The 143,678-nt window shown below is 46.4% G+C and overlaps 1 protein-coding gene and 1 non-coding gene across 2 annotated transcripts; one reads left to right on the top strand and one right to left on the bottom strand.

Annotated features, from left to right (window-relative positions):
- The first annotated feature begins 29,854 nt into the window (after positions 1 to 29,854).
- PPP1R21 (protein phosphatase 1 regulatory subunit 21) lies at positions 29,855 to 112,222 on the top strand. The gene is made up of 22 exons (XM_056114774.1): positions 29,855 to 30,038; positions 41,642 to 41,710; positions 50,359 to 50,505; positions 53,722 to 53,820; positions 56,035 to 56,199; positions 56,366 to 56,424; positions 57,544 to 57,638; positions 60,917 to 60,969; positions 62,019 to 62,168; positions 64,245 to 64,346; positions 64,430 to 64,518; positions 67,003 to 67,139; positions 73,425 to 73,517; positions 77,751 to 77,878; positions 80,566 to 80,718; positions 94,202 to 94,294; positions 96,539 to 96,778; positions 101,556 to 101,588; positions 102,869 to 102,985; positions 105,421 to 105,519; positions 106,998 to 107,126; positions 111,578 to 112,222. Exons 1-22 carry the CDS (start codon positions 29,982 to 29,984, stop codon positions 111,605 to 111,607), a joined length of 2,337 nt encoding a protein of 778 aa, XP_055970749.1. The 5' UTR covers positions 29,855 to 29,981; the 3' UTR covers positions 111,608 to 112,222.
- A 10,993-nt stretch (positions 112,223 to 123,215) lies between these two features.
- On the bottom strand, positions 123,216 to 123,323 carry LOC130029636 (U6 spliceosomal RNA). Its single transcript, XR_008793383.1, has one exon. It is a non-coding gene; the product is annotated as a U6 spliceosomal RNA (small nuclear RNA).
- Positions 123,324 to 143,678: the final 20,355 nt, after the last annotated feature.

Here is a 143,678-nt window from a genome sequence, read left to right as displayed (position 1 = left end):
AAAAAAAGGGAGATTTTATAACACAATCCCTCAAAAAAAAGATGTCATAGTGGCTGTGAATATTTATTGACAAAATAAGGCAAAAATTCTTAGAAATAGAGTACTAGACAATCACAATTATAGTTAAAGTTTTAATTATCCTCTGAATATATATAATCCCAGAATCAAAATAATTTAAAAAGTTTAAAGTATATATTTCAAAACAATTGAATTAATAAATGCACAAAATTTTTTTTAATTTTTAAATTTTTATTAGTGAGACACCATGAGGTACAGCTGCAGACTTACAAATTTTTGTGCTTGGGTTTCAATTATACAATGATCAAATGCCCATCCCTCCATCAGTGCCCATTTCCCACCACCACGGATCCCAGTGTCCCTCCCACCCCCCATCCTGCCCATCCCACCCTGCCTCTGTGGCAGGGCATTCCCTTTTGTTCTCTATCTCCTTTTGGGTATTGTGGTTTGCAAAAGAGGCACTGAGTGGAAATCATATTTGGTCTATAGTCTACTTTCAGCATGCATCTCCCCTCCTGGGAGGATCCTCCAAACACCCTTTATTTGGTGCTCCCTTCTCTATCTGAGCTGCCCTTTCCCCTAGATTGCCCGGCTGGCCTCTAAGCCATGGAGTAATCCTCCTGGTACTGATCTCGGCTATTCTTGGGTGTTAGTCTCCTATTTTGTTACTTTATGTTCCCCAGATGAATGCAGTCTTTCTATGTCTATCTCTCTCTTCCTGACTCATTTCGCTTAGCATGGTACTTTCCATATAGTACCACTTGTATGTAAATTTCATGACTTCATCTTTTCTAACAGATACATAGTACTCCACTGTGTAAATGTACCAAAGTTTCTTTAACCAATCATCTGTTCTCAGGCACTCAGGTTTTTTCCAGATTCTGGCTATTGTAAAGAGTATGCACAAAAAAATTTGTATCTAAAATCTATATATAGTGGTCAAGTCGATGTTTGAAAAGGTGAAAGTTACATGGTCTCATTCACTAATCACAGTGAAACAAAGCAAGAAATTTGGGGTGCAGGAAGGAGCTTTCTGGTCTAAGGAGATGAACCTAAGGGCTGGAGCCACATGGATTGCATGCAGGAGCCCCAGGATGGATCCCTGGCTCACGACCCCCTAGCAGCACCAGAAGCGACTCCCAGGTATCATACAGGAGTACCCCTGAACACTACTGAATATGTCCTCCAAACAAACAAAAGCAACATTTCCTTCCATCAAAAATTAAATTACTTAGAAATACTCATATGAATTTAAGACAGGGATAATTTAGACACTAACAAATGAAAATGCACAGCAAAACATATTAGAGGGAAATGAATAGCTAAATGTTTTTAATCACTGTCACTGTCACTGTCCTCCCGTTGTTCATCGATTTGCTCGAGCGGGCCCAGTAACGTCTCCATTGGATACTTTGTTGTTACTGTGTTTGGCATATCGAATACGTCACGGGGAGCTTGCCAGGCTCTGCCATGCGGGCGAGATACTCTGGGTAGCTTGCCGGGCTCTCCGAGAGGGGCGGAGGAATCGAACTCAGGTCGGCCATGTTGACTGCGTGCAAGGCAAACGCCCTACCGCTGTGCTATCACTCCAGCCCGTGGCACAATGGATAGCGCATTGGACTTCTAGAGGCTGAAGGCATTCAAATGTTTTTAATAAAATCATAATATATAAAATATATAAAAACATATAAGATGTGGGCAGAGAGACAGTAAAATGAGTAGGGCATTTGACTTGCATGTGGCAGATGCAAGTTTGACCCCTGGCACCAGTATGGTATACCAAGCCTACCAGAAGGGATCCCTGAGCACAGAAGCAGGAGTAAGTCCTAAGCACTTCTGGGTTGGGGGAGGAGGAGGAGAAGGAGGAGGAGGAGGAGGAGGAGAAAGAGGAGGAGGAGGAGGAGGAGAAAGAGGAGGAGGAGGAGGAGGAGAAAGAGGAGGAGGAGGAGGAGGAGGAGAAGGAGGAGGAGGAGAAGGAGAAGAATACAACGACCCAGAATCTAGGACCCTAATGTCCAAGAACAACAAATGACTGGATAAAGAAACCATAGTACATCTACACAATAGAATACTACACAGCCACCAGGAAAAACAAAGTCATAAAACTTTCTTATACATGAATGGACATGGAGAGTATAATGCTAAGTGAAATGAGTCAGAAGGAGAGAGGAGAGAGACAGACATTGAATGATTGCACTCATTTGTGGGACATAAAAAAGTAGGAGACTAATATCCAAGGACAGAATAAAAAAGGGCCCAGGAGGACCAGTCCATGGTTGGAAGTCTGCCTGCCTCAAGTATAGGGTGTCAGAGGGCAGTTAGGATAAAGAAGGACCACTGTGACAATCATAATTGAAAATAATCACTCTGGACAAGAACTACTTCAATCCATAATGCTCAGAAGGAGAGAGTGAGTGAAAGAGAGAGAGTGAGAGAGAGAGAGAGAGAGAGAGAGAAGAAAAGTGTTGCCATAAAGGCTGACTGGTAACACTGGTCATGGAAAATGTGCACTGGTGAAGGGATGGGTTTTGAAACTTGTATGAATCCTAATCATGAACAGCTCTGTAACTGTGTATCTCAAGGTGATTCAATTGAAAAATAAACAGAAAAATAAAAGAATAGAGTTCCAGAGCAGAATGTGCAGCTCATTTCATATAAATTAAACATGCATTTCAGGCTGGAGCAATAGCACAGCGGGTAGGGCGTTTGCCTTACACGTGGACGACCTGGGTTTGATTCCTCTGCCCCTCTTGGAGAGCCTGACAAGCTACCGAGAGTATCTCGCCTGTATGGCAAAGCCTGGCAAGCTACCTGTGACGTATTTGATATGCCAAAAACAGTAACAACAAGTCTCACAATTTGTTGTGAGATGTTACTGGTGCCCGCTCGAGAAAGTTGATGAACAAAGGGAGGACAGTGCTACAGTGCTTTTCATATGTGTTTATATATGCATCAAGACATTGAACTATTTCTTCATCCCTTTTTGTTGTTTTGGTGTCACACCTAGCATCATTCAGGACTTACTCCTGGCAGGGCCTGGGGGACCCTGTGGGGTGCCAGGGATTGAATCCCTGTCAGCCAGTTCAAGGTAAATGTGCTACGCACTGTACTATCACTCCAACCCCTCACGTTCCTCCTGAAGAAGTACAAGAGGACTAGTTCATTTGATGGCCTAGTTCTGAGTCACAAAGCTCAAAGTCCTTCCTAAAATGTCTTTGTTTCTTCCATCTTCCTAAATTTACTTTTTAAAGTCACTTAATACCATGTGATGAATTATTTTGTTTAGGCTAGCTAGAACAGATTCTATTCTTACAGCAACACTCTGAACAATACAGAGTGTCTTTAACAACCACCACAAAAATAGTGGCTCATAAATTAGGCTACTTTACAGACATTTTAAAAACTGTGGTGGCATTGTTTTAGTAAGTAAAGCATTGGGGCTGGAACAACAGTACAATAGCCAACTGGGGTTTGATCCCCAACATCCCAGATGGTCCCCCAGCATTGCCAAGAGTAATTTCTGAGTGCAGAGCCAGGAGTAACCCTTGAGCACCACAGGGAATGGGAAAAAATTAATAAAAAAAGTAAAGCATAGGGGGCCTGAGAGATAGCACAGCGGGGAGGGCGTTTGCCTTGCATGTGGCCGACCCGGGTCTGATTCCCAGCATCCCATATGGTTCCCTGAGCACCACCAGGAGTAACTCCTGAATGTGGAGCCAGGAATAACCCCTGTGCATCGCCAGGTGCGACCCAAAAAGAAAAAAAACGATAATGGAAGTGGTTGTCTGTGTTGACTAAGGAAAACAGTGGCTTAAAAATAAGTGAAAGCAAAACAAAACAGTAGCAAAGCAGCATTCTTCTTGTTAAGATTGTGTTTGATCAGTTTTTCCGAGAGATCATGAAAGAACTTACAACAGGGACCCAGGGAACCAAAGACTTTGAGTATGTTGGAAGTGTTGGTGAGGGAGTCCAGGAATGCCCCCCTCCCCAAGGGGGTCCCTATTCTGATCCCTGGAATCTGTCACTATGTCACCATCGATGTCAAATAGAATTTGAAGTAGCAGAAAGAGCTAAATTTTCTAGAGGTGAGAGTGATAGTTCAGCGGGGAGGGTGTTAGCCTAGCACGTGACTGACCCAGATTGGATCCCTGACATCCCATATGGTCCCCAAAGCACTGCAAAAGTGATCCCTGAGTGCAGAGCCAGGAGTAACCCCTGAGCATTGCCTCTAGGTGTGACCCAGAAAAGGAAAAAAGGAAGAGCTAAATCTTCTAATCAACTGATTTTTAAAGTACAGAGATTCTCCTGGGTTATTGGGATGACCAAATGTCATTGCTAAGCCCTAAATTGTGGAAATGGGAAATGGGTTGGCTTGGGCAAGGGCAGGGAGCCAGGAGCCAACACAGGCAGCAAAGAACGCGCCTCTGTGGACAAGGCAGGGCCTCCCGCCACATTCCACACACTGACGGTCCTGCCAGTGCTTTGATCTCAGCACAGTGAGGCCGTGGTCCAAGTTCTCCCCTTCAGAGGACAGATTAGCATGATTTAAGTAATGTACTCGTGCTGGTCTGCTGCAGGATCAATAGAAGTTACTCTCTTTACAAACAAATAACTTGATCGCTGAGTGAGAACATGTCTCTTAAGATATCCCTCCAGAGTAACATGGAAGTGTGAGACAGCATTACTTTCTGGGCCACCTTTGGTCATTCTCCAGTGAAGCTAAAAGGTAAAAAATAAGTCCATCACCTCTGTAATGATTCATTTCCGTGAGTATGAGGTCTTAAAATATACTATAGGATTAAGAGAAATTACTTGCCTGTTGAACCTTTTAAACTTTCCCTTACTTTTCCAAAATTAGTAACTGACATATGCCAGCACCTTGCTAATTAACCAGTGACATAACTGAACCTTCCTCGCTCTTTCCCAGTGGTAACTGTAACTCAGATGCTGGCTGCTGGGCTGCCCTTATGTCCTCTGTTTTATTTTATTTGGGGGGGAGGGTGGGTGGGATTGGGTATCTACTTTGGTAGGGGGGCAGCATTTGGCCGCACTTGGTGGTGTTCCTTACTCCAGGAATCACTCCCAGTGATGCTCAGGGGACCATGTGTGGTTCTGGGGGCCTGAGAGATAGCACAGCAGGTAGGGCTACCACCTACCAACCCCTGGGGGTGGGGAGGAGGGTCATCTCAAATAAAATCGTGGGAAGTAGCATTCTACTGAAGTAGAGTTGACCCAATTCTATCTGGGTATATTGAGAAACTAAAATAGCATCACTGGTATTTCCAGATCTTCTGAGTCTGAGGTAGACTGGGCTGTTGTTATTTTAGCTAGAAATGCTGTTTTGTCTTGCTCCTGGTCCCCCTTTAGATGCTTCCTTTCCAATCCTTCTTCATCCTCCCCAGTACCACTAAGCAGCTAGACCACATCCATGCTGGTCTTAATCAAAAGCTGGTGCTGAGAGGGTTAATCTGTACAAACACAGATCTTGCTGCTCATAGCAGCGACGAGTCCTAGTGGGCACCACAGCACCGGAGATTTCTCCGGGCCCCATACCAAGCTGATTTCACCGGGATGCCCAGACGGAGCAGGTGCAGTCTCCCCGCCTTCTCCAGATGGAATCCTTGTGACCATGAGCTTCTACAAGCAAGGCTCCAGTATGTGGGTGTCAGGACTAATTCTCCAAACCACATTGGAATAGCTCCCTACAGAGATGTCTCTGAAACTGAATCATTTATAGTTTAGAATGTCAGAAGTGCGCAGCCGCTTATGCAGCCACATAACCTTTCATGATACTCAAAGTGAGCAATGAAAAATAAATGATCTAGTATCTGCCTCTGGAAGGCAGGCTTGAATGGTGGTGGGAAAATTCAAGCAAAATATAATTCCCAAGTAGAGAGAGAGTATCTGAGCAGTTGTCTGCCATAGAGGCAGGGTAAGGACTGGGATGGAAGTCAGGAGGGGGGGACAATGGGGACATTGGTGGTGGAAAGTTTGCATTGGTGGAGGGATGGGTGATTGATCAATTGTATAGCTAAATCTCAAAGATGAAAGCTTTTTAATTGTATCTCTTGGTGGCTCAATAAAAAATTTTTTAAAAATCTGCACACAGACCACCACTTCCGGTTGGGTGTTAGGATTCTTTCCTGTTCAGTGTATGTTGACCATGTGTGGATAAGGGACATCATTTCCTGGGGGCTCCAGTTTCCTGCGCTGACCCCTGGCTGCCCCTCTTCTTCTCGGGACCCCTTTCCCTTTTCACTGAAACTCCTCCGAGCCCCAGTAGCAACTCGCTTCCTAGGGAGAACACTTACTGTGACCGGGTCTCTCATGAGGCTCAGCTCTTTCCCAAGAGCCAGAACTTTCTAACAAAGCTTTCCCTGGAAGGGTGGGGCGCCAGGGCAGCACAGATATCATCCTGAGAGCAGCTCTTTGGTCAGCTGCTGGCAACGATTACTCTCTCCCCCTATTTAAGCAGCTGATAAAACCTTTCACATTGACAGGAAATGTCTATTTTAGAATAATATTAAGCTCATCTTCATTTTTGAAATGAAATGCAATAAGAAATCCCCTCAAAATACTCTGTGGCATAGGGGCTCCTTCACAACATCTGTCCCAAAGGCCCAGACACAGAGGACCAGCCAGAGGGATGAGGAGGAAGTCTTGGAAGGATTCGGCACCACTAGCCCTGTCTTCCTGGCTCGGGGGTTCCAAGCTCATGCAGGTTTGTGTGGAGAAGAGCTTCCTTTTAAGCAGGACAGAACCAGGTATCCTAATGATCAAGTAAGACTGTCCAGAGGACTCATAGGGACTTGGCAAAACTTTGAGAGCTGGCTGTGTCTTCCTCCAGAGGCAGAACAATGGTAAATCCAGAGGAAATGTAGGAAAAAAGAATCACTTGCTTCATTATTACACTCATACATTGTTCAGTGAAATGGTAATGAATATGAAGAAGTTTCCAAACATTGGATCATATCACCCTCCTATAGAAATAAAATGACTATATGTCAACCTTGTCATAGAATTCTTGATATATAATAAAATTCTTCATGTGTTAATGATCATGATATTTCTGTTTGTCTGGGGCCAACACGCAGAGGTGCTATGAGCTTATTCCTGGTTCTGTGCTCAGGGATCACTCCTGGTGGGGCTCTGGAGACCCTATGGGGTGCCAAAGATGGAAAGCAGATTAGCCATATGCAGGGCAAGCGCCATGCCAGCAACACTGGTTCTGACACCATCACTATGATTATAACTGTTATTTTATACCTGATTTTCATTGAAAGACATATCCTAAATATATATTTATGTCAATAAGTACAATTATGAGGTCACACTGCATGTTCACAAATGTATCCTATTTACAACATGCATGCTCCATAGTTGGTAATCAATATACAGTTGTGACATGAATTATTTCAAGTAGATGTAAAGTGTAGTCGGCACGTGCTGATCCATTGATTTCCTAATATTAGGGTACATTGAAAGCAACCAAATTTATTTGGTTTCTAATTTCTATTATAATCCAGGCACTAACAAATATCCTTCTATTTTTATCTTTGCATATATTCTTCTTTCCTTGGGATAGACTATTAAAGAAGAATTGCTGGCTCCAAGGATATGGACATTCCATCAAATACTTGGAATTTGATGCCAAACTGCCTCGGGTTGTGATTTTGAAGGTTATGGAAAAATAAAAAATTTCCAAGTACAGAGGTTATTTTTATTATCGTTTCATATCTGGAGATTTCCCAGTTCTTAGCATTTTGGTATGACTTCAAAGCAAGAAAAAATTATCTAAGATTCAAAATAAAAACACATTTCAGGAACTTTTTCTCAGGCAGAATTGACTGCCTGAGATTGAAGGAAAAACAGGGCCTTCAGCATTAATGCCTAACCTGCGACCAGAAGCTGAATATCGTGTGTGTTTGAGACCCGAAATTCAGTCACTCAAAAAGACTTCCTGCCTCATCCGTCCCCTGTCCACTCTTTCCTGCTTCTTCATGAAAGGACTGATATCATTAGAATCAGCAAAGCACCCACGTGAAAACTTCCCTTTCTAGCCTGCTCTGAAATCAGGAGTAACTCAGGCGACATCACAGCAGTGGCTGGTGAGACTTCTCTCGGAAGGCCCCTGAAGGACAGGGATTCATTTTTCTGACCTCCCGACTCTGGTCCTACCTCTCCCCAGGGGTCACAGTCACCATAGCTGGAGTCCCAGCTCTTGTTTGGGGGCTATAAACTTGAGGAAAGACATCAGTTCTCACCATGTTGGAGCAGACAAGATGGGAGCTCCGAATATATGCAAGTGTGCCGGAGACCAGCTTTACTAGAGAGAAAGACAAAGCCCCATCTGGTTGACGCTGTTACCATGTGAGGCCAAAGGTAATTGTTACCAGAAGGACTTTGGGGTGACTGACACCAAGGGGACTACGCTGACCCCTAGGAGCTTGGTGGGAAGGAAGGGATTATGGGGATTTTATGGTCAAACTTGCAGGCTATCGAATGTAGCCTGCCCACAGGGCAGAGTCTGGCAAACTCCCCGTGGCGTACCAAATATGCCAAATACCAATAACAATGATGGGTCTCATTCTCCTAAATAGCCTTGAATATAATCTCAGGGCAAGGATGAAAGAGACGTTACTGGGGCCTGCTCGAGGCAATCGACGAATAACAGGATGATGAAATGAAATGAAATGAAATGGTCACAGTACACAGGCCATGGCAGTAATACCTGTATCTAGTAGACAAGACCATAGGTGTTATGTTGGCATAAATTTGAAACACCACTCCCTTGGGCCAGAAAGACAGTTCAATGCTTGCCTGGAACATATGGGCCCTGGTTTTATTCCTGGTACCCCACATAGTCCACCGAGCCCACCAGGCGGTAGCCCAAAGTGCAGAGCAAGCACTGCTGGGCATGGCCCCAAAACCCCAAAAAATAGATAAATAAACTACTACCCCCATCAAAATTATTTATAATTACCTATACCTTCATTACATTTTGCATATAATCCAAATATGTTTTGCATATTAGGTAGACCTAGTTTCCCAAGAAGGAACCACAAAAACAAAATGTCCTGTGAACTTTGTTGTCTTTTGAACTTTACTGGGATCCTTTCACTGTTGGTTGCTTCCGGTAGAGCACATTGTGGATGGGCCATTTTGCGTGGGCTATATGAATAGTAATGACGTGATTTTCTTATTTTACCTGCTGAGCCTGTAAGATCCAAGCATTTCCATATTAAAATACAAATTAGTTCATTACAAATAACTGCCCTTTTACTTCTCCTAGTCAAGGCATCATGTTGATTGGGTTTCTGAGAAGGCGTGTGTCTGTCTCTACATTATCCATCCTCTGTGGCCCGTGCTCTCTGGATATCTTCAACAAGGTGGAGGGCATTGGTTTGGCCAGAGTGTCTCTCTCTGTCTGTCTGCCTCTGTCTCTCTGTCTCTGTCACACACACACACACACACACACACACACACACACACACACACACACACACAATGCCTTCTTTGCTTTCGTGCTGAGCGGCAGTAAGCACTGGCTCTGGAGACCTGTCCTTCAGGCCAGCGGGGATGATCTCCATGTCCACCGGAGGGTGATCCTGCTTCAGACACGAGGCAGGTGGGCACCTTACCTGCAGTGTCCTTCAGAGTTCGTCAGCTCGGAGAGACGCCGAGGAATCCAGGGTCTCCCGCCGACAGTTCAAGACGCTTTGCTTTCTGAGCAGACCCAGAACTAGGACGGAATTGTCTGTTGGGGGGGGGGGGGGGTGAGGCGGTTCTGTTACTCCAGTGATGCAGAAAGGAAGGGGGAGGGGGAGGAGGAGGAAGCACCGCGGCCATCTGGGGCAGGAAGGGTGCCAGGGGACGCGGCACCCCCGAGGGCTGAGCCTGCTCGCAGGCTGGCCGGCCGGACTCCGCGGGGCCTGCACTCGCCCCATGCCACTCCAACTGGAGCAGATAATCGGCGAGCCGGCTCTGGGCGCGGGAAATGTGTGCAGATGGAGCCGGTGGAGTGGAACGGAAGAATGGGCACCAGCTGATGGCATCTTGTGCCAAGGAGTGTGCCACAAAGCCGCAGTGTCTCCTGCTCAGCGAGCCCAGGCCCAGGGCATCTCCCGGGAGGAGTGGCCAGAGCTGTGGGCTGCCGGTGACTCTCAGACCGACCCCTGCCACTGGCCTCCAGCAGCTTTGCAACTCTGGGCAGACTCAGCCTCTGTGTGTGTCTCTGTCTGTCTGTCTCCTCATCAAGTCCATTGAAGGAGCCCCGAGAGAGCATCCCGTGAAGGTGCTGGGGGTCTCCTGAGCATCGCCAGGGGGCACCGCCGAGCCCAGAGCCAGGTGTGGCCCCATCTCAAGAAAGGGACCGGTTCACTCCACTCCGTCCACCCTAGAGAAGGACTCAGGTGTCCCCTGTGGGGGTAAGACTGTGGCAAAGGCCATGCCCTATTTTCTCAGTCTCTCCTGCAGGAAGACAAGTCCCAGCACTTCAGTCCCTGCCAGCCCGGATGCATTTCAAGTCACTTTCCCTTCTGGCTAGGAAGCACCTGGGCCAGACCTTCCCGCCCACCCTCGGCTCATCCTGTGGTGGAGTGGGGGGGCCTCGGTAGGCACTGTTGAGAGGGGGGCCGTTGCCAGGACAACAGAGACCCAGCTTGCAACGATGTCATTATTTCTGAGGCCATCAAGAGAGAAGCTGGTGCAGACCGGCGGCTGCAGGGACTTCAGGGCAGTCTCGTCTAGCTATTTTGGGGAGTCTGCATGCCTAGAAATGCCTTCACTATCAAATGTGTTCAGGTACAGAAAGAAGATGAGGGCCAGTCAGGGACCCACCAAGGATCCCTTTTAGATTTTGTCTTTGGTGGTGTGGGGGAGGGGGCGAAGGGGGAGTGTGGTATTGGGTATTAAACCCAGAATCACACATATGCAAGGCCAGTACTCTAGTGCCAAGCCACATCGCTGGATGAAAGCATCTCCACTGGGAAGATTCATCCTCACTTTTCCTTGGTGGGGAAGACTGTTTCCTGGAGATTTTCTTTCTTTTCTTTTCTTTTTTCTTTTTGGGTCACACCCGGCGATGCTCAGGGGTTACTCCTGGCTCATGCACTCAGGAATTACTCCTGGCAGCGCTCAGGGGACCATATGGGATGCTGGGAATCGAACCTGGGTCAGCCACATGCAAGGCAAATGCCCTACCCACTGTGCTATTGCTCTAGACCCAGATTTTCAGCTTGAACTGCAAGTCACCCCACTGCCCCCATGCCCATGGGTGCCTATCTGCAGGTAAAAGACCGCTGTACTCCTCACCCAACTTTCTTTGTCCAGGAAGATGTAGAAGAGAAACCAAAACTGTTACCCCAAAGCAAGCGCCTTTCAAAGTATCAGTATGGCAAGGGACATATTTAACAAAATTACCAAAGCACATCTAATATCCATTTGTTACTGACATTATTCTTAATATTTTGCTTTGAGCCTGGATTAATTTTTCATGATCTAACAGTTATTCAAGTAAGCATTTTCTTTTCAGCAAAGTCATTTGGCTTAGAGAGCTGTGTGGGATACGGTTTTCCCTCGCGAAAAAATGTTTAACTATAGAAATACATTTGTATTTTTCTTAACGAGCTTGGTGATTACGCTTAACTGAGTTTGGGTTATAGAACGTATAACCACGTGAAAGCGGGAAACATTTGGCCTAGCTGGGGAAAATCTACATTTTTCTCTTTGCAAAGAAAAAGTTGCATCAGGGGAAGACTTTGTCATCCTCACAATCAGCTTGTGATGGCTTTGCTACCAGGTTTCGTCTCCCATTTGCCGCCCTGCAGGGTAGTCAGGATTCCACTCGATCGAGTTCTGGGAACCCCGCAGGTGTCTCAGCTACGTTTGCTGTTCAGAGATTCCTCCTCAGAAACACATTTCCTCAAACACATTCTCTGCTCCTTTCACCGGGAACCCAACTAGGGGAGGTGGATAGATGCTCTCAGAGAATCTGAGCCTAGAAGGGAGGCATCTGCCCTTCCTTTGGGGGTGTATGTCACGGAGGGAGCATCCCTGACCAGATCTGAGAATGTCGCCCTCACAAGGGGAGCCCCTGAGCTCACACTGCAGGTGGAACCGGGAAAGCCCCAGAGCAACCAGGAGGGATCTGGAGGCAGCAGCGCTGGGCTGTGGGTGCTGCTGGGTTCACGAGCCCCTGCTCAGGGCATATGGCAGGCTGCTTCTCCACTGACTGAGCATTGGCCTGAACTTTGCATTTTCATCCACAGCAGGGCCAGGTTCTTTTCTTTCTTTTTCTTCTTTTTTTTAAAAAAAATTTTATTGAATCACCACGAGGTACAGTTACAAAGCTCTCATGTTTGAGTTTCAGTCATACGATGATCAAACAACCATCCCTCCACCAGTGCACATTTTCCACCACCAATGTCCCCAGTATCCCCCCTCCCAACCCTCCCCCTGCCTCTATGGCAGACAATTTGCCCTATGCTCTCTCTCTACTTTGGGGCATTATGGTTTCCAATACAGATAGTGAGAGGCTATCAGGTATGGTCCTTTATCTACTTTCAGCACACACCTCCCATTCCAAAAATCTCTCCAACCATCATTGACTTAGTGATTCTTTCTCTATTCCCACTGCCTTCTCTCCCACCTCATGAGGTAGGCTTCCAGCCATGAGCAATATTCCTGGCCCTTGTCTCTACTGTCCTTGGGTGTCAGTCTCATATTATTTTCTTATTATCTCATATTATATTTCACAAATGAGTGCGATCATTCTATGTCTTTTCCTCTTTTTCTGACTCATTTCACTTAGCATGATACTCTCCATGACCATCCACTTATAAGCAAATTTCATAACTTCATCTTTCCTAACAGCTACATTCCATTGTATAGATGTACCAAAGTTTCTTTAACCAGTCATCTGTTCTTGGGCACTTGGGTTGTCTTCAGATTCTGGCTATTGTGAACAGTGCTGCAATGAACATACAGGTGCAGATGTCATTTCTACTGTGCTTTTTTGCACCTTCAGAATATATTTCCAGAAGTGGTATTGTTGGGTCATGTGAAAGCTCATTTTCTAGTTTTTTTAAAGAGTACCCATGTTGTTTTGCAAAAAGACTGGACCAGTCAGCATTCCCAACAACAATGAAAGAGAACCCCTTTCTCCCCACATCTGCACCAGCACTGGTTGTTCTTGTTCTTTTTGACGCATGCCAGTCTCTGTGGTGTGAGATGATACCTCATTGTTGTCTTCATTTGCATCTCCCTGATGATTAGCAATGTGGAGCATTTTTTCATGTGCTTTTCGGCCATTTGTATTTCTTTTTTATTCATTTCTTTTCTATTCATTTCTTCTCCCCATTTTTTGATGGGGTTGGAAGTTTTTTTCCTTGTACAATTTCCTCCTGTTGTTCATCGATTTGCTCAAGCGGGCACCAGTAACGTCTCCATTGTGAGACTTGTTATTGTTTTTGGCATATCGAATACGCCACGGGGAGCTTGCCAGGCTCTGCCATGCGGGCGGGATACTCTCGGTAGCTTGCCGGGCTCTCTGAGAAGGAACAATTCTACTAGTGTCTTGGATATCCTCTTGTGCCTGTGGCATTAAAACCCTTTTCATGGGGCCCTCTGATGTCCCAGCCACCCATCTCCTGCCCCAGATGGCTACTTGAGCACCCCTCAAAGGTGCAAGACTAAGACACTCGCCTTGTGTGGTGGACCCTGTTGGATCCCTGGCACCTTGCACGGTCCCTGAGCATTGCCTGGGGACACTCCCGAGTTCAGAACCAGGCATAGCCTCTGAGCACTGTTGAGTGTGACCCCAAACCCTGAACCCCTGTGCAGGGTCCAAAGTTACCTAGGACCCTGCACACAGTTGCCCTTGTCTATGGGAGGGATGGGGCCGAAGGGGTGACAGGCTGCGCTGGGGGGTAGAGGGGACGCTCTGTGCCCTGGGCTCTGAACAGGCGCGTTACTGCCTTTCTCGGAGGCTTCTCACACTCTCTTCTCCACTCTGCTCCGCCTTCCCAATGCTCCGCTCTCCAGGGATCCTGGTCTGGCCGCCGTGTGAAGTGTGTGGAGCTGTGGGCGCGCGCGGGGAGGGAAGGGGGCGGGGAGGCGGGGGGCCCCAGTGTTAATCCGGGTTGGGGCTGAGGAGACAGGCCAGGGCACCCACTCAAGGGTGTGACGGGCAGCCCATTTGCAGGCTTTGTGCCCTGTGACTGCAGTTCTGGGTTCCACCCCCAATGCCACAGGGACGCATCAACTGCATCCCCTTCTCTCTGGGGGTGGGGGGTGGGTCCTTGGGGATGGGGTGGGGGGTGGGGCAGGACCAAATCTGCAGTGAACACTCAAGTCCCTCCTTTTCACCCCACCTCCTCCCAGCCTTGTCTTCTGGGGTCTTGGCGCCGGGAGCACGTTGATGTTCTTCCAGCGTGGGGGGGGGGGGGGGCACAAGAGAGAGGAGACCCAGCGGGGGGCGGGTGCAGAGGGTGCCGCGCTGCAGGGCTGCTCCTGCACGCCCCTCCCACTCGGCCCACGGGGAGATGCAGAGCGGGACAGGGCCCAGAGCCGAGCTGCGCCCTCCGCGGGAGAGTGACGCGTCCCTCTTCCCGGCTGGCAGGGGAGCCAAGTGTCCGCACCCCGGTTCCCAGCCTGCCAGCAGCCCGGGGTGTCCCAGCACGTCCCGCAGCGCGAGTCATTTTCCAGTTACTAATTTGCCTTACCTGTTCTGTTCAAACAGGCTAATTGTTTCCTCAAAAAGATTCAGGTGCCGTGGAATGAGGTCACGGAGACGTGCCTGGACAATCAGCTGGCGACGGGCGCGCCTAAGGCTGGGAACACCCGGCGCGGGCTCGGGCCTGGCCCGCCGCAAACCCGGGCAGGGCGCGCCCCCTGCTGGCCGCCGAGGGCGACACCCGTCGCAAAGCGCTCGCCTCCGGAGCTCGCCAGACCCCGGGTTTTTGTTTTATTTTGCTTTTTGTTTTGAGGGGGATTGCAAATGAATTCTCTTCGATAATAGAATTAAAGGGCAGCTTTCTACTCAGGTTTCAATATCAGCTAAGGGTTCCATTTGAGTCGCCAAGAACAGCTCAGTAGAATATGCAGAATTAAGAACATTTTTTTTTAAATTAAATCACCGTGAGATAGTTACAAAGCTTTCGTGTTTGAGTTTCAGGCATACAATGATGGAACACCCATCCCTCCACCAGTGCACATTCTCCACCACCAATGTCCCCTGTGTCCCTCCGGCCACCCCCACCCCATCCGACTCTCTGCCTCTTTGGTAATTTCCTTTACTCTCTACTTTGGGACATCATAGTTTGCAATACAGATACTGAGAGGCCATAATGTTCTGTGGATGTACTGATAATAATTCTCCAGGAAAGAGAAGCCTGTGGAGAAGCCCTGAACCACCCCCCCCCCCATCTTCCTCTCAGTCCACAGCCTGTGGCTGCTCTCCTGTTCCCATTCACTCTCCCCCGCCTGACCTGCTCATTTGTTCCCATTCAGTCTCCCCCTGCCCCATCCATGTGGCACGGTTATCTTCATCCTCTGCTTTCATTGTGTGCTAGTCTTTCTTGGAACCAAGAGCAATGATTTGGTTAATAATAATATAGTTTTCTCCTCTGGGTAGCAGAAAATTTGGGCCTCTTTGATATTTGTGAAATGTTTTTCAATGAGCTATATTGTAATTCCATAAACAGTTGTTGATTGAAACAGGAAACCAAAGTGGTCAGTATAATCCTTCTGTAATTAGCATCTTGGAATGTGTGAATTTTAATGTAGCATTGTAGCACTGGCCTCCCACTGTTCATTGATTTGCTCGAGTGGGCACCAGTAATGTCTCCATTGTGAGACTTGTTGTTACTGTTTTTGGCATATCGAATATGCCACGGGAAGCTTGTCAGGCTATGCTGTGCGGATGGGATACTCTCGGTAGCTCGCTGGGCTCTCGAAGAGGGACGGAGGAATCGAACCCCTTTGGCTGTGTGCAAGGCAAACGCCCTACCAGCTGTGCTATCACTCCTTCCAAATTTTAAGATATGATGGAAAATATCCCAACACGAAAGAAGTAGAGAGAACTGGTCCCTCATCTGTCGTAGACAGAGAATAGAACTTGGAGATCTCCACATACATTATCCTGTTACATATTAGATTTCCTCTTTGCCTCCCTAAAAACTCCTTTTTTTGTCCTCTTGGTTTTCGGGTCACACTGGGCTGTGCTCAGGGGCTTACTCATGGCTCTGAACCTTAGATCTCTCCTGGTGGGGCTCCAGAAACCATTTGCAGTGGGGGGGGGAATGGAACCCAGCTCAGCTGAAAGCAAGACAAGCACCTTAAGCCCTGTTCTACCTCTCTGGCCTGAAAAGGAAGTTCTTTACAGAACAGTTCCAAGCGATAAGGGTAGAGAGATGATTATTTATGGAAAACAGACTTTCTCCCTTCTCTGGGAAAAGCCCAGTTCTTTCCTACTAGGTTTCTTCCCTGCGAATCTCCTTCACTTTAACCCAGAGACCACCTCACTTCTGATCCTTCATGGCACCAGATGTGTGGAGATTTTCACTCATACCAGGCAAGTCTCTCCACCGCCAGCCTACAAGTCAGCTAATCTTGTCTACCTAGAAATAGCACGAGATCCGTTGGAGTGTATCCAGCCTCCACCCTCTGCCTCCCGTCTCCAACCCCCCTCCCCTCCCGCCCAGCAGACATGACTTTCAGGCCCAGCTTGCCTCCTAGTCAGACATCAAAAGGGCCTGCTTGGGTTTAATTAATTTGCTGGAACAGGTCACAGAAATTAGGGAAATTCTGTGGGTCAGAGTGATAGTACAGCAGGTAGGGTGTTTGCCTTGCAAGCATCTGACCCTGGTTTGATTCCTGGCACTACATATGGTCCCAGGAGCCCACAGGGAGTGATCTCTGAATGCAGAGCCAGGAGTAAGCTCTGAGCATAGGCCACAAACCAACCAAACAAGAAATCAGAGAAATTCTTATACTTGCTGTTATAAAAGGACATGACAGGGGGCTGGAGCAATAATAGAGCAGGGAGGGCATTTGTTTTGCACACGGCTTACCTGGGTTCAATCCCCAACATCCCATATGGTCCCCTGAGCACCGCCAGGAGTAGTTCCTGAGTGCAGAGCCAGGATCAACCCCTGAGCATCGCTGGGTATGACCCTAAAAACATAAATAAATAAATAAATAAATAAATGGACATGACACAGATTCAGATAAACATCCAGATAGAAGGGACTCATTGAACAAGGTGTGACAAAAGGGCAAGGAAGCTTGGAGGCTCGTCAGCACATAATTCTCCCAGCACCTCCACCCTCCACCCAGTTCTCTGAATCTCGAGGTAACTGGGATTTTATGGAGTTGTCCATGTGTAACATGAAGCACCAATAACTCAAGCTTTAGTCCTTCTCCATTCTCAAGACTACTGGAGCAAGGGTCAAGAGTTGTGGGCACCATCTACCACAAGCCTACAGCAAGTATCATCCTCAATGGGGAAAAACTGAGAGCCTTCTCTCTAAGATCAGGGACAAGACAAGGATGCCCACTCTCTCCACTGCTGTTTAATATGATACTGGAAGTACTTGCAATAGTGGTTAGGCAAGAAAAAGATATTATGGGCATTCGGGTAGGAAAGGAAGAAATCAAGCTCTCACTATTCGCAGATGATATGATACTATACTTAGAGAACCCTGTAACCTCTATCAAGAAACTCCTAGAAATAATAGACTTGTATAGTAAAGTTGTAGGCTATAAAATCAATAACCAAAAGTCCATGGCTTTCCTATACACAAAGAGTGAGAGAGAAGAAAGCAACATGAAAAAAACAATCCCGTTCACAATTGTACCCCAGAAAATCAAGTACCTAGGAATCAACTTAACTAAGGAAGTAAAGGACCTGTACAAAGAAAACTACAAAATGCTACTTCAGGAAATAAAAGAGGACTTGAGAAAATGGAAATATATCCCCTGCTCATGGGTTGGGAGACTTAACATTGTCAAAATGGCAATACTTCCCAAAGCACTGTACACATTCAATGCAATCCCTATAAGGATACCCATGACATTCTTCAAAGAAATGGAGCAAACACTCCTGAAATTCATATGGAACAATAAGCCCCCACGAAATAGCTAAAGCAATTCTTGGGAAAAAGAAAATGGAAGGAATCAACCTCCCTAACTTCAAACTCTACTACAAAGCAGTAATAATTAAAACAGCATGGTACTGGAACAAAGGCAGAGTTGCAGACCAATGGAATAGGGTTGAATACACTGGCATCTCCCCTCAATCATATGATCATCTAATCTTTGATAAAGGTGCAAGAAATGTGAAGTGGAGTAAGGAAAGCCTCTTTAACAAATGGTGCTGGCAAAACTGGCCGGCTACATGCAAGAAAATGGACTCAGAACTCTGCCTAAAACCGTGTACAAAAGTAAGATCAAAATGGATTAAATACCTCAACATCAGACCGGAAACCATAGGTACATTGAAGGCAAAGTTGGCAAAACCCTCCATGACGTTGAAGCTAATGGTATCTTCAAAGATGTCATGCCACTGACCAAGCAAGTGAAAACAGAGATAGATAAATGGGACTATCTTAAACTAAGAAGCTTCTGCACCTCCAAAGAAACAGTGACCAAAATACAAAGACAGTCTACATAATGGGAAAGGATATTTGCCGAATACACATTTGACAAGGGGTTGATATCAAGGATATATAAAGTACTGGTTGAACTCCACAAAAAGAAAACATCCAACCCCGTAAAAAAAATGGGGCAATGAAATGAACAGAAACTTTCTCAAAGAAGAAATCCGAATGGCAAAAAAGCACATGAGAAAATGCTCTACATTATTAATCATAAGGGAGATGCAGATCAAAACCACAATGAGATATCGTCTCACACCTCAGAGACTGGCCCACATCCAAAAGAACAAAAGCGACCGAAGCTGGCGCGGATGTGGGGAGAAAGGGACACTCCTTCACTGTTGGTGGGAATGCCAACTGGTTCAGCCCTTTTGGAAAGCAGTATGGACCATTCTCAAGAAACTAGAAATTGAGCTCCCATTTGACCCAGCAATACCACTCCTGGGAATATAACCCAGAGAGGCAAAAAAGTATAGTCGAAGCGACATCTGCAGTTTTCTGTTCATTGCAGCACTGTTTAAAATAGCTAGAATCTGGAAAGAAACTGAGTGCCCAAGAACAGATGACTGGTTAAAGAAACTTTGGTACATCTACACAGTGGAGTACTATGTAGCTGTTAGAAAAGATGAAGTCATGAAATTTACATACAAGTGGTACTACATGGAAAGTATCGTGCTAAGCGAAATGAGTCAGGAAGAGAGGGATAGACATAGAAAGATTGCATTCATCTGGGGAACATAAAGTAACAAAATATGAGACTAACACCCAAGAATAGCCGAGATCAGTACCAGGAGGTTTACTCCATGGCTTGGAGGCCAGCCACACATGCTAGGGGAAAAGGCAACTCAGATAGAGAAGGGAGCACCAAATAAAGGGTGTTGGGAGGATCCTCCCAGGATGGAAGAAGCATGCTGAAAGTAGACTATAGACCAAGCATGATTGCCACTCAATGCTTCTTTTGCAAACCACAGCACCCAAAAGGAGAGAGAGAACAAAAGGGAATGCCCTGCCACAGAGGTAGGGTGGGATGGGGGGGATGAGGGGTTGGAGGGATACTGGGATTCGTGGTGGTAGAAAATGGGCACTGGTGGAGGGATGGGTATTTGATCATTGTATAATTGAAACCCAAGCACAAAAATTTCTAAGTTTACAACTGTGCCTCTTGGTTTGTCACTAGTGAAAATTAAAAAAAAAAAAGAGTTGTGGACACCTACTCATAACACTATCTTTCTGGTGAAAGACATTCATGCTCCAGCACCTGCTAGCACTGCCTGAAAAACAAAAGATGCTTCCCAGCACCCAGGGAAGTACAAGGGTTTAAAGACCCCCACGGTTGGCAGGAGACCAAATCTTAGAACAAAAGATGCTCCTGAAATGAAAACCAAAAAGTCTAGATCATCTACAATGAGAAATGTTTCCCAATGAAGCATTCACAATAGACTATTGCATACAGTTAGAAATGTAATTTCTTGAAATAATTTAGTTATTCGGCAATATTTTTTTCTTCATTTTGAAGTGTTTAACTATAAACAGAGTAAACACAGTTATCCTGCTTTATTTATAATTTTATGATCAATACATGTTTTCCATTGTCTTTAGTAGTATCTATAAACATGCTAAATTGAAAATTATGAAAAAATTGCTCCTGGTTTTCTGTACTTTCTCTTTTAAAAAAATTTTTATTTTATTTTTTGCTTTTTGGGTCACACCTAGCAATTTTCAGGGCTGACTCTTGGCTCTGCACTCAGGAATTATTCCTGGTAGTGCTTGGGGGAACCATATAGGGTGCTGGGAATCGAACCCTGTTCAACTGCTTTCAAGGCAACTGTCCTACCCGCTGTACTAATCACTCAAGCCCCTCCAGTACTTTCTGAGACTTGCTTGCACGGACATTTGTGGGACTAAACACAGCACAGCACTGTAGGCGACACTTCAAAGTTAGCTGTCCTGAGAGACCTCCTCTAGGAACTGAGGCGAGCTCAGATGGGAGCATCCCCTTGTTTCCATGGTGCCAACGTTCCCATCACAGCCAACCTCATCTACCAACATGGTATCCCTAATGCAGAGTTACATGATATGCCCATCAAAGCAGTCTGTGGTGCATCATACAGGTCCAATAAAAATACATGTGTGATAATGTGTGAATTTGTGTGTAATTATTAATTATTATTATTATTAAAATAATTATTAAATATAAAGTACTTTTTAGCATCTATCTTTGTAGTAGATAATTATAAGCTTATATGATGCAATTTGTTTATGTGCGTGCTTTGAGTCACTCCTGGTGATTCTCAAAGGCTATTTCTGGCTCTGTACTTGGTATTGCTCCTGGTGGTACTTGGGGAGCCATGCGGTGCTGGGGATCAAACCCAGGTCACCTGTATACAAAACATGTGCTCAGTCCATCTTTGACCCTATAACTCAGTTTTTAATGACTAACTACAGGCTTGAACAATTCCTAAAAATGTTCCAGTTGGCTCTCACCATCCAACAGGAAGAACCTGCTATGGCACATCACTCTGTATGCCCTTTGCAGTATTGCAAACTTGCAACGTGCAATATATGGCTTGGGATTGGAAGGACAGAGCTGGAGTGACACCTGAGCTACTACAGGTAATAGTCTCAGGGCGCAGGAGAAAGAAGGAACTAGGCAGAATGCTATGAGTTATTTTCTTTCTTTTTTTTCTATTGGAAGAATAACCACGAAATTTTAATTCTCGAGGATTTTAGAAACACGATCCCACAGAACAAATGGTCACCATATCCATGAAAACATTTCTTCTAATGCAGTTACTTTCATTTCTATTATGTTCTAAATAGTCTCCACCTCCCTCTCCCCACACCGTAATCAGCCTATGAGTTATTTTCCTTCCTTCCTTCCTTCCTTCCTTCCTTCCTTCCTTCCTTCCTTCTTTCCTTCCTTCCCTCCCTCCCTCCCTCCCTCCCTCCCTCTCTTCTTTCTTTCTTTCTTTCTTTCTTTCTCCCTCTCTGTCTCTTTTTCTTTCTTTCTCCCTCTCCCTCTCTTTCTTTCTCTTCTTTATTTAAACCATGCCTTACAAGTTGTTCATAATACAGTTGTTCCCGGCTTTTGATGTTTCAACCCCAATCCCACCACCTGAGTGACCTTCCCTCCACCGTTGTCCCTATTTTCCCAACTACCCCCAAGCCTTCCCCTTACCAGGCATTTAGAGTTTGTTTTATATAGCTTATTAGAACCAAGTGGTAAAAGAATCATCAAAAATAATCCAGTAAAAGAAAATTTGTGAAAATGATTATATTTCACCGCAGGGTTGTTAATTAAGTCTGAGGATTTACTGAGCTGTTCGTCACTAGTTGGGCCTTCTGTGTTACTGTTTTCGTTTGTGAGTTTGGTTGTCTTCTATCGTACATTCCCATCCAATTTGCTGTGTTCCTACGAGAATTTCTATACTGGGGAATTTGGAGAGTTGGCTGGCTGATATGCAGCAGCAGCACAGATGCTTCAGGGCTTGTGCAACTTGGGTGAATCTACAGGGGTTCCTAGCTGGGACGGGGGTGGGGAGGGGGCCATTATGCCGTGGGCTGTGGTGTGGCTGACAGGGCTTTGCCGATCGGCACCTGTCCCGCCCTCCTGAGGATGACCCAAAGTTTCCTTTGGACACCACGTGGCAGGCAGGGAGCATGTGTCCACTGCTGCTTGGCCTGCATCTCCTCCAAGATTTAGCTCATGAATCCAAGAAGCTGGGCTAGTGGGAGAGTCGATGTGGCGGCCTGAGTGATTTTCTTTTCTCCGATGAGGGAGTCATTTAGCTCCTGCTTGCAAAGGTAACAAGATATCCCCAGCCCAGGGGTCTGAAGCATTGCATATCTGGGGCCCTGAGCAATAACACAGCAGAGAAGGCGTTTGCCTTGCATGCAGCTGACCTGGGTTTGATCCCTGGCATCCCGAGGTCACCTGAGCACCAGCAGGAATAATTCCTGAGTGCAGAGCTAGGAGTAGGTCCTTAGCATCGCTGGGTATGACTCCAAAAGAAGCAAAAAATACAGCCCATGAATTCCATATCTAATTTCTTACTGTTCCATAGGCGAGGAATCAGGAGGTTTCTCTCTGAACTAACATGAACGTTAGGCCCGGCTCTCTTCCCCTTTGTGGCTCTAGGGAAGAATCCTTTGGTTCCTTTTGATGGATTGGGGGTCCCTGCATTCCTTGGTGTGTGGTCTCCTTCTTCATCTCAAATTCAGCACCATTAGGTTGAGATTCTTTCCACATCGTCGTTTCTCTGACTTTCCCTTTGGCGCTTGATTGGCAGCCTTAATTCACTTACAGATATAATTTCTTTTACCCCCAATCTCACCTAATGAGTTCACAGGCTTAAGGGATGAGAACTTTCATCCTTCTGTCAGCCACTGGATGTTCAGAGATACCTTTGGCTATTCTAGACACTCAATTCCGTCAGAAGTGTTCTGGAAATGGTGCTTGAAGTCTCAGCAGGCAAAACACAAGGAAGACTCCAAGAAAGCTGGTGATTTGGCCACATCCTGGGGTATATCAAAGGATATCAAGGGTTATTCCTGGCTCCGTGCTCAGGAGTAAGCTTTGGTGGGGCTGGAGATTCCATATGTGGGGACAGGTATTTGAACCTCCCTCTCAGCTGCTGCAGTTGGCAGCGGCGTGCAAGGCCAGTGTCCGACTTCCAGTGCCATCTCTCCGGCCCCAGCATGCCGTCTCACTGAGCAGAATTGGGAGTTTGCAGCAGTATCTGAGGCCACTTCCTTTCCACAGCAGCCCACATACCTCTCCAGCTGTGTGGGCACAGCTGACAACTCACCTAGAAGTGGGTTTATTCTGGGCAAGATCAGTATAAAGGATTTTCATTCTAGAGATCTTGCAGCTTAAGGCTGGAAGAGGGTTTAAAGGGCTGGAGTGCATGTTTGTGTGAGGGAGCACTGTGTTTGATTCTCAGCACCCCCAAGTCGTTGCCTCCCCCAAATAATCTTGCAGTGTAGTTGTAGTTAATAGCATCTACATACATGCTATTAACAATGTAAGGAAAAGAAGTGCCAAGAGCAACTTTTTTATTTTGTTTTTAAAATTCTAAAGGATATCAGATCAAGACGGATTGAGATAAGAGAAATGGAATTAATGTTGAAAAACTTTTATTCTAGTGGCAGAGAGCAATGCAACCCTTTAGAGCAACAGTTGCAGGGTTGCTGATGGGCCAGGGAGATAGCACCATGGGTCAGGCACTTGACTTGCATGTGGCTGACCTGGATTTGATCCCTGGCACCACATCTGATCCCCGAAGTTCTTCCATGAGTGATCCTTGAGAGCAGAGTTAGAAGTAAAGCCTGAGCACTGCCAAGTATGGCTTAAAAATCAAACAAAAGGTGGGGGAGAGAGAAAGAGAGAGCCAGAGACATAGAGAGAGACAGAGACAGAGAGAGACAGAGACATAGACAGAGACAGACACACAGAAAGAAAGGGAGAGAAAGAGAAAGACAGAGACACAGAGAGAGACAGAAATAAAGAGAGACACAGACATAGACAGAGACAGAAAGAAAGGGAGAGAGACAGACAGTCACACAGGAGAGAGAGAGAGAGAGAGAGAGAGACAGAGACAGAGACAGAGACAGAGACAGAGACAGAGAGACAGAGAATCCCCAGTCCGAAAGCAGAGTGTGGGAAAGACACTCCAGGAAGTCAGCTATTTCCCTATGGGAATAGAAAAGTATGTTTTGCGATGCTACTGCTGTTTCCACTGTGGTGCAAGCTATCCGTGATCTCTGAAGCAGCAATCTGGGGTAGGGAGGATGGTGGGGCGGAGAAGGGAGCACCATCCACAGGCACTTTTGGGCAAGCTGCAGACTCAGGTGAGTCCTGCTAATTTCGTGATTTTCTGCAGATCTGGAGAAAAGCAGGAAAGACACGCCCACAAGGGCCTCTTACACCGTCAGGGCTTGTGGCCCCCTGCCACCAGTGCCATACTGGCAAGGAATAAGGTGGTGACATTTGCAGGAAAGCAGCAAATAAACAGTGAGCAGTTGTGAAGCATCTTTGCAAAGTGAAGGCGCCAGGGCTGGGTTTGTGTCGGCTTGCACACAGCCCAGCTCACCTTGATCCTGCTCCTGCTGCCTCCTCTCCCCAGCCCTGCAGCCTCCAGCAGCCCTGCCTCCCTTGGCCCTGGCTTGAACTTGGGGACAGGGCCTCTGGGTCTCCTGACCACCCCTGGGGAGGAATCCCCTGATCCCCAAACTGAGGATACCAGGAAACAATCAAAACCCACTCAGATTCTGAAAAATGTAGTGATTAACAAGGGAACAGCAGGAGGGAGGAGAGATGGGACACTGGGATAAAGAAGAGAATGTTCAAGAATGATAATGGTGGGAGGGGTGAGACGAATTCACTCACAGGTGTGATACCAGCTCCGAAATCACTCAGTACTGTAAACGAAGGCGAAGCTAAGCCGATTCAATTTCATCTTTGTTTTTGTTTTTCCTTTTGGAAAACAACACACCTGGCATGCTCAGGGGTTACTCCTGGCTCTGCACTCAGAAATTACCCTTGGTGGGACTTGGGGACCACATGGGATGATGGGAATCAAACCTGGGTCAACCACGGGTAAGGCAAACGCCCTGCCCGCTGTGCTATGGCTCTCTCCTCAGATACAATTTAATTTAAGTGAAAAAAGTAAAAACCCTGAGAATGTCCATGAGCTCATAAAGGATGTCCAGTGGCATAAATCATCAGGGAAGTGGCAGGTCAAAACCATGATAAGATGCCACTTCACACTCATTTGGCAGCTCTTATAAAAGTGTCTTTTAATAAATTAAAAGAAAGACAATGTGGTATATTACTCTAAAAAGAAATAAGATTCTCCTTCGGGCTACAACACTGATAACCTTAAGACATGCTAAGTGAAACCAGATAAGTACAAAAGGACAGATTGTGTGATTTCACATCTGTAAGGAACACAAGTAGTCAGGCTCTTAGAAACAGGAGTAGCGTGGTGTTTGCCGAGGGCTGGGGAGAGAGGTGGAGAGTTCATGTCTAACCACGCTGAGTTTCAGTTGGAGAAGATGAAACGCTTCAGGAGCTGAACAGCACGGTGATTTCTTAAAAGTAAAGTAAAGGCCCTCCCGTTGATCATCGATTTGCTCGAGCGGGCCCAGTAACGTCTCCATTGGAGACTTTGTTGTTACTGTGTTTGGCATATCGAATACTCTCGGTAGCTTGCCGGGCTGCAAATGTACTTATTGCCACCAAATTGCGCACTTATAAATGGTTAAAATTTTATACTATGCATATTTTAACCCACACACATATTCACGCACATGCGTACATATACACATGATGCTCAGAGGGTAGAATTCAGGAGTGCACATCCGGAAAAAGAGGAGTTAATCTTCACTTTCCACTTCTTTCACTCTCTCTGTCTTCCATATTCCAGAAGATCAAATAAGCCAGTACACCCTGTTTTCCCATATCTGATCTTTTCACCCATTGTTCTTTGTTTTAGAGTATGTGCAAGTGCCAGGTCAGAATGGACTAAATCAGAGTCCAAGGGCAGAAGAATAGAGAAAAGGAAGACTCCAGCCTCAAGAAAACACAGCTCTTTAACATGAAAGTGTAATTTATTACCAAGATGAGTATCTCAAAGATTATCAAGACGATCAAGTTGAAAGGCTGCCAGTATCTGTTTGACATGATAAATGACATGCTAAAACAGGCACTTGACCTCTCTGATTCTTTGGCCAGAAACCCAAACTCTGTTGAGTATTGATGAACTAACATTAAGCAAATTCCAAGTGAGGTACAATCTGCAAACTCCCTGGCCAATGAGCCTCAAACTGCTCAGGTCATCAAAAATAAAGAAAGTCTAAGAAACTGTCAGAGTCAAGAGGAACAGAAAAAAGACCGTGGGTGAAAATTAATGACTAGTGAAGACTATCAAGGGAATTTGAATACAGGAAATTTGTACTTTAGTTAATAATACTATGAAAGAAGTAATACAATCTCCTTTCCCCTTTGTAGAGAGTTGAGGGATTATACCCTGAGGTGTTCAGGGTTTATTCCTGGCTCTGTGCTGAGAAATGACACCTGACAGTGCTCAGGACACCAGATGCCGTAGTAGGGATCAAACCAGGAGGGACCTACCATAATATATTACTATATTATTATACTACCATTATATTAAGGCAAGTACCTTAATGTATGCTTCCCCAGGTATCTGCTCTTAGGCATCACTCCTGGTGCACCTGGAGGACCACATGGGATGCTGGGGATCAAGTCCGGGTCAGCCACCCAGAAGGCAAGTGCCTTACTTGCTGTCAAATCTCTCCAGTCCCTTCCTCTGTTTGTTTAAATTTATGTTATAGTGATGTGCCTTTTCCCCACTGGATTAAAAATATAAATAATAACCAGGACAGTCATCTAAAGGGCCTTGAGATGCTTTTGAAATCCTTTTCTTACATCCACCCATATATACACTGAGTTATTCATGATCTCAGTCATAGAGTTTGGTGACTAGTGATGGAGTGAAACTAGCACAGAGAGTTCTAAACCTGTTTTTTGACACCTACAACTGAAAATATAAAATCTGGAAACAGTATGTTTTAAAAACTAACATTGATTTATAGCATTACATAGGTTTCAGGTATATAGCATTTTAAATTAATGCTTATACTTACTATAGTAAGGTAACCACTGAAAGTCAACACAATATGCTTTTGAATGATTTAATAATCATAGTACTTTCATATTTTCAATAATTCCCAAATGACCTTTATTTACAACTTCCCCTACAAGTATAATTTGTAGGAGAAGGTCAGGGATTATTGCTGACAATCCTATGAAACTATTGAATTAAAATAAACTTTTGTTACTGTAAAATGTAATTACTAAAAAAAGTGTAGCCCCCCCCCACACACAAAGGTACTTCAGAAGGAATCATTGGGACTTAGATCTGTGTAACCAAAACACATAGAAATATAGCCCATCATATAACTCTGCTCAGCTTCTTCCTTTCAGAATAATCAAGTTCTTGGGGCCAGTAGGATAGTACAGGCACTACAAGGCTGACTCTCCCCTAAAAGAATTCTAGATAATGAACACGGGTATCTTTGAGTATTCAGTACTAAACTCTCCCCAAATGTCAGAAAATATAACTCTTCTTAAATTTCTGGGTATACATGAGTTTCTCTTGGTTCTTTTTCTTTTTCTTTTCTTTTTTTTCCTTTTTAACAGTTGCCAGTCTTTAATTTTAGCCGTTTGCTTGGGCGTAGTTGGTGTCTTCTGTGGTTTTAATTTCACTTCCTCCTGGTCACTAACCAAACTAAACACTCTTTTCGATGCTTAATGAACATGTGTGTATTTTAATTATTTTATGAGGTGCCTATTGAAGTTGCTTTTCTTTCTCTCTATAAGTTACCTTTATTCTTGTTGATTTGTAAGAGCTCTTTATGTATTTGGATAAATACATATGTATTCTGGAGCGATAGCACAGCGGGTAGGGCGTTCACCTTACAAGCGGCCAACATGGCCGACCCGAGTTCGATTCCTCCGCCCCTCTCGGAGAGCCCGGCAAGCTACCGAGAGTATTGGATATGCCAGACACAGTAACAACAAAGTCTCCAATGGAGACGTTACTGGGCCCGCTCGAGCAAATCGACGATCAACGGGAGGGCCTTTACCTTACATATGTATTCTGTGGAACATATATGCTGCAAACATGTGCACTGTGGCTTGCCTTTTTCATTCAGGAGGGTCTTTTGAGGAAGAGAGTCCTAATTTAAAAATATACAGATTTAGCAACTCAGTTTGAAAACAATACATTAGACAGAGGAACTAGATTAAGCAATGGAAAATACATCTCTGAAGTTAGTGAAGCAGACTCTCAAGCCAAAGTTGCACATTCTTTCTTTGGAATGTTCTTTCTGAGATGGCATTTTATTTTTAAATGCTGAAAAATTCCATTACGTTTCAAGCCACAGAAATACTTACAATATGTAATTTTTCTGCTTGGTGATGTGGAGCATAATCATGTTAATTAAAAAAAAATTGTTGGGGACGAGATAGTACAGTGGATAGGTGCTTGTCTTGCATGTGGCTGACCCCTGTTCAATTCCTGGCACCCCCAGCATTTCGTATGTTCCAGAGCTGGGCCAGGAGAGATCCCTGAGCACTGAGCCAGGAGTAAGCCCTGACTACCAGGTGTGCCCCCCCTACCTTCAAATTGATCTGAATGTTTGCAAGACAATAGGACCAGGCTAATAGCAAAAGTATAAAGAACACATTTGAAAAGTCTGTCACTTTACACATCACAAAGTCTGATAAAAGCAGTCTCAATTTTTCACTGCAAAATTTTAGGCTTAGGGCAAAGTGTATACCTGAGCAGCAGACCTTGCATACGAGAGGCCCCGAGTTCAATGCCTTGCAAGGCAATGAAAAAAAAAATGCTAGGCTTATTGCCAAACGAGCAAACTCGGCTAGTGTAGATTTTAAATAACAGGAAATTCCAAGCATTCTAAAATGACACCGTTACTAAAATCCCTACATTTATTACCTCGTATGGACTTTAAAAAAGGTTTTTTTATTGCCCCGTTTCTCTCTAGAGGAAACCTAGAACCTGACGTGCATCTCTTTGTTTTAAGAACAATACAATGTTGCTTTAAAAAAATGTATCCTCTAATGTAGACCACACGACTTGTTTTTACACCTATTCTGTAATAGTGCATGTGCCTACAAGACGCAGAGCTCCAGACAGATCTGGGCGCTTTTAAATGCCGCGTAAGAATTCACAGCATCCGGTGGCAGTTCACGGGCGCGATAGACGTGCCGCTCGGACCAAGTCAGCCTAAGCCAAATCAGAGAAAAGCTTTTCCCTCGAGCTCGGAGGCGAGTCCGCGCCCCGCGCAGTTGCGTGTACGCGTCCCCGGCCCATCCCGCACGCCCGTCACTGCCTTCCCTCCGCGAACCCCCTTTGCCCCGCTCCAGGTCGCCATCTTGAATCCTGCGTCAAGATGGCGCCTCTAGGCGGCCCAAGCGGGGCCGAAGTGCCCACGGCGGCTGCGCACGCACGGGCCGGCCTGCGCGGGGCGGGGCGTGGCGGCTAGACGTCGCCCCGCCCCCGGCAGCCCCCGCCTCCAGCGCGCTCCGCCCCTTCCCACCGGGCGAACCCGGAAGTGGGGGAGGAGGCGCGGCGGCGGCGGCGGCGGCCCAGCGGGCAGCTCGGGCTGAGCCGTCCCGGGCGGGCAGCGCGGCCGGGGCTGGGGGCGGGGGGCGGGGCCGAGCCGTGCGGGCAGCCCGGCCTGGCCGGGGCGGGGGTGGCCATGGCCTCGGCGGAGTTGCAGGGGAAGTACCAGAAGCTGGCTCAGGAGTACTCCAAGGTACCCTCCCCGGGCGGGGCGGCGGGCCCGGGTTCGAGTCCTGCTGCGCCCGGGACGCGGGGCGGAGGGGCCGGGCCGGGGAGGAGGAGACGCCGCTGCCCTCCCGCGGGCACGCGGGCGAGGATGCAGCCGGGGATGGGGAGGACGCCCGGAGTCAGTCTGGGTGGCCGCCGGTGACCCCCAGAGCGCGGGACCGGCTCGCCTCCCCTTGCCCGCGCCACCTGCTCCGGGCCCAGCACCTCGCTGCAGGCGGGCCGGGCCAAGCGGGAGCAGGGGCCTCCGCCGTCCACTGCTGTTTCTCTCCAGGGGAAGCCCAGAACTTGGTGTGCATCTTTGTTTTACACGTATGGACGATACAATGTTGCTTCATGCTTGAAAGAAAAGTATCCTCTCACGTAGACCGTTCGATTTGGGTTTTGACACCGGTTTTGTAATAGTGCCTGTGCCTGCAGACCCAGAGCTGTGTGCTTGGGTCTTTTCCATGATGGAAGCTCTTGCTGTGGGAGAGGGGCGTGCTGCTTCTGGCCCTCGGAATAGTCTCGGGAAGTTCCAAAGGCAGCTTCTTGCATCTTTGGGAAATCCATTCATTCCGTTTACTTTTTTAATGAGCGCGAAGGCTCACTGAAGTAGCCCCTCATTGTACAGCTTATAGAATCCCCCCCCCACACACACACCCCTTAGGATTTCCTGTAACAAATATTGAGCAAGGTGAAATAAAGGATTCTTTGGAAAATAAAGGAAACATTCCCAAACATAAGCATTTAAATCTTCTCATCAGCAAACCAGAGCCTCTGGAGAGCATGGACTAACTTCTCTTCCTTTTCCGTTTGTCATTATCTTAAGCATTTTGTGAAGCAGTGTCAATGATGTCAAATTTTCATCCTTCGATGGAGAAATTTCTTGTTGGAAAGTTTCACAGGTTGTTTGGGGCAAATCCATATGACAAGGGGATGGATGTCGGGTTGCGTTTCTCAAACTTGGCTTTACTATTTTGGGGTGAAAGTATTTCATGCATGTGCAATAAAAGGGACAGTTTTTTTTTCTGTAGAGAGTCAAGAGGCTGAGAGAGGAATTCCAAATGACACAAGAGGTTCTAAAAATGTTTTGAGCAGTGGAGTGACTGCTCTGCGAAGTAACTAGCTTCCCCAAAGAAAAACAGATAAATGATGCTTTCTGTACTTGTAAACTCTTTTTATTCAAGAGACAGCTACTATGTGTTATAACAGACAGGGTCTGTAGCGGTGAGGGAGCATACTTGCCTCTAGAGGCCTTTTAATAGGATTTGTACATAATTAAGATTCAGTGGGACAAGTGTCTCTTCAGTGGCTCCTCAGAAGAGATGATGGGAAAGGGGCAAAGCGTCCAGGCAAAGGGACCACCAGAGCATGCTCACCTGAAAACTCAGATCTTGGCAGAGTGGTCAGGATCACGGATGTCAAATTAACATTTTAACTGTATTGAGTTAACAGGTGCCGAAGCTTTTTAAGCAGTAGGTGACATTTCTTTGAGCAGGGCACCTGCAGGATGGACTGGCATGAGGGGAGGCTCTAATCTCTCGGGCTAGTTTGGGGGAGAATAACATAGGACTAGACAAGCAGAGTGACTTTGAGATGCTCAGTGGGGCCTACATGCCTGATTACTGTCTCCTGCAATATTTTTTATCTGGTCTCTGTTGAATGGCTGCAGGGCGTGTCAAACTTGGGCGGGGTGTGAGGAGAGGGTAAGGCACTGGTCCTTGGATCTCTCCCGTTCTGTGTCACCTGGTGGAGAGGGACACGAGAGCTGACCCCGCAGTTCTGAGTTGAGGGGACCTGACTGCAGGGAATGAAGGGGCACACCCACAGGTATTGGTTAGTCAGGGAGTTTTTGGATCGGGAGGCGCAGTGAGGTTGTCCTGTGCACACAGTAGCTTGAGGTTATGTGACGGTTAAAAATTCCCATGGGAGGGGGGACCAGCTGAGAGGTTGGATCTGGAACATTGGGAGTGATTCACGTATAGAGAGTTGAACTAGCAAAGTTGATCTGAGTGGAGCACTTCTGGGAGACCATGGGGACCCTTCTGGGAAGACTGTAAGGGGGGGAAATAGAGAGGCCAGAAGTGACTGGAGGAGGGCTGCCAGGATTGACCTTTTATCCCCTTCTGGGCCGGAGCACATTTCACTCTTAATTGTAGTGTGATAGAAATTTCAGGACGAAGGAGAACAGAGACTGCTCAAAGGATTTCATGTGCTTTGTGTTTTCTGTCACATCTAATGCCAGGCATTTTTTAAGAAAAGATCTATGCTCCCTTTAATCCTCTGCCTTTGGAATAGGACTCTGTGTGTGCGTGTGTGTGTGTGTGTGTGCGTGTGTGTGAGTGCGTGCGCACACGCGTGCTGTCACACCTGGCAGTGCCCAGGGGTATACTTCCAGCTCTGGGGTCAGGTCTTGAGGTACTCAGGGAAAGACCTCCTGCTCTAGTCCTGCTATTTCTTCAGGCCTGGTATTTACCTTTTCATTAGTATTCCTTGAAGGAGAAATTGAGGATTGATGATGAATGTCTTTTTGCTTCTATTAGGGTACAAAGAAGAAGGATTCCCTCATGATCTGTAGCAAAAGGAATACATGTGGAGATAGCAGGCATCCTCCCTGACACACGTAGGATGTCGGTCACGTCTCATTGCTGTCCAGTGTGACTCAGCCAGTGTTCCAGGAATGGGCTTAAGAACTGTGCTCAGAATCTCTTGTCCTGTGAGAAGGAAGAGACTGAGTTTAATAGAATAGAAGGTGAATTGTGGAGGCCAAAGCAGATGAGAATTTCTGAGGCAGGCAGGTCGCTAAAACAAAGTTAGAGAGTTCCTGAGTGTAAACTTAGTAAAAGGTTCTGGGAATTAAGACCTCCTGGTTCGAGCACTTACAGGTCATTGGGGTCTGTTCCGTTTTCAGACTTCAGGCAAGTGTGGAAGAGAAGAATGTGGAGGGGCTGACTTCAAAAGATTTATACAATTATTAGGTGGTAGACTCAAGCTGTTTCTGTGAGCTGGGTTGGAGTGATGCTCAAGACGCAGTTACTGAGCTGTCAATGAAGAGTCTAAGACCCTCTGGGGCTGGAGAGAGAATACAGTGGGTAGGCGCGTGTCTTGCTCTCAGCTGGCCTGGGTTAATCTCCGGTGCCCCAGATGGTCCACTGAGCATCACCGGGGGTGGTTCCGGAGTGCAGAGTTAGGAGTGAGCGCTGCGCCAGTGTGCCCCAAAATCTGAAGAAAGGAAAACTATTTCGAAAGACTTCAAGAGCCTTTCATGCTGCTTGCTCTGATGTCTGGTGCTGTGGAGCTGAGCATGCAGTTCTGCCTCATTTGGTTTCCGCCTGCTTTCTTTGCAGAACTGCACTTTGGCCTGGCTCTACGGGAAAACGTTTTAAGTTCTGTCCTCCTCGTGGTTGTGTTACTGTCTCAGGATCAGCAGAATCAGTATCTGGGAATAGTTTAGATATTCACATTCTAGGGTAAATCACCTGGATTTACTGAATTTGAATTTGCCATCAGTTCCCGCAATCTATGGGATAACAAGCCTGAGCTGGAGAGCACTGCTTGAGGGCTGCATTGTAGGGTAGATTCTGTTCTGATGATGTTTTCAAAGCTTTTTATCAAGATACTTAAAAAAAAAAAAAAGGCTGGACAGTCCTTTATTTCGTCAGTAGTTTTCTTCAAAATGTATGCCTCTAAGTAGTTTTAGGTATGAAGGAGATGGATTTGGGGAACTTCTTAGACACATGTATTTGCTCGAGTGGGCCCAGTAACGTCTCCATTGGAGACTTTGTTGTTACTGTGTCTGGCATATCCAATACTCTCGGTAGCTTGCCGGGCTCTCCGAGAGGGGCGGAGGAATCGAACTCGGGTCGGCCATGTTGGCCGCTTGTAAGGCGAACGCCCTACCCGCTGTGCTATCGCTCCAGCCCTGAGAGTGTCGCTTTTTGTACTGTGATGTGTGGGGTCAGCTGGTAAAGGTGGGAGAATTTTATAGTTGGTTGTAGTTGTAGTCTGTCATTGCCGCCTGTAGCATGTTCAGTGAGAACAGGTGCATTCTCTGCTGGCACTGGAGGGCAGGGTAGCTGTGCGCGGCTGGTGAGCGCTTGGACTGTATCTAGTCCAACCAAGGAATTGAATTTTAGATGGGAAAAAATGGAAATAAATGAAGATAAGCACGTGTAGCTCTTCGCCGCCCTTTGGACAGTGCTAACTCAGCTGAGAACATTGCAAGTGGAAATGACTCGTGACTCACCCCAAGGTGTTTTCAGACTGCAGATTCGGGTCTAGTGGGTCTCGGGTGGGGCCTGAAATTCCACACGCAGGTGATGCTTCTACGCTTGGAATAGTGAGACTCTCGGAGGGTTGGGGGCGTCCTGCTCATTCAGCCAACGGGATGCCCCCAGTTGCAAAGTGCAGGCCTATGGCTCTCTCCCCAAGTAAGGACAGGAAAGACTAAGTGGTCACCAGCATTTCAAAGCTTTGTTTGGTTTCATTGGTTTTCGAGCAACACCCGTGCTCTAGGGTCACACTTGGTGGTGTCAGGAGGATTGCGGGTGGTTGGCGCTGGGGATCGTACCTGAGCTTCCTGCGTTGTCTAGCAGGTACTCAGCCCACCGAGCCAGTTCTCCCTGCCCTCAACTGCAGAGTTTCAGTGCAAATCTGGAAGGATCTTTTGGATCGTTCTGTTCAGGGTTCCTGGCCCTTCTCTGCCAGGGACTTTAGTACCGGAAGCTTTGAGTCAGGATTTGGGTGAGCCTTAGCTGGTCTTCCGTCCATCTGTTCTCTACATATTTGTAATTATGAAAAGTCACATATAGGGCCAGAGCAATAGCAATAGCATAGCAGATGGGGCATTTGCTTCGCATGTGGCTGACCAGGGTTCAAGTCCCAGCATTCCATATAGTCCCCCTGTGCCCGCCAGGAGTAATTCATGAGTGCAGAGCCAGGAGGCATCCTTGAGCACAGCTAGGTCTGGTCCCCCCAATCCCCCTCCCCCCCAAAAAAGGAGAAAAACCACATATTTAAATATTTTATAGTATTATAAGATACATGTAAATATCAAAATGTCCAGCGCATGAAAAGCGAGATTAAAATGCTTCTAAGATCCGGAAGGCTGTGGGCAGCTGAGATAAGAAGGTGCTTGTGTCTTCCTCACAGTGCTGATGGAAGGCAGTAAGGCCCTCAGTGGCCCAGTTGCCTTGTCACTGATTGCCAGAGGAGCAGGGGAGAGTTCTTGGCGCGCTCTGTCTCTACCCTCTAGCTTAGAGACCCAAAGCCGTGCTCTTTAGAACCTGTGCTACAGAGGACAGGCTGCTCATTAACGAGTTGGGCTCAGGCGGCTGTGGAGTCTTGGCCTCAGGTAGGCCTTGAAGCACTTAGGGACTGGGGAAGTGGTGACAGTTCTTATATGATGCCTTAAATTTAAACACCTTTTTCACAATCGCTACCTAAAAGTTGTTGAAGTACCTTCCCTCTCCATCGATTTTGTTGTCTGTTTTTTGTTTTGTAGACAGCAAATGCTGTATATTGTCTCTGCCTTGAAGGGCAGCTCTTTTGGCAAATGGGAGATGAGCAGACAGAAATGAGCCCTAAATTAGTAAATATCACATGCACTATTTTGTTTCTGTTTAATTTTTTTTTTACTACTTAAAAAAAGTCAATTTTAAAAGGAACAGTCTAATCTGAGGTCTTGTGAGTGCCAAAGGGAGTGAGGGGCGAGCCCACCAGGGGTTCCAGGACGCTGGGAGTGCTTAGGGGAAACGTCGGGAGGAAGGAAGACGTGGGATGGCAAGTGGGCTTCTAGAACAGTTGGAGGATGATCAGTAGATGCGGAAGTATAAAGATAAGAGAACCAGAAGATTCCAGGGCGCGAACATGAGAGGGAAGACCAAGAGGGCTTGGTTGGGATTCCGAGGTATTAGTCTTCGCAGGGAAGGAGCGGAACAGCTGCCGGGAAGGGCTCTTTGTCCCCCGGTGAGTCGCTCTTCCCGGCTGTCCCGGTCACCTCTGTGTGCGCCAGCATCTGCAGACTCGTGCCCAGAGGCCTGGGGGCCGTGTGGTGGTCTTGGCCCTTCTGCTAAAGCAGAGCCTCCGTGCATTTGCCGCCCGGCTGCTGCTGGCTCATTACCGCAGTCACATGTGGTGGGGTGACGCTGACATGTAGGAACATCCCAAATGCCACAATAGGATTAGCAGGGCTGTGGCCATGGCCTGCCCAGTGATACAGAGATATCTTCATTATCCCTTGAAAAGGGCTGCATTTTCTGTTAGGCACTTCCATTAAAACCGTGTTTGAGATGTTATTAGTTTTGTAAGCAACATTTTGTTTTGTTTTTATTTCCCCGCAGGAAGATATAAAATCATTTTCCTCTGCTCTGCTAGAATTTATTGCCCAGAGCAGTGATTTGAAAGTGTCACTTTTCTTGTTAACAGAGTTGGCTGTTCATTTACCTTAAGTATTTAACAGATGTGCCTTAAAAATGAGAGTGAGGCTGGAGAGCGAGTCTGTGTGAAGGTGTGGCGCTCGCTTTGTTTGTGGCCAACTCTGGCTGGGTTCTTGGCACTGCACAGCCCTTGCTGCCAGGCTGAGAGCACTAGATCCTCAGACCCAAGCACTGAAGGCCCCCGTTGGCCAAGAATCGCTGCCAGTGTCCCCGGTTCTGCTGAGTTCTTGGATGCTCTGGAAGCGCCTCCTCTTCAACTCTCTGAAAAAGGAACGTTGAGGTTTTTTTTTTTTCTTTTTGGGTCACACCCAGCGATGCCCAGGGGTTATTCTTGGCTCTGCCCTCAAGAATTACTCCTGGCGGTGCTCAGGGGACCATATGGGATGCTGGGAATCAAACCTGGGTCAGCCGCATGCAAGGCATTTGCCCTACCTGCTGTGCTATTGCTCCAGCCCCTGAGGTTTTTTTTTTTTTTTTAATTGTCATTTCACCCAACTATTGTGGTTCGGCTGGAGTGATAGCACAGCGGGTAGGGCGTTCGCCTTACAAGCGGCCGACCCGAGTTCGAATCCTCCGCCCCTCTCGGAGAGCCCGGCAAGCTACCGAGAGTATTCGATATGCCAGACACAGTAACAACAAAGTCTCCAAAGGAGACGTTACTGGGCCCGCTTGAGCAAATCGACGATCAACGGGAGGGCCTTTACCTTACCTTAATTGTGGTTCTGGTCCTATGATCCTATAGGAACTGATCAGTTCTTTGATCTGAAAACTTGATCCCGAGACATTAGGTGCTTCTAAAGAAGAACACAGAGAAAACATCATAGACCAAAATCAGGGCAAGGATTTAAGAGGAAAGCTCAGGACTGAAGTAGCGTTGCTGATTTTTGACTCTGTAGGTTGGGAGCAGTTTCTTGAATTTTGTTACATAGATAGCCCGTAGCACATTGTACCCTGTATAGCTTAGAGCATAACGTACTGCCTGATGAACATATTGTGTTCATCAGTTTAGAGTTCTGTTTCTTCCAGACTTCAGACGCAAGGTTTTTTATATGCTTTCCCTGTAAAGAGCCCGATAATAAATGCCATCTTTGCCATTGGGCCTCAAACACAACCACAGACAATGAACAGTGTGATAGTAAAACTTTAAAAGGTGGTTGAGTTTGGCCTACAGGCCATGGGTCGGCACCCTGGTCTAGAGAATTTATGATTATACTGTCTTTTTAGGCAGAAAATACTATATTGCTATTATCTTTTGTCTCCTCTTTTAAAGTTTTAAGTTCTTCTTGCCCCATATGATCTAGCAAATGCCATCTTCTACACAGGCTGTAATAAAGTTATCGGTTAATCCTTTCTCTGCTGCTAATAGTGGCACTGTTTCCTCTGGAGCACTTCACAGTTGAAAGAGCTTTAACGTGGATTTCATAATCTGGATTTTTCCAGAAGAAAGATGAGGTGAAAGTATATACTCAGATTATAGACTTGATAACAGACTTCAGACAGTTAAATGAATTTCCCAAGTTTCTGTTGCCCAGTCAGGCGAAAGGAGCGTTTGGGTCTTCTCCCTCGTGATAGTGAGCTAGGATTCTTCATTTCCTAAACATAGAAAATGCTTGTGTTTTTACTCTGTCTGTTGCTGAAAATGTTGAATATCAGCATTTTCTATTTAGTTTCACATACCCAGATTAAGATGAACTATTCAACTATTCTAGCTATTTGACAAGGGTTTTTTAATTTTTATTTATTTTATTTTCATGTAAGTAGTTTACAGTAGTTCATCCACTGTATCACTGTCATCCCGTTATTCATCAGTTTGCTCGAGTGGGCACAAGTAACGTCTGCATTTGTCCTAGCCCTAAGATTTTAGCAGCCTCTCCTTACTCGTCCTTCCCAACAGTGCCACACTGGAAACTCTTTCAGGGTTAGGGGGATGAGACAAATCATTGTTACTGTTTTTGGCATATCGAATATGCCACAGGAGCTTGCCAGGCTCTGCCGTGCGGGCAGGATATTCTCAGTAGCTTGCCGGGTTTTCCGAGAAGGAGAACTAGACTATTAGAGGTCATGCAGCCGCAAATGCAGCCGTGCGCTTCCGGGAGCTTTGTTTTATAGTTTCTGGATCTTGGCCGTTGATGGGATTTCATGGCACCAGGGGTAGTTTGTGGTTGTAACTGCCTAGCTACTAGAAAATGGGGGATCTGGGTGGAGGAGGCCCAGTCCTGATCTGAGCAGGCTTGGAGATCTCAACCCCGGGATCCACGCACCTGGGTTCTTCTGTTGGTTCCTTTGTGCGTGAGGCTCATCCGAGCATGTGGAGAGTTGCAGTGGCTGTAATGACAGTAGTTCCTTACAGGTAATATTCAAACACCAATCCCACTAGTGTGACCTTTTCACCACAGTAAGAGAAAGTGTATGAAGCTTGTTGTATTTCATTCTGGAGCCATTTAAGCCCAAATATAAGAGAATACAAGCAAGTATGTTAAAACCAAACAAATGTGTGCTACTTTTGGTAAGTAAGTGGGCTAGAGTATAAGAGGTCATGGGGCAGCGAATGTGGCCACACACACACACACACACCCCAGAAAATTCTGCAGCGCTCTCTTCTGGGAGCTTTATTTTAGTCTCTGGGTCTTGGCTTTGATGAGATTACATGGCACCAGGGGAAGTTTCTGGGTGTGACTGCCAAGCTACTGAAAAACTGGGGAGCTGAGGGGAGGAGGTCCAGTCCCGATCTGAGCGGGCTTGGAGATCTCACATATTGAGTCACAGGGTTCCCACATACCTGGGTTTTTCTGCTGGTTCCCTCTTTGGTGATGCTAGTTCGAACGTGTGGAGAGTGGCCTTGAGCATAGCGGTGGTTGGGTTCTGGAGGATTTCGGCTGCTGGGGTTCTGCTTGAGGTGGGGGGGAAAGCTCAACCCCACCCCCCTCTGAGGTGCCCCGGTGAAGATAGCCTGGCGCCGGGTCAAGGACATTCTGCTGACAAGGGTTTCCCACCTCCTCCTGTTTTTAAGAAACATCTGAGTTATGCAAATTAGAAATACATATTTGCACATATTTGCATACATATATAAGCTCATAGATAAAATTGTCCCCTTTGTTCAGTTTGTTAGAGAAGAATGTGACTTTTCATGGTCTCTCTACAAAGGCCTCAGAGTATTGGTTTGGATATGGAAGCTTATTCTAGCCATGTTGAACTGTTATGTGCTCTGTTTTCTCCTCGTTGAAAACTTTCCACTTAACTAAAAAAGTGGATTTTTTTCATTTTAAAACCCTGCCAGTCGTAGCTCAGTAGATATATACATAAGCAAAAATTGGTCAAGCTGTGTGTTTCTTGATTCGCTGTATCTCAGTTAGAAAACTAGGAAGAGAAAAGCCTGTGTCCTCTTCAGAGGCTTCCCCCTACCTCAGTAGTCCGAGCTTTTCTCCTTTCTATATAATGTAACATAGTAGCTGATACTGTCTAATGGCATCAGGTGTGAAGCCAAAGGGGCTAGGGACTTATCTGGGTGAGGCCACTGACTTTCTCTGTAGCTCTGTTTATTCATCTGTAAAGTGGGGTGATGGGTAGTATCTACGTCACGGGTTGTGAAGATCAATGAGGTAACACCTGCAAAGTTCTTAAGACAGTGCTTGGTGGAAAATGAACATTATTGTTCAGAAGTCAACTGCCATTTGATTTCCAACCTGGCGTGGCCTCTCTGTGCATTTTCCCCAGACCATTGTCATCGTGATTTGTATTAAGCAGTGTCCCCCACGGATAGATTGATGCCTGGGCTTTACTTTTCTGTCTGATTCCAGACATGCAGTTAGTTCAGTTGAGTGTATTTTACAATGGAATGTATTTTACAAATTATTTACATATGATTGTGTACCATGGTTTGGAGGAAAATGACATATTTCAATATCCTACTTTTTATTATTATTATTATTTTGCTTTTTGGGTCACACCCGGCAATGCTCAGGGGTTACTCCTGGCTCATGCATTCAGGAATTGCTCCTGGCGGCACTCAGGGGACCATATGGGACACTGGGAATCGAACCTGTGTCGGCCATGTTGGCTACGTGCAAGGCAAACGCCCTACCCTCTGTGCTATTGCTCCAGCCCCCCTACTTTTTATTATTATACTGTATTTATTTTTTCCCTCACTGGAGGTCTGTCAGGATTGCCTCAGCGCATGCCCAGAGTCGGGGCTTCGCGGCTGACCGTGTGCTTGCCCTCGATGCTTCTGGAGCTACTGAGATGTCTTTCAGGATCGCAAACAGCTGTGAGGGACCCCTGGGCACATGTGGGAGACACCAGCTTTGAAGTCAAGGCCCGTGCTTGCCACAAATGCTTTAAACCAGTGTTTCTCAACGTTTCCTGTCTCTTTGCTTCCTGATTGGCCCCTGTCTGGTGTACCCCTCATGTATGTGATTTTCACCTGTGGCCCCCTTGGCATATGCTAGGGTCCCCTGATGTGGGGCATAGGACCCTTGGGTGAGAAAATCTGCCTTAAGCCACTGAACCATCCTCCTGCTTTTGTGTTTATTATTTTTGTCTGACCTTGATTGGTATTTGGTGGTGCTAGGGACTCGGGTCATTCTTGGGGTGCTCAGGAGAACATATATTCTCGGAATCAAATCTGGGTCTCACAGGTGCAAGCCAACTGCTCTATACTCAGCTACATCCCAGCTCTGTATTTTTTTTTCATTTTCATTTGGCTTGGGGACAAACCCACGTGGTGCTCAGGGCTTACCCCTGGCTCTGCACTCGAGACCTCTCCTGGCAGACCCCAGGGGCCATGTGCAGGTTAAACCTGTGTCAGCCTGCCTGTGTCAGTAACCCTGCCTGCCATACTTTCTCTCGGTCCCTGTTTGTGTTTTTATTTAGAGAGATGGTTTTATTTCATAGAAGGAATCATGCCGAAGAATCAGGATTCTAGTTCAATTTGCCGTTGATAGTTCTACATTGTGAGACAGTTTTTTCCTCTTTGTGACTTCATCTGTAAAATGACATATATTTTGTCATTTTATACATTTTTATTTTATATGTATTTAGGGACGAGTATTTCTATTCTCGAATTTATGTAAGAAGATACTCTATGTAATGGTTCTTATGTAGTGATTTCTGTAGGTGATTGCTATATTAAAAACAATTTTTTCTCTATTTTCAGCTTCGGGCTCAGAATCAGGTCCTGAAAAAAGGTGTTATGGATGAACAAGCAAATTCTGCTGCTTTAAAGGTATGTAACAGGATATTTATCTTGAGAGCCAAATCAGTGGTAATGTTTAAAGCAGGGAATTCAGCTGGTTTCTTAGGTTGAAGTACCAATTCTGACACTGATTTAAGGATAGAGGAAGGAAATATAGTGTGTTTGTGAGTGTGTGTGTCACTTTCCTACTTGCTTAGGTATAGAATGTTTTTTTTTTATTTTCTTAGCTAAAATTTATTTAAAAAATTTTTAATTTGGGGTTTGAGAGGTAGTGCAATGTGTTCCATTTCTGACATCCCATATGGTCCCCTGAGTTTGCCAGGAGTAATTTCTGAGTGCAGAGCCAGGAGTAAGCCCTGAGCACTGCTGGATATGGCCCAAAAGCCAAAATAAAATAAAAAATTTGAGGGGCTGGGGCGATAGCACAGAGGGTAGGGCATTTGCCTTGCATGTGGCTGACCCAGGTTCGATTCCCAGCATTCCATATGGTCCCCTGAGCACCGCCAGGGGTAATTCCTGAGTGCAGAGGCAGGAGTAACCCCTGTGCATTACCGCCTGTGACCCAAAAAGCAAAAAATAAATAAATAAATTAAAGAGTTGAATTTGTGTAATGCTCCTATTTAGCTAAATTCATATGGGTTACTGGGATTTCTCTACTCTTCTTCTTCACTGGAGTGGGTCTGTGTCATATTTATGTTCTCAGCCTTCAGTAGATGGTTGTCTCCTAGTACTGGATTTGAAAGTGAGAATTATTTAGCTAATTAATCTTGCTTTTGAGTTGGACGGTTTAATAATAATATTAATAGTAGTAATAATCTGTGCTGATGTGAACACTGAATAATAGATTTGACTAACAGTACCTTTGTGAACGGAAGGGAGAAATATAAGAAATGAAGGAATTTGTTTTGAACTCATTCTGGTAGACATTCAATAAATTTCTCAGTGATCGTGTGATTTGATGAATTAATTCTGGGTTATAGATTGCTTCTTGGCCCACTTTCAGTTAAATATGCAGCGTACCTCATTCTTTCACTCTCCCTGGCTCATCTCTGACTGGAGTAGCCCCCAGCCAGTGACATACCTTCAGTGGCTTCACTCAGGTAACCATGACCCACAAATATGCTGTTCACTTGTCCCTTAAGTGTGTCCCCTCTGCGCACATTCTTCCCCCAGATTCAGGAGAAGTGGTCCAGGGCACTTTACCCGAGCCTTCCAAACTGTGCCCAGACCAGGATTAGTAAAAGTTCAGTCAGGGTTCACAAGTCAAGCCACTCTTCTGAGTAAATAAATCACGGATCATTCTCTCCCCAGATAACGTTGCCGCCAGCGTAGTGGTGCTGCTTTGCCCTTGCTTGTTCAGTGGCTGGCTGTGGTGTTTCACAGCCAATGCTGGTCGTGTGTGAGTCCCCGTGTTGCTGGCAGCGATGTCTGTGGTGGTGAGAGCAGGTTGCCTTTGCTGAGCAGACTCGCTGAGCATCACCTGGGAGCATCATCTTTGAGCCCTCACTGTTCTGGGAGGACAGTCAGGATTTATTGTCATCTCGTTGCTGAAAGTAGATTTAAAGAGAGGTTGGGATGGTTAACTTTTGAAATGGATGTTTGACTAGTGGGGCCGAGATGTCAGTTAACTTGTGATTAATTATAAGGACGTAAAGGAACTCCTTTTTGTTTCACGGTTCATTGCAGTGGTCGTTACGCTTAGGGTTAAGGATGACCCTGTCAGTTTGCTTGCCGGGACTACTGGGCCCTCCTCTGTTACTCTGAGCTTTCGGCTATATTGGGTTTCCCTCTCCAATGAGTTGCTGGATATGGGGAATATTCACTGATTTCTCTGAGTGTGTGACAGTTTGGACATGAGCAGGCTTAAATTTACCTTTGAAATGAAGTCAAAATTAAGAGCTTTCTACAAATAACAGAAATAAATAGTTTTCCTATTTAAAGTAAACACATCATTCTAACCTTTTAACGCTATTTTCCACAGGCATATGGTGTCAGTAGATTGCAGGCCCCAACCTGTGGGTTTTACTTTGCTGTTCCGGTGTACTCGAATCACCATACAGTACACTTGACCTCTTCTTAGCTTCACGGTGGTTTTTCAGTGAATAATAAACTGCTTTAAATATACAGTAATATATAGCCCTCTGTCAGTAAAATGGTGCAACAGCAAAAAATCATCATGAGAAGGTGTGTTTAGATTTTAAATTTTGTTTCTGTTTTTACTTAACCTTAAAGTCGATTGGTATAGAACAGTTTCTGAAAGAAAATAATCCTGTATTAGGATAATACAGGATTATTTTCATCTTCAGCAAATCTGACTTTTATTCGGGTGCTTCTATACTATGCATGGGCCCTGGGTGTTTACTCTGAGCCACATTCCTGGTCCAACTAATCAGAATAATTCATAAATAATTTATAAAATAAGTGTTGAAAGTCATTGTTTTGATGGACTCAAACATGGAGAACTTCCGGAGAAAGTGATTTTGTGCTGTTTCCCACCCTCACTCCCCGGGGGCCCCAGCACTGATGGTGTCGCTTCGGCTGTCTTGTGTCTGTTTACTGTCAAACATGTATTAAACAGGATTGATTTTAGCAACAAAGAGCTGCGCATTGTTTTTTCTTTTTGGGTCACACCTGGTGATGCTCAGGTGTTACTTCTGGCTCTGCACTCAGGAATCACATTCATTACATTTTCCTGGTGGTACTCAGGGGACCATATGGGGTGCTGGGAATTGAACCCAGGTTGGCCGCGGGCAAGGCAAACACCCTACCCGCTGTGGTTTTGCTCCAGTCCCGCTGTGCGTATTTTAAATTGATGACTTCTTTTCCATTTTTGGTATTTTATTTATTTGCCATTTTTATTGAATACCGTGATTCATAATGCTGCTAATGATACTTTTCATGAATACCTTGTCCCGGTGCCACCCCCATCACCAGGACTGCTTCCCTCCACCAGTGTCCCAAGGTCCCTTCCACCCACCCCACACTGAGGAGGCTCAGCTTTAGACATAAAATCTCCATTTCTGATTCTCTTAGTCTTTTGTTGTTCCCTTACTAAGTTTCTTTATTTTTTTAAATTTTATTTTTTAAATGGGCTGGAGCGATAGCACAGTGGTAGGGCGTTTGCCTTGCACGCAGCCCACATGGCCGACCCGAGTTCGATTCCTCCGTCCCTCTCGGAGAGCCCGGCAAGCTACCGAGAGTATCTTGCCCGCACGGCGGAGCCTGGCAAGCTCCCCGTGTCGTATTCGATATGCCAAACACATTAACAGTTGTCACAATGGAGACGTTACTGGGCCCGCTCGAGCAAATCGATGAACAACGGGAGGACAGTAACAGTGATTTTTTAAATATTTTTAATTTTATAAAGTAATTCACAATATTTCATTACATTTAATACTCAAACACCAATCCCACCACCATTACACCTTCCCATCACCATATTTCAGGTGTTTCCATCCCGAACCCAAACCCTGCCCCAAAGCCAAAGCGAAGTAATATATTTTGTATTGTTTGTTATGAAAAACCATGTAAATGCTACAAAAAAGTATCCTTAGAGGAAACAGGGTGAAGATTGTTGTATTCCATCCAGGGATCATTAAGTCCTTCCATGAGAGATCACTAACGTGTTAGAAGTTGAGCCTTGCACTATGTTTCTTTATATCCCACGTATGAGAGAGATCTTTTTTGTTTTTTTGGCTGTGGAGGTGATGACCTCTGTACACATATTGATGAATTAAGCTGAAGTTCTGAAATTCCATAAAGTTAGAAAACAATGATAAGTTGATAAAATTTTTTTCAAAAACTTTATCTTTCTTTTATGCAGGTATATAAATTTTAAACATTAATAGCATGAATTAATCTATTATTCATACTATGCTAATGCTTACCATCATACTGTGCTAATACATTGCAAAGTTTACATGAAGTAGATAAATCCTGCAAACATGCAATTTAGTAAGAGTGAAGAGAGGAGAATTTTTAAAATTTAAGGAGAATATTTATGGGCCTGGGCTGGAGCGATAGCACAGCAGTAGGGCATTTGCCTTGTGCGCGGCAGGCCGGCTGAGCCGGGCCGCCAAGCCGGGTTCGATTCCTCCGCATTCCTCCGCCCTCTCGGAGAGCCTGGCAAGCTACCGAGAGTATCTCACCCGCACGACAAAGCCTGGCAAGCTCCCCGTGACGTATTCAATATGCCAAACACAGTAACAATGAGTCTCACAATGGAGATGTTACTGGTCCTGCTCGAGCAAATAGATGAACAATGGGAGGACAGTGCTACAGGGCCTATAAATGCATAAGTGTTTTTTATCCTAAAAAGGAAATGATGGCTTTATGTTAGAAACTATTACAGGTAATGTTTGAGTTGAAGAGATAGCATAGAGTTGGAGAGATAACACAGCAGGTAGGGCGTTTGCCTTGCATGCGACCAACCCGGTTCGATTCCTCCACACCTCTCGGAGAGCTCGGCAAGCTACTGAGAGTATTTCGCCCGCATGGCAGAGCCTGGCAAGCTGCCTGTGATGTATTCGATATGCCAGACACAGTAACAACAAAGTCTCCAATGGAGACGTTACTGGGCCCGCTCGAGCAAATCAATGAACAGTGGGAGGACAGTGACAGTGACAGTGACAGTTTGAGTATATGCATTAATAAGTAAAAGTAGAAGAAAGATATAGATGTAAAGAAATAACCTGAAGAGTCATAGACCATTCAATAAAAATGAATCATGAATATATTATTGAAAAAGTATAAAATTCCTAAGTTTATAGGAATAAACTCCTAGGAATGAACAGACATGTCTTAATTTACTAGAGGGCAACCGTAAGTGCTAGGATTGAGTGCTGTAGTGTGGCAAGTGCTGAGGAGTTTGCTTGGTCTTCTATAGACACTCCTTTATTATTATTATTATTTTTACTTTATTTTAACACCATGGTTTACAAAGTTGAGTATAATACAGTTGTCACAGGCGTTATTCAGTGCTTAATTCCAATCCCACCGCCTGAGTGACCTTCCCTCTACCATTGTCCCCATTTTCCCACCAACCCTCCAGCCTGCCCCCTTAGCCAGGCACACAATAATTTATTTTATATTGCTTGTTACAGCTAAATGGGTAATGAAATTATAAAAAAAATAGTTTAGTAAAAGAAAATTTGTGAAAGTTGGTATATCTCTAGGGCTGGAGCGATAGCCCAGCAGTAAGGTGTTTGCCTTGCACGCGGCCGGCCTGGCCAACCGAGGTTCGATTCCTCCGCCCCTCTTGGAGAGCCCAGCAAGCTACCAAGAGTTTTTCGCCCGCATGGCAAGCAGACTCCCCGTGATGTATTGCTACCAAGAGCTTTTGCCCACATGGCCTCGCAAGCTCCCCGTGATGTATTCGATATGCCAAACACAGTAACAAGTCTCACAATGGAGACGTTACTGGCCCGCTGGAGCAAATCGATGAACAATGGGAGGACAGTGCTACAGTGGTACATCTCACCATGGGGTCATTAAGTCCTTGTCTTGAGGATTTACTAAGCTATTGAGCCTTGCTAGTTGAGCCTTCTGTGTTAATGTTTTTGTTTGTCAAGCTTAGTTGGCCTCAGAAGCTCCTTTAATGCCACTTACAAAACTGATTTCAAGGCAATGAATTCCCTAAGCCATTGTCTCCCCATGAGAGTCTGTGTTTTTCCTTCAAATCCGGACAGTGATGTAGCAGGATAGAGTATTTTTGGTGAGTGTTCATTTCATCGAGTTTTATTTTATTTATTTTTTCACTATATCCCACACTTCTCTTCTGGCCTATAGTGTCTCATTTGATCTGTTGTGAATCTGTTGAGAGTTCTTTTATATGTAAGTTCCTTTCTTTCTTGCTGCTTTCAGAATTCTGTCTCTGTCTCTGACTTTTGTCATGATGGGAATTTTGGAGATTTTCCATTTGGATCATTTTGTTTTGCTGGGACACTTTAAGCTTCTTGGGTCTGGTTCCTCACTCCTTAATGCTTGAAAATTGTTGTCTATGATTTATTTTGGGCTGGAGCGATAGCACAGCGGGCAGGGTGTTTGCCTTGCACATGGCCAACCCGGGTTCGATTTCTCTGTCCCTCCTGGAGAGCCTGGCAAGCTTCTGCATGGCAGAGCATGGCAAGCTCCCCATAGCACATTCAATATGCCAAAAACAGTAACAAGTTTCACAATGGAGACGTTACTGATGCCCGCTGGAGCAAATCGATGAACAACAGGAGGACAGTGCTGCAGTGCTACATGATTGCTTTTTTCCTGCTTTTTTATTGACTTTGTCTTCCTCCTCCTCAGAAACAGGTGATCCTTATTTTTTCTTCCCATAGTTCGCTGTCAGCTCTTCATTGCTATGCAGACTTTGCCCTCATCCTTGGCTGTTTTCTAGGGATTTCCTGCCTCTCCTTTTGGAGTTTACCAATGTTTTTCTCAGCTGCTCTTAGTCTGTTGCTCTGACCTTCTATTGGAGTCTTTTTTGGGGAGAGGGAGAGGGCACACACAGCCATGCTCAAGGCTTACTCCTGGCTCTGTGCTCAGGGATCACTCCTGGTGGCTCAGGACATCCTGTGGTCCTGGGGATTGAACCCGGATTGGCCATGTCCAAGAGCTTTAGCCACTGTGCTGTCGCCCCACCCTTCTATAATGTCACTGTCCATACTCTTCATGCCTGTCCTTTTAATTGCAGTTTTTCTGTTTCTGCTCTCATACTTTCTGTTGACTACCTGTACTCATGAAGGGCCTTCAGCACGGCATTACTGAAGTCATTCTCTGACAGTTTCCAGAGCTGGTCGCTACTGCTGGGGCCTCCGTGCCATTATTTTTACTCGTTAAGCATGGTGGGCCTCCGTGAGGCTTTCCTGCCTTGTTCACTGTGCTTGGAGGATGAGTCTCTGTACTCAGGACCCTCAGAGTCTCTGGGGGAGGGGCTCAGCTTTGCACTTTTCCTTCCCTGCCAGTCCTCATCTGGTGACGGGAGATACACGTATGCAGTGTGAGGCATGCTGAGATGAACTGTTGTGTGGCCTCGTATGCAGCTGCGTGATTCAGGGATCCAGAGACAGTGAGCAGAGTTCCGTGGTGGCCTGAAAGGTTGAATGAGCAAACAGGGGCTAAGATGTGATGTCTACTGAGTGTCTGGGCATGGATTGTTTTTTGCTTTTTTTTTTTTTTAATTTTTTCAGTCTTACATGTTTTACTATCTTTTTAAAAATTATTTTGTTTTTTTAATGAATCACCGTGAGATACAGACTTATAAACTTTTATGATTACGTTTCAGTCATACAATGATAGAGTATCATCCCTCCACCAGTGCCCATTCTCCACCACCAATGTCCTCAGTATCCCTCCTACCACCCCCACCACTCCCCACCCCCTGCCTCTGTGGCAGGCACCTTCCCTCTTACCTTCTCTCTCTCCCTTTGGATGATACGGTTTGTAGTACAGGTACTAAGCTTTCAATTAACTTAGTCAAAAATGATTTTGTCACCAAGAAAACTGAAAATACAAGAACTCAGGACTGGAGCAGTAGTACAGTGACTAGGGCACTCTCCTTGCATGAGCCAACTGGGTTTGATTCCTGGCATTTCAGATAGTTCCCAGAACCTGCCAAGACTGACCCCTGAGTGTAGAACAAAAGTGAACTCTTAGCACTGATGGTTGTGTCCCCAAAGCCTACACACACACACACACACACACACACACACTTATTTACATCCATATATGTACATGTATAGTACTGTAGCTCTGTCCTCCTGTTCATTGATTTGCTCGAGCGGTAACCAATAACGTCTCCATTGTGAGACTTGTTACTATTTTTGGCACATCGAATACGCCACGGGTAGCTTGCCAGGCTTTGCCCTGAAGGCAGGGTACTTTCGGTAGCTTGCCAGGCTCTCTGAGAGGGATGGAGGAATCGAACCTGGGTTGGCTGCGTGCAAGGCAAATGCCCTACCCACCGAGCTATCGCTGCAGCCCATTTTAAGGAATTCCATAGAAATTTTTAAAAAATCATCCTAGAAGTTCCTTTATCACTCTGATGTCGGAGAATATAACTTGCACATTTCTGAACAGCTGGCACATTATATCTGACTGTGAGTAAATGAACATACACCGAAATATAGGAAGAGGAAAGATGTAAAATAGCTGTTGAGGCAGTATACACGTGAATATGAGCGATGCCGTATAGGTTTGAACTCATAGACCACCTTTAATTCCCTAAAGCAAGAACAGGGCTGAAGAGATAATTCAAGGGTTATTACTTGCCTTGCACGCGGCCAACTCTGGTTAGATCCCTACATAGCATATGGTCCCCTAAGCACTGCCAGGAGTGTCCCTAGAATCAGAAATAAGCCTTGAGCACTGCTGGCTGTCCCCCAAACAAAAACAAAGCAAAATAAAAACAAACAAGAACTATTGGTTATACTTTGGTGAAACAAAAATGATTTGGGGTTTATTTAACCCTTCTCATAAAATTTTTTTTTCTTTTTGGGTCACACCTGACAATGCACAGGGGTTACTACTGACTCTGCACTCAGGCATTACTCCTTGTGGTTCTTGGGGGACCATATGGGATTCTGGGAATCGAACCTGGGTCGGCCGCGTGAAAGGCAAACGTCCTTCCTGCTGTACTGTTGCTCTGGCCTCCTTATAACATTTTAAGGAATCTTTTCACTCTGTTATAGGAACAACTTAAAATGAAGGATCAGTCACTGAGAAAACTGCAACAAGAAATGGACAGTTTGACCTTTCGGAATCTGCAGCTGGCCAAGAGGGTAGAACTACTTCAAGATGAACTGGCCCTAAGTGAGCCCCGGGGCAAGAAGAACAAGGTAGGTAAGGAGAGTGTGCCCTTGCCATGAGGGACAGCTGTCCCCTGGAGTAAACAGAAGAGCAGGGTGGGTAAGGAGAGCGGAAGCATGAGTATGCCCTTGCTGTGGGGGGCAGGTGTCCCCTGGTGTAAGCAGAAGCATCCTCCTGGTTCTCCTGCATTTTTACATTTGGGCGTAACCAAGAGAGCAGATGTTTATTCTTGATATATACGAAATGCTTGAAGTATTTTCTTATCAGAAAAGTGATTTTAAAAAGTGAGTTTTAAGGAGTGTTTAGGGACAACATGCACATAACTGATTTAGTGTCTGAATTAAAAAGGAAAAAAGGGGGAAAAAAAAGAAAGAAAAAATTTTTCATTTTCGTTTTTGAAAAATAAATGGGAAAAGGATAGAAAAATCTCTTCTTGGTCCAATTATTAGTAACTTTCAGTTCTACCAATTTGCCATTTATCCGAGGCAGGACAAATAAAATGAGAAACGTTGTCAGGAAGTCACTGATCAAGTGAGAGTCCAGCGGCCTTGCCTGGGATTCATGGCACTGCACGAAAGAAAGGAAGGAGGAAAGAGGCACTCAGTCCCTTGGCTCACAGTCTGCCACATGCAGTTTCTTCTTTTTTCAGTTCCTCCCTCCCCTTTTCCTTCACTTTCCCCGGTGCAACACACGTGTCTGACTGCAGTGCATGCACGTCAGGTGTGTGGGCCCTGCACCTTGGCCCTGGTGCTCTCTAAGCTTTGCCCCATGGTGTCCACACCTGTGCTCACTGATGGCACTTGTTTTGGCATGCAGGTTAAGGTGTTGGTGCTGCAGGGGGGGGGGGGGGGGTGTTCTGTGATACCCTGACCTGGGTTTGGCGGGGAGGTCGCACTTCTGGCCATTTTGCTCCCTTCCTTTTAATCGTGGTGCTCACCAGGAGCTTCACTCCTGCACCTTGCTTGGGTACCACTGTGAACAGCAGAGTTATCAAGATTGCACTTGGCACACGGGGACTCTGTAGATTCAAGCCTGTCACCGTACACTTGCAGGATCACCTTCGTGCCCATGTACTCCGAGCCACCTCCAGCCCCTGCCCCCTCAATTTGGCATTTTCCTGAGATTTAAAACTAACTCCCCCCTTTTGGATATATATAGAGAGGGGGGGGGCAGTGTTTTTACCATTCCAAGATGCTTGGGTTTTGAACATTCTGTGATTAAGAAGTTGCTTCTGGGGGGTGGAGAGAGAGTCCAGTGGGTAAGGTGCTCGCCTGGCATGCAGCTGGCCCCAGTTTGGTCCTCATCTAGAGCTGTAGGTGCTTCTGCGTGATCTCCGAGCACAGAGCCAGGACTAAGCCCTGAGTACCATCAGTTGCGACCCTGAAAGAAAAAAATTGCTCTCTTCTAGGGGAATGACAGGAGCTGGAGATGCAGTCTTGCATGTGCATAGAACAGCTTCCTGCAGTTTAGTCAATCGAGGCCGTGATGATGGTGGTAGATGGGATGAAGACCCGAGTCAGTCTGAAGCCTCCTGGATTGCTTTGGAGTTCACAGGCTTCGGAGTTATAGCCCAGGCTCTCACTTTCTGTTTGTCATATATAGGTCATTGACTTTTGTACTTTTGGGGGCCACACCCTGCAGTAGACAGGGCTTGTTTTTGGCTTTGTATTCAGGGCTTGCTCTTGGCAATGTTTGAAGGACCATATGGTGTGCTGGGGATGGAACCCTGGTAGGTCCCATGCACGGGAAGCACCTGCCCGCTGTGCTGTCCCTCTGGGCCTGTATACCTCTTTAATGTTCAACAATTTTTTTAAGCTATGCAAGCAACCTCAGTTTTCCATTGACAAAATAAAAATTATACGTCCAGGTTTATTTTGAGGATTAAATAAGATCATAAAGAAGGATAGTATTTGCCATGTGATGGGCAGTCAACATAATTCTGTCTCCGTGCCTTGGTGCATGTGTTTCCCCAGGTGGAGGGATTCTTTAGCCAATTAGAGGGATTCCAAAGTGAATTCTTTAGAGAAAGGAGGAACAGAGAGGGCAAGCATCTATATAGTAGAATGAGTTGGGAAATTTTGTCAAGATTCACCTGTCCTGGAAGTTCCCAAAGACCCTTGGGGAAGGAGTAACCCCTTGTGCCTCGGGCCTGCAACCCGTCAGTGCAGCCTCGCGCTGGCTGTTGGAGCAGAGTCCACGGGACAGTCTCGAATGAGAATGAACGTGATCAGAGCTTCCAGCTCTTTTGTGTTCTAAATATGCCTAATTTTTATGTAGCTCTTTTATTACTACTGTTGCTATTATACCTGTTTGTGTAACTCAGCCACTGTATCACCCCTTTTCAGAGGATTTTCAAGCCATTGGTTCACACTGGGTCAGTAGGTGACATCATTCTAAGTGAGGCGTGAGACAGCTGGCACTGGGTCCTGACTGATGTGTGAAGAGCTTCACTATGGGCTGTCCCAGGAAAACAAATACTCATTATTGGCTCTTTAAATGGTGCTATTCTGTTGTGTAGAAAATGTTCATTTGGGGGCTAAGCAATCGCACAGCGGGGAGGGCGTTTGCCTTGCACGCGGCCCACCCGGGTTTGATTCCCAGCATCCCATATGGTCTTCCAAGCACCGCAGGAGTAATTCCTGAGTGCAGAGCCAGGAGCAATCCCTGAGCGTCGCTGGGTGTGACCCAAAGAGAAAAAAAAAGAAAATGTTCGTATTGGGTGAATAAAGCAAAAGGAATTGTTTTACGATCTTTGTGCTTTTTCCTCCTCACATCTTCATTTCAGATGATTTTGTAAAACATACGAATTTATGTGAGCTCTTACTTAAACCAATATGTGTGAATGTTAAGTAATTTACTCAGTCTCCTAAAAGGAGTTTACCAAGTCAAGCATATAAATTGCTAAAATTTTCACTTCTCAAAACTCAAAGATCAGATCGAAGTGGTAGGTGTTGCTATGTTTGTACTGCTAGCATACTCTTTCAGCAGAGCTGTCCCTGAATTCCTCTGCGAAGAACAGCAAGCCTGATCTGTTTGTTTCTCTTTCTTTTTAAAGCTTTCTTGTCCACTGCAATATTTGCAGCCCCACTTACAGCACACAGGAGAAGTTCAATGATAAACTGTGTACCTTTTGCAGGAGTATCACATAGAAGAAACAAGCTACTAAGGTGATAGAGAATCTGTGTCATTAGGATGTTTCTCTAAAGGATGAAAGCTATGTGGACATAACTTATTCTTTTCATCAGAAAAGTGGGGAATCTTCTCAGTTGAGCCAAGAGCAGAAGAGTGTCTTTGATGAAGACCTACAGAAGAAGATAGAAGAGAATGAACGGTTGCATATACAAGTGAGAAAATCTGTTTTTTTTTCCATATGAACTAACAATGATTCAATGAATGTGGGAAGAGAAACAGAGATAGTGTTGTGAGGACGAGTGTGTGCTTCATGTCCCCCGTGGTTAGGTGCATATGCCACTCATTGATTCATTTTTTAAAAAATAATTTTTAATTTAGTTAACCACGATTTCCAAAGATATTGATAGTTGGGTTTTAGACATTTCAGCATCAGTCCCACCACCAGAGTCAACTTCCCTCCACCAATTCCCATATCCCGTTCCCACCCCAACTCCACCCTCACCAATTCATTTCTTAACTCATGTGTCTAAATGTGGAATCGTGTTTTGAAGTATGTGTCTTTGGAGGACAGTAGGAGAGCCTTATAAATTGACACAGAAACATACAGGACATTTGATGTCATTTGATGGATGGATCTTTTAGATGGGGTCTTATCAGTAAGTAGTGTTTGCTTTTTGAAAATTAGTACTTTTCGGTTTTTATCTATTCTCTCTATTTGTTTTTAATTGGTGAAGCAAAATAGATTTATCAAGACAGACTTACTTATAGAAATGGGGGAGGGGGTGCATATTTGAGAATATGGGCTAAGGCCTGTTGGGGTGTGGGCAAACATATTCTGTCCCATGCTTAGTCTTGGGGCCTCGCTCAAGGCAGCCCCACATCTTTCCCCCCCCTTCATTTTCTTTTCTTTTTCTATTTGAACTTAACATTTATTTCCTTACCTCAGAGGCCCTCAACTATTTGCAGACCCTCAAATGTTGAGTCAGTGTAAGACCCTAAATTATTCTGCATATTCCCAGAGAGATAGTATATTTTATACAGCTGTGTCTCTTGATTTATTTTGAAATGGTGAGCATAATCAAATGGTCGAAAATAAATATACAGTAAATTTTACCTTTCAAAAATGGTAGATTGGGACCGGAGCCATAGTATAGCGGGGAGGGCATTTGCCTTGCACGCAGCCAACCCGAGTTCACTCCCCGGCATCCCATATGGTCCCCAAGCACTGCCAGGAGTAACTTCTTAGTGAAGAGCCAGGAGTAACCCCTGAGCAAAAAAAAAAGTCAGATAAACTTTTCATCTCAGTGCATTTTTGTTGTTGTTGCTTTTGAGCACACACCAGCTTGCACACACCAAAAGTGCTCAGGGCTTACTCCTGGGTCAGCACTCAGGGACCGCTGCTGGCAGGCCTAGGGGACCGGATGGGGTGCCGAGAATTGATGCCATGTGCAGGCCAAGCACATGACCTGCATATTATCTCTCTGACCTATCAGTGTATTTTTGCATTAAGCGGTTTTTGCTATTTTGCTTTTTTGCTTTTGAACCATGCCTGGTCATGCTCAGACATATTCTTGACTCTGTGCTCAAGAATCACTCCTGGCCAGTCTTGAAGGGCTGTATGGGATGCTGGAGATCAGATTTGTGTCAGCTGCATGCAAGGCAAGGCCTCACCTGCTGTTGCTGTACTGTCTCTCTGGTCCCGTTTATTAAGTATTCTTAATTGTTAGCTAGTATTCCTAATATGGAGGAGAAGAGCTGCATCCCATATGGCATTTTTTTTCAACCTGTTCCAGAAATTATATCTATTTGAGTTTTGACTGTTCAGTCATGGAAGTCAGCTTATAGAAGTGTTATATTCTGGTCCATTGAAATTGTTTGAAAAAAACTGAACTAGAAGTTCTTTCAGGGTCAGAGAGATAGTACAAGGATGTTTGTCTTCCACGTGGCTGACCCAGAATTGATCCCCAGCATTTCGTATGGTCTCCAAGCCTGCCAGGAGTGACCCCTGAACATAGAGCCAGGTCTAAACCCTGAGCATCTCCGGGCGGGGCCCAAAACAACAACAAAACAAAAACCTAAAAAAGGGAGCATATGAGACTGAAGAAGGAGTTAACAGGCTTCGGAGAAGGCTTCCAAGTAAGGTATGGGTGCAGAGTTAACTTCTACTAAATCTGAGCTGTGAAACATCTGGCAGATGATCTGGCGAGTCCTGCCCTGCTCGGCTTTTCCTGTCTGTGGAGCAGTTCCGGCATGAGCCTTCCCTTGACTGTCCTGCGAGGACTCTGTGGTCAGGCCCCTGTGGGTTTTGGTCAGTGAGCATATGGCATCGTGGGAACTGCCCAGTGGGATGGCGCTGCTGGTGTTCATCTGTTCATTGGTCTATTTTAGGATCTTGTAAGAAGAGAAAATCGGTCTTTTGTTTTCAGTTTTTCGAAGCTGATGAGAAGCATAAGCATGTGGAAGCAGAGCTGAGGAATCGACTGTCCTCTCTTGAAACAGAGGCTGCTCAGAACCAAGCTGTGGTGGACGGCCTGACGCGGAAGTACATGGAGACCATAGAGAAGCTGCAGAATGACAAGGCCAAACTAGAAGTAAGCCCCAGTGTTGGCGAGAGCACTTAGGGTCGAGGCTGTTCCAAATGGTCTGTGCCCGTCCTTAAAGCCTAGCCAGTCACTCAGGGCCAGACGGTTGCTCATGGTCGGTCTGTCTAGGTGCCTGCATGTCAACCATCTGTCTCTGTTCCCTTCTCAAATGCAGGTCAAATCCCAGACCCTAGAAAAGGAGGCCAAGGAATGTCGACTTCGAACTGAAGAATGGTATGTGGGCTCTGAAGTAAGGTTCAGAAGACTCGGGTTTTGGTGTTAGCCCTCCTCTGGCGTCATTTTCTCATAGTTGAGATGAGATGCAGTGGGTCATCCTCAGGCATCCTTCCAGTTCTCTTAGCTCTGGTTCTGCTAATAGTGGTGTCAGCAGGGTATTGGTGCTCAGAATGCAGGTGCTTTGGGCCGTGGCAGATAGTGTTTTGGGCTCCGTTGAGGACCCCAATCTGCAGAGAGGGCCTTCTCATACCCCCTCAGGAAGACTGCTGACCATTGCCACCTCCCCACTCTATGATACATTTTGAATAGAATGAAGGTTATGTGTTACAACTGATAGGTATCTAAATCCTCAAGTTGAAGTAATAGTTGTTTGGGCTGAGAGATAGTACCGGGACTAAGGTGCCTGCATTGCATGTAGATGGCCCTGATTCGATCCCTAGCACCTGGCACAGAGCCAGGAATAAGCTCTGAGCAGAGTGGGGCGTGAGTCAAAAACAAAACAGACCAACCACAAAAACTTGTTCTGTTTTATAGAACAAAAGAACAAAAGAACAAAAGACAACTTGCAGTAAAAGCGTGCCCCAACATTTATTTGTTGCATCACATGGTATTTTAGGTTTTAGTAGTTTTGATCAGGTAAATTTCTTCAGTTAAGTGGTAATGGTTGATTTTCACACATAGTCTATATGTGTAATTGTGTTCTCATAATTGAATCAAAACCAAAATGTTTGAGTTCAAGGAAAATGAAATCTGATGTCATCTTTAAGAAAAAGAACTTTGCCATAATATACTTGAACAAACATGTCTATGTAGTAAAGAGAAACTTTATAATGGACCTAAGTTTATTTTGCACTCAGAGAAATAAATTTAGGATTTTATAAGATGCCCAGACATAAATTCTTATAAAGTTCCATGTGATTCAGCAGATGTCTTGAGGGGTTAAGAATCAAGGTTCTGGTGTTTTTTGTTTTAAAATGCTCATCTTTTACATCTGTCTCCAAGTTTATGTTCATTTTGGGCACATTGTTAAAAAGTCTGACACCAGCTGTTGAGGTATGAAGCAAAGTCTGACTGGTGATAATACAGTGTTCTTTTTTTGTTTTTGTTTTTTTTCAGTCAATTACAGTTAAAGAGTCTTCATGAAGATTTGTCAGGTAGATTAGAGGAATCCTTATCAATCATCAGTGAAAAAGTACCTTTTAATGATACAAGTAGGTATTATGTTCAGTTTTTCATTATTTACAACTTTGATCTCTCTGTCATAGCCAACTAATTGAAATGATTTCTAATGTATTTGACAAATATCCTTAGTGGCCCAGCAGAGAGTTGCTTGGTTTTGTTCTTTTGAGGAGCTTTGACGTTCAATTCCATAGGGAGATTTCAGATGGTCATAGAACTACTAGAAATCTAGCATTCTTGGGAGAAGCCAAAATTTATAATTGAAAAAAATTATGATGTGTCTTTGACATACCGCAAGGTAAGAAACACCCTCCACATACTAGGTCCCTGAAGTTGCTCATGACCAAAGAGGGTGCTGTGAGGTGCATTGTCTCAATCTCTTGTATCTTGTATATTTCCGGTGAATTCTTAGGAAGCTGACTTAGATAAGCCTTGCATATAGTTTCTTTGTGGAGTAAGCTGGTAGTTTACACAACCAGAAGCAAGGAAAAGAACTTTAAAAAAAGAAATTAATGAGGCCAGAGTGATAGTGCAGTGGTGGGTATGGCATGTTGCTTGCATGTGGCTGACCAAGATTTGATCCCCAGGCTTCTGAGGGGGGTCAGTTATGGTCCCTGAGTCTGCCAGGAGTGACCCCAGACCAGAGTCAGTGGAAGCCTTGAGCACTGCCCAAAAACAAGAAAAGGAATGAAGGAAGAGAGGAAGGGAGGGAGGCACGGAGGGAGGGAGAGATAGGCTGAGAAAGGAAGAAAGGAAGAGAGGGAGGGAGGGGGAGGGAAAGTAAGAGGGAGGGAGGGAGGGAGGAAGGAAGGAAGGAAGGAAGGAAGGAAGGAAGGAAGGAAGGAAGGAAGGAAGGAAGGAAGGAGAAAGATCAATTTAACAGAATGTGTGGGATTTGGAACTTGTTTTCCAACACATTTCCCTCTTTACAATTACATGATTGAAATTAGTGTTTTTCTCCCCTTTTCCTAGGGGAGACCTAAAAATAGAGGAAAGTAAAGAGTGAACTTTGAGCTAAACCTGAAAGCATTGTGTCACTATATCAGAAATCTAAATTCTGTCCTTTGAGACCTACACCTGTTTCTAATTTCTGTATTAGCATAGATAGCACGAGCATACTTTCATTTACTGAACTCGAAACCTTGGCATTTCATTCTCTCAGTCGTCTCTGATTCTGTTAGTCATCAGGTTTCACAATTTCCTTTTGAATCCCATTTGGACTCATCTTTCCTTTCCCAGTATTAGTGGCATCCTGCTTTTAGGGCTTACCCTGTTTCAGGTAGGTTATTGCTCTAGTTACTATTTAGAGAGCATATGCTGAGCACCCAGAAAGGAAGGGAGCATAGGGAATGGTAAGTAATTCCTTCAGAAAATTCAGTCTAGTAGGGAAGATAGAAGGTAAGAAATGTCTTAAGCTAAGCAGTTTGGGAAAGAACCTCTTAGCGTTTCAGAGGAGGGACGGATTACTGCTGGCGGGGTGGGGGGAATTCGGGGAAAGTTCTAGAAGGCCTGTGCTTTGAGCTGGGCCTCGATGCCTAAGATTTACTGGGCAGAGATGAAGGAGAACAAGCAAGAGAATTTCAGAGTACAGGAGTAGGAGGAAAGGTAACAGTCATGGTTTGATGAGTAGTGACTATGAGAGGGGTGTGGAAGACATGGACAGGTCAGTTGGGAAAGTGTGAGTGGTCCTGGGCACCAAAGCTTGTGGACAAAGAACTTGGGTACTTAATTGGCCAGGAAATGGGGTTCTTGATCCAGGGAATGCCATAAAGGAATTCGTGGCAGTTAATGTGGCAGCCAGTTTACTTGACAGTGGAGTGGGAAGAGGGGCTGATATTGTGATGGTGCTGTCCTGGGCGCTGGGCTGGAGCCTGGGCCAGAGTCACCAGGGAGATACAAGGAGGCAAGGAAGAGGGAGGAGGTCACGCGAGCCAAAGACATGGACAGCAGAGAAGCATCACTGCCCATGGTCACTGTTCGTTGTTGGATGGAAAAGACAAGGATGTTCATTTTGTTTCTATTTAATAATCTGATATATGTCATTATTTATAGGTAATTATTTATCAGTGAAAGATTAGACCTTGGGAGAGGAGCTGATATTGACCTTGTTGGATATAAGTATTGCCACCACCTCCTGTTGGGTGTGGCAGGAATGAGGGGTGCAGAGTACAGGAGCTTTGCTCCAGGGTCTTAGAGAGTGCAGAGGAGCTGGGGAAATAGAGTGAGGCAGAAACTGGAGAAGGGAGTGGGTTCCTTCCTCCCTTCTTCCTTCCCCACTCCCTCCCTCCCTCCCTCCCTCCCTCAACCTTTCCTTCCCTCCCTCCCTTCCTTCTTTCCTTCTTTTGGTTTTTGGACCACACTCTGCAATGCTCTGGGGTTATACCCGACTCTTGTATCATTAGGAAGCTGACTTAGGTAAGCCTTGCATATAGTTTCTTTGTGGAGTAAGCTGGTAGTTTACACAACCAGAAGCAAGAAAAAGAACTCCTGGCAGTGCTTGGGAGCCATGTGGGATGCCAGGCATCAAACCCGGGTTGGCCACATGCAAGGCAAACATCCTCTCCACTATACAGTCTCTCTGGACCCTAGAGAAGGGAGTATTTGATCTGATGGTGCTTATGAGTTCCTTCCATTACTGTGGAGAAATTAAAGAGTGTGATAAAGGCAGCTGGGTTTGGTGGCTTTGGGGAGGACCTTTGAGAAAAGGGCTTCCTTGCAGAGTGGAGGTGAACACCAGTTGCTACCAAAGACTGCTAGGTGGAATAGGCATTAGGGACATTGGCAGAAACAGTTTCTTGTTTTTTTTTAACTTTTGGGGTCACACCCAGTGATGCTCAGGGGTTACTCCTGACTCTGCACTCAGGAATTACTCCTGACAGGGCTCAGGGGACCATATGGGATGCCGGGAATTCAAACCCAGGTCAACTGCGTGCAAGGCAGACAGTCCTATGTGCCTGAGGAGGCCAGAAGCCGTGTTCCTAGGGGCCTGAGGAAAAGATAGGCGAGCTGAGCTTCGGGCTGTGAGGAGAGTGGGAGTGTACGAACCTGGCGCCCCAGAAGCTCTTCAGACGTTCTTCGAAATGGAAGCTTCGTTGATTTGTTTTATCCCAAATACTTTTCTGAGAAACAGCAGAATATATGTAAGCGTCATTGTTTTCCTGAGCTGTGATGATTGACTTTCATCATTTTAAGTTCCTCCATAAAGCTGGTCTGGCTGCAGAACATTTGTTACTTTGCATTTATGCTGTTTTTCTGTACATGCCAAATGAGAGATTTAATGAACAAACATTGTTTTTGTTTTGTTTTGTAGAATATAGTCAGTATAATGCTCTGAACGTCCCACTCCACAATAGGAGACATCAGGTAAAGATGAAATTTTTACTTTCAGCCATTGTGTTTGCCAGACTTTCAGAAACCAGAATTAGTTGGCCTGGGCCTCTGTGAAGTGTGCCTGGTCATTCAGTTTAAGTTTTAAATCTGAGTTTCTCCCACAGCCGTTAAGCCAGAGATTTTCAACTGCTGTGGGTGCAGGTACCAGTATTGATCTATGGGCATGAACAAGTCAAAAACCACCACTTTAAATGATGTAGCTTGCTGTTCATTGGGCCATAAGCCATAGGGATCTTCCTGTTCATCTCGTCTGAAGCAGTAGGCTTGCAGTCGGGCCACCCTTGTTTGTGTGCGTCACACTGTCCCCTGTTTTGGCAGACCCTTTGCTATAGTGGTCTTCGTCACCTAGAGGAGGTATATTTGCCAAAATTGGTGACTTTGTAATTTATTTAGATTGGAACATTAAAATTTAAGAGGGAACAAGTGAATTTATTTTTTTATTAGTGAAACACCATGAGGTACAGTTACAGACTTACAAATTTTTGTGCTTGGGTTTCAGTTATACAATGATCAAGTACCCATCCCTCCACCAGTGCCCATTTCCCACCACCACGGGTCCCAGTATCCCTCCCACCCCCCATCCCCCTATCCCACCCTGCCTCTGTGGCAGGGCATTCCCTTTTGTTCTCTCTCTCTCTCTCTCTCCTTTTGGGTGCTGTGGTTTGCAAGAGAGGCATTGAGCAGCAATCATACTTGGCCTATAGCCTACTTTCAGCATGCTTCTCCCATCCTATGAGGATCCTCCCAACACCCTTTATTTGGTGCTCCCTTCTCTATCTGAGCTCCCTTTTCCCCTAGCACGTGTGGCTCGCCTCCAAGTCATGTAGCAAAATTCCTGGTACTAATCTCGGCCACTCTTGGATGTTAGTCTCCTATTTTGTTACTTTAGGGAACAAGTGAATTTAAATGAGGAAATAATTATATTTGAATTCAAATGCTTTCTTCTGAAGTAGACTTTTTAATGTAATTTGATAAAAATCACTGGATAGTCAGCTTTAATTTGTACACTTTTAATTTTAAAGCTGAAAATGCGGGATATTACTGGACAAGCCCTGGCTTTTGTTCAAGATCTTGTGACCGCGCTTTTGAACTTTCACACCTACACAGAGCAGAGGATTCAGATTTTCCCTGTTGATTCTGCCATTGACACTATATCTCCACTGAATCAGAAGGTAACAGAATGCCTTATTTTCCTTCAACAGTATGAGGACGCATTATTCATTTTCAGACCATTTTTGTGCAACAGTAAAATACAGTCAAGAACTTGGGAGAAAACAGTCATAGATTAGGCCCTTGAGATAAAATAGAGCAATCATTTATATTTATTTATTTATAAAATAAAGGTAAAATAAAATTTTAAATTATAAAATTATGAATTAAGTATATTAGAAATAAATATTTATAATATATTTATAAATAAATGTTGAATATGTGTATAAACATTTATAGATAAAGTAATAAAATTTATTTGTAAAAAACTCATTTAAACAAAATTTTTTTGACATCATGATTTATAAAGCTGCTAACATGAATGTTTCTGGCATATAATGTTCCCACTCTGAACTCACTCCTTGTCACTCACAGCAGTATCCCAGACAAAAAGGAAATTAGGAACTAAATTAGCTGAGTCTCGGGCCCCTGGTCTCTCTGATTACACCCAATTATGGTGAGATTCAAGTATGTCAATCTTGCATGTCAAACTTCATTTTGAATAAGATGTTTTTCTATAATTTACCTTATAGATGATATGATGATATTCATAAAAGAAAATAATCATTTTTGTTTTTAAATTTTCCAATTTTTTTCTATATCTATCCCTAAACCTGAATTAGTCCTTTGTAAATACAATCTAATGTACCAGTGACAGTTAGAAATTTAAAGGAAAAATTTTCAGTGAGGTTCTGCGATTGACAGCCCTTGCCAGTGATTTCTGCTACAATTAATGCCAGTACCTCCCACGTCCCTAGTGTCCCCAGCTGCCCTCAAGGACCCCAATGCCCCTCCCTTTCTGCCCGTCCCCCACCAGGTCAGTATGTGATCAGTTCTCCCAATGTGTGGCCTTTGGCCATAAGTTTTTGTGTGTGTTGAGTTTTGGGGCCACACCCAGCTGTGCTCTGTGCTTACTCCTGGCCCTATACTCCGGATGACTTTTGGTGGGGCTCGGAGGACGATATGTGGTGCTGGAGATCAAGCCCTGTTTGTCCTGCCCATACACTCTCTCCAACACATAGATGTTTTGATATCTTCCTTTTTATGATTTTTCCATACCTAGGTATTGCTCATCCTAAACATTCTGTGAAGTAAACATAAGCACCAGGGGCAGGAAGGTGGTTCCAAGGGACTGAGCTCACACAGGGCATGTGGGAGTCTCTGGTCAATCCCCCACACCTGTGACCCCCACCATCTCCAGGGGTCACCCAGAGAATTGAAGCGCAGTGCCAGGAGTAGCCCCTTCGCGCTGGTGGGGGTAGTCAAAGCAGAGACTGTCTTCATACAGACTTTTCCCCCCTCAATGAGAGAGGGAACTGGAAAAGTAGTACAGCGGGCATAGGCTGCTTGCCTGGATGTAGTTGACCGAAGTTAATGCCCTGGCAGCCAGTATGGTCCCAGAGTCCATCAGAATTTATCCTGAGCAGAGAGCCTGGAGTGAGCCCTGAGCACCGCTGCATGTGGCCCAAAGACCCAAAAATTAAAAATTAAAAAAAAAAAGAGATATATGACTCAAAAATCTGTTAGTCTTTTTTTTTCTTTTTTATTAAAAAACAGACTTTTATTTTATTTTATTTTATTTTTGCTTTTTGGGTACTCCCAGCGATGCTCAGGGGTTACTCCTGGCTCTGCACTCAGGAATCACTCCTCGCAGTGTTGGGGGGACCATATGGGATGCCAGAGATCGAACCCGGATTGGCTGAGTGCAAGGCAAACGTCCCACCCACTGTACTATCACTCCGGCCCAAAAATCTGTTAGTCTTGATTTAAAAAAACAAACATTTCTGTCCCCTGAAAGAGAAGCAGGTATTGAGGGCAGAACGCCTCTTGGTGCTGGCTTTCCTCCATGTCCCTGCCCGTTTCCTCAGTTACACTGGCGGGGGGCTTGGCAGTAGTGTCTGGGCTCATGAGAAGGAGGTGTCTCTGGGTAAAAACCAAATGCCACCAAACCAGAAACAGGTTTTTGACTCAGTGAGCCCAGTTCAAGTGTGTTGACTGTTGGCTGGTTGTTTGTCTCACAGTTGCTCCCTTCTGTTCAGTTCTCACAGTACCTTCATGAGAACGCGTCCTACGTCCGCCCCCTCGAGGAAGGAATGCTTCAGCTGTTCGGAAGCATCACTGAGGATACTGTGACCGTCCTGGTAATTCTCTCCTTTCACTTCTCGAACTGGGAGCTCCTTTTTGTCAAACGACTCCTTGACCTTGGTGTTGTTTTTCTTTCCAGGAGACAACTGTGAAATTGAAAACTTTTTCAGAGCATCTAACCTCTTACATCTGTTTTCTTAGAAAGATTCTTCCTTATCAGTTAAAAAGGTATTTATTTACCTTAACGCTTGGGGGCTTCGGTAATTGGGTGGCCTCAGACCCATGCCAGAGGTAGTAAAGTAGTAATAGACAGCCTGACCTTTCTGCACCATAAATTGTTTGGACTTCATGGAAAAGAAAACCATGACTTGAGCAGCTTAACCTTATGTTTAAGAAAGTTGAATTATGGTCTCTCAGCTAGATTTGTTTTTCAGTGCTTTGGTACAGTGATTACTACCAAATTATGCAATATAAAAGCACTTTTAGTGATTTTTCAATGACACATTGATTGAAAAATTTAGTGGGGTATTTATTACATTTTTGCTATAAATATTTCAATGGGCTTATAACAACTTATGCATATGCATTTGGATGTATCATCATTAGGTTTCTTTAGAATGTTATATTTTTTGTTTTTATTGTTGGTGACCTGTTTTAATTATAAACTAAAAACTTATCTACTAGCCTTTATAGAATACATCATTTGGTTACCTTAAGTTTACACTTTAAATGTTTTTGAATAGGCAAAACAAAAATAATAATAAATTGAAATTTGATGAGACTTTTTATATTTTTTGATACTTCTGGTTAAAACTCTAAGGCTTCGAATTCATCTGTATTTTTTCATTCTAGGATTCAGCTTAGAAGTAATAAAGTTAGAACATAAGAGAAATAAGAGCATAGATATGTAATATGTGTAGCACTGTAGCACATATCCCGTTGTTCATCGATTTCCTTGAGCGGGCCCAGTAACGTCTCCAATGTGAGATTTGTTACTGTGTTTGGCATATCGAATATGTCACTGGCAGCTTGCCAGGCTTTGCTGTGCGGGTGAGATACTCTCGGTAGCTTCCCAGGCTCTCCGAATGGGGCAGAGGATGTAATATTGCAAATAATGTTTAGAAAATACATACCTGAAAGACTTGTAGATATTAAAAATACAGAAGTAATTGTAGTTCATAAGTTTTTATAAAACGAAAGTAATAACTTTCAACTTTTCAAATTATAAAATTTTATTATTAAAAAGTAATTTTAATTATTAATCATGTGGTTTTATTATTTAATACTTTCAATTACAATTTAAATTATTTAATTATTTTTAATTATTTTAATTATCTTCAATTAAAATTAAAGTAGTAACTTTCAACTTCAAAACAAAATTTCATTATTTAAAATCAATTAATATTTTAAATTGTTAATAAAATTAAAGTTATAATTTTATTCAGATCTTTGTATGTTATGTTTCAATATAATTCAGATTTTAAACATTGACTTCAGGGCACCAAGTGATAGTACAGTGGGTAGGGTGCCTACACGGGTCTGATCCCTGGCATCTATATGGTCCCTGCAGAGCCAGGAGTAACTCCTGAGCATCGCTGGGTGTGACCCCCCCCCGCCCCCAAAACGCCAAAATTAAATGAATAGATAAAATTAACTTCAGAAGTTTAAATAGCATTGCACTCAATATAATTTACTGATTTATCTTATATTTGAAGAGAAATTTAAGAACCATTGCAAAAATATGTTCTCTGCAACAGTTGCTTGTTTTTATATTTTTTTGCCATATATTTTTTGAAACACAGGGAAGCCGGTCCTTGATCTAAGATTCCTCTTCTTGAAATGTTCCAACTGATAAGCTTTCAGTTTACCTCCTACCTTGTCAGGCATTCAAGATTGTGCTTGTTTTTTGGTCATTGGTTTAAATAGCAGTGTCATTGACAAAGATGACGTGTGCTTCAGTAGTAACTTAATGTAGTGATGAATGAAGCTGTCTGCTGCCATAGTTAGAAGTTGAGAGAGAAGAGCCAGCAAGGGCAGGGGAATGGGTATGGTTTTCATTGCTGGATTCGTAACTTCTTTACTTGTTTAAAAAGCATTTTATTTGATTATCAGCACTTTTTTAATTAGCGCTATTAAGAATACATCTTTTTTAAAAAATACATCTGTTTTTAAAAATTCCTATAATCAAGCTTGCCTTAGTAACCATTTAAGATGGAAACGATGTATTTCGTGAATGTTGGGAATTTACTTTTAAGTTTTAAGTCCATATTTTGTTTATTTTTCTCCCTCCATCTTTTTGGATTTGGGAGCTGCATACACTAAAGATGTTTCTTAGACGCTCCTCCCTACCGCAGGGCTGGGGAGATTGCGCACACCACAGCAGCTTTGCGGGGAGTGGATTTTCTCTGCTATGTCCAGTTTAGGAATATTGTTAATTAAACACTTTCTCCAAGACATCTTGAAGGGAACCATCTTTCACCTGCTCTCAGGATGGAAAGATAATGGACTCCTGCCTTCACATTTATTCCTCATAGTTCATTGGCATCTGCAGAAAGCAGGTGCATTTAAAAAATGGCAGGAAAAATGATACCAAATTCCTCTTTTTAGCAAAGCCCCTCTTTGGCTAAAGTAGTTTGGTGGTTTAGATGGTGTCTTATAGCTAACTGAAAATTTTCCAGGATGCTCACTTTAAAAATATCTACCCATTCCTAGTTTAGAAGAAGAATGTGAATCTTCTCTTTGCACAACTGCGTTAAGAGCCAGGAATTTAGAGCTGTCTCAAGACATGAAAAAAATGACAGCTGTGTTTGAGAAGTTGCAAACTTACATTGGGCTTCTCGCTTTGCCAAGTAAGTATGTTCCTTCTGGTTCAACTTGAAGAGGGATACTTGAAGTTGAAAGGGAGAGATGGGTTAGCGTATTTGAATGGGAAGATCCTATAATCTGGAGTCAGCAAAACTGGAATTCAAATTCTCTACTTCCTTACATATATTTATGACCTTGCACAAACCACTTTGCTCCGCTGGGCCTATTTCCCACTTACAAAATGGAGGTAAATGTGACTGATGAGTTGAATTAAGAATGGATGGGGCCAGAGAGATAGTCTAGCCAGTAGAGTGCTGCATGCAGCAGACCCGGGTTCCATCCCCGGATCCCATATACCCTCTGAGTACTTCTGGGTGTGGCCCCAAAGCAAAAACAACAAAAAAAAGAATGTACCGATGTATTAGGCATTGAAGATTTGCATTAAATATTAACTCTCTTTCCTCTTTTTTAAATAGAGAAGGGTAAAGTAGAAGTATATACACCAGCTTTCCACTAAGTAGCACAGGGATGGTTTAATATGTTTTAGTTTCCCTTTGAAAAGAAGGTGGTTGGATTTGTCTGTTCTCCCCTCCCCCGGATAGTTGAACAGACTTCAGTTTATATCATTTTTTTTTAAGAATTCCATGACTTGCGGATGGAGTGATACGACAGTGGGTAGGGCACTTGCCTTGCGTGCGGCCGTCCTGGGCTTGATCCCTGGCACTGTATATTGTTCTCTAGTCCTGCCAGGAGTGAGTCCTGTGTGCAGAGCCAGGAATGAGCCCTGAGCACCCCTAGGTGTGGCCCCCCTCCAAAAAACAATTTTTTTTTGTTAAAGAAAGCTGTGTCTTTCCTGGTCCTATACTCATTTTACTTTTATAATACCTTTAATGGGCTGGAGCGATAACACAGCGGTAGGGCGTTTGCCTTGCACGCAGCCAAAATGGCTGACCCGAGTTCGATTCCTCCGCCCCTCTCGGAGAGCCCGGCAAGCTACCGAGAGTATCTCGCCCGCACGACAAAGCCTGGCAAGCCACTCGAGATGTATTTGATATGCCAAACACAGTAACAAGTCTCACGATGGAGACGTTACTGGGCCCGCTCGAGAAAATCGATGAATAACGGGAGGACAGTGACAGTGAATACCTTTAATGTGATAAAGTTTACTAAAGTGCCATACAGCTTACCCGTGTAAGCCGTACAGTTGAATAGTTTTTATAATATCCTTAGATATGTGCACCATCACAAAAGTCAATTTTAGAATTTTTTTTCTTCTCAAGAAGGAAAATGCTGGGCCAGGGCTGCCCTGTGTCGGTGAAGCACGCACCTTGCTTGTGTGTGTGTCTGGTTTCCCAGCACTGAAAATGAAGCAGATGCAAAAGCCCTTCTAATTTTGACTCTTACTCTCTTTTTTTTTATTGAATCACCATGAGATACAGTTACAAGCTTTCATGTTTGTGTTTCAGTCATACAATGATCAAATACCCATCCCTCCACCAGTGCACATTTCCCACCACCTATGTCCCCAGTATACCTCCTCACCATCCAACTCCTCCCCTGCCTCTGTGACAGATAATTTTCTTCTTTGTCTCTACTTTGGGGCATTATGGTTTGCAATAGAGATACTGTGAGTCCATCATGTTTGGGCCTTAGTGTACTTTCAGCACACATCTCACATCCCGAGCAACCCCTCTAACCACCATTGACTTAGTGATCCCCTCTCTATTCCAGCTACCTTCTCCCCCAGCTCATGAGGCAGGCTTCCAACTGTAGAGCAATCTTTTTTTTTTTCCACTTTTTAGGTCACACCGGCGATGCACAGGGCTTACTCCTGGCTCATGCACTCAGGAATTACTCCTGGCAGTGCTCAAGGGACCATACGGGATGCTGGGAATTGAACCCGGGTCGGCCACGCTCAAGGCAAACGCCTTACCCGCTGTACTATCACTCCAGCCCCTTGTAGAGCAACCTTCCTGGCCCTTGTCTCTACCATCCTTGGGTGTTAGTCTCAGCCGTGTGCAGGGCAAGCTGCCTTGCCCCCTTTACTCTCTTTATTTATTTTATTTTATATTCCACAAATGTAACTCTTGCTCTCTTAATCCCTCATTGTACCTCGCCAGCACTGGGCAGTTATTGATCTATTTTCTGTCTATGATTTGCCTGCTTTGAGCATTGAATATAAACGGTATCATATGTGAGCTTTTGTAACTTCTTTCAGTTAGCATAATGTTTTCTAGATTCAACCAAGTTACAGTATATATCAACATTTTTTTTTTTTTTTTTTTTTTTTTTTGCTTTTTGTGTCACACCCAGCGATGCTCAGGGGTTACTTCTGGCTCATGCATTCAGGAATTGCTTCTGGCGGTGCTCGGGGGACCATATGGGATGCTGGGAATTGAACCTGTGTCAGCCATGTTGGCTGCGTGCAAGGCAAACGCCTTACCCGCTGTGCTATCGCTCTAGCCCCAACATTTCATTTCTTTTTATTGCAGAATAATATTCCATGGTGTGGGGGCTGGAAAGATAATGCATAGTTGGCCCCCCTCTGATCACCTGCTGCCTCATATGACCCCCTGAGCAGTACCAAGAGTGATCCCCGAGCACAGCGCCCGGAGGAAGCCCTGAGCGTGTCCTGGCATAGCTCAACCCCGTCCTGAAGCATTTGATGGGGTGGATATGCCACACGTGATTTATCATGTGGACGTTGATGGACGTTGGGGTCTTTGCACCTTTTTGGCTACCATGAAGATTGGTGTATATTCACGAGCAGGTTGTGAGTAGTCTTTTCACTCTTGGAGATTTGGTAGGAGAGGAGTTGCCCAGCCATGGCCTCTCTGTCTCTAACTGTTGGACGGTCTATCTGACGGTTTTCCGTGGTGGTTGTAGCGTTTCACATTTCAACCTGTATTGCAAGAGGGTTCTGATTTTCTTACATTCGCATCAGACTTTTGTTTTGTTTGGGGGACACACCCTGTTGGTGCTCAGGGCGTAGTCCTCACTCTGGGCTTGGAGGTCATCCCTACTGGTGCTTGGGGTCAGCCGTGTGCAGGGCAAGCTGCCTTGCCCCCTTTGCTCTCTTTCTGACGCCACCTCTAATTTTTGTTCCTTTTTGATTCAGCCATCATAGTAATATCTGACTTTCTGAAGAGGTTCCCATTGGAGTTTTGATACAGTCCCTGCTTCCTAGTCATGGTGAACATCTTTTCATCTCTTCATCGGCCATTTGTCGAGCTTCTTTGTTTATTTGCTTTTTGGGTCACACCCAGCGATGCACAGGGGTCACTCCTGCACTCAGGGCTCATGCACTCAGAAATTACTCCTGGTGGTGTACAGGGGACCATATGGGATGCTGGGAATCGAACCTGGATTGGGTTGGCCGCGTGCAAGGCAAAGCCCTACCCGCTGTGCTATCATCCCAGCCCCAGTCTAGCTTCTTTGGAGGTATGTTTCTAATATCTTTTTCTATTTTTTTAATTAAAAATTTTCTATTAAAATTTCAGTTGTCTTTTCATTATTGAGCTGTAAGGGTTCTTTGTGTATTTTATATACAAACCTCTCATCAAATACATGAGTTGCTATATTTGGAATGTTTTCTATTCCAAATATTCTAATATCTACAATGCCAGTGTCACACTGTCTTAATGATCATTGTTTTGCAATAAGTTTTGAGACCAGGAGTTGTGAGTCCTGCCTCCTTGGTCACTGTCACTGTCCTCCCGTTGTTCATCGATTTGCTCGAGTGGGCCCAGTAACATTGTGAGACTTATTTCTGTGTTTGGCATATTGAATACGTCACGGGTAGCTTGCCAGGCTTTGCCGTGCTGGCAAGATACTTTGGGTAGTTTGCCAGGCTCTCCGAGAGGGACAGAGGAATTGAACTCGGGTCGGCCATATTGGCCGCGTGCAAGGCAGATGTCCTACCCGCTGTGCTATCGCTCCAGCCCGCCTATTTGGTACTTGTTTGGAAAGCTTGTTTTGCTATCTGGGTCCCTTGCAGTCTCGTATGAATGTTTGAAACTTGTCCACTTACACCAGGAAGTTAGCTGGGATTCTGATAGGAATTGACTTGAATCTATTGGTCAGTTTAGGGGAGTTTTGCAGTTAGAATGTGTCTCACAAGAAAATATGTCGATCTCTGACTGCTCTGTGAGTGACCTTATTTGGAAATAGGTCTGAAGGTGGAATCAAATTAAGATGTGATCCTATGGGTTCAGAGAGAGCCCTAACAGGTTAGTGACTGTTATTCTTTTTTTGTTTATTTTTTGGGGGGCGGGGGCACAGCCAGCAATGCTCTGGAGTTACTCCTGGCTCTGCATTCAGTAATGACTGCTGGTGCTGCCCAGGGGGACCATACTTGGGTCAACCACATATAAGGCAAAGATTGGGAAGGCATTAGAGGCAAAGATTCGGAGGCAACCAGCAACTCCCGCTATAGAGCAACGTAGGGGAGGAGACGTGTGGAGAGAGGCCAGGGCTGAATCATCCCGCCATACACCAAGGTCCATGTGGAGCCCAGAAAGCCAGGACACATTCCCGGGCGTCTTTGCTAGAGACCTGGCCCTGCGACTCCTTGATTTTAGACTCCGGGTCCCCAGAGGTGGGAGAGTAAGTGTTTGTAGTTTGTGACTTGGATATGATGATGCCTGTAGGAAGGTAGGACAGGGGATCTTAAGAATGTTAAAATTTTAAATCTTAGAAATGTGGCATGCTTTCCCTTCTGTGCAGATCTTTAATTTCTCTAAACACTTGTTTTCAGAGTGTAAGTTTTTTGTCTTGCTGCTGCTTCTACTTCAGGGCTGGGGAGACAGTACTGTGGGGCGGGTGCTTGTCCGGCAGCAGCCGATCTGGGTTTGATCCTTGGCATCCCTTACAGTCCTCGGAGCACTGCCAGGAATGATTCCTGAGTGCAGAGCCAGGAGTGAGTCCTGAGCATCGCTGGTGTGACCCCAGAATAAAAACAAACAATAAAAGCTGAGCCTTGGGCCTGCAGAGTGTCCCAAGATGACAGGGGCTTGGGAGGACTCGCTAAGGCCCTGTCCTGGGTTCATGTTGGAGCTTCGGGAGTCTCTCACTGCTCTCATGCCCAGTATGTGCTGCCAGCATCTCTCGCCCACCAACTGTTCCAGTAAAAAACGGGCTCCTTAAGAGCTGCGTTTCTAGACATGCCGTCTACCTAGTGCTGGTAGATTTGGTTTGATCTGACCCCAGGTAGGCTCACTCTCTCTCTCTCCCTTGCCCCCTCCTTCCCTCTCCTCCCTCCCTCCTTCCCTTCTTCCTTCCTCTCTCCCTCCCTCCCTCTTTCCCTCCTCCTTTCCTCCCTCACTCCTTCCCTTCCTTCCTCCCTCCCTTCCTCTTTTCCTCCCTTCCTCCCTTCCCCTCTTTTGTTTTTGGGCCACACCTGCTGTGCTCAGGGTTTACTCTGCACTCAGCAGCCCTTCCTGCTGGGGAGCAGGTTACCATATGGGTGTTGAGGCTGGAACCCAGGTGAGCACGTTACCTGCTGTACTGTCCCGGGGCTGCAGGCAGGTAGAACCATCTGCTTCTCTCCACGTGACTCCCCTGACTCCTTCCTGGAGTCCGCGGGCCTCCAGCTTCCCTCCTTCACAGAGCACTCCTGCCATTGAGCTGGGCCAGAACCAAGGGCTCTGTCTCATCAGCAGTACCATGGCCAAGGCAGAGCCTGGCGCTCTGAGCTGGGGGCTGGTGAAGGAAGAACGAGTGGAAAATGGACATCCCTTGTCTTCGGCTTTTCCAGTCTCGCTGGCCGGAGGGGACAGGAGAGAGTCACCTTGGTTCGAATACCACAGTCCCACTGTGCTGCAGGAGTTGCTACTGATTTTCTCCTGTAAATCTTCTTCATTGCTCTATGCCTTTCAGATCATTTCCAAAACAGTATTCACCACTTTGTTGGGAATTGGATTGGAGGAGCTGTTCGTGCCGTGATGCCAGGAGCACAGCTCTGTGGGCTTGAAAAATATTTTTAGATGTTCAATAAGTAGTCACATTTAAGGAAAGAATAAAGCAAGAACTGCATTATGGCTACAAGGTGAAATTCATCAAGCCCTTCATCTTGAAAAGAATCAGAAAAGAATCTGGCTTGGTCATTTGATTCTGAACCATTAAAAATATCTGTGGCCATGGGGACGGCAGGCTGGGCCCCTCCATCGGTCTTTCTCTCTGTTGTCTGCATGTCTTTGGAATTCCGGCACTGTTATTTTCTGCACATCCCAAGGAGTCTTCACTCTCTCAGCAAACACTGGGGAGATGGTGAGTCGCCTGGTTTCCCTAAGTTGTGGGAAAATGCTGAGGTCTGTGTCTTGGTTTCCTAGGTACGGAGCCGGACGGACTCCTGCGGGCCAACTATGGTTCTGTGCTAACAAACCTGGGGGCGGCGCTGCGAGGGCTTCACGACGTCACGAAAGGTGAGGCCTGGCCTGACACAGCCGAAAGTCCCCAACCCCCTTTCTCAGACCCGCCTGAATGAGACTTAAACAAATAGCGCCAGAGCCAGTAGGCCCAGAAAAAAGCCCAGCAGCGTGTGGCCGCATTGGCCTCTCTGGCTGCTGCATTTCTGTAGCTAAAGGAGAGAGGCTTCTGCACAGGGCCTCAGCCAGAAAGCTGTTACCACGCCCCACAAGCTGGCCACAGGCATTTAGCAAAATGCCTTTCCCCTGTTGGAGCTCAGATACCAAGGAATTGTGGAGACCAAGGGTTAAAGTCCCAGAGAGAATCTGTAACTTTCTTCCATCCCGTGCATTTTCATGTTTGAAATGCCTACTGAAATTCCCATTTCATTTAGCAAACTGTGTGTGTGTGGGGGGGGGGGGGGGAACGACTTACCAAAATGGCGGGGTTGGAGCAGGCTAGCCTGCATTGCTGGGGCTTCACTCAGGACTTGACCATCCCTGGGACCCCCTCCGCTCCCCTCAGCAGAGCCCCAGGCCAGAGCTAACTCGCAGCACTGGAGCGTAGGGTTTGCAGGTAGGAGTCCGGGACTTGCTTTTATAACCATATTTCCAACCCCCACTCCAGCCGTATTCAGTTCTTTTGTACGCTGCTAAAATATAGTCTGCTGAATGGCATCTTATATGCTTTTCCTTATATGATACGAATTCTGAATATCTGCATGGCATCTAAGTTTTCTCCTTTTCTTTCCAGGCCTGTGGGTTAGGGAATGAAGGAGAGGGTGGGAACAATTGCTAAAGACTACAGCCAAGGTGCCTAGATTATTCTTTTAACCAGTAGTGGAAAAAAAAAAGTCAAAAGAAATGTGTATTGGGGCTGGAGCTATAGCACGGCGGGTAGGGTGTTTGCCTTGCATGCGGCCAGGTTGTCCGGAGTGGCCACGTGCAAGGCAAACGCCCTACCCGCTGTGCTATTGGATAGCCTCTTAGTCCGATTGTTTATTCTTTATTGAATCCAAACATTTTAATTATTGAGGGTGCTCCTTGACAATATATTTATGTATTTATTTTGCTTTTTGGATCACACCCAGCAATGCACAGGGGTTACTCCTGGTTCTGCACTCAGGAATTACTCCTGGCGGTGCTCAGGGGACCACATGGGATGCTGGGAATCGAACCCAGGTCAGCCGCGTACAAGGCAAACACCCTGTGCTAGCGCTCCAGCCCTGACAGTAAATTTTAACTCAACAACAAAAAAATAAATAAATCATGTGACATGGACCATAGGTTTTTTTCCCTTTTGCTTCCTGTGACTCTACCTGCTTTCGACTAAAGACCATGCAATTCTCATTCCGAATGTCACTTGTTAAAAGATAATTTACTCCAATTTTAATCCCTCGTAAAATTTACAGATTTGTAAATCTCTGATTTTCTCACTGGTGCCGTTTTTGTTTCGAGTACTGGGGATAAAGCTGAGGGCCTCATGCATGCAAAGCGTGGACTCTGCCACCGAGCTAACCCTTGTCCTTCTTTGTCTCTTTTTATACTCACCAACCTCCCTCTCCCACTTCCTTGCAGCTTAAGCAATAATTCATGGAGAAGCTGGAAAGGAAGGTTTAAAACAAGAGTTCTCTTAAAACAGTTCCTTTCTTTCAGCGCCAATTAACACTCATTTTTATGAGTAATACACAACAGACCCCAACTAGCTAAGGACACATTTGGGCTATAAACCTAGCAACAAGCCGCTGCAATCCACTTGGCAACCACCTTTCATGATTCTCAGTATTCCCTCTTTAGAGGATGTTTATTTTCAAGGGCAGAAAGAAGCAGAACACCTCAGGACTGGCTTTGTCCTCCCCCTTTCTGTCTCGTGGCTTTAGTCTCTGATCTACAGAGTCGTAGGAGGCGGAGAAGACCTCTCTGGTCTGTCTCGTGCTTTCTTTCTTTTGGTTGAGCTAAAATTTCATTTCAGGAACACTAATTAAAATACTTGGATTTAGTAGCAATAATAAAACAGCATGTATGAAATCAAAATCGTACGTTAAAACATAATCAGGTTAAATCTCAATCTCAACTAGACAGCTGGATCAAAAGCAATGTATGTTCATTAAATATATAAGTAATATAATGCCCAAGATTAAAAAACCACGGGGCCAGTAAAGTGATGCACAGGGTACCCTTTCAGTAGCAGCATTGTAAGGTGAAGGGATGGGTTGCAGAAGTCTTGGAACATTGTAGGACTGAAACTCAATCATGAACAACTTTGTCACTGTGTATCTCATGGTAATTCAATTTTTTTTAAAAAATTATGATTCTGGAGGTGACAAAGGGACAATGTGGTGGTGCCTGGGGCACTCTGGTGGGGCTCGGGCTTTGTGCATGTACGCCAGCTGACACTATTGGCCCCGGGCTACCTAACTACAAAGTAATAGTAAATTAGGCATCAGTGTAGTTCACTGATACAGTGCCCGCCTTGTGTGTGTGAGGTCCAAGGCTTAATTCTTGGCACAGCAAAATAAATAAATAAATTAGTAAAAATTAATCTTACTCAGGGGCCCAGGAAAACAGGGAGATAGCCCTGGGGCTCAAGCCCAGGTTGTGCCTTCAGGAGGCCCAGGTTTGATTTCTGGTGCTCCCTCGTCCCTGAGCACCAAGCAGAAAGTAGCCCCAGAGCACTGCCAGGTGTGGCTCTGAAACAGACAAAAATCGCAATGACGAAGCATCATTTATAATACAAAAATCGCATGTTAAAACATGATCAGGTTAAATCTCAAATTCTATTTCTTGTCTTATTTTCTCTTAATTCCCCATTGCCTAAAATAAATTTCCTAATCCAAATAAGTTTTCCTACCTGCACTCCTGCTATGTTAATTTCCATGTTTTGTTATTTATTTTGAGCAGTAAATAGCAATAGTTTTATTTGTTGGTCAGCCTGGCGTATCGAATACTCTCGGTAGCTTGCCAGGCTCTCCGAGAGGGGCGGAGGAATCGAACTCGGGTCAGCCATGTTGGCCGCTTGTAAGGCAAACGCCCTACCCGCTGTGCGAGCGATAGCACAGCGGGTAGGGCGTTCGCCTTACAAGCGGCCAACATGGCCGACCCGAGTTCGATTCCTCTGCCCCTCTCGGAGAGCCTGGCAAGCTACCAAGAGTATTGGATATGCCAGACACAGTAACAACAAAGTCTCCAATGGAGACGTTACTGGGCCCGCTCGAGCAAATCGACGATCAACGGGAGGGCCTTTACCTTTACCTTTATTTGTTGGTAGTTACGATTAATGCTTTTACAACTGATGTGTTCTTGAAAAATTCATCAGAGGCTGTATTGTTAGCATTTTATTGTCTAAAATATAATCACTTTCCCGGGTCGGAGCAGTAGTACTCTGGGGAGGGCATTTGCCTTGCACATAGCCAACATTCCCGGCATTCCATGTGGTCCGCTGAGCACCGCTAGGAGCAGTTCCTAAGTGCAGAGCCATGAGTAACCCCTGAGCATGGCTGGGTGTGACCCAAAAAGCAGAAAAAAAGGAAAAGAAAATCCCCTTCCTTATAAATTAGCGATAAATTAGTAATATAAGTAATTCTCCCATTTTCCCTATGTAGTGGGAAAAAAACATTGTTTTTTTTTTGAGATTCAGAAAATGCAGTACTCGTTTCACTTGACCTGAACACTTTTACACCTAAGTGTTCCTTCGATGCTTTTCTCATCACAAGCTTTTGTTCTAGTTTTTGTGGCCTAGAGGTGTATGTGCCCAGATCCTGGCGACTCCCAAGCTTATTTGGCATTAATTGGGATGTACATTGACAGCTCAGTGGCAGTGCTTGAGGCATGTGGGATGGCGTGTCTGCACTGCCCATTCAGGTCAAGGTCTTGCCCGATGCTTTGCTGAATCCAAGGCACATTCTTGTTTATGCCTGCCAGACTACCAAGCCTGGCTTTCCGGCTGGTCAGTACCAGTCAGGAGGATTAAACCAACTCTGGAGTAGGGGCTTACATTCTCTACTACAAATAAAATAGGCAAAGGAGAATCAACCCCACAGTCTGCTGGACAGACACCAGTCTTCTTTCCACGCAACTTTGTGACCTAAATGAATCTCAGCATAGGCTTGATACTTGGGGTTCTTTTTTTTTTTTTTTGGTTAGATTTACTTTGTAAATTTCCAAGAGTACCTGTCAGATGTTAATAGGCTGGTTATCTATGTGCAAGTTGTATGTAGACAGTAATTACTTTATATTTGATTGCTTTTATAGATATTTCCAAACATTATAGTCAAAAAGCAACCATTGAGCATGAACTTCCCACAGCGACACAGAAACTCATAACGACTAATGACTGTATCCTGTCGTCAGTACTAGCGTTATCAAATGCAGCAGGCAAGGTAACTCGTCTCTGCTTTCTGCCAACATTAAGCAATTCAGTTCTTAAATGTGCTTCTCTCTTTTTATTTTAAATCACGGGCAACATAGGAAGATTGAACTATAAAATTATTGTAGAATATCGAGCTCTTTTCTATAATAAAATTGTTTCCCTTTTTTTCCTCCCTATCCAGTAATGAAAACAGTATGATCGTGGTTTGCATTTGTGATTTGGTGATCTGTAGCGCCTAAATTATCTGTCGATCCTTGTATATGTGATCTGCTTACGTAGAAATTAGGGATATACATACCTGTAATAGCATCTCTATTAATATTTTTCTCTCATTGTTTGTTTTTTTCCCCCTGGTGGAAGTGGGTAGTTTGGACGGCAGCTGGCAGTGCTCCGGGATCATTCCCAGCGGTGTGTTGGGCACCATAAGTGGCTACAGCGTCTGTTAGCCATGTGCATGGCAGGTGTCTTAACCCTATGGATCTGGCCTTGTAATGCCGCTCCTGTCGTTTTACGTATTTAGTATGGTTTTCTTTTCTTTTTGAAGACTGACTAATCACACTTTGCAATATTCAGAAATTCGAGGGGCTTAGCTTCACGTTTCTATGTATTACATACACACAGTTCTGTGTATGTAGCACCTGTCATTCCCAACGCAACATTCCAGTGCTCTCCCACCAGTGACAGCCACGTTCCATTGCTCTCCCACCCAAGACCACTCTTTCCACCTGCGAAATTGCTATCGTTTCTACCAAGTCGAGGTGTGACTCGCTTGTTTGTTTTGCGTTTTTGAGTTTTAGCAAGTAGCAAGTAACTTTAAGGTGACTTCAGCATATGTCTTTCATTATATCTCATTGAACCCTTCCTATTAGATAATGACATTTTGAAACACTAAGAAATTATTATTAGAAATCAACCCAAGTGCAGTTTCTTTAAAATCCATCTATTTCTGATGGTCCTGTGGCATTCCTGAGCCTAAAGTCCATCTGCATCGCTCCTCCTGATGCTTCCGTCTATGGAGTGCTCCAAGCTTTCTCAGGGCCAAGTTTCATTTGAGTCAATTAAGAAAAGTTACTGTAGAAAAAGAAATAGAATTTTGGTGTTCTCTACTGAATGTTGATAAAAGAAAGAGAGATTGTAGGTATATCTACATCTGTGGCTTTTCATGAGATTTCTGAAATAATAAGCACCTAGATACTTCATAGCTGTTTTAGAGTTTCTTTGCCCTAAGCCCTAAACATTAAAGTATAATCTCAAGGAAGGGTGATTTTGATTTTTTTTTAACTTTGAAATTTTTATAAATGGTTTTTAAAATAAATGTGAATTTGTATTGGTGGCAGTTTGATGATTAATGTCATTTGGTTAATCTAAAATTTATAGTGTAATTTTAAAAGCCTCAATGGGGAAGTATCATTTGTATGTATTAAGGAATGTTTGGGAAATATAGAAATATTAGAAAGAGAAAACAAAATAAATCTCCCTGTAATCTACCATGATTTAAATATAAACACTTAATGTTTATTCATGTCAGTCACAAAGAATAAGTACTAAATTGTTAGGAGCTGAATTTTCTTGAATGATATATAATAATTTTATTTTGACAGTCATTAATTAAAAATAAGATTGTTTTTAGACTTTAGTGACTAATTGCTTTATTTGGGATGGTGGTGTTGGCCATACCTGACACTGCATTCAGGATCACTCCTGGCGGTGCTCAGAGGACCATATGCCAGGGATCGAATTTGGGTCAGCCGTGTACAAGGCATTTGCCCTACCCACCATACTAATGCTCTGGCCCTAATTATTTTATTTTTTGTGCAATTTTTGTCAAGGTAGGGTACGTTGCTTCATGGGTTGTTTTTTTCTTATTTATTAAAATGGGATTTTCTGTCCCACATTCAAGGCTAAATGCTTTCTTAGCCACTTTAAATTGCATTTATGTGCTTTTTTTTTGGCCAGGGGTCATTCTTGGCATGGCTTGAGGGACGCTGGGGTGCCAGGAATCAAACCCAGTTTGGTTTACGCAAGGCAGATGCTTTACCTGTCTATTTTCTTTCTGACCCCTCGGACATTTTTATCACATTTCATACAACACTGTAGAATTAAATTCATGGCTCAGTAAAATTACTGTCATAGATCTTTGTTATTGCGTTTATAGATTTAACATTTGCTTAAAATGGTAAACATTTTTAGCAAATGTTAAATCTATAAATAACAAGCATTTACTGAATTTTTAGTCTTGTCTATTACATTTGTAATTCACAAATTAAGATTGACAGCATTTAAAGAGAGAAAACGTTTAAGATGTTTGTCATGTCTTGTGTTGGAGCATGAAATATTCAAAACTAAAATGCAAATAGAATATATAAACTAAACTGGATATTTTAAAATCAGTGGAAGAAATTAATGAGGTAAACAGCTCACAAACATCTGCAGTAAATCAGAATCAGTCTTTGCTTTTAGAAAGAACAGAAATCGTCTCGATTAAAGCGTGTCAGAAGCCTGGCCTTAGCACTCTGCAGGTATTCTCTTTTCGTAATAAATCGTAATTGCCTAGATATTTTCTTCAAGTAAGTAAATGGGCTTGGGTCAGGTATTAAAATTTCATTTTCATCCCCAGCATCTTTGACTCTGCTCCAGGATCTCTTAGCTAGAGATGCTATTGGAAAGAAAACTCTGTCTTCTTGTCACACTGTTTAGATGGCCTCTTTCTTCAGCAACAATGTGGACCACTTCGCTGCTTCGCTCAGCTACGGGCCCAAGGCAGCCAGCGGGTTCATCAGCCCCCTCTCAGCCCAGTGCATGCTCCAGTACAAGAGAAAAGCCGCCGCCTACATGGAGGCCTTGAGAAAGGTTTGTGCATTGCCGCGAACATTCAGATCGGGAAACACTGGGGGGAATCCCAGAGGATACGAGTGTTCCCAGGGAGCCTTGTGTAGGTTTTGTGTGGTTTGGGGAAGCAGGTAGTGGGTGGGCATTGCAGGACCCGGGAAGGAGGAGGTGACAGAGGCCCACTGTGAGGCTGAGGCCTGTTGGGCTCTCATTCCCGCGGCCTGCCTCGTGCCTGACGGTGGTAGAAGCCAGACTTCAGAATGTCTCACACTTGCAGAAACAGAAGAAAAGTGAAATAATTTAAACCTCATTCTGAATATGTTAAAAATACATGGTTGGAGACAGACAGCACTTTTTTTTTTTTTAATTAAGTGAATCACTCTGAGATTCACAGTTACAAGGTTGTTCACTGTTGGGTTTCAATCATATATAGTGTTCCAACACCTGACCCTTCACAGTGTACATTTCCCACCACCAGTGTCCTCCGTTTCCCTCCCGCCCTACACCTCCCGCCCCCCAGCCTGCCTCTGTGGCAGGCACTTTTCTTGTCTGTCTGTCTGTCTGTCTGTCTGTCTTTCTCTCTCACTCCCTCTCTCTTTCCTCTGGGCATTATGGTTTGCAATACAGGTACTTATAGGTTATTGTTGTTGTGTTTATCCCTTTACATCCTTCCCACACTCGCTTCTTGTCCAGCATGATCATTTCCAGCGATCACTGTGAGAGTGGACTTCTCTGTCCTCGGTGCCCTTCCCCCGTCCAGCACCTGTAGCGAGCTTCCATCTGTGGGCCAGACCTCCTGGCCTTGTTTCTACTGTCCTTGGGTATTAATCTCTTACTATGCTTTTTACATCCCACAAATAAGTGCGGTCATTCTATGTGTGTCCCTCTCCTTCAGACTCATTTTACTCAGCATGATACTCTCCATCTGTTTATAAGAAAATGTCATGACTTCGTTTTTCCTGGTGGCTGCACATGTGTTGCATGCAGGAGGCCCCATTTTGTCCTTGGCATCACATGCTCTTCTAAGCACTGCCTGGCGTGGCCCCCAAGCACTGCTGGTATGGCTGAAAAAACAAGCGAGCAAGCTAAAAAGAATGCATGGTCATTGTAAACAGAAACCAGACAATATAGAAATATATGAAAAAAATGTATGGATGCTTAACTCTGTTAGAGTATATGTGTATCAAAAAAAAAGTTTCAATGCATGTGCACACACATACACATGTGCAGGGTATAAAAAAGCAGTGTTTCTGGAAACTTACACTGATCAGGAATCTTACTGCATTGTGATGTCTCTATAGCCAACTTATGTGTACCTAACTATAAACTGCTGTGACTTACATGCCTCTATACCAGTGTTTAATAGTTTAACCAATCTATGACTAGTGTCTATTTAAATTGGCCTGTTTTTCACTGTTATCTGTAATTCCATAGTGGATGTTTTTGCACATGCAACTTTATGTATTTGTTTTTAACCTTTTTTTTTAACCCTTTTTAACCCTTTTTAACCCTTTTTTCTTCTTTATTATCCCTTTCTTTCTTTCTTTCTTTCTTTCTCTTTTGTTTTGCTTTGGTCCTCTTGGCTCTCTCCTAGCTCTGTACTCAGGGATCAGTCCTGGAGCTCCTCAGGGGACCATATATGGTACCAGGATCGAATTCAGACTGACATACCCATTGTACTTTCTCTCCAGACCTCACCACTTTTTTTCAGTTTTGATTTGCGGCTGTTGCTGGTGGTACTCAGGGCAAAGTCATACCCAGCTGCTCATGGTGGCTAAGCAGTGCTGGAGAGCAACCTGAGGGCTTCACAGCTGCCAGGTGTGGGTCTGCCAGCTGTCTCGTGTTACTGGCCTCTTGTCCTGTTTCTTTTAACTTTAGGTACACATTCTGAATAAACATGTTCATATTACATTGGAAATATTGCAGATAAGTTGCAGTTCCACTTCTAGTTCTCTCCAGAGTTAACCATAGTTACATACTTGGTGTGTAACCGTCTTAACTCTTTTGCAGCATTTATATTATATATAAAACATTATAATGCGCTATATATCTTTTTATCTCAATGCATGTTTCATTGTAAAAACTGCCTTTTTCTTTTAAAATGTTTGGACATGGAGAACTAGTGCTGGGGTTAAGACACTTGCCACATCTGGTTCTGATCCCGAGTATAGCCATACGGAATCCCTGAGCACGGGTGGGGGTGCTCACTCCCCTTACAAGAAAAGAAAAGAAAGCAAAAGAAACAAAATATGTCTGAGAAATTTGCCTCTATGATCCCATAGGGTACCTACTGTGTTTCTTTAGTTATGGCATAGAATTTTGTAATACAGGTATTTCTGTGGTTCATTTATTCCCTCATTGGTGGACAGGAGAGTGATATCAGTTTACCTTTCCAGGTTAACTTTTGTACAGAGTCGTTTTTATCTGTTGGTCTCATTGCTTATGTGATCATGCTTGGGGTTGCCCCCGGGTTTTGTAGGTCACTCCTAGTGATGGGGACAGTGCTAGGGGTTAAACCCCAGACCACGCGTCCCAGTGGCCTGTGCTGGTGTCTCACTGTGACCAAGTACTGTAGCGGGTGACTTTGTCAGTGCTCTCTTGGGCATTTGGCTGATCCTGAGAAGTGGAATGTTTGGATCATGTGCCTGGCACATCTAACAGTTTCAATATTGGGGCAAGGCTCAGTATTAGAGTATTTGCCTCGTGAGGCCCTGGTTGGGCTCCCAGCATTGAAGACAAGTATCTCCTAGGATCGTAGCAGAGATGGCAGAGAGAGAAAAGATCTGGACTCTTCTCCCTGCACGTTTGGTTTGGTTTGGGCCACACCCAGCTGTGCTCAGTGCTTCCTCCTGGCTCTTTGCTCAGGGATCACTCCTGCAGTGTCCAGGGGACTCTCTGGTGCTGGAGATTGAGCTGAGTCGGCAGTGTGCAGGGCAACCACCTTACCTACTGCCCTAGCGCTCCAGCCCCACCTCCCAGCGTGTTCAACTAAATGATTCATGAAGTGAAGAACGGGTGCTGAAAAGAGCCCCAGACATCTGGAGGAGCTGCACTTCACAGGAGAGGGGGTGGACACACCCATGAGGGCAGGGGTGAAGATGACAGCCCGGCCTCCTGGGCACCCGACTCAGCCAGGTGGGGGTCAGGTGGATGCTGCCCTGAGAAGCAGCATGGTGAGGGCCAGAGCTGCCTGGCTGAGCACCGTCTCTGCTGTTGATTTTGGCAACAGAGGAGGCTGCACAGCCGGCTGGGAGCTGGGACTGGGAGGAGACGGCCATGCCCCCCGACCTTGGACCTGGGGAGGAGAGCTGTGCCCCACTGAGCAGATGGGGTTTGGGGTTATACCATGCAAACAACATATTTGTCAATGGCACGACATTATAACACTGCAAGCCCTACTGAAGGCTCCACTAAAAGCTGAGAACAATAAACCCGTACAGTAGCCGGCTGCAAATCCAGTGCCCAGAAATCTGGTGTGACATTATAAATAAACTGTGTACAAGAGAACAATTTTTAAAAAGCCGTTTCATTTATGACTGTCAGAGAACTCTAGGGGTCAGTTTAACAAGGAAGGTGGAAGACTTAGTAAAAACAAGTAAATCACTTCTGAAAGAAAGAAGACACAAGAAATAGAAGCATGTATCTTGTTCATGGATGGAAAAGATCAACATGGTTAAAATCATCACTTTACCCCAAGTTATCAACAGCTGCCTAGTAATCCACAACATAGTTTCTGTAAAACTTCCCATGGCATTTTTCAGTGATAGAGAACAAATACTTTATTTTTCTTTGCTTTTTGGGTCACACCCAGTGATGCACAGGGGTTACTTCTGGCTCATGCACTCAGGAATCACTCCTGGCGGTGCTCAGGGGACCATATAGGATGCTGGGAATTGAACCCAGGTCGGCCACGTGAAAGGCAAATGCCCTACCCACTGTGCTATCACTCCAGTCCTGAAAACGGTCACGGTCACTGTCCTCCCGTTGATCATCGATTTGCTCGAGCGGGCCCAGTAACGTCTTCATTGGAGACTTTGTTGTTACTGTGTCTGGCATATCGAATACGTCAAGGGTAGCTTGCCAGGCTCTGCCGTGCGAGCGAGATACTCTCGGTAGCTTGCCGGGCTCTCCGAGAGGGGCGGAGGAATCGAACTCAGGTAGGCCATGTTGGCCGCTTGTAAGGGGCTGGAGCGATAGCACAGTGGGTAGGGCATTTGCCTTGCAAGCGGCCAACATGGCTGACCCGAATTCGATTCCTCTGCCCCCTCGGAGAGCCCAGCAAGCTACCGAGAGTATTCCACCCGCATGGCAAAGCCTGGCAAGCTACCCGTGACATATTCGATATGCCAAACACAGTAACAATTGTCACAAAGGAGACGTTACTAGACCCGCTCAAGTCCCAAAAAATACTTTTAAAATTTAAATGAAACTATAAAACTCTCAATAGTACAAGCAATCCTTAAAAGAAGATGGAGGCATTGCATTCTCCAGCCTTGATCTTTAGTACAGAGCTATAGAGATCAAAACTGCATGGAGCTGGAATGAAGAGACAGACTTTCAGGTGAATGGGTTAGAACTAGGGAACCAGAGACAAACCCTCAGCTATCTGGGCAGTTAATTTGTGACAGAGGGGCATTGAGGTGCATGAAGAGGTGAAAGGCGAGCCCCTCAACAGATGGTGCTGGGAAAGTGGACACAGACATGCAGAAAAATGCAGTGAAAACCCTGTCTGCAGTGTACATGGAGATGAACTCAAAGCCCTTGGTATTGGGAGCTGGAGGGAGCACAGGAATGAAGAGACTTGCCTTGCATGGAGCTTACTCTGGGTCAGTCCCCGGGCACTGTGTCTCGTTCCTCAGACACTGCCAGGAATCACCCAGTCACAGAGCCTTAGCACTACTCGGTTTTGCCCAAATCCCTCTCCCATTGCAAAAAAAAAAAAGAAAAAGGAAGAAAGAAGAGACCTAATATCAAGCAAGTTTCTATAAAACATGTGGAGAAAATTGTAGACGGAACTCTTCAAGATGCAACAGCAGAGGTGCCCTCGGTGGCATGACTCCATTGGCCAAAAAAGGCAAAAGAGGAAGCAGATGGGCTCCATCAAGCTGAAAAAAAAGCCTTTGCATGTTGAGGAAATGAAGCCTAAAATAAAAGTATACCAACTGAATAGGGTGAAGTGTTAACACACAATGTATCAGACACAAGAGTAATAGCCAAGAGACACAAGAATAATAGCCGAGATAGAGAAAGCAACCTCAAGGCTGAGCAACAGCAAAAAACCTGCAGAGAAGAGATGACAGGCACGTCCTCCAAAACTACCTACAGATGGCCGATAAGCAGGAAAAATGGTCATCATCATTGGTTTCCTAAAGAAATGTAAATCAAAACAATGATCTATCACCTCACAATAGCAATAATGGTCTATCAAAAAGTCCAGCAGTGGGACTAGAGCAATAGCACAGCAGGTAGGGCGTTTGCCTTGTATGCGGCCAACCCAGGTTCGATTCCCAGCATCCCATATGGTCCCCAGAGCAACCGCTAGGGGTGATTCCTGAGTGCAGAGCCAGGAGTAACCCCTGTGCATCGCCGGGTGTGACGCCCCCCCCCCCCCCCCCCCCGCAAAGAAAAGTCCAGCAGTTAGAGATACAGTACAGTAGGTGGGGCACCTGCTTGCTGGCAGGTGATCCTGATTTTGTCCCTGTGACTCATATGGTCCCTTGAGCCCACCAGAAGCGATCCTGCAGTGCAGAGCCAGGAGTAAGCCTGGAGTACCACTGGGTGTGACCCAAAACCAAAAACAAACACAGACAAACAAACAAACAAAAAACCCAAAAAGTCCAGAAACTAAGGGATGTGGTGAAAAAGGAACTCATATTTCCTGTTGATGGGACCATTGCTTGGGTCATCCTTTCTAGAAAACTGGAGTCATCTCAAAAAATTAAGAATAGAGCTTCCATTTGACCTCTTGGGAAACCACCCCAAGCACACAATATCATTCTGAAAGGACATATGCACACCTATGTCTGAAGACTTGGAAACAGCCTGAGTGTCCCACAATGAGTGGATAAAGAAATTGTGGGATGTATGCGCAATGGAATACTAATCAGCTCTGGGAAATGGTGACATCTTAGAGTTTGCTGAAACTTGGATAGAACTGGAGGTGGTCATGCGAAGTGAAGTGAGAAATGAAAAGAACTTCCAGTGATTCCACTCATCTGCAGAATAGAAAATAACCAAGCAAGGGATCAGACCGTCCCCAGTGGCAGTAAACCCTGATCTGTGGCCAGTAGAACTGAGAGCTGAGGATGCAGAGGCTGTTTGGTGAAAGGAACTTGGGCGCGTTGTAGAGGGGTCTTGGCACTCACTGGTGGGTGGAGTGTAACAGCGCAGTGAATATCAAACAGTAATATTTTTGCTAAAGGTAAAGGTAAGGTAAAGGCCCTCCCGTTGATCATCGATTTGCTCGAGCGGGCCCAGTAACGTCTCCATTGGAGACTTTGTTGTTACTGTGTCTGGCATATCAAATACTCTCGGTAGCTTGCCGGGCTCTCCGAGAGGGGCGGAGGAATCGAACTCAGGTCGGCCATGTTGGCCACTTGTAAGGCGAACGCCCTACCGCTGTGCTATCGCTCCAGCCCTATTGAACAGTATTTGAAAAGGAAGTACAGTTATACTTCCGTCAGGTAACACTGGTACGAAAGGGCAGTAAAGGGCTTGAGGCCTTTCTTTGCATGCAGCTGACCGCAGTTGAGCGCTTGGCACCATGTGCTCCAGTGGCATCAGTGGAAGTGCCTCCCCGCCCCCTGCCAAGTTAATGAGGACTAAAGAGAGCTCCGTGGCTGAGTGTGTGCTTGGCATTTGGGAGATCCATGTTTGCATGTTCTCCTGAGCACAGCTGGGAGCAACCCCTTGCCTCGAGCCAGGAGGAGCTCCTGAGCATCGTTAGGTGTGGCCCAAATGTCCCCAAAACTCCAAATTAAAAAGGTAATGAAATAATACAATATAGTGATACATCTAAGTATCAAGAGGTTAATACAAGAAGAATTTAAGCGTTGATAGATATATACCAAACTAAGCCATGGGTGCAATAAGGATTTTATGACCCATTTGCATCTAAAGACAAACTAAATAGAATAAATAAGGAAATAGTGGCCTTAAGTGACAAACTAGAACAAATGAGTTTAAAAGAGTCATCTATAGCACATGTAATTTCCAACCGTGAAATTTTAATCTTTTTTTCAGAGTGCACATGGAACTTTTTCAAAGTTAGACCATATGCTGGAGAATGAAACAAGCATTCTATAAACTTATGATTAAAATCATAGCATATTTTTTTCTGATCTCAGTGCTGTAAAATTAGAATTCAGCCACATAAGCAAATCACTAGAACCTCACACATGTGGTGACCAGACAAGGATGATCCTCTGTGACTTCCTGGGAGTACTGTTTTCCCAGTCCTCATGTTCCCGTAGCTCATTCCTCACTCACATTTGTTCCCAGAGTTAAAAAAAAAAGAAAAAGAAAGAAGGAAAGAAAGGTTTATTCTTTAGTCTACTCATTGACTCAAGAATCATTCAACAGGGTAAATCTATGTATAGGAGGCTTTCCAGCTTTCTGTTAATCACTAATTTCTTTGATAGCACTGCCATTCAGTGAAATCCTTGATGCGATTTTTATCTTCATGAAACTCTTGTGTTTGTTTGTTTGTTTGTTTTTTTTTTTTTTGCTTTTTGGGTCACACCCAGCAATGCACAGGGGTTACACCTGGTTTTGCGCTTAGGAATCACTCCTGGTGCTCGGGGAACCATATGGGATGCTGGTAATAAAACGTGGGTGGGCCACGTACAAAGCAAACCCCCTACCTGCTGTACTATTGCTCCAGCCCCTTGTGTTTGTTTTGTGTTCCCTCATGTGGTCTGTCCTGGAGGACCTTCCCTGTGCACTTGAGAAGAACATGGAATGAGCTTTGGGAGGATGGAGAGCCCTGTGGGCCCCTTCCTGTGAGGTTGCATTTCTGTATTGCTGTTGCGTGGTTCTGTGTGCATTGATGAGATAAGAGATGAGAAAGGGGTGTTTGAGCTCCCTCCCGCTCATGTTCTCATGTTGCTCCTAAAGGTTTTCGTCTGGTCTGATGATTGTTTATTTTGATGCTCCTTTGGTGCATGTCTGTTCATGAATATTAAGTCCTTTGGGTAGATGAAGCCCTCAGTCATATCAATGCCCATCTCTGTCTCTTACTACTTTTCTTAGGTGCACAATTATTTTATATAACATAGCATGATAATAGTACGTACCTCCCTGCCTTATTTTGGCAACCATTTGCTTGTTTGATTGTTTTTTTTTTCTTTCCTTCTGGGTCACACCCAAGATTATTCCTGACTCGCACTCAGGGATTACTCTGGCGGTGCTCAGGGGAGCATATGGGATGCTGGGAACTGAACTCAGGTTGGCCTCGTGCAAGGCAAATGCCCTACCCCGCTGTGCTATCACTATAGCCTCTTGATTGTTTTTAACCTTTTGATTTGAGCCTTACCTTGGTAGGTGAGTTATTTCAAAATGTATTTTAATTTTGCAACACAGTTTGCTAATTGTATGTTTATCAAGTGGATCTCTTATAGATAGCAGAAGCCTGGCGTTTTTCTTTTTCTGACCCATCTTGCCACTCTGCCTTTTTATTGGTAAGCCGATCCAGTGAATTTAACTGCTCATTTAAAAATACTTCAGTTCATCAAAACAGCTGTTGTTATTCTTAAATGGTATGCAGCTAATAAACAGCATCCAAAATTGAGCAACATTTGTGGACCAGTTCCAAGGAGAATTATAGAAGTAACCATTGGAGTGGAAAGTTTAGAGTGGAACGGAGTATACCTCCGATTTTGGAATAACTAACTAGTTCAAAGAAATAACGGTTCACTAGCCTTCTAACACCTGAGCGGAGCAATGAACAAGCTGAACTTCCCATCTCACACACCACTAACGGAAAAGATAAACAAGAGAAAAGATAAACAAATGTTCTTCACTCTCACTAGAACACCTGTGAAAATCAGTATGGAGAGTCCTAGAATGCATAGTTTAGGCATATCTGAAGATGAATATGTCACCTAAGACAGGGCTACCTTAGCAATCAGCATACTGTGTTGCAAAGCTAAAATATATTTTGAAACAACTCACCTGCCAAAATAAGAACTCTTGTAGAAGTAAAATATTTATCAGTAGGACCTGGGATGTGGCTCAGAGGTGAGACTCCTACCTTGCCTGCATGAGACCTGAGTTTTATTGATTAAAAAAAAATACTTAAACAATGTTAGAGATAGCCATGTAAAGATAGTAAAAGTTGGAAATGACATAATAAGAAAAATTGGACAGTGGTGAGCTATGCCATTCAATTTAGAGGCTGAAAAGAATAACCAGCTTAACAAAAAATCTAGACTAGCTCTAAGATAGGGTAATAAGTAACATGTGAGACTGTTAAATGTAGTTAGGGGTATCTCCTGCCAGTGTATATCTTAAATCCTAATGCTCAAAGTTATGATAGGGACATTAGGGAGTTAAGATACAAAGTTTTGAGATGGAAGCCGTTGACATCTAGTGAAATTATTGATGTAAAGGAACTACTTTTTTTTTTTTTTTTTTTTTTTTTTTGCTTTTTGGGTCACACCTGGCAATGCACAGGGGTTACTTCTGGCTCTGCACTCAGGAGTTACCCCTGGTGGTGCTCAGGGGACCATATGGGATGCTGGGAATTGAACCCGGTTCGGCCATGTGCAAGGCAAACGCCCTATCCGCTCCAGCCCCCATTACCATTTTCTATGTGTGTATTCTGGTTGTTATTGCAGTATTTCTTTTTGGTTTTGAGCTTATTTTATATTCTTCTCTTGTCTTTTGATCTATATCTTATTTAGTCACCAGGTTTCATTTGTTTTTTTCTAAGATTTTTAGATTACCATGAGGTGTACACTAGACTTCTAAGCTTATAGTCGGTTTTAAATTGAAAACAAGTAAATCTTGAGTTTATTCTGAGTCCCCATTATTTCTCTCCTCACCCATAGATGTCTTTGGGCCTACCCCCACAGCAAGGAAGATGCAAGTTTAAATAGTTGAGGCTACATTCAATTAGAAAGCTTTTGTCTAACAAAATAAAATATTAATGGGATGAAAAGACAGCTGCTGAATGGGAGAAAATATTTATGCATCATTGTTTGTTAGGGGTTATTGGTTGGTTGTTTTCGTAGTCCAGTAATTGAACTTGCACTTAAGCAGTCTGTGTTCTACTATCATGCCGTATCCCCGGTCCATTGTAATAGTGAGTTATTATTTCAAGGCATATGAACAGTGAACACAACAAAGAACCCCAGTTGGAAATTGGCAGAAGGGCCAGAGAGATAATTCAGTAGTTAAGGCTCATATTGTATATGCACTTGACCATATTTTGATGCCTGGTACCAAATATGGTCCCCTGTGTACGGCCAGGAGTAAACCTTGAACATTCCTTCCCCAGTGGAAAGAAGATTTGAAAAAGGCATATGAAAAATGCTCATCAGTCCACTGATTATTAGGGAAATGCAAATAAGACTACAAATGAGAAGCCACCTCACACCCATGAGAATGGCTTCCCTGTCAAAAGCAGCAGTGATGTTAGAGAAGGTGTGAAGAGAAAAGAACCCGCACGCATTGTTGGGAGGAATGGAATTTGGTGCAAGCATTTCAGTACGGAGCTTCCTTAGGAAGCCAAGAGAGCTCTCCTATGATGGACCCCACTTTCGGGTATCTATAGTCTAAAGACCATGAAGACATCAACATGGAGATGTTTAATCCATGTCGCTGTTCAGTGCAGCGTTATCATCACAGCTAGAATATGAAAGCCTGTCCACAGGTGATTGGCTATAGACGATGTAGTAGATGTAGAAGAATACTATTCAGCTGTTTTTTCAAAAAAGAAGAAAATTTTTTAAAAAGAAGAGAGTATCATGCTAAGTGAAATGAGTCGGAAAGAGAGGGACCCACATAGAATGACTGCACTCATTTGTGGAATGTAAAGTAACAGAATGGTAGATTAACACCCAAGAATAATAGAGTTAAGAGCCAAAAGTATCACTCCACGACTTGGAAGCTGGCCTCATGTGCTGAGGGAAAAGGCAGCTGGGATAGAAAAGGGACCACCAAGTAAATAATGCTTGGAGGACTCACTCAGGATGGGAGATGCATGCTGAAAGTAGACTATGGATCAAATGTGATGGCCTGTATTGCACACCATAACACCCAAAAGGAGAGAGAGAGAGTAAAGGAGAATGCGACTGCCACAGAGGCGGGGGGCTTGGGGGGGAGGGAGGGTGGGAGTGATACTGGGAACATTGGTGGTGGAGAATGGGCACTGGTGGAGAGATGGGTACTCAATCATTGTGTGACTGAAACTCATGTAAGTTTGTAAGTCTGTAACTGTCTCACGGTGTTTCATTTAAAAAATAAAATTTTACTTATTTTGAAAAAATACATACTAGAAGAATTTTTCATTTGCATATTAATGGGAGGAGCTTAAGGGGATTATACAAAGTGAATGTCATAAGGAAAAAGGCAAGTATTAGATGATTTCATTAATAAATAGACAACAAAATAAGGAGAAACCAGTGAATAGGTAACCAATACATCAGCATAACTAAAGGTTAATGGAGGAGAGGAAGAGGGGAGGGGATAAGGGGAGGGTGGTTATTAAGAATATGGCGGTTGGTTTTCCTTTGGTGTGTTGGGCCACACCTGGCAGTGCTCAGGGCTTCCTTGTGGCTCTCTGCTCTGGGATCACTCCTGGCAGTGCTTGGGGGTTGAGCCCAGGTCAGGTACATGCCTGGGCAGCATCACTGCACTGTATCTCCAGCCACAGGAACAATGTCTTAAGTCATGGATAGTTCAGTTCTCTTTAGCCGTTCCAGAACATCAGGTAATAATCTTGTACACACTCTTCATTTTTCAGCTGATTAAAAAGTAATAAGTAATAAAAAATAGTTAAGCAGGAAGAGACTTGGACCTTAAAGAGAAGGAGTCCTTTGAGGCCGGTGAGATGGGACGGCAGGTAGGGGGCGCTTGCCTTGCACGCAGCCAACCCGGGTTTGATCCATAGCATCCCATATGGTCCCCTGGGCACCATTAGGAGTACAGAGCCAGGAGTAACCCCTGAGCACTGTGGGGCATGGCAAAAAAAAAAAAAATTAAGACCTAACAAACAAATCCCCAATTGTTTGGGGCTGGGTAGCTAGTCCAGTGGAATGCGTTCCTGGCACACGGCCAAGGAGGCTCCATCTCTGGCACCCCATGTGCTTCCTAAGCACTGCATCGCCAGGAGTGATTTCTGAGCACACAGCCAAGAGTAAGCCTTGAGCGTAGCAGGTGTGGCCAGAAAAAAAGTTCCTAATTAAGTTTGGAAGAGCTCCCGATAGATAAAGGATTTAATTATGCATCTGTTGGAAGTCTTCCCCTTAACACACACCTGGTTTGCTGTGATGTTTTTTCAAAATTGAAATTTTTATTTTAATATCAAAACATGTGTGTGTGTGTGTGTTTCTGAGTCAGGTTTCTAAGATTATAGAAATATTACTTAAAGGAATGTGAGTAAATTGGGTGCAAGGGGTCATTTGTATGGTAAAAGATGAAATTGGGCATTTAGTGGTGAGCTAATGTTGAATACATAGGCATTAAACATACAGTAAATATTCTAGTATAATGTTACTTTAAGCAAAATGCTCACCTTTTTTTCACTATCTGTGGTATTAACTTTAAATTGAGATTTTTTAAATAATTTTTTAAAATTTAGCGACCGTGAAATTACAAGGTTGTTCATGATTGGTTTTCAGCCATACAGTGTTTCAATACCTAGCCCTTTACCAGTGTTGATTGAGATTTCAATGTATCTTGAATTTCTGATAAAAGAGTGTGAAACTGAAATTTAAATGAGAATCTAAATTTTATTTTTCTATGTCATTAGGCAGTTGTCCTTGCCATTTATCATGTCATTGTAATATTTGTCACATAATACATTTTTATCTATTTTGCCTTTTGTCTATTCTAGATTTGCTAGCCTGTCCCTATCATTCTTCGATGCAAAATGAAAACAATTTTAGTGTAGGTTATAACTGGCATGGCAAGTGATCATTCATTATTTTTTTTGGGAAAAGAATAAACCTTTTCACATGTATTGAAGGGAATGCTCTCTCTTGGGTATGTCTAAACTTACCACCCTTTTTCGCTTCCTTATTTGTGTGTGTGGGCTCAGGAGGTGACTTTTCCCCTGGAGCGATAGCACAGCGGTAGGGCGTTTGTCTTGCACGCAGCCCACATGTCCGACCCGAGTTCGATTCCTCTGCCCCTCTCGGAGAGCCCGGCAAGCTACCGAGAGTATTCGATATGCCAGACACAGTAACAACAAAGTCTCCAATGGAGACGTTACTGGGCCCGCTCGAGCAAATTGACAAACAACGGGAGGGCCTTTACCTTTACCTTTTTTTTTTTTCCGCAGCCCCTCATGGAGTCTGTGTCTTATGAAGAAGCGCTGGCGAATCGCCGGGTACTGCTCAGCTCCACAGAAAGCCGGGAGGGCTTGGCACAGCAGGTAGGGCACCTGGAAAGCCTTGTGCTTGCTTACATGGGAGGCGTTAAATTCCCTGGAGAATACTTTTAACAGGGATTTCAAAGGTATTGTAAGTGAAGAGCTTAAATTAGCTGAAGTGTGCCTAAAAGCATCATAGACATAATTAATTGAAAATTATGGGACTGGAGCGATAGTACAGCGGGTAGGGGGTTTGCCTTGCATATGGCTGATTTGAGTTTAATTCCCAGCGCCGCCAAGAGTAATTCCTGAGTGCAGAGCCAGGAGTTAACCCCTGACATTGCTGAGTGTGACCTAAAAGGCTAAAAAAAAGAAAGAAAATTACCTGGTGCCAGATACAGCCCAGTGATGTATGCACCCCGCTGGTGCATGCACGGTGCTTGGCTTCCGTTTCTGGTACCACATAGTTGCCTGAGTATTTTCCGAGCCATCCCTGAGCCAGCGCCAGGAGTAGAAGTCTCTGAGTCTCGCCAGGTGTGGCCCGAAAGCAAAAAGGGAAAAACATTTGTCGATTGTCTAAACAAGTCATCTTCATTGAGTTCATAGTATAACTGCTGTGGAAATAATCTTAAAACTGGAATTGTAGCTGGAGTTAGAATATTAACTTTTAAATGGAAATAATCTTGACACGCTTTGGCCACAGCAGTTCCATTTGGATGGTTTCTTTAAACTTCTTACCCTTCACTGTGACATTGAGCACCTTTGTAAAGTTTTGATTTTTCTCCTCTTTCTCTGTTGCGTTCTCTCTCTTTCGCATGCTGGTGTGTGAAAATTATTTTGGTGATAGTAGCTTTATTGAATATGTGCTTTGCTGAGATATTAAATTTGGTGGCTATGCGTTTTTTTCTCTTAGTAATACCTTATAATAATAAGTAGTATTTTGATGTATTGTAGTTTCTTTTTTTTTTTTTTTTTTTGGTTTTTGGGCTACACCTGGCAAAGCTCAGGGGTTACTCCTGGCTCTGCACTCAGGGAACATTCCTGATGTTGCTCAGGGGACATTAGGAGATGCTGGAAATTGAACCAGGTCGGCCACGTGCAAGACAAGTGCCATCCCTACTGTGCTGTCACTCTGGCCCCTGTAGTTAATTTTTTTTTAATTTATTTATTGAATCACCATGAGAACAGTCATAAAGCCTTTCAGTTCAAGTCTAGGTCGGTCATACAATGATCAAACACCCGTCCCTTCATCAGTGCACATTTTCCACCACCAAGAACCCCAGTATGCCCCTCTTCCCCCACTCCCCCCCCCCCCCCGCGCCTATGTGGCAGATTTCCACTTTACTGTCTCTCTCTATGTTGATCACATTCAATATTATGACAAAAGCCCAACATTATTATTTGGATTTTTCCCCAACATTCAGACCTGCAAAAGGGCATCATTAGATAATTTGTTTTCTGTTGCTGATTATGAAGAGCAATTGATGTCATGTGGCCACAATAGTGGCCATGCGAATTTGGATTTTTGATATTTTAGTAATAAACCTAGAGGGATTACTGCCAAAAGCCCCTGGGTTCTGAGATTGGTTTGAGTGCCTCTGGGATCATGGTCATTCAGAAGCCGGAGGAGGCATGTGAGGCTGGCAACCCAGAGCATTGTCATGGCGGGGAGCAGGGCCAAGTCTACCCCCCATCCCACGAGGTCCCTCATGCCTCATCAATGCAGTCTCATATCTGACTGTTCTTTAGGCTCTAAAAGATGCAGGCCACCGTGCTGCTGCCGCAAGGGGGGACAGGCGGAGGAATATACACCCTTCCCCTCCCAGGGCAGCATAGCGCCATAGTTAAATGCACAGTTCAGATGCATTTTGGTTGGGCATTATATCTTGCTCAGATTTTCCCAGCACCATTCAAACCTGTTTTTCAGGGAAAAAGACTAGATCATTTACTTTCCATTGATCACTTCGCATATCAGGAAATGTCTTACGCGGCCATGTGGTTCGGAAAATGGTCCTGGTGCCCGCATACCAGAGCCATGCTTGTAGAAACTCATGGTCACTGGGATTCTTGTGTGAGCTCTTTCCCTACAAAGCACACCCGCACCACAGATTGTGCTCCTGCTTTGTGTATACCGTATATTTCCCAGTCCAGACTGAAGGTTTTTTCGGTCTTTCCGCAACTCTGTGAGGCAGTTTTTGTTTGTGTTCTGTAATTTTTTTTTTTTGAGGGAGCAGGTAGGAGGAGGACGGGGTGACAGTTTTGTTAGTATCATTCTCAGAGGTACAGAATTTCTTCTGACTTTTCAAGGTTCAGCAGAGTTTGGAGAAGATTTCTAAGCTGGAGCAGGAAAAGGAACATTGGATGTTAGAAGCACAATTAGCCAAAATCAAACTAGAGAAAGAAAACCAGCGAATTGCTGATAAGCTGAAGAGTACAAGTGGCGGGCAAGTGGCTGGGCCGGCTCAGGAGAACGGCACCGCAGTGCCCCCTGCAGGCCAGGAGGCCTCCATGAAGTCTGCAGCAGAGCTCGGTCCCAGCACCAGCCTGGTAAGTGTCTCTTTCACCCTGGGCCTGTCACCTGAGTGACCCGGGGACTCTGTGCAGAGCAGGTCGGGAAACAGAGACCTCTGTAAAAAAGAAATTCCAGTAAGCTCCTTTGGCTTGACATGACACTTCCCCAGGATGAGGACCGTCTTCCTGGGAAGAAACTCTAAGTCAAGTGAAAGATGATTGTTTTCCTAAGAGATGTTTGTAACACAAGGCTGTTTCTTGCTCTGAAGAAATGCCTCCAATGTGGTTGGTGACCAGGTACACGGGTGATGTCTAGAGCATTCAAAGGCTCGTGACATACGTGTAGTTCAGAAACCCATCGGGCTGACTGCTTGCCAGGAAGTGTGAAAGACTGGCTTGCCACTGTACATTCCTTGCATATATGCAGTGATCTAGAAAGTTCAAGAAACAACTCTATACTAGTGACAGGATTCAAAAGGATTTGTAGAAAAATGTTCTCATTACTATGCTCTTCTGCCCTCTTGGGAGCGGGGAGGGGGGGCAGGGAAAAGAAAGAGGAGGAGGAGAGGGAAGAGAGAGAGAAGATATATATATATATATATGTATATATATATATATATATATTCAAATAAAAAAAGTTAGGAGAGAAAAATGCCCCACATAGTTGGAAAATGCATCTCAGAGACTGTTATTTGCACAAGCGTTTCCTGAGGAACTTTTTTGTGCCAGAGAGCGAGCAGCTTCTCGGTCTTTGAAGCAAGTCCGTGACCCTTTTAAAGGAAACCCATCTTACACATCACCAGATCACTTTGATGAGAGTATTTGGATGGAAAGTTAAATGGAAGATGGAAACTTCTCGCCTCTGACTGTAGCACTGCGGAATGTTCTCTAGTCCCTGCATGCTTAGTACTGGACGGGGAGACAGTCCAGCAGGGAAGGTCCAGCACACAGTGCCCTGAGCATCACTGGCGATGTCCTGGGCCCTGCTGCCAAGGTGGCCCAGGTGGTCTCTGGCATGCTGGGCCAAGAACTGCTGGTGGGCCCCTAGCCTCCTGAATGCCTTCTGGGAGGCCACACTCCCTGACGAATGAACGTAGCCCCTTGCTTGGAACACCCAGGCACATGCTAGTCGCTATGAGAGAGAGCAGCAGCCTCAAGAATGGAGAAGCTCAGAGTAACGCGTAGCAGTATGCCAGGGTCCCCTGGGCCTGGCAGGGCCCGATCAGCTCCTGATGGCTGCTGGGCGTGGCTTCAAGCTTCCCCTCCCCCCAAAAAAGCACTGTTGGGTCAGAAAGCATGAATTTGGTGTGGAGGGGGACAGAGATAGTGCAGAGACTATTGTACCCACCTTACACATGGCCAACCCCAGTTCAGTCCCTGGCATGGCCTGGACCTCCAGTACTGCAGGGAGTGGACCCCTGTGCCCAAGAACCAGGACTGGTCCCCACGCACTGCCAAATCCCCGGCTCCCACCCCCCCCCCCCAAAAAATGCATGCATGTTTCATTTTCAGTAGCCTTATTTTTTATTTACAAATTATTTTCTAAGAGGATCAGATGAGTTTATATTCTTATTGGCAGCTGATGAGAAGATGTTGAACTTTCATATATTAAGGCTTCCCTTTCGTTTCCACACAGCCCCTTTCAGCAAGGACCCTATGCCTTTATCACGTTCTCAAACCAGCCCGGAGTGACAGAGCCAGGGAGGGAAGCAGAATAAATGCCAAAAGTCATCATATTTGGAATGTAGGAAGTGAAAATGATTGGCCTGTTACTAACAACATTTTTAACAGAGATTGTTACTTTGCTCCAGTGTATAGGAAATTGTGGCTCTACTTTTATTGTTTTTTGTTTTTTAAAAACAAAAGACAAGGGCCAAGGGCCAGAGTGTTAATACAGTGGGTAGGGCGTTTGCCTTGCATGCGGCCAGCCTGGGTTCGATCCTAGTGTCCGTGAGCACTGCCAGGACTGACTTCTGAACCAGGAGCCAGAAGTAAGCCATGAGCAACACTAGATGTGGCCAAAGAGGTAAAGGTAAAGGTAAAGGCCCTCCCGTTGATCGTCGATTTGCTCGAGCGGGCCCAGTAACGTCTCCATTGGAGACTTTTGTTGTTACTGTGTCTGGCATATCGAATACTCTCGGTAGCTTGCCGGGCTCTCTGAGAGGGGCGGAGGAATCGAACTCCGGTTGGCCATGTTGGCCGCTTGTAAGGCGAACGCCCTACCACTGTGCTATCGCTCCAAAGAAAAAAATAAAAAAAGAAGGGCCGGAGCGATAGCACAGCAGGTAGGATGTTTGCCTTGCACGCGGCTGACCCGGGTTTGATCCCCGGCATCCCATATGGTCCCCCAAGCACTGCCAGGAGTAATTCCTGAGCGCAGAGCCAGGAGCAACCCCTGAGCATCGCCAGGTGTGATCCACAAAAAAAAAAAAAAAAAACTTAAAAAATAATAAAAATACAAAAGAAGAAGACAAGGGCCAAAGAGAATGCTCAGTGGACTTGAGCACAAACTTTGCATGCAAGAGACCCGGGTTCAGTCCCCAGGACCACCACATATGGTCCCCCCGAGAACTGCCCCGAGTTGTCCAGAGTACCATGCTAGGAACAGCTCTTGTGTACCACTAGGGTAGGGCTCAAATACCAAAAAAATCATTTTAAAAGATCCTTTTATAGCTAGGTAGTCAAGATGTGGATTAGGGAATGCTCAGTTGACAAGACTGCGTGTTGTTTCGGCTCCAGGGGCAGCCTTCAGAACCCGAGAATACCGTCCACGGGCACGCGCTCTGACTCACGGGATGCACTGAACTGGACTTAGGATACTCAGCAGCCACCCTTCCATCTTGAACAATAACCTGACATCCATGCTCTAAAACACTTGGTCCAAGGCCACATTTTCTTTATTCACCAATACAAATCTGAAATCAGTCACTAAATTTAAACCTGGTGTCATTTCTGATAGTCTGTCAGGAATGTATTTCTGGGACTGGGGATGTGGCTCATGGGTATTTAAATCTGAATGAACCGTCTCGTTGTGAGAGCCTGGGTTCACTCTCCAGCAACCGCCCCCTCTCACGACCCCCCTCCATAAAAATCAAACAGAACCGTATATCTCCTGTCTCCATCTGAGCTTCCAGGCGTTGTTGATTTGCCCCGAGTCACTCCAAACCTCTGTGCCCTTTCCTGGCCAATCCTTTGGAAACGGGGAATGATGAGTCAGCTGTTGCCCTTCCTCTCTCCCTTACAATTTATTGGTTTCAGTGGGAGAGACTGACATAGTATCTTTCTGGGTTTTGGAGTTTCTTTCGGGTTTTTGGGGTGTTATTTTCTTTGTATTCGGCGCTCCTCCCAAGTTTGGTACTGGTGGGGGGCCTGCATGGGCTTCCCCCCTCCCCCCCGCATGCATGCCCACCATGGCTCTTTGGCTCTTCCTTGGACCTGTTTACATTTCTGTTTCTTTGGGGGTTGGAGAAATAGTACAGTGGCTAAGGCACTTGTTTTGCACATGGCATACCTAGGTTCAATCCCCGCATCCCTGTGGTCCCCTGAGTGCCACCAGGAGTGATTCCTGAGTGCCGAGCCAGGAGTCAGCCCTGAACATCACTAGGTGTGGCCCCAAACTCAGAAATAGACAATGAATTTCTATTTCCTTTTTGCTGTACTGGTCGATGAATCCAGTGTCTCGCACATGCAGGGCCAGAGCTCCGCCCCCCTCCCCGCCAACCACATTCCAAGCGAGGAAATGCTGACTCAGCACAGGGTCTGCCCGAACAGCTCCTCTCTCAGAGCCAGCCCTCTGGTATTCAAAGACTAGAAGGGAAAGAAATAATTGGGAGCAAAAAAGAATCATGTAAGAAATTCTCTAGTAAATCTTGATTGTGAAAAAAAATGTAGTAAATCTAGATTTTAAAGAAAGAAGCTCAACCCCTGTCACCAGCCCAGCCTGCCCCAGACAGCGGCTTCAGCAGCGCTAGAGTGAGACCTGAGTGTGGTCACAGGCTGACTCACTCATCTAAGTTTCCAGCACTTCATTTTCCTGTGTGTTGTGACAAACAGTGGGAAGTTAGGGCGCAGACTGAGTAGCGGGTGGGAACAGAGCACCATTGGTGGAGGGAAGGTCACACAGCGATGGGATTGGGCTTGGAACATTGAATACCTGAAACATTCGGTGTATTATGAGCGATTTGATGATTACAGTGTTATAATAATGTTTTAAAATAAATAATCTTTATAAAGACAAAAGCTAGTAAATATCCAGTTTTGTTTTTTTTAAACCTATAGGGGGCTGGAGCAGTAGTACAGCGGGTAGGGCATTTGCCTTGCATGCGACAGACCTGGGGTCGATCCCTGGCATCTCATATGGTTCCCTGAGCACTGCCAGGAGTGATTCCTGAGTGCAGAGCCAGGAGTAGCCCCTGAGCATCGCTGGTGCCAATAAATAAATAAATAAATAAATAAATAAATCCTACAGTAAAAGAAAACAAGAAAACCAAATAACCCAGCGGTCATGGAAAATACAAAGCCCCAGTGCATGTGGAGACCCCAGGGGTGGCCCCCAGTGCTGCATGGTCCCCGAGTACTGCTAAAAGCAACTCCTGAGCACTACACAGCAAGTACAACCAGCATTACCAGTATGACCCAGAAACCAAAGAAACAGTTTAAAGCCGCCCTGAGCACTGCTGACCAGAGCACTCATCCAAAGCAGCACGAACTGCACAGAGAAAATCCTGCAGATTTGTAAACGATTGTGTTGGAAATGGAAACAGTCTGTTCTAAAGATTTCCTCCCCTCCCCTCCCGCTTATGTTCTCTTCCAGATCGGGATTTTAACCAGGACTTCGGACAATGAGGTAATGTGTACTTTGGCATCGTGTTGTTTGTTAGTAAACACTTGGCCAAGTGTTTGTCCACAAGTTCTGGAAAACACAGCTTTGTCCAATGGCGTTTTCTGACGATCTCAGCAAATCTGGGCCCTGTTGCCCAGCCCCCCACCCCCCCTTCTTGGTACATCCATCTTGCTTTTCTTTCTGGTTCTGTTCAAATTGTCACCAACAAATTATAGTCTGTTTTTGTAATTGCTGCATTGAGCGACTTTGGTTGGCAGTTTGACAAGGCGCAGTTCCAGCCCAGCCGTCGCTGGCTCGAAGGCCCGGGGGGGGGGGGGGGTGGGCAGTCTGGCTTCTCGCCTGACCAGCCGCCTTAGGTGGTTCTGCCTTGTCCAGGAGGCGTGCATGTTGGAGTTTTGAAAATAAAGAGGTAACTCACTGTAAATAACTATTAAAAGGACAATTGAAGTCTTTCAAGTTTACCACTTGCTGTGGTAAGCTGGCATGCAGAGTCCAAGTAGGCTGGTAAATTCTTGGACTCCTTTCATTGGTTTTATATTTAGCTGATCCCCTCATTTCTGCATATTCCACCCCCCCCCCCCCCGCCTTTTTGTTTTTCTGCATGGGTATTTAAAAGTAAACACAATCCTGTGTGGTCATTAGGGTAACTAGGAGGATCTCTAGGACTCGGCCATAAACTGTTTATTATAAGAAATTTATTTGTTAGTAAGTTTGAGAGCATTAGAGCTCTGTTGAAATTGGGAGGAAAAAGAATGTTTGAATTTCAGCAGTTTCAACATAGGCTCTCTTCCCTGGCCTTCTTGCAGTTGAAGGCATTAGCAGAGGAATCGGACAGATCGAGATTTCTTAGAAGTCAGGTTGTGGCTGATGAAAGCTGTGTAGAGGAGAGTGCCAGGTTCTCCGTGCTTCAGAGCTGGTCTGTTCTCTGAAAGCCACAACTTTCTCCATAGATAGCCAAGATACTAGATGAAGTTAATTTGATTGGGGGTGGCGGACACCCAGCGACACTCTGGGGTTACTCCTGGCTCTGCGCTCAGGAATGGCTCCTGGTGTTGCATGGGAAACCATATGGGATGCCGAGAATGGAACTGGGGTCAGCTCTATGCAAGGCAAATGTCCTCCCCGCTGTACTATCTCTCCAGCTCCTGAAATAGACATTTTCTAACCTGTCTGAAGTTTCTTTGAAGAGTAGAAAAATCAGGATTTCCAATTAGATTCCAGATGTGCAGAGTTGTTTTTTTGCTTCATGACACTGAGTGAGGCGGTGTGTGTGCTCTGTTTAGGTTCCAGATGTGGAGTCTCGGGAAGACTTGATTAAGAATCACTACATGGCCAGGATCGTGGAGCTCACCTCGCAGCTGCAGCTGGCTGACAGCAAGTCCGTGCACTTCTATGCTGAGGTGAGCACAGACCTCCTTAGCTCGGCGGGCTTCTCTGGGCACTGCAGGAATTGGGGAACCATCCTGGTCTTCTGCTGGTCAACCTCAACGAAAAAGTCATTGTCTACGAATTTGTTTGTATTTGGTTGGAGTTCATATTGATTGGTTAGTATATACACCAGACATCTTCATTTTCACAAATAGTAGGATTGATTTATAATTTCCAGGTTATGGAAAGATAGCTGAGAGAGTTCTAACTTTTCTGTGGTCACATATGGGGGCCAGAGTGATAGTACAGTGGGGATGGCGTTTGCCTGGGTTAGATCCCCGGCATCCCATAGGGTCCCAAGCATCGCCAGGAGTGATTCCTGAGTGCAGAGTCAGGAGAAACCCCTGAGCATCGCTGGGTGTGACCCAAAAAGGAAAAAAAAATTCTGTGTTTGCATATGTATGGGGCATTATTATCATTACTGACTATTTTAGAGGGAGATAGACAAGTTGATACACACAGGAATTATCATATAGGGAAGTTTCAAAGCATAATATATCTTATTTGGGAAAAAAAAAGTTCCAGTTTCAAAATGGCTGTTGTAGATAGAGGGGATTTCTGTAAGTGAGAAAATGTAATCTGTCAGCCTTTAAAAGATATGTGATCTTCTTGTTAGATCTTTTTCTTCCCCATCAAATAACTTTCTTAAAAGAATTAGAAAAACACCGATGACAGATAATCCATAAAATTTTACACAGCCCATCGGCTACAGGGATGGAAACGGAGAAAGAAAGTATAGATCTCAAAGAGTAGGAAACGCGTTGGTTGGAATGTTCCGCTCAACATCCAGAATCCCTGTGAGCTCGCTGGTCTGAAATGTGATGCTCAAAGGCGAGTTTGAAGTGGCAGAAGGAGAATGGTGATGCTTCAGATGGTTCAACTGGAAAAGGAAAGCGCCTTCCTTTCCCCGGCTCTGACCAGAGGCTGGAGGGAAGCTCTCAGCTGGAGCGGGGAGGGCCCTTGCATCTCCCCACTGTAGTGAATGGTGTCCTCGCTGCCAAAGCAGCTCCAGTGACAGCTTAGTGACTGTGTCTGGCAGCTGTGTTCAGCGCTGTGGGCTGTGGCACCTGCCATCCCACCACGCCGTGTGACTCACAGTGGATCCCTCATTACCTCATTGTCTCCAGGCTTGGTTATCTTCCTGAGATTCTTGCCTTGCAGAACTCTCTCTTCCTAGCCTTTGAGTTCATTATTGAGCACACAGTGTATTCTTGTTCGATAGAGGGGAGTTGATTCGCTTGTCTGGGCTTGACTGACATTTTGTGAGGAATAAAATGAGTAATAAAAAGTTTGGAGTCTGTTTAATTCCCAAGAGATTTGCTTATCTTCGTGAATGTCTTGTGTGCACTTGTGCTACAGGAGTTTTCCAGTCATCCTAATTCTTTCTCCTCTGTAAACAGGAAGTGGTGAGCCCTTTCGGGAGTTTACTGGCATGGCCAGCCTGAGACTCTTGTTGACACAACATGCAAATGTCTCTGGACAGAATCTCCTTATGGGTCTCATGGCGAGCCTACAGCTTACTGACTCTTCAGGTGGTAGATCCTCTGCATGATAGTGGAAATAGCAGTTTTCTGATTTTTTCTCTGGCTAGTTTAGAATTGGTTGGACCTAGAAATAGAGCAGCTGGGGTCTTTACAGTCCTGCACTCCCATTTTTTTCCATGTGGGTCGAGCCTCATCTGTAGTGAGATGGTGGGACTTTATTGTTCCATAGTGTTGTCTTTAATAAAGGCTCTAAACTGCACATTAGATGTTACGTGCTCAGAAGCCGTGGAGGACTTGAAATAGCCACTTCCTGGGGCTGGAAAGATAGAACAGCAGGTACTTGCCTTGCATGCAGCTGACCCAGGTTCGATCCCTGGTTCTCACATGGTCCCCAGAGCACTCCTAGGATTGATTTTTGAGTGTAAAGCCACGAGGAACCCTTGAGCATTGCTGGGTGTGGCCAAAAAAAAAAAATGGACAAATAACCACTTTTCTTATCCTCATTGATGTGAGTATTAATGATTTCCTAGAGAAAAAAAATACAAACTTTCATGTTCTGTATCTACCAGAAAAAAGTCAGGCTAGACCAGGGAAAAAGTTGTTAAGTTTGAGTTAGCAGATGTTTCCCCTTATTAAAATGAAGAGTGTAGCCCCCCTCACCCCCACCCCCCACGTACACACACACACACACACACACACACACTCTCTCTCTCTCTCTCTCTCTCTCTCTCTCTCTCTCTCTCTCTCTCTCTCAGGCATCGTGCAAAGCCTGTATTTGTAGAAGAAGGAAGGGAGGGGGGAAGAAGGAAAGGGGGAGGGGAGAGGAACTTTCGACTCTGAGGTTGTTTCCTAGTAACCTCCCTGGGAATGAGTTTGGTCCTGGGGAATGCTTCTGGATGACGCAGTGTGTTTTTGGTTCTCAGTGTCGAGCACTCTCTAAAAGACTCGCCCTTGCTGAGAAGTCTAAAGAGGCACTGACAGAGGAGATGAAAGTGGCCAGTCAGAACATCAGCAGACTTCAGGTGAGTTCACAGGTGACCTTGCACAGCCTTTAGCTAAGAGTCGGAGAGGACGCGCGGTTGGTGAGCTCAGAGCTATTCCCGGTGCAGTGCTCAGCGTCCCAGAGATCAGACCTGGGGCCCGCATGTAAAGCTCATGTCCCAGCCCTCTTGGAGCAGGTTTAAAGTGGATTTTCATTGAGAGCTCTAGGGCAGAAAAGATTTTATTTTCCTTCTTAAGTGAGGACATTTGACTCTTTAGACATGTTTTTGTAAGCACTTTATTTCTGTTGATTTATAAGTCACCTCCTGGACGGAGTAGGTGGGGGGGGGGCTTTGCATGCCTCGCAGCTGTGAGTGTTGAGCCCCTGGACCCCACAGTGCTCGGGAGCACTCCTAACCCCCACTGTTCTTGGGAACACTCCTGCTTCCCCCTCCAACACTTAGGAGCACTTCTGCTCTCCCCAGTGCTTGGGAGCACTCCTGCCACCCACAATGCTCAGGAGCACTCCTACCTTCCCCAGAGTGCTCAGGAGCACTCTTCCCCCCGCCCACAAACATACATAATTCGGTGATGGCAACCTTGATGTTGGGCCCAACTTCTCTGACTTGTATTTCAGTGGTTCTGTAGCAGCACTTCCTGGGGCCCTTCCTGTCCTTCCTCGTTCCCGTGACTCCAGCCGCAGTGGCTGTAGCTTGTTCTGTCTTTGCTATTTTGTTCCTTCACTGTTTCATGAAACGGACGGCCCCTGAGAAGTCAGGCTGCAAACACAACCCATCCTCACTCCAGCTTTGGATTGAAGCCTTACCTGCAGAAAGCCACTATCAAGTTTACAAAATCTCCTCAGTGCAGTCCCACCTGCTTCCTCACTGTCACCTGTGGGTTTGCCCGGGGCCTGGCCGTAGCCCGGCAGGGCCCTGGGAGGGGGACTGAGCCTGGAAGAAAGCACAGTGCTTTGTCCCAGGTCCTGCTCTCGTTCTTTAAATGTTTTTTTTCTTTATTTTTCTTTGTTTCCAGTTTGGGGCCGTACTGGGCCATGCTCAGGGGCCACTCCAAGCTCTGTGCTCAGGGAACCATGTGGTCCTGGGGTCAAGCCCAGAGCTCCAGGGCTTTCAGCTGCTGTCTCCCCCACAGACTCCTGCCCTGAGTTCTGGGGCCCTCTCTGTCAGAGACAGCCCTCTTCCCCACACCCCTTCCGAGGTGGGGTAAGCCCACGGTGTGAGTGTGTGTGTGCGGGGGGGGTCCTCTGTGTTTGCTTTGTGGGTGGTGTTAGACTCTTGTACCCATCACGTGGAGGCAGGGAGCTGTCGCATTGTTGCACAGGAATCCTGAAGAGATCCCAGGCGAGGCAGACCTTCTCCCATTTCTTCCGAGTGTGTTCTCTTAGCTTATGACTAAACTTCACTCCGATGGATCACATCGGTCTCCTAGTAAGCGTTCCGCAGCAGGTTTGGTGTTTTACGAATGAAAACGCTCAGCGTGCCCGTCTTTTCCTGTTCAGGACGAGCTGACGACCACCAAGAGAAGCTACGAGGACCAGCTGAGCATGATGAGCGACCACCTGTGTGGCATGAACGAGACGCTGTCCAAGCAGCGGGAGGAGATCGACACACTGAAGCTGGCCAGCAAGGTTGGCTGGGAGAGTGGGCTTTGCTGCCCCACCTCGGGGCTTCCGGTGCTATTGATTTATTGATGATGCTCCTATTTCTGGAGTGGGAGGGGGCGTGGGCCACTCCTGGCGGGGGCCGGGGGTTGCACCCGGCAGTGTTCAAGGCAAGCGGCCTCCCTGCTCTGCTGCCTCTCTAGTCCCTGAGTGGTTTTTCTTAATATCCCTTAATATTCCTTGCCATCTGTTCCACAAGTTAAATCAACTTTCTTTGAGTCATGAGCCGAGAGTTGTGATTTCTGGGTACCTCTGTTTTTTGGTATTTCTGGGACTGTTGTTATCAGTGAACAAGACTCTTCCAGGGGAATGCTCTATTTTTTTTTTCTCTTCATGCGCATGGAGAGGGGTTTGGGCAGTATTCAGGGGTCACTCCTAGCTGTGTGTAGGGGACCATTCATATGCAATGCTGGGTGTCAGAGGTGTGGGCTGCAGGCAGGCACCTTAGCTCCTGTGCTGTCTCTCAGGCCTTGGATGGCTCTGCTCTTATGCGATTCTAAAATGGGGCTGCTCAAGAATGAAAGTCTTCTACAGATTTATTCTGAAACATACCCTTTTTCTTGAGGGGGCTTGGGAGGGAGGGCACACCCAGCGATGCTCAGATGGCTCCACACTCCAGGATTACTCTGGGCGGTGCTCAAGGGGCCATATGGGATGCTGAGGATCAAACCTGGGTCAGCTGCAGGCAAGGCAAGCACCTTCCCCGCCGGACTTTTGCTCCGGCCCCTTTATAAGCAGAAGCAGTTTGTCCTTTGACTTCGTAAAACCTGTGGTTGTAACACCTGGAGGGGTGTCAGGAAACCCAGGCCTTGGTGCCGTGCTTAGCCCATTTTGGGTAACTCCGCTGATTCTGTGACACCTCCAGCCGGGAATCCAGCTGGGATCACAGGCCTCTGCTCTTAGTGACGCTCTTGCTGGCCTAGCAGGCGTTACTGAGCCCCTGCTGTGTGCTGGCCTGGAGGAGGAGGTTGTGTTAAGCGTGGCTGTTTTAACCGTGGTCAGTGTGGGGGGCAACCGTCAGCGCAACTGGGCTCTCCCCAGAAAGTAGATGATGGTAATGCATTGGGATCGGTCTTCTAGAATTTCGGTTTCCAGCATCATCTTGTGACACTGATTGTCCTGTGGCTGCTCTGGAGCGTGTCAGTGATGCTTTCTGGGACATCTCCTGGAGACTGGAAGCAGACAGTATGGTGTTGATTATGGTGCTGATGTTCCTTGGGCTTCAGGAAACTTGAGCTTGGGGGTAGTGTTGGGTGGGGGGTTGGTATTCTTGAAGAATGCCTCCCTCAGGCCTCTGGCCTCTCCATATTGATACCCAAGTAGGGCAGTAGCTCCAGGCTCTATTCCTAGTCTGGGGCTAGAGCCATAGTACAGCGGGAAGGGCATTTGCCTTGCATGGGCCAACCCAGGTTCGGTTCCCAGCATCCCATCTGGGTCCCCCAAGCACCACCAGGAGTAACTCCTAAGTGAAAAGCCAAGAGTAACCCCTGTGCATCGCTGGGTGTGACCCAAAAAGCTAAAAAAAAAAATAGGATGAGTAGTATAAGGAAGCCTGTTTTCGCATCAGATATTTGAAAGTGAGTGGCAGTGACTGTCAGTTAACTTGACAGAGGGCAGAGTCACAGGAGACTATGGGTTCTGAATTGAGAAGGATCCATGTTGAGTCCAGCGAAGGTCACTGACCCTGGAGGTTCTTTAAAAGAGAGACAGCCAGCAGAGAATGTCCTTTTTGTATGGGCACAGAAAGACAATAGTAAATGCTATGCTTTTGTAACTGTGGAAAAATAAATAAAAGAGAGACATAACTGGACAACCACATGCAAAAAAAATGGGCTTAGATTTTGACTTAACACCATGCACAAAAGTCAAATCAAACTGGATTAAAGATCTTAACATCAGGCCAAAATCCTTAAGGTACATTGAAGACAAGGTCGGTAAAACCCTCCACGATATTGAGGCTAACGGTATCTTCAAAGACGACACTCCACTGACGATGCAAGTGGAAACAGATAAACAAATGGGACTATCTTAAATTTGGAAGCTTATGCTCCTCAAAAGATACAGTGACCAGAATACAAAGACATTCTACAGAATGGGAAAGGATATTTACCCAATACCCGCACTGGTTGAACTCCACAAGAAGAAAACATCCAACCCCATCAAAAAGCGGGGCAAGGAAATGAACAGAAACTTTCTCAAAGAAGAATTCTAGAATGGCTAAAAGGCACATGAGAAAATGCTCTACATCACTAATCATCAGGGAGATGCAGATGAAAACAACAAAGAGATATCATCATCTCACACCACAGAGACTGGCCCACATCCAAAAGAACAAAAGCAACCAGTGTTGGCGTGGATGTGGCGAGAAAGGGACTGTCCTTCACTGCTGGTGGAAATGCCGACTGGTTCAGTCCTTTGGAAAACAGTATGGACGATTCTCAAAAAATTAGAAATTGAGCTCCCATTTGACCCAGCAATACCACTCCTGGGAATTTATCCTGGAGAGGCAAAAAAGTACAGTCAAAATGACATCTGCACTTTTATGTTCATTGCTGCACTGTTCACAATAGCCAAAATCTGGAAAAAGCCTGAGTGCCCAAGAACAGATGACTGGTTAAAGAAACTTTGGTACATCTATACAATGGAGTACTATGCAGCTGTTAGAAAAGATGAAGTCATGAAATTGACATACAAGTGGTACTACATGGAAAGTATCATGCTAAGTGAAATGAGTCAGAAAGAGAGGGACAGACATAGAAAGATTGCATTTATCTGGGGAATATAAGGTAACAAAATAAGAGACTAACATCCAAGAATAGTCGAGATAAGTACCAGGAGGTTCACTCCATGGCTTGGAGTCCAGCCGCACATGCTAGGGGAAAAGGCAGCTCCAATAGAGAAGGGAACACCAAGTAAAGGGTGTTGGGAGGATCCTCCCAGGATGGGAGATGCATGCTGAAAGTAGACTATAGACTGAACATGATTGCCACTCATTGCCTCTTTTGCAAACCACAACACCCAATAAGAGAGAGAGAACAAAAGGGAATGCCCTGCCACAGAGGCGGGGTGGGATGGGGGAGGGATACTCGGATCTGTGGTGGTGGAGACTGGACACTGGTGGAGGGATGGGTACTCAATCATTATATAACTGAAACCCAAGCACAAAAACTTGTAATGTCCACAACTGTACTTCATAATGTTTCACTAATAAAAATTAAAAATAAATAAAGGTTAAAAAAAGAATTGTACTTCTGGACAACAACTATATTCTCTTTTCATTAAAAAATAAAAAAAATAAAATGGATCCAGAGCAACAATACACGTCAACCTGAGCTGGATCCGAGTTGGATCCCTGGCATCCTTTATGTTCCCCGGGCGCTCCCAGGACTAATCCCTGAGCCAGAGTCCTTGAGCACTGCAGGGCGTGGCCCCAAAGCAAACACTTGTCACTGGGTAGAGAGATAGTTCAGCAGCTGTAGTGATTGCTTTGTGGCAGACGCAGCTTCTACCCCTGGGATGGCATATGGTGTGATCCTAAGTGCCAGGAGTGATTCCTAAGTGCAGAGCCCGAAATAACCCCCGAGCTTCACTGGGTGTGGCCCCCCAAAAAACTAAAAATAATGAAAATACTTGTCATTACTGCAACTCAAGTCTACTCTTTACTTTGTAGCTTGTCATCATCTGTGTCCCTGTGTCTTGCACCTACCTGTTCACTAGTGACTTCATTGGCTGTAGTTCCAGCTGCGTGCCATGGTTTCTGAGGGTACTGGGTGACATCCCAGACCATCTGTTTGCTGTTACCTTACTCTTAACATTTGTATTCTGCAAACATTGCCCACTTATGTTTAAAACTCAATATTTGTACCTAATAGCTGAGTATAGGAATTTATTAGACTGTTTTCCTAAAAAGTGAACTCCAGGAAGAAGCAAAGTTAAACTAGGAAGCCCAAATTCCCATGAACTAGACAGAGAGAGGACATTTGCCTTGGAAGCCATTCTCAGCCAGAGCTCCCTCCTGTCAGATAATCATCGTCTTTGGGGTATTGGTAAACAGAGTCTCAGAATCAGGACTTAGTGGGACCTTTGAAGGATATTTAATTAACCAACCAAGAAATGTGTTTAGACTCACATTTCACGAGCCAGTTTCAAAAGTCATACACTCCCTTGTCTTTGAAACAAAATGACTCTCTGAGATTGGAGAAATCCACAATAGCTTCCTTTTTATTTCTTTATCGTCCATGCTCAGAACACGAAGAGCTGAAGGTAACAGCCTGAGCAGACACCAGCCGAGGCTCCTATCAGCTCTTCCGCTCTTGGGAAAGAAAGTTTTCCAAGACTTCTCGACATGGGTTCATAAACTAGGGGAACTGCTTCGCTAGGGGTTATGTTCTTACGGTCGGTGTTTTTTCTCTGCGCAGGGAAATTCTAAGAAGAACAAAGGCCGGTAGTTGGCACACAGCTGGCTGCTGACTTCTTCCAGAGCTGCGACTGTTGCCGGGAGCTGCAGGGCCAGACTCCGCGCCCAGCGCTGGCCGCCGTCAGGAAGCTGGAGCACTGTGGACCGAGTGACTCGTCAGCTGTCCACGGCTGGGCACGCGTCGTCAGATACATTTGTAACCAGGAAGGCAAAACCAGAACTTGATGTTGACAGTAAAATGGAAAACAATACACATACCATGGATATTGTAGGTTTCCTTAATGCTGTTTTTACCGTGCACTTTTTAAAATTAGGTTTTAATTTCAGTATGTAAGAACAACAAAGATTTTGTATATTTTCAAACTCAATTATATGGTAATCGATTTGGTATCTATGGAATAGATATATGTTTCTGGATAAAATGCTTAAATTGTCAAATTGTCATTACTTGCTATAATTGAAAGCAGTCTCCCAGATTCTTTTTAAAAATATGCATACTGCTCTCTTTCTCTCTCTGAAGGAGTGGGACTTGCAAAATTCATATCTTGTGGATTTATTATCATTGTCTTTAGCTTTTCCGTACCCTCTCTGTGTTGGAATAATAACTTAAGGAAATTGATGTCAATAAATTCATACTTATATCAAACTCCAGTCTCCATGTATACTTGATAATGAAATTAACCAGATAGATTATGTAAAATTTACAGGTCCAAATAGACTTAGATAAAAATCTGACTTTCAGATGGAACTAATTGTATAAGTAAACCTTTGTTAAGGCTTTGAGTTTTGCTCGAACGGGTATTTGTAACTGTATTTCAGGCACAGATCCTCAACCCTTTCTGGCTTCCTTTGGCTTATTTCATAAACATTTTGTCATTTCCTTTTGTCCTTTCAGGGCACTTTGCCTGGCACCCCATTCTCAAGACCCGAAATATGTTGCTCCTTTCTTTTCTTTTTTTTTTTTCAGCTTTTTAGGTCACACCCAGAGATGCACAGGGGTTACTCCTGGCTCATGCACTCAGGGATTATTCCTGGCGGTGCTTGGGGGACCAGGTGGGATGCTGGGACTCGAATCCGGTCGGCTGTGTGCAAAGCAAATGCCCAACCCGCTGTGCTATCGCTCCAGTCCTATTGCTCCTGACTTAACAGACATAGCTTGAACGGGCCTATTTTATTCCATTCCTAAGCCCTGATCAATAGCTGAGATTCCTCCCTAGCCCCGGCCTCTGTGTAGCTAGATAGATGTCTGTTGATGGAGCATTTCTTTCTAGACAGTTACTAATCCCCTTCCAGAAGGTACTTTTTGCTGTTGTTTGTTTGTTTGTTTGGGTGCCACATCCAGCAGTGCACGGGAGTTACTCCTGGCTCTGAACTCAGGAATTACTCCTGGCCCTGCTCGAGGGACCATCTGGGAGACTGGGGCTATAACCCGGGGCGGCCGCATGCAAGACAAACGCCCTAACCGCTGTGCTATCGCAGTGTGGCTTGCTGAGCTGCACTATCGTGGTGTGGCTTGCTGAGCTGAGTTTGCTCATCCCTGGCCTCCATCTGCTTACAGGAGGGCCCATTGGTTGGCTTCTGCCCTCAGCCGGCATTGCCTGCCCTGGGGGCGCTCTGCTTGTCTCTGAGTCTTTAAGGAATGAAAGCGTTTGCTCCTGCCGGGACATCTCAGGGAATCATTTTTGTCCCCTTCTTCCCAGGTTTTCAAGTCCTGAGCCTGTTTGCTCTTTCTCTTTTAGTAGCCTACCCAGCTTCGGTCCTCTCTCAATGGAACCAGCAGCTACCAGGACTCCTGAGCACTGTGGGAAAACTCCAACAAGCACCTGATTCACTTCATTATAACTCGGGGCTTCTAGGCCCTGCCAGAATCGTGTTCCATGGCAGTGAAGCTGAAGGGTCTGTCTGTTTCTAGGCCCCCTGGGAGGTCTGAGACGACTGAGTAACGGACCGACTGACCGACTCAGTAACGGAATTGTTGCCTGCTTCGCTGAGAACAGATTCTGGGCTATAAGAGCAGAGGCTGTTAGTTGCCATCCTGGGATGGCAGTGCGAGATGGTTTTTCTTGCCCATGGAAGTTGTGTGAAGATTATTTCTAGATTCATTTTGAAGATAAAATTGATAAGATACGGGGCTGGAGCGATAGCACAGCGGGTAGGGCGTTTGCCTTGCACGCGGTCGACCTGGGTTCGATTCTCAGCATCCCATATGGTCCTCCAGCACTGTCAGGAGTAATTCCTGAGTGCAGAGCCAGGAGTAACCCTTGTGCATGGCTGGGTGTGACCCAAAAAGAAAAAGAAAGTTGATGGAATTTGCTGACTTTAAGATATGCTGACACTAATCAAACCTGTAATCTTCCCCCTCCAGTTCCATTCCTCTTTGCTGCTTTTGGTCCATAGTATTTACATAATCAGATACAATATGGTTTTGCTTGTTTTTCTTATTTATTTTCTGATTGTACCTCTAGAAGATACAGTTCTTCAGGGGCAGATATTCTGTTTGGGGCTACCCCTGGCAGTGCTCAGGACTTACTCCTGGCTCAGGGATCACTGCTGGCGGTGCTTGGGGAACCATGTGAGATGTCGGGAATCGAGCCTGGGTCAGCTGAGTAGATGCCCTCCCTGCTGTCCTGTGGCTTCGCCCCCACGGTGGCTGCTTTGAGCTTGTATTTCCACTGCTCTCTGTTTACCCGGAACACTGCCTGGCATCGAGTGACTGTCGCCAGGAGTGTTTGGTGGGATGTGGCTTGTGGGAGAAAGACAAGCGTCAGGGATGAAGTGAGGGATTTGGGCCTGAACAAGCTTGCCAGAGAAGGCTGAGCGGGAGCACCAAACTTCGAATTAGAAGTGACAATGGACAGTCACCTCAGATTCACCCTTGCCTCATTAGCTCCTTGGTTCTCTTGTCCTACCGTATACCCCTACCTTTGCGTGTCCCTAGATTTTAGCTTCTTACTTTCTGTTGTGAATAGAGCCTGGGCCCCTGCTGTCTGGGCCACTTCCCTCCTAGAACTCTGTCCTTTGACCAGACGGTCTCCATAGAGCCACATGCGACACGCTCACTTTAGCTCCCTTGTCTTTCTCCATGTGCTCGGCATGTGTCGGGGTGTTGGGGGGAGAAAAAGGGGAGTTTTGCTTTCAGGACTGATAGCCCTCTTTATCTCTTAGACTGAAATGGAAATCTTGGACTTGTTTTCCCTTCTTCTGTTTTGCTTGATGCTGAGATTCGAATCTCACCCGCTGTGAGCTGCAAGAGAGCTCCAGGCCTGCGCCCCCAAGCCACCCTGCCTCGTGTCCAGTGCCGCAAACCCTGCCTGAGGCCACCGGCCATTCTGAGAGCTCAGTGGGAGCTTTCCTAGGCCGAGGAACAGGGCAGGACTATAGAGGTGATTTTGATTCTCTGGAAAAATTGTCCCATCTCCCCTTTTATTTTTTATGGTGCTGGGGATCAAACCCTGGGCCTCACATTTACTAGGTGAACACTCTACCACTGAACTATGTCCCCAACCCCAAACTCCCTTTTTCGTTTTTTTCTGCCACACCTGGCTTTCTCCTGCCACTGCACTCGGGGATCACTCCTGGCAAGGAGACCATCTGGGGTGCTGGGACTTGAACCACTGTCAGCTCCATCCAAGGCAAGTTCCCCACCTGTGTTACTCTCAGTTCTTCCAAAATGCCCATAAAAAAAGCTAGTTTTTATTTTTTAATATTTTTATCGAATCACTGTAAGATAGAACATTATCAAATTGTTCTTGATTGCATTTCAGTCATACGATGTCCCAACATCCATCTCCCCAACCAGTGTAATTTCCCAGCACTAGTGTCCCCAGTTTCCCTCCCACCCCATCAAGCCACCCCCAGCCTAGCCTGCCTCTGTGGCAGGCAGCTCTCTCTTTCTCTTACTCATTTTAGGTATCATGGTTCAGCGATACAGATGCTGAAAGGTTATCATGTCTTTCCCTTTACCTGCTTTCAACATTCAGTTCTTATCCAGAACAATCATTTTCAACTAGTATTGTCATAATGGACCCTCCTCTATCTTAACTACCCTCAACTCCCACATAACATTGTCCAACCACTGACCAGTTTCTCCCTTTTCCTTCTTTCTCTTTCTCTCTCTCTCTCTCTCTCTCTCTCTCTCTCTCTCTCTCTCTCTCTCTCTCTCTCTCTCTCGGACACTGGAGCAGTAGCCCTTCGAGCTCTCTCCCCAGATCTGCATTTCTTGCTCTTCTTTTTTAAGAGAATTGTCTAATATACATGAAAATAGATGTGTATGCATGCTTATACCCCTGTCAGTTGTCATGTACACTTGCCTGTCTCGCTTCATCTTTTTTTTTTTTTTTGCTTCTTGGGTCACACCCAGCGATGCACAGGGGTTACTCCTGGCTCTGCCCTCAGGAATTACTCCTGGCAGTGCTTGGGTGACCATATGGGATACTGGGAATTGAACTCGGGTCGGCTGTGTGCAGGGCAAATGCCCTACCTGCTGTGCTATATCAGCTCTTGCTTCATCTTTTACCCATTAAAAAGCTTGCTGGTTTTCCTGGACTGCCTTAAGGTCAGTGCTGTGCTTCTCCAGACTTCTGAGTATTTATAAATACGTACGAACACTACACGAGTGGCAAGTGTCCATCGGCTTTACCTCTCTCTCACCTGTTTCATCATTCGCCCCAGGAATGAGTGTTGCATGCTGCCATGTGCTCATTCTGAGGACACGCTGCTCACATGCCCTTTGGGCTCTTAGCCACCAGCAGGACAAGAGTGATGGTGGAAATGCACGTTACACCCATGATTTGGTTATCGTCTCCTGGGACGCTCTGAGATGGGGCTGCTCGTAAGCAATGATAACGGGCTGTCATCTGATCAGACGAAGGACCAGATGTCCGTCATGAGCGCAGTTTGAGCTGAGCTATTTAAAAATGCTTCTCCTTAGCAAACACAAGCCAGGGTGTGGAGATCAGTCACTTAGGGGGCTAGGACGCCTTCTTTGTGGGTGGGAGCCCCAACTGTCCTCCCTGCCATGGTCCCCCAAGCAGTACAGGGAAAGCTTCCCACCCCTTGAGCACCAAACCAGGAGTACCCCTGAGCACATTGACTGTGTCTTGAAAACCAAATTAAATAAAACCCCAAACAAATCACGGCAAAAAACATATGGAATAATAGCCCCTGAACTTTCACCATTCCGCTTCCCAGAGAAAATGCTTCTCTGCTGGCATCTGTGCCCTCGTTTCCAAACGGCAGAATCAGTTGACTTCACAGCTGTAAAATGAGTGTTTGCTGCTGTTCCTCCCATCACTCTCCCCCCCTCACTCACAGTTACACACTTTGTCTATCTGCAAATAGTTGTATCAATATTTTGATTAAGCCAGTATATACTTTATTAAGATTATTTAAATGCTGGTGGTAGCACAGTAGTGAGATGTACGATGGTTACTTTGCAGTTCTCTGTTCTTCCTGGAGTTAATAGTTTCCTCTTTTAAATTATTAATATGGGGCCAGAGAGATAATTCAGTGGGTAGGCGCTTGCCTTGCACACAGCCAACGTCCCATCCCTGGCATCCCATATGGTCCCTAAGCACCACCAAGGGTGATTCCTGAGTGCAGAGCCAGGAGTAAGCCCTGAGTAACACCAAAAAACAATAACTAATTAAAATATGTCTTATTTCCAGGTACCTGGTTTGATCCCTGGCACTGTTAAAGCTGTGTGTGTGAGGGGGGGTGGGGGAGGGGGGATTTATTTACTGTGTTTTCAATGGTAGCTATTGTAGTTTATTCTTAAATTCTCTCCCAGGCATTACTCCTCCTACTGAGGTCACACTGGGCTGGGTACCAGCTGCCTTCCCCTGTAAGAGCCTTTTCTCCCTGCTGCACTGGCTCTGACTACTGGGCCATAGTGCCGGCCCCATGCTGCCGCGCCATCTCCCTCCTCCCCACCCTGGGCCCCAGGTGTCGCCCTCTCCTGTGCTCCCATTCCAGTGCTTAGGGCTCCCTTGGCCCCGAGTTTGCAGCCCCCCTCGCTCAAGAATCGTTCTGTTTAGTGCTCTTTTGTGAGAAGTGGGTCCTGAGGGGTGACTTTCAGCTAGGGCCTGAGCAGAGGTGCAAGCAGCTGACTGCAGTTAACTGAGGAGAGAAGGAGAGTAAATCAAAGATGTTCCAGCATTTCTCAGCCCTGCGTTGTGCCCTAGAGAAGATTTTATATGCTGAACTCACTGGAATGGCATGTCGGTCTTTTTCTTGATAAACTTACTATATGTTCAGCCTCAAAAATTTGACGTTGAAGAAATGGATCAAGAACATAGGTGTTGGGACTGGAGCAATAGCACAACGGGTAAGGTGTTTGCCTTTCATGTGGCCAACCCTGGGCCTACTGCCAGGGCCGCAGATTGGGATCACCAGGACCACACCCCACGGTGCCAGGGATCGAACCCAGGGTCTTGTCCAGGAAGTTTCTGTTCTGCTGCTGAGCGAATCTCTGGCCTTTATTCCAGCTTAAAAATACATAAAAATACTTTAAATAAAACGTAGGCTTATGTTAAAAGAAATTCCAAATGAGTGAAAAACCAAAAAAAGGTTGGTAAGGATGGCGTGGGGATGGGGGTGATGGGTCAGGTAACTGCACCTCCCAGGGAGCATGGGTCGCATCCTTTTGGAATACCATGCATTCGATTCTCTTACGGAGTTTTTAACTTGACTTTTCACCTTCGGAGGTTTCCTGAGCCATGCTTAGGAACCCTGGGCCCTCCTGGCAATCTCGTCCAGCTAGGGCTGTGGTTCTGTGAAGGCCTCAGGTGATGCTGTGAGGCAGTGTAACCTGGTTGCTCTGGCTGTTCCGGGACCCGACCTCGTGATGCTCAGAACCATGTGGCACCAGGGATCAAGCCAGGGTCAGCCACATGCAAATGTGTGTAGTCACTGCTGTAATATGTCTGACCCTGTTGCATTGTCCCCGAATACTTCCTCTTATTACTTGTTAAAAACTACAGTAAGAGGCTGAAGCAGTTGAACATGCAGCCTTGCATGCAGCCGACCCAGGTTTGAGCCCCAGCCCTCTGTACAGACCCCTGAGCATCACCAGAAGTGAGCCCTGAGCTCAGAACCAGGAGAGAGCCCTGAGCACCTATGGGTGTGGCCTCCAAAACAAAAGAGAAAAAACCAAAAATTTAAAAGATATAGTGACCTTTTCAAAGGGATACAACTGGATTCACCAGTTCTGGTAAGAACCTAACAGTGAAGCAAGCTGATAATTTTAACAAAATGAATTTTCAAATTAATATTCCTTAAACCAAAAACTCAGCCCACAATTCCAAAGGAAATGAGGGAAAAAAGAAAAATAAAACAAGGAACCAATTAGCTAAGAAAATCACCCTCCACCCCCTCCAGGGCTGGAAAGATAGCACAGTGGGTAGGGCGTTTGCCTTGCATGCAGCCAACCTGGGTTCGATTCCCAGCATCCCCAAGCACCGTCAGGAGTAATTCCTGAATTCAAAGCCCAGAGTAATCCCTGAGTATCACTGATGTGACCCAAAAAGCAAAAAAAAAAAAAAAAAAAAAAAAAGAAGGAAAAAAAGAAAGAAAATCACCCCAAAACCCCAAAAATGATTGAAATGACTCCTCCAAGTCACCACAAATGACTGCCTTTTACCTCAGGGAGGATGATGTGTATTTCTGAGCTGTGCATGATGTCGCATTAATCCTGGAGGTTGCTCCCGCTATTAAAGGAGTCCGCTTCCGACTCCTCCAGCTTGACCATTTGAAGACGGCAGCTTGTCTGATGCTGCCGGGACGCGCTCCCCTAACAAGGAGTGGTCTGTTCTGCGACAGGACAGGAAGCTTCTGTTCTCGGCCACAGGCCATGTCCTCGACACCATGGTGATGAACTGAGCTCGTCAAGGAGCTTTGCCTCAGCCTGAAGTTGTTTAAGCAGTTTAGTTCCAAATTAGGAAATTCACTAGCAATCACAGCACAGAACAAGACAACCCAGGGCCCTTCTTCCCGCCACTGAAGGAAATGGCTCTAGACCATCAGAAGGACTTTCCTGAAGGGAGGGCCACTGTCTGTGGGGGCCCCTGCAGACACACCTACCCCTTCCATCCTTGTCGTTTGTTTTAGCTCATCCCACTGCCCCCTGGTCACCAATGGACTTGCCCTGTGCTGACGCCCATTAGTACCAGAATAGAAACACGAAACACAGTTAACAGCACGAAATGTCACATCCTGGGCATCTGTTAAAGGATTCTCTCTGTCTCTGTTTCTGTCTCTGTCTCTGTCTCTCCCCCCTACATCACCCCCTGTCTTTCTGTCTCTACGTGTGTATGTGTGTCTCTCCAGCTTTGTGTATTTTTTTTAATTGGTCTTTGGGCCACACCTGGCAATGCTCAGGGCTTACTCCTGGCTCTACACTCAGAAATTGTTCCTGGTGGTGCTCGGGGAACCATATGGTGTGCCCAGGATTGAACCCAAGTTGGCTACAAGCAAGACCCTCCCCATTGTCCTAGCTTTTTGCATTTTTTTTCAGGACACCTCTGTGTTGTGTGTAATTGTCCACACATCTCCTGTCATCATTTTCATCGGTGCTGCAGGTGCCAGGGGCAGGAATCCTGCCTTGTACTTATTCCCCCACAATGGCTAGCAAAAGTCTTGTGTTCAGTTGATGTCTAATAGATGCAAATGTGATCATTTGGGGGATTGGTTGGTATTGTCAGTGTAAGCCCCTCTAAAGAAGGCTCCATCCCCAGGACAGATGAGAGCCAATCTTGGGCCATTCTGAATCGATTGTCAGTCCCCAAATGTCAGTTGATCGCATTTGGTATTTTTAGTGAAGATATTGATTTTCTATTTATTGCTGAAAATTTCTATCTAAAGAGTATCCCGGTTTCCTCCCAGAAAAAGTTGTTTGAAAATAGTATTGGGGGGCTGGGAAGGCAGCTCAGAGTGCTGGAGGGCACCGTTTTGCAAGTGAATTCCATCTCTGGCACTTCATGATCCAGCTTTGGGAGCCTGAGCCAGGAGCAGCACCCAAGCATCACTGGGTAAGACCAATAAATTTTGTAAAGATTCCAAAAAACAGCAATATTGTCTTCAATACCAGACCAGAATGCATTTCAAATGGCAGCATTCCCCTTCTTTCGACTGTTTAATTTCACTGCTGAAGGCATCCCTAGGAGATATATATATCTTTTCTTATGTGGTTTACAAAATGCCCTTACTCTGTCAGGAATGAATGTTGCAAAATGGCCAGAACTTAGTTCTGTGGGGTCTTAGAGAGGAATGTTCTTCCAAGTAGAAGGGCGAGGCTTGTCTCTGAAGTCCTCCCTTGTCCCAGCTAAGTCCCCTTTCCAAACAGGCGTGCCTGCAAACTTATTGGAGCTGATAGTCTCTAATTTGAGTTTTGAGTTCTTCCAAGTCACATTCACTGTATCACTGTCATTCCGTTGTTCATGGATTTACTCGAGCGGGCGCCAGTAACATCTCCATTTATCCCAGCCCTGAGATTTCTTTTAAATTTATTTATTTAGTTTTAATTTTTACCAGCCCTGGGATTTTAGCAGCCTCTCCTTACTCGTCTTTTCCAACAATTGGAGGCTCTTTCAGGGTCACGGGAATGAGACCTGTTATTGTTACTGTTTTTGGCATATTGAATACGCCGCAGGGAGCCTGCCAGGCTCTCCCGCGTAAGTCACATTACTAGGTCAAATCTAAAGATTCTGGGGATGTCTTGCCAGGTTCTAAATATTTTTTGTGGAAAAAAACTGCAGAGAAGGGAAACCTCTTATTTGTTTTCGATTATTCATTTGTCTATTTATTTGGTTTTTGCTATTGTTTGTTGAGCCACACCTGGTGGAACTCAGTCCTACTCCTGGCTATGTGCTCAGAGATCTCTTCTGACAGAGATCAGGGAGCCATACGATTTGCAGGGATCGAACCCAGGTCAGCTGCACGCAGAGCAAGCACACTACCCATGGTACTATCACTCTAGCCCCAGAAAGAGAAACCTTTTAATAGAAAGCAGAATGTGGAGTCGGGGGTCTCCTTATTGTAAGGAACGGTGAGACTAGGAAGTGGAATCAAACCAAATTGTGATTGGCAGTGGGCGGATCTGGTGGTTTAGCTACAGAGCTGCTCATTACCAGACATTTTTTGGCTGGGATTTGGGGGGTGGAGAGGGCACACCCAGCAGTGCTCAGGGCTCACTCCTGGCTCTGTGCTCAGGCTTAGTCCTGGATGGCTCAGGGGACAATATGGGGTGCTGGGGATAGAACCCAGGTTGACTGTGTGCAAGGCAAACACCTTACCTGCTGTGTAGTCTCTTAGACCCCACCACCAGATTTTGGTACAAAAGATACTGCCGGAAAGGCCCCTTTGGGAACAATGAGGTGGGGTTACAAGAAGTAAATCTGGCGCATGCAAGTCTCAACTCTGGGGAATGCCAAATGCCACAGCAGAGAGCACGTTCTCTAAGACAGTCCAAACCCAGTTCTATCGGGTCACGGAAACCTTTTTGGACTGTTTGCTCTGCAGTATTGTCGAGGGTCCCAGATTGCTTTCACTGAGTGTGCTACCTGTGACTCAGGGCTCTCCCTCAGACGACAGTTTAACAGATGCTCTCTGTGCCTTAGCTAAATGCAAGGCCACTGTTCGTTCGTCAAGTCTGTTGTTTCCGGTGTCGCTGTCCAGGTGAGAGAAGCTGGGGACACCTAGTTCCAGGGAGTCTGGAGAATGTCCCAGTCTGCGCAGGGTGTCTTAGCAGAAATCCAATGACAAGTCTTACTGGGACTCCAAGTATGGGAAGTGGATCCCGCTGTGCCTCCAGCCCTCCAGTAACCCCAACAAGACCCCTCCAGTGTCCCCAACAAGACCCCTCCAGTATCCCCAACAAGACCCCTCCGGTGTCCCCAAAAAGACCTCTCTGGTGTCCCCAACAAGACCCCTCCAGTATTCTCAAAAAACCCGTCCAGTGTCCCCAACAAGGCCCCTCCAATGTCCCCAACAAGACCCCTCCAGTGTCCCCAACAAGACCCCTCCGGTGTCCCCAACAAGACCCCTCCGGTATCCCCAACAAGACCCCTCCGGTGTCCCCAACAAGACCCCTCCAGTGTCCCCAACAAGACCCCTCCGGTGTCCCCAACAAGACCCCTCCGATGTCCCAAACAAGACCCCTCCAGTGTCTCCAACAAGACCCCTCCGGTGTCCCCAACAAGACCCCTCCGGTGTCCCCAACAAGACCCCTCCGGTGTCCCCAACGAGACCCCTCCGGTGTCCCCAACAAGACCCCTCTGGTATCCCCAACAAAACCCCTCCGGTGTCCCCAACAAGACCCCTCCGATGTCCCAAACAAGACCCCTCCTGCAAGAACCTTGGGGACAAAGCCCGCAGCCACACTCGGCAGCGCTTGTATTCTCTGCTTTTGGCCCACGTCCTCTTTCTAAGATGGCAACCAATCTTCCTTCCATTAAACCAACGTTCCTCTGTAGCTGTTTGGAGCCTGTGAGGATTTACGGGGTCCCTTTGATCTACTGGGCTCTGGAAACAGCAAATAGGACACCCCTTGTGTCAAAATGTTCCTTTGCTTTATTATCTTTTTATTTTATTATTTTATTTATTTATTTTTTAATTTTAAAAAAAATTTTTAATAGTGAGACATCAAAAATATGGAACGCTTCACGAATTTGTGTGTCATCCTTGCGCAGGGGCCATGCTGATCTTCTCTGTGTCGTTCCAATTTTTAGTTTATGTGCTGCCGAAGCGAGCACTCTTTATTATTTTTTTCAATTTCAATTTATATTTTGTTTTGTGGTTGGGCCACACCAGCAATACTCAGGGCTTCCTCCTGGCTCTGCACTCAGGAATCACTCCTGGTGAGATCAGGGGGACCAAATGGGGTGCGGGGGAATCAAACCCAGGTCGGCCATGTGCAAGGCAAGTGCCCTACCTGTTGTACTGTCCGGCCCCAGAGTTCCTTCAGCAGGTGTTCTGTTCTGTGTCCCGATACCAAAGTTTCCACCTCCCTTAGGCCTCTTAGCCCGCCCAGGTTCTGGCTGGGCTCAGCACAGGCTGCATGCGCGGGAAACTTTGGTCTCCAGCACCCAAACCAGCCCCGAAGCGGCAGCGGCCCTAGGTCCTGGGTCACTGCTACTGGCAGGAGCACATCGGACTCCACGTGACGTCACAGTCTGCTCAGCAGGCGCAGTGGGGACTGGAAGCCCCTCTCCCCCTCCGGTCACCCCGTCCCACACTGGCTCTGTGTCCTCCCTCTGCTGCTAACAGGAGGCCCTGCTCCCACACCAGCTCCCGCTCCTCCCTCTGCTGCTAGCAGGAGGCTCCCGCTCCTCCCTGGGCTGCTAGCAGGAGGCTGGGCAATTGCTCAGGCTGCACGTTCAGCAGGGCATCCCACGGCAGGGGCAGGAGGAGCCGCCCAGCACTGGACAGTGGTTCTCTGGTTCTCACCACGGCCTGGAATGAAAGTTCGAGGTGGTGGTGGTGGTGGGTGGGAGGCGACTGGCCTTGCACGCGGCAGTCCTGGGTTCAATCTCATATGGTCCCATGTGGTCCCCCCAGCACTGCCAGGAGTTAATTCCTGAGTGCAGAGCCAGGAGTAGCCCCTGAGCGTGGCCGGATGTAGCCCCCAGACCAAATAATAAATAAATAAATAAATAGAATAGAATAGAATAGAATAGAATAGAATAGAATAGAATAGAATAGATGGAGCCACGTGGAGAGCCAGCACAAGCCCCCACCCCCAGGCCCCAGCCAGCAGACTTCGGTCCCGGGGTCCCCGCCCTGTCTCCGGGGCCAGAGACTGCACGCCAGAGCAGGCGCGGAGGAGGAGGAGAAGGATGGAGCGGAGGTTAGGGAGGAGGGGGAGGAGGGGAGCGAAGGGAGGGAAGGGAGGAGGGGGCGGAGGGGAGGAGGCGGCGGCGGGGGAGGGAGAGGCCCGAGGGCGGCGCGCGTCGGGGCCGCCCCGTCCCGCCCCGCGTTCCCGCCCGTCCGTCCCCCGCGGCTCCGGCGTCACCTCCCTGCGCTGCTCCCGCGGCGGCCACTGCCGGACCCCGCCGCGCTGCCGGTGAGTGACCGGCCCGGGCCGGGGGCAGCGGGAGGCCGGGGGACCCCGAAGCACGGTGGGGCCAGGGGCGGGGGGTGCAGGTGCCCCCGGCGTTCCCCGCAGGGACCCCTGCCGTCCTTCCGCTGGGCCCCCTGGCGTCCCCCCAGCAGGGTCCCCCTGTCCCCCCGCAGTGCCCCCTGTGTCCCCCGGGGTCTCCCTGTCCCCCCGGCAGTGTTCCCCAGTTCCCCCGCAGGGCCCCCTGTTCCCCCCGCAGGGTCCCCCGGTATCCCCGCAGGGCCCCCTCTGCCCCCTCTTCCCCCCGCAGGGTCCCCCTGTCCTCCCGCAGGGTCCCGGGGGCTCCCCACGACGACCCTGCGCAGGCGCCGCTGCCGGGACAGGCCGGTCTGGGGAGAGAAAGAAACTCGGGGACCGTAAAGGGACTGAGCCCCGCGCCACGCCCCTGCCCTGCCCTGCCCTGCCCCTGGCGGGCCCGGGGTCTCCGCGCCACCTGCCCCCCACCGCCGGGCCCCAGCCCCGGCCGGCCGCCGGGGGTCCCGCCCCTGTCCCCACCCCCCGCCAGCCCGGCCCGAGACCACGGCCTAGGCGCCCCTGCACCCCAGACGCACCGGGCAGAGTCCCTGCAGTAACGCGGGGCCTGCCCCGGGATCTGGGGGCCCGGGGACCCCGCACCGTGGGGGGGGGTGGCTGGGGAGAGCGGCGAAGTTGCCACTCTTTCCGTTGGGTGAGCATCCTTTTATTTTGTGGGTGTGCGCCCTGTCCCCATGGCAGCGAGACTGCAGTCCTTAGAGGTCCCTAGAGGGGGCGGGGTGTGGGTGGGGGGCAGAGACCCCGTGCTGAGCAGACCGTGCCGGGCGGACTGGGGTGGGAGGGACGCACTCGGGGTGCCGCGTCTGCAGCCGAGTGACGCACAGCCCCCGCGCTGAAGTTTGCAGCCCTCGGTGTGTGCTGGCATTCCCCGCCGCGCCTCCTCCCCTCCCCCTTTCCCCCTCCTCCCCCTCCTCCTCCTCCTCCTCCTCCTCACCGGGATCCTGTCTCTCATAAACCCGAGTGAAAACCAGGCCGGGAAGAGCTTGCAAGAGAGGGCGCAGAGACGCAGCCTTCCTCTGATGGGTCCTGAGGCTGCTGCTTGGCCCGGGGCGCGGGGGAGGGAATGTTGGGGTCGTTTGTGTGGCTTTCCGGCCTCTTCTCCTCAGGTTTGCATCCTTGTTTGCAAGACCCCGGGGTGCTCAGCGGGCGCTGTGGCTGTGTGTGGAGTCTGGCGGTGCAGGTGCTGGGTTGTGTTTCTCAGAGCTTGGTCGCGGCCGCCCCTACCCAAAGCAGCAGCGAGCTCTTTGCTCCCCTACTAACCGGGGGAGAAAACGCTTTCCCAAGGCCTGTGCTGGGTGGGAACTGCACGGGCCGGATTTCTGTTGCTTCTCGGGAGAAAGCGCCACTCAGAAACTCGGGCCATTCCCCTTCCCAGGCCAGTGTCAGAGTGGCTGTAACAAATGGGCAGATTCCAATCCCTCAAAACTGGTCAAGGCCTTGAACTCTAGAAATACAGATTTTTGTTATGTTTTGGCTGTGCTCAGGGGTCACTCCTGGTGGTACTCGGGAACCCTGTGGGTTGGCTGGGGTTGACTCGGATCCAGGGTGCGCAGTGGAAGCGCTCTGCCCTCGACTATCTCTCTGAGCCCGGAAACAGAGTTTTTAAAAATGAATTTGACTGGAGTTCATTTTGTAAAAGGATGTGGTTCGTTTTCCTTGGCTGATTTGGTTTGACAGTTCTCCGCTAGAGTGAACTAGGAAATATTTTATATGGTCTCAAAATAGCATTGATAAGCCAGTAGTGTGACTTCATTCAATCAGAAAGCCCTTAAGTTTTGAACTTGCTTGACCTGTTGCTTGGAAAAACAATGCACTCCGATAAAAATCTTCTGTCCCTTCCTCTTCCTGAGAATTTTTAATCGTGCGTTTGATTCTCTCCATGTCAGCCTTATGCTGTTTGGAGAGAAATCTTCTTTCTGTGTTCAGCTTTTGCGCCTTTGGACAAGGAGTGTTGCTGGAAGTCGGAAGGCTTTGCTGAGTAAGCCATGGAAGCTGAACCTGGGAAGCAGTGAAGGGCCCCAGGGGGGCCTGGATGGTGACAGGAAAGCTGTGTCCCCAGTAGCCAGTAGGGAGCTAGTGGTCCCCGCCTCTGGACCAGTGACTGGGTTGTTCTCAAGCTCCTGGACCTTATTAGTAGTTTCTCTCGGCTTGCCCAGAGGTTGCTGACCTTCCTGAAGAGCCAGCTGCTTGCCCTTGAAGTAGCCAGAAGCCTAGAGAAGCTTCCAGCCTCCTTAGAGTACAGTCTGCCCTGGACCCAGACTGGGCTTTACCAGTAACCAGGGGCCAGAGTGCTAGTGCCGTGGCTAGTACCATCTTGTCTTGCATGTGGCCGACCCGATTTCCATCCTGGCACCCCCTATGGTCTCCCGAGCCCACCAGGTGTGACCCCTAAGCACAGAGCCAGGAGTAAGTCCTGAGCACCACCAGGTATGGCCTAGAAACAGCAGAACAAGTCAATCTAATAGTATCTTCAACACTGTTATTAGGGGCCCCGATTGTTTTTGCATTGTCAAGGGCAGGAAGACTCGGGGAAAGCATCCAGGTTCTCCTTTAGCTTCATGTCCTGGGGAATGGCAAAGCAGGTGAAGGATTTACCATGGAACAACAAAGAAAAAGAAACATTCTTGCTTCTCGGTGCTTATGACTGTGAAAGCACAGTAATGAAATGTGTCTATATGTGTGTCCATATAAGCATGACAAGATAAACTGGTTTTGTGGAGGTGGAATGTTTAGTGCGAACCACTCCAGGGAGAGTTCTTGAAACAGACACTCACACCTTGTACCATGGCCCTGCAGGTCACCTTATCCACCCTCTTCCTGAGAACAGTGAACTTTTCTAAAACACCCTAGATTCAGATATGTCTTCAGGATACTCTTTTTTTTCCTTTCTGTGGGAAAAACATTTCTGGGAGACTGATGCTTCTAAATGACAATCAACTCCTGGGTAGAAAAAAAATTTTTTTCTTTCTCAAATTATCATCTTAGGGGGCTGGAGTGATAGCACAGAGAGTAGGGTGTTTGCCTTGCACACGGCTGACCCGGGTTTGATTCCCAGCATCCCGTAAGGTCCCCCAGTCACCACCAGGAGTGATTCCTGAGAGAAGAGTCAGGAGTAACCCCTGTGCATTGTCGAGTGTCACCTTCCCAAGAAAAATTTTTAAAAAATTATCATCTTAGGACCACTGATTCAGAGCATGTGTGATTTAACCATACAAAAAGAAGGAAAAAAGAAAAGAACTATAGGGGCTGGAGAGATAGTAGAATGGGGAGGGCTTTTCCCTTGCATGTAGCTGACCAGATTTGATCCCGGCACCCCAGATGGTCCCCCAGCACCGCCAGGACTAGTCCTGAGTTCAGAGTCAGGAGTGACACCTGCACATTGCCAGGGTGGCCCCAAACAAAAAAAATGAAAAACTAAAAGACATTAGTTCTCATCTCGGTGCTTGGTATGGTTTTGTGAGCAACATCTCTGTTTTGTCTTGGAGATACCGTGAACCCTTTAATTAATGTTTCTCTCTCTTTTTTTTTTTTAACTTTTTTCCCCTGGTTTGTGGGCCCCACCCAGTGATGCTCAGTGCTTACTCCTGGCTCTGAGATCAGAGATTTATGCTCAGGTGCCCATATGTGGTGCCCAGAATTTAACCTGGGTTGACCACATGCAAGGAAAGCACTCTGCCCGTTGTACTATCACTCCAGCCCCATTCTCATTTCTCACCTGGCTAAAAGGAAGCACAGACGGTTGTGGCCTCCCAAATAAAATAATAATAATAACAAACAATGTATGTGTCCTTGAGGGTCACCGTAGCTGATTGCAAATGCAAGCTAGTAGCAAAATAAAAATTACAGGGCAAACACATTTGAATAACTCTAAGACTTGGCAAAAATATTTAATTGCTGCATTGTATGATTTTCCATATAACTTTGAAAAATGTACTTAAAGATAATCGGAGAAATTGGAAAAAAAATAAAAGGAAGCACAGAGCTAGCTTAGTAATTATATAAGAGTTTTTGACCTGTGTGTGTGTGTGTGTGTGTGTGTTTTCTTGTTTGTTTGGCCTGGTGTGTGTGTGTGTGTGTGTGTGTGTGTGTGTTTTCTTGTTTGTTTGGCCTGGTGGACCTGATAGTTTCTTGGCTACTAGCACTATTACTAGAAAAGTTATATTTTCTACCTGTATTTTTTCCTGAGTCCCAATGATCTCATTTATTTTATGGTTTTTTGTTTGTTTGTTTTTGGGCCACACCCAGGGATGCTAAGGGGTTATTCCTGGCTCTGCACTCAGGATTACTCCTGGCAGTGCTCAGAGGGACCATATGGGATGCTGGGGATTGAATCTGGATTGGTGACGTGCAAGGCAAATGCTGTACCAGCTGTGTGGTATCACTCCAGCTCCTACTTTGTGTTATTTTGCTTAGTTATTCAGCACATTTTTGAGGTGGTCTACTTCTGACACTCCTTTGCTTCCGTTTGAGATTGTGGTTAGATATTCTTTCATGAAGGGTATTATATTCCCCCAGACTTTGAAACTCTTATAGTCCCCCAAATATCTTTGTTGTGTTCTTACCAGAAGTGAGAGTTGGACTGAGTGTAGAATTCTAGACTCACAACTATATCCCTGAGTATTTTGAGACTATCAAAACATTTCTCTCTGTCCCTTTTGCTGTTCCTAAGAGCTTCGAGTAAATTTGGGCAACTTACCTATCTAATTTCTTTAAGTTTTCTTATCTGTAGTATCGATGAATAATATTCTTCTCAAGGGCAATTGTGCAGAGATGATGCAAAATGTCAGAGAAGTGCTTGCCTTATATGGAAGCGTACAATATGTGTTATTCTTATTTCTTGCATAGTTTTTCAGAACTTCTTGACGTTTTTGGATTTTATTGGTCTAACTGCACACACACACACACACACACACACACACACACAATCCTGCTGAGATTTTTTTATTGAAACTACATTTATTGTAAGAGAGCGGATGCCTTTACAATATCAGATTTTCCAATTTTCTCATTTTAGTCAGAGGATAAATGAAAGGTAACTGATAATATGTCTTTTTAAAAAAACATTTATTTATTTATTTATTTTGCTTTTGGGGTCACACCCAGCAATGCTCAGGGCTTACTTTTGGCTTTGCACTCAAGAATTACTCCTGGCGGTGCTTGGGGGACCATATGGGATGCCGAGGATTGAACCTGAGTCAGACGCGTGCAAGGCAAACGCCCTACCCGCTGTGCTATAGCTCCAGCCCACTGACAATATGTCTTACTAATTTTACAGTATTTATTTCCTATAAACTTTGTGGGTATTCCAATTAATATATATTTTTCTGATTGTATTTTCAAATTGGTTCTTTTCTGACGTAGGAAAACATTCCTAATTTTTAAATTTTGATTTTGTGGCTTGACTCTATCTGATTTCTCTTACTAGTTTTAAGAGTCTGTATGTAAATTTTTTTTAAATTTCTGGACAATACAATAATAATTTGTCTTTTAATTTTCATTTCTTATGGCTTATAAGAAATGCTTAATTGCACTGTGGGACCCTCTAGTTCAATGTTTAGTAGAGCAGTGATGGGAGGTGCCTTTATTCCTCTTGTTGTTTTATTATTATTATTATTGGGGGTGCCAGGAGTCAAATCTAGGTCCTCATCTACGTAAATTGCGTACTATGCTACTGAGCTATATCCCAGTTTCTGATTTTCATGTGTTTGTTGTTTTTTGTTGATTTTGGTGCTCAGGGCTTATTCCTGTCTGTGCACTCAGGGCTCACTCCTGGCGGGCCTCGGGGAACCATATGAGATGCTGGAGATTCAGCCCGGGCCAGCTCTGCAAGGCAAATGCCCTCCCCACTGTACTATTGCTCTGGCCCCAGGCTTTCTTACTGTCTTTAATAGATGCCTGTAAAAACAACGCAGTAAACTGGAAGATCATTTAGGCCTTGTTAATTAATGAGTTTCTTGTACTCCTACATTTTCTAAAAAGTCAAAAATTAATTTTGACTGATGAAATGGTACAGAACACATGCCTGCACGGGGAGGGCCTGGTTTCAATTCCAGTATGCTCACAGAATCAGGAATTTAGTGTTGGTTTTATGTGATGCCTTCATGTCTCTTTGTCTTGTTTATTTCTTTTCTTGAGGCCAGACTTGGTGGTGCTCAGGGGCTCATATATTGTGTTGGGGATTGAACTGGGGTCAAACTGGGATCCCCCAGCCTTAAGCCCTGTGCTAGCTCTAGCCCTGCCTTGATTTCTAGGGTTCTTTATTTAAGCGAAATAAGATAGTTTCGTTTAGGAAATTTGAGAGAAAAGGGATAGCAGAGTCGGAACCCCATGGAGTAAAGTCAAGGAACTTAGCCCAAGCTGAGATGGGGACAATTCTACACAGAAAGTGCCAGAGCCATCGTGGGCTTCTCGTTTGTTTGGCCTGGTGGACCTGATAGTTTCTGAGGCCTCAGGAGCAAGGCAAGCTCTGGCCCCTCAGGTCCATTATGTAAATTGTATGTGAGATCATAACATTTTTCCCCTTAATATTACAATGTGATAAGTACAATTTGCATCGCCCTCCCCGCCCCAAGGGACCCAGCCCCAGCAGCCGACCTCCACTACCCAACTGCCGCCACGCTCCAGGTCACTTTCCAGACACATTATAAGACACTCCCTACCCATTTTCCATAATTACCACACCGTATTTGACGGGGTTCAGACAATAGGCAACAAATCATAGAGAGAAATATATACATATACATGCCTCTCGGAGAGCCCAGCAAGCTGCTGAGAGTATCCTGCCCACATGGGCAGAGCCTGGCAAGCTCCCTGTGGTGTATTTGATATGCTAAAACAGTAAGACAACAGGTCTCTTTTCCCTGATCCTGAAAGAACCTCCAATCTTTGGGAAAAGAAGAGTCTGCTAAAATCTCAGGGCTGGGAAGAATAGAGATGTTACTGGCTCCCGCTTGAGTAAATCGACAAACAACAGGATGACAGTGACACAGTGACACAGTGATATTTTACATTGAGTCATACTTCTATGTACACAAACACATCTACAGATATGTTCGTTGATTCTCTGGAATATCATCCACTAGTATTTTATTTTGGATTTCTGCAGTGTTCGTAAGGAAAAAAGTTTCTTTTTTCATAGCTCAAGGTGGTCAGTTTTTTCTAAAAATCTATTTTTTTTCTTTGGCCACACGCAGAGGTATTCGGGGGTTACTGCTGGTTCTGTACTCAGGAATCACTCCTAGTGATGCTCGGAGGGCTGTGTGGGATGCCCGGGATCGAGCCCAGGTTGGCGGCATGCAAGGCAAACGCCCCACCTGCTTACTATTGCTCCCGCCCCCTCTTTTTTTTCCATTCTATGTCTTCTATTGTTGAGCTTTCTCTTTTTGTAAATTTCTATAACTCTCAATTATATTTTGAGTGTGTTCTTTCAACTCTATTTCCAATTTTTTTCTTCAATTATATTTATTTTATTATATGCACACATTTATGCATTTTTGGTTTGGGGGCCACACCTGGCTGTGCCCAGGGCTTACTCCTGGCTCTGTGCTATCTGAATGTAAGCTGGTGGGGCGTGGGGGCCATATGTGGTGTTGGGGATTGAACTGGAGTGCTGAGCCCTAACTGTACTTTCTCAGCCCTAATTGTATCTTTTTTAATTGAGGCATTGTAATTTACAGTGGCATTAAAATCATTCCTTCCTAAGTATAGAGGACTATACCAGTCCCTTCACAGGCTTTCGGGATCCCTCCACCGTTACCCCGTGATCCCTTTTTTTCTCCCATTCAATTACAGATAAATTACTCTTCAACACATCTATTGGTTTACGTTTTGGGGAAGGAAGGAGATTGGGCAATACCTGGCAGTGCTCAGGGATTACTCCTGGGCCAGTGCTCAGAGCTCACTCCTGGAGGACTGTAGGAGGTGTGGTGATACAGTGGGAGTGGGAGAATGGAGTGTCAGATAAACTAGTTAATCTAAGGTTAATGTAATCGATTGTTTTAAATCTCACCCACCCCTAAAGGTATCCTATCAAGAAGGAATGCTGAGATGACTAGGATGGGAATAGTAGATAATGGGTGCCCCAGTCAGAAAACAGGGGTATACCCGGAATCAAGAACAGCTCTCTCCCTCTCCCTCCCCCTCCCTCTTTCCCTCCCTCTCTTTCTCCCTCCCTCCCTCCCCCTCTCTCCCTCTCTCTCTCCCTCTCTCCTTCCTCTCTCTCCCTTTCTCCCTCCCTCTCTCCCTCTCTTTCTCTCTCTCTCCTCCCTCACTCTCTTCTTCTCTCCCTCTCGCTCTCCCTCTTTATTTCTCTCCCTCTCTCTCCCTCCCTCTCTTTCTTCCTCTCTCCCTCTCTCCCTCTTTCTTTCTCTTCCTCTCTCCCTCCCTCTCTCCCCATCTCTCTTTCTCTCCTTCTCTTTCTCTCCCTCTGTCTCTATGCCTCCCTCCCTCCCTCCCTCCCTCCCTCCCACCCTCCCTCCCTTCCTCATTCTCCTCTTCCCTCCCTCCTTCCCTCCCATTTCCCCCACTCCCACCCCCAGCCCCACTCCCCTCTACCACTTAGACAGTGCATGGGGGCAGGGCTTGTGCCCTGCCTGAGGATGGTAGCAGGCAGGCGCCCACACTCAGGCTAGGTACTGGGCACAGGGATCACGTGCATGTTGCTGTGGCCAGAGAAGGAGAAACAGGGAAGAGCTGGGCGCAATCCTGAGAGGCCCAAGCCCCAGGAAGGAGACAGAGGGGTTGGGGCTCCTCTTGGGAATGTGTAGAGCACTGTAGGGGCTAGGCCAGGTCAAGTATTCGGACCAGAGGGACCAGGTGAGTTGATGCTGAATGCTAGCACCTGAGCCACTGTTCAATGCTATCACGAACTTTGCCTTTGTCAGCTTCTGGGTTTTGTAGCGCATCTTGCATACAGTTCTCCAGACCCCATACCACCGGACGACTCTGCTTTTGTGCCAACACTGGGCATGAAGCTGGAGCCAGCTGCGTGTGAGGCCAGCCTCCTCCCTGCACCATGGGATTTTCACCGCCAGCATCGTTGCAAATGCTGATGGGCACCAGCAGAGCCTGTTTCTATTTATTTATTTATTTATTTACTTATTTATTTTTGCCTTTTGAGTCACACCCAGCGATGCTCAGGGGTTACTCCTGGCTCTGCACTCAGGAATTCCTCCTGGCAGTGCTCAGGGGACCATATGGGATGCTGAGAATCGAACCTAGGTTGGCCGTGTGCAAGGCAAACACCCTAACCGCTGTGCTATCGCTCCAGCTTGATCCTATTTCTAATGCGCAAAGAAATCTCCCAAGTTCATCTCTCCCATATCCTCCCCCAAACACCCTGTTCCTGTATGCAAACTCAGCTCACCATCGCCCTAGACCTTCTCCCCTGGTTTCACACCAGCACTCTGTGACGATGGAGAAGAAATGAACTCTGGGCTCAGGCAGATCTCCACCTGCACCAAGCCTTGGTCGCTCACTAGATGCTGGCTGTCTTGCATTGTTTGGGTTTTTGCAAAAAATCTACCCAGGGTGCAGGATGCAGCTGGGGTGCACGGTTTGCCTGGAATTCCAGGTTACATCTGCAGCACAGTGCTGCCAGCAGTGACCCCTAAGCACCACTAGATGTGGCCCCCAAACAAAACCAGAACACAAAACAAATGAGTTGGGAGCCTTAGAAGAGCAGAAATTGGGCCAGAGTGATAGTACAGCAGGGAGGGGGTTTGCCTTGCATGGTGCTGACCCGAGTTCAATCCCCAGCATCCCATATGGTCCCCTGAACACCACCAGGAGTCATTCCTGAGTGCAGGGTCAGGAGTAACTCTTGAGCATCACTGGGTGTGACACAAAAAGCCAAAAAAAAAAAAAAAAGAGTAGAAATGGATTTTCTGTGGTTCTTAAGACTGGAAGTCATCGGCCTGGTCCGGTTCTGATGATGGCTTGCTTCTGGCGCGAGAATGCTAGCTTCTTGCTGCGTGTGCAGCCCGTGGTAGGGTGAGCCCTCTGAGAGTAGATTTTTAGTCTCCAATATCAGAGAAGCTACTAGCCCATGCTGAGGGCTCTCAACTCATGACCCAACTTTCTGCCAAGGACCGCACTCCCTCATCTTATCACCTTGAAAGTTAGGGTTTTAGACATGAGTTTGGAAAAAGGATAAAAACATGCAGACCATGGCAGCTGCCTTGGTTTTCTCAAAAAGTTGTTCTGAAGATGAGGTGAGAGAATGGGAACTAACGTGGGCTTAGTGCCAATGTCATTCTCCTCCGTTCCCTGCCCTGGTGCTACCAGTGAGTCTCAGAAGCTGTAGTTGGGCTTCTGGATAGAGACCATGGGGGTACTGCCTAATATCTTGCTTACTGGTAATCGCTTTCTCTTGAATGAACATCCTTCAGACTTAGGGTCTGTACTACTGCATCTGTACTTCCTCTTAAATGTCCTTCTCTTCTTCTTTTTTCTTTTTTGGTATTGGGGTTTGGGGGCCATACCTGGTAGTGCTCAGGATTTACATCTTGCTCTGCACTCAGGGATCACACCTAGTGCACTTGGGGGACCATACTGGGTGCCAGGGATCGAACGTGGGTTGGTAACATGCAAGGCAAGTGCCCTACCCGCTGCACTATCACTCTAGCCCTAGACTCCCTCCTTCAAGAGTGGAGAATCAGGGCTGAAGCGATAGCACAGTGGGAAGGACGTTTGCTTTGCACACGGATGATCTGGGTTCGATTCCTAGCATCCCATATGGTCCCCTGAGCACCGCCAGGAGTAATTCCTAAGTGAAGAGCCAAGAGTGACCCCTGTGCCTCACCAGGTGTGACCCAAAAAGCAAAATAAATAAATAAATAGTGGAGAATCATGTTTCTAAAGAAGAGCTGGAGAATCATGTCTCTCTCTCTCTCTCTCTCTCTCTCTCTGTTTCTCTCTCTCTCTTTCTCCTTGGCCACTGGGCATCCGGCTACTCTTAACTGGAAATATCTTTGCTTGATTACCTTGATGCTCCTTTGCTTTAAGAAGCTAAAAAGCCCTGATTTTATTATTGAAGCCCTAATTTTATTATAAAAAGCTCTCACATTATTATTTGAAATGAAAAGATGAGAGAGAGACAGAGATAGGGAAGAAGAGGCAGAGGCAGAGACAGAGGGGGAGAGAGGCGAGAGAGGGGTTAAGGATTAAGTAACCCATCAACTAGGTTTTGCAGAAGGGATCCCGGAGGCCGTGGGTGGTGGGCAGGAGGTGGTAGGGAATTGAAAATGAGGAGGCCTTTGTCCTAGACAGGAGAACAGAGACTTTCCCTGAAAAGTTTCACAAAAATTTAAGATTTGTGTATTTTAGCGCTGTCATCGTCTGGGCCTTCTGCCCTGTAATTGGTCCAGAGCTTTTTTGTCTTTGTTTTGGGGTCACACCTGGCAATTCCAGGGGTCACTCCTGGCTCTGTACGCAGGAATCACTCCTGGTGGTGCTCGGGGGCCCAAGTAGGATGCCGGGGATTGGACCTGGGTTGACTGTGTGGAAGGTGAGCGCCCTCCCCAGTGCATTATTGCTCTGGCCCCGGCGCCGATCTTTTTGCAGTGTGTTATGAGACGTAGTAACGCTAGTGGTGACTGCTCTGAAGGGGAGGAAAAGAGCAGCGTGAAAACAAGACAAAACACAGCTGCAATTATGGATGACATACTGCCATGTAAATATCTGTGGTCCGGAGCACAGAAATAGTGTTTCCATGGCGGAGCCAAACCAAGAATTTCAGGCAAAGCAGAGTTGAGAATCTAATTTCAAACAGACATGACCCAGAAATTTGGAACCAAGGCTGGTGCATTGGCCTTTGTTCATGCCTTTGAACCCCCCCCCCCCCCCCCCGCCCCATCCCCGAACTCACAGTAACTCATCTCCAGAGCCGATCTGGAGGGCCTCAGAGATGGTAATTGATGCTATAAGCCTTGCCTTGCTGTTGTTGGCCTCTGTTTAGTGTTAAACTGACATCAGCTCTTTAAACCTAGAGAAATGTTTTCATTTCACATCTTTACAGCAAAGAACCTGGCCGAACCCACTGGTCCTTAGTGGCAGGATGCAGATCTTGGAGAGTGAAATTCCCTAGTGCCTTGCTGAATAAGTTCAGGGGAGCACCTGCCGGGGTCATCCCAAGGCCCAGGCTGGCAGGAAGTGCTCCCCATTCTCAGAAAAATTATCTAGGAGGAGAAAAAAAAATAATTGGATGCGACTTTCCCAGGACCTGGGTGATAAGGTTAGAATCTGCCAACCCAGGAAGACTTGACTCCCCTCCATGAGCACTTTCCTGTGTGAGGAGTTATCTTGGGCCTTTGTCCTTATTCTCTTTATCCCTCATCTTTGATGGTGAACTGCTGGGGACTTTCTCCAGCCCTGGCTGGCTTCTGTGGCCCCCGCCCTGGCGGACTCGGCCTGACTCCCCGAGTATCTGCAATTCTCGATGTGGCCAGAGGGGGCGCCCTCGTCCATGTGTCTCCTGGGCCTCAGGTGGGTTTGTGCCCTGCACCTTGCTCATTGCCCCTTGCTGGCTTCTTTCCTCATTGGCTTCTCACCTTAGCTGCCCTTTGCGTTGGAGAGGTGCTTCCTCCAAGCTCCTTTCTCTGAGTCGTGGCTCTGCCTCCCTCGCTCCTCTCCTAGCGCTTTGCTCTCCGTTTCAGCCTTGGTCTCTCTGAGCTCTGGACACACCATCGCAGGGAGCTGTACGCCAACCTCGTGCTCCCGGTGCCAGCATGTTTGGAGGACGGTGAAGGTGCTGTGGGTCAGCCACGCTTTGGGGAGCTCGCCTTGAGCGACGTTCAGGAGAAATCCTATCTTCTTCTATTTCTGACTCGAAAACTAAGTGTGCGGGGGCAGGAACCATCCCTTCGACTCCGGGTTTTATTTTTGGTCCTTTCCTTTGCCTTCCGTCCCCTCCTCTCAGCAGCCCTTCATTCTTCCCATTGCCTGTTTTCCCTTCTTTTCTGTTCCCTGTCCCTCGCTTCTTCCCTCCCTCCCTCCCTCCCTTCCTTCCTTCCTCCCTCCCTCCCTCCCTCCCTTCCTTCCTTCCTCCCTCCCTCCCTCCCTTCCTCCCTTCCTCCCTCCCTCCCTCCCTCCCTCCCTCCCTCCCTTCCCTGATCCTGTTATGAGCATTAGTTTAGTGACATCTTTATGTTCTTCCATTTTGTTTTGCTTGGGAGTCACACCCAGTGGTGCTCAGGGCTCACTCCTGTTCCTGTGCGTAGGGATCACTCCTGGAGGTGGTCAGGGATCGAACTGGGGCTTCCACATGTAAGACAAGCACTTCACCTGCTATCCTATCTCTCTGGCCCCTGTTTGACATCATCTGTAAGTCACTATGTAATATTCAATTGCATAATAACTATCCCATCATGCCCATCACACCCTTCTTCATTTCATAAAAACATCATTCAGCATCATCATTCAAACATCATTATTCAGAGATTTTAAAATTAAAAAAAAAATTCCGACTTGTGGTTCAGCACTAGAGCATGCCCCAGGTTCTCCAAGGGGCCATGCAAAATTAAAATCAAATTAGGAACCCAAGGAGAGTGCTCCAGGGCTGGAGCACTGTCGGGCATGCACCAGGCCTGGAGTCTGTCTCTAATGCAGCAAGGTCCCTGGGGAGCACCACTGGGCGTGGCCCTGGGGCCACCAGCTGAGGCCATCAGGCCCACCGCAAAGGGCCAAGAATTTCTGGAAGAGGTCCCGCAGAGCGAGCACTGTTCGAAGACAAAACAGGAAAATGAAATGCTGATTCCATTCACTTCTCTGCTTTCATCAAATCCAAGCCAGACTCCTGAGCGTGACTGAGAAGGGCTCTACCTGCCTGACCCTTCTTCCTCTCTCTCTCCCTCCTCTGTGCTAACCCCTGACTCAGGCAGCCCAGCTCCCTGCAGAGCCAGCCTGCTCGCCCTCCCTGTCAGCTGCTGCATTCACTCTGCTCACTCTCCTCTGGTCCTCCTCTTTCAGTGCTCTCAGCCGCCAAGATTCAGCTCAGAAGCCAGCAGGACCGGCAGCTTGTCCTCCAGCTGCCATTCCTTCCATGTGAATGACGTCCTAGTCGTTAGCTTCCCGTGTTCACAGAGCCGATAGGCCTCTCCTTGCTCGCCAGACTGCCCTGCAGGGAAGGGCTGTGAGCTACTGTGTGGGTGCAGCTTTACCTGCTGTGCGTGTGCGTGACACCCAGACGCCGTGCTGTTGCGCGTTGCCGGCCTTCTCTGCACCCCATGGCGGGGACCCTGGTGGGACGTGCCGCCCCTCCAGTCTTAGAGTGTTTACAAAACACTCCGTAGGTGCCTGATGAATGTTGAGTCAAAGCACATTTAGAAAAAAAAGAAGGTGTACAAACCAAACTATGAAAAATTTACTGGGCGTTTTCTCCAACTGTGCCGGGAGAGAACCATCCTGTTGCTTTGCTCCCTCTGAACTGCAGTTAAGTGGAAGTCGGAGCGGGGAAATCACTGAGCTCAGCTCCCCTCCCTCCGTGACTTCACTTGCTTCTGGACCTCTTAGCCCACTTCGTCACTGAGGAACCCTGGGGATGATGTGGAATGCCTGCTAACGCTCGCAGTCTCATGGCTCGCTTCAGAGGCCAGGCATTGACCGCGTGAATGTAGGACTCTCATTTTTTCAAGGCCTCATCCTGGAGCCTGCTGAGGAAAGCACAAGAGCTGAGTGCAGGAGATGGATGCGTTTGCTCGGGACAGAGCTGTGGATGCGGGCAGCTGTCCAGATGCTCCGAGCAGAGCCGGGACGGCAGTGAGCGAGGGCAGGAGCTTGGAGGGGCTGGCAGAACGTTCGTCCCTCCTCAGCACCTCAGACGGTGCTGAGCATCGAGACCAGCTGGCCCCAGTGATGGGGGCTGGGGGAGTGTTCCCCAGAGTCAGTGGCCCCCCAGGTCGTAGAGGGAAGCGAGGAGGAGGGGAGTTTGGGCTTAAAAGGAGGCAGTCGAGTTCAGTCTTATCCCGAGATAATGAGGTCGATGCCAAGTAATGAGGTGTCTGTGACTGGAAACAACTGGGTAATTCCTCCTCCGAGATGTGTCCGGAGAGTCCTCATTTGTGAAGGGTGACAGAGGTCCCCAAACTTATTTGACCTATGCCTGCCCTCCCTTCAGAAAAAAAAAAGTTGGATCTAGAGGGTAACAGGCTGAGTCAAGCCAGGAGAGGGACAGATCTCCTGTGTGGGATAGCAACGGTCTGGGAGCGACAGATAACCAAAGGCACAGAATTGAGCTTGCCCGGGGGGGGGGGGGGGGGGGAGGGACGGGCAGGGCATCGGTAGGGGAAGGAGAGGTGTGGTTGAGTGTGGTGATGTAGGAAATAGCGTGAATGTCTTGTGAGTCGTGTTGCCTCAGTAAAAATGGTGGGAGAAAACCATAAAATGGGGCCAGAGAGATGGGGGGAGGTGTGCACACCTTGTTGTGCTCAGGCCTTACTCCTGGATCTGTGCTCAGGAATCACTCCTGGTAGTGCTCGGGGGAGCATATGGGGTGCCGGGGCTCAGCCGCCTGCAAGGCAAGTGCCCTGCCCACTGTGCTGTTTCAGCTTGGGACCAGAGCCGTAGTACCTGGGGCGAGTGCTTGCTTTGCAGACAGCCAACTTGGGCTCGGTCCTTGGCACCTTAGATGGTGTCCCGAGTACCTCCAGGAATGATCCCTACGTTCAGAACCAGAAAAATGCCCTGAGCATGGCCTGTGTGTCTCCCAAATTGAAGCAAACAAGCAAAAACAAACCCAGACAACCCAGACTCAAAGTGTCTTCCTGGAAACCCAGAAAGCGGAGCCCCCCACTCCTCACATTTACCCGAGGCTGTTATGGCCTCCTTTGCATGCTCCCCTGGGATTGCGAGTGCTGGGCTAGATCCTTAAGGTCTGTTTCTTTCTTCTTTCTGAGTCTAAGAGAGTCTTCGCTTCTCCTGTCCTCCCCCTGTCTTATTTCGGGAGAGACGGTCCTGTTTCGCAGCCCTTTCTGTTGTGAGAAAACCCCAGTAGCGCTGGTCGTGTCGTGGCCCCTGGGAGCAGGAGGTCATTCAGGCAGGGGGGCACACTCCCAACATGGCAAGAATCTGAATTCTGCATTTGATTCCCGGCACCACCTGGCACCCTGAGCTCTGCCAAGAAGGCCCTCGAAGACCCCCAGCCCCACCAATGTAGTCCTAGTGGCCCAAGCATTGCCTGTCCAGGACAGATGCTGGACCCCAAGCATCCCTGGGTGTGGCTCCTCTATAACTTTCTTAGGGGGCCAGAGAGATAGTGCAGTGGTGAAGGCATTTGTCATGCATGTTGTTGACCTGGATTCAGTTCCCAGCACCCAGTATGATCCCTAAGCTCTGCCCGAATGACCGACCCCTAAGCACAGAACCATTTGTAAGCCCTGAGCACCAATGGGTGTAACCCCTCAAAAAAAAATTAAAAGAAAGAGTAGTTCCCTGGGGATGGGAATGACAGCACAGTGGGCAGGGCACTTGCCTTGCACATGGCCGACCTGGGTTCAATCCTTGGCATCCCATATGGTCCCCTGAGCCAGTAGTGAACTCTGAGCACAGAGTTAGAGTAAATCCTGAGCACCTCTGAGTGAGGCAAGAAAGAAAGAAGAAGGAAGAGTCTGGTCTTGTAATGACCCCCAGGAACAGGAGCTAGTTCACGTGCAAGATCTGAGTTCTGGATTCGACCCTGTGTGCCAGGATGTGGTGTGGCCAAGGCGTCTTGGGGCTCCTGCACTGTGTGGACTGGAAGTGACCTGACAATCCTCCTGTAACCTCTTGCTTTGAGCTGAGCTGTAAAGGCAACGGGAGGCCCAGGGGGTGGGGTAGGGGGGAGAACACCCCCCTTCTCTTCCACTTCCGGTGCCACCTTTGAGATGGGCAGAACTCATCTCTGGTCCCTACTGTGCACTGCTGAAGTTGCACTTAGAGTTCCCTGTGGCATATATTCTATAATTTTGTTTTGTCGAGTGCTGGGGGGGGCACACCTGCTGGTGCTTGGGGGTCGCTCGGGTGGTCCTCAGAAGGACTTTCAGCTCTGGGGGTCCAACCTGCAAACTTGCACGAGGCTCCCTCATGCAAAGCATCACCTGGGGGCAGTTGCCATCGCCCGGCCTTGCGGTCTGCATTGTGATCTGACAGACTTTCCCAGGAGGGGGACACTCTGTACCAGGATCGTCCGTGGGTTCCCCTTTCCTTTCCCGGGTTCCGTGTCCCACCCCAAGTGCTGTCTTGCTTGTGTCTCTCCCCCTTCTTTTTATTTTGTCCGTTCTTCTTTCTCAACTCCCCCCGCATGCGTTTGTCCTAGCGTGAGCCTTTTCTTTTTAGGCCCTCCTGCTCTCCAGGGAAACAGGAATGTGGGTGGCCTGCCAGCGTCACTGGGCTGGAGGAGACAAACGCCTTGGAGGTTACGTGGTGCCCTCCATTCCCTGGCAGAGCCTGCCAGGCACCGACCCGCTGGGCCCAACTTCTGTCCCAGCCCGTCCTGGAAATGACGTTTGCTAACAGTATTGGAGCCGAGAGAGAAGTCAACTTTTCTGTGTGTGGTGGAGGGGGGCGGGTGGGGGGGGGGGTCAGTGCACCAAAGGATTGTGGCCAGGGGCTCGGGCGGCTGGGTCCTCACCTGCTGAGACCAGACCCAAGTAACAAGAATCGCAACAGTAGGGGCGCTTGGAGACTGCTTCATCATTTCCAAGGGAACTGATTTTTGGGGGAGGGGGAGGAGTTGCGCCCAGCAGATACTCTGGGATCATGTGGGGTTGCTGAGGGGTGGGGGAGCATAGGTGGTGCCAAGGATGGGACCACCCAGCGGCATGCAAGGCGAGTGCCTGGCCCCGACTCTCTCTCAGGCCCCCAGGGGAATGTTGAGTCCCTCACTTTAGGGATGGTCCCCGCGGTGCCCAAAGGACGTCCGTGTGAATCCTTTTCCCGGGAATGCTGACAGGTGGGTCCAACCTGAGCCCACCACCACCACCAAGAGAGTGGGGAGGGAAACTGAGGCCTCCTCTTTCTGAGGGCCTCTGCCTGGCGTGGTGCAGCGGCGGTGCTTCTGGGGGTCCATGCTGCTCACACACATTCAGGCGTGGGTCTCCGCGGGGGCTCTGAGCAACTGTGGTGCTGGCACCGGCCAGTTCTGTCCGCGGTTCTCAACCCCTCCGCGTGTGGTGCCCTCACTCAGGGCCGGGGTGGCACCGGGCACGCAGGGCGGCCGCAGTCTTGCACCCCACATTCCGCTCCCCGCAGTGAATCCGCTCTTCCTGGGGCGCGGGGTGGGCTTGGTGCCTCACGGGACTCGCCCAGGGGCCCTGAGCTGTGTGCTGATGACCGAGCGGGAGCTGGACCAGAACTGGGACTGACCAAGTCCCGCCTGAGGCCACATGGTCAGTGTGGGGCAAGGGATCTCCCTTGTCCTTCCCAACCTGGAACTGCTGCTGCTGCCCCAACACCCCAGACAATTCCGCGGGCAACGAATGCAAATGACTTGATTGAGTTTTGCAACAAAGGGGGGATTTGGGGTTTTCCGCCCCTAAATATTTCCAGTCCAGAGAGATCTTTCTTTACATTTCTGGAGCCGGCCGGCACTTTCTGCTTTTCTTCTGGGGTGGGGGGGGGTTGAGGGAGGTTGGGGGAGGGGTCTTAGCTGGGGGGGGGGATGGAGGGAGGGGCTTTGCCTACTTAAGGCTTGGGCCAAGTCCCCAGGCCACTGCTTTTCACCCACACCCTTTTTCCATGGTCTCCTCAGGGAACTCAGAATCAAAACCTGGGAGGCACTCCTGATGCCGGACCCTCCCTGCACAGCCTTCCCCGAGCCCCGGGCCCCCCGAAGAGAGAATGTCCCTCTCATTCCCCGGCCCACTGCGGACCCACGGAGGGGCCAGCCTGAAAGGCCGCCTTGTTCGCAGCTGCGTGTGCAGGGAGCCTGGCCTCTCTGCGCTGGCTCAGCCTGCAGTGGGAGGCTGGATATTTCGCAGAGTAGGAA

The sequence above is a fragment of the Sorex fumeus genome, unplaced genomic scaffold (genome assembly GCF_029834395.1).
Source record: "Sorex fumeus unplaced genomic scaffold, SorFum_2.1 ptg000003l, whole genome shotgun sequence".
In the NCBI taxonomy this organism is placed as follows: Eukaryota; Metazoa; Chordata; class Mammalia; order Eulipotyphla; family Soricidae; genus Sorex; species Sorex fumeus.
Note: the sequence above shows the minus strand (reverse complement) of the source record. Positions and strands in the feature narration are given on the sequence as shown.

What these genes read in the sequence shown, in the direction of transcription:
- PPP1R21 (XM_056114774.1), top strand. Translation starts at nt 29,982, where the DNA reads ATGGCCTCGGCGGAGTTGCAGGGGAAGTACCAGAAGCTGGCTCAGGAG. An exon ending in GCTTCACGACGTCACGAAAG is followed by an intron (nt 73,518 to 77,750) that starts GTGAGGCCTGGC and finishes TTGCTTTTATAG; the next exon opens with ATATTTCCAAACATTATAGT. An exon ending in CACTGAAGCTGGCCAGCAAG is followed by an intron (nt 107,127 to 111,577) that starts GTTGGCTGGGAG and finishes TTCTCTGCGCAG; the next exon opens with GGAAATTCTAAGAAGAACAA.